Here is a 135,814-nt window from a genome sequence, read left to right as displayed (position 1 = left end):
GCGTGTAACTTTTGACTTCCCCAAAACTTAACTACTAACACCCTACCGTTGACCTGAAACCTTAATGATAACATAAACAGTAGATTAACACATATTTTGTTTTTACATGTAGTATTATTTTTGTTTTTTGGGGTTTTTTGTTGTTTTGTTTTGGGTGTTTTTTTTTAGGATTTTTTTTATTTATTCATTTGAGACACAGAGATACAGAGAGAGAGAGAGAGAGAGCATGAGCAGGTGGAGAGGCAGAGGGAGAGGGAGAGGGAGAAGCAGGCTCCCCGCTGAGCCAGGAGCCTGATGCGGGGCTCGATTCCAGGACCCTGGGATCATGACCTGAGCCGAAGGCAGATGCCCAACCATCTGAGCCACCTAGGCGCCCCTGTTGTTTTGTTTTTAAGTAGGCTCCACGCCCAGCGTGGAGCCCAATGTAGGGTCTGAACTCACAACCCTGAGATCAAGACAAGAGCTGAGGGCGCCTGGGTGCTCAGTTCGTCGAGCGTCTGTCTTCAGCTCAGGCCATGATCCCAGGGTCCTGGGATCAAGTCCCACATTGGGCTCCCTGCTCAACGGGGAGTCTGCTTCTCCCTCTCCCTTGCCCCCCCAAACCTGTCATGTTCTCTTTCTCTCTCAAATAAAGAAAATTTTGAGGAAGAGAAAATACATTTGTAGTACTATACTGTACTATAGTACATTATATTGGGAAAAATCCTGGTATAAATGGACCCATGCAGTTCAAACCCATGTTGTTCAAGTGTAAACTGTAGTTCCTACTGTTACCCAAAACTGGGTTTGCCTCTTGATGGATATGGAGCCAAAAGACACATCCAAGCAAAGAATAGGAAAAGATAGGGTTTTACTTGCCACAAGTGAAAGAGAATACTAGAGATATTTCCCAAAGCAGTGTCTCCTTCAACAACAAAAAGTGGGCGAGTTTTAAACTAAAGGTGCATATATATTCATGGAAGGGCTTGCAAAATAGGGAATTCAGCATGGAATTGGGGCAAAAGTCATCTTAAGGGGACTGAACCCAGGTCTTAAGTTAATTGAAGACACGAGAGCTGGCAAGAGTCAGCATCATCAATTCTCTGGCTCCAGATTCTGGTCCAGTATTTGAGTGCTCAAAGGGGCTTAAATCCTGCAAAGATGACTCAAGACTATGTGTCAATCTTTACTTTTGAAACAGCACTGGGAATTTTACCACAAAATTACCTGATTTATTGTCCCTGATATGCTTAGGCTATCTCCTGGCCTGATAATGTCTGTTTGTTCTCACATTCTTTTGTTTCCTTCAAATCATTATCTATTGAGGTCTATTCTGCAATTTCAACGCATCTCAGGAAGTTCTGCAAGAAATGTGCTTTGGGTAAGTAGTGCTGGTCAGGCATAGATTACAAGATGATCAGGGGCCTAAAGTGACTTTTCTCATGTCAAGAAAGCTATGCCTCATCTTTCTTTTTCCAGGGATCCCTAACTATTTCTGCTTATACTACCAACATTAAATATGTTGTGAGAGCGAGGTTCTAAGGCTTTGAAAGATTAATGGGACAGATTCCTCTTGTGTAGGACCATAAAGAGATAGGGAAAATGAAGGGGCCCCATGAAGGGCTGCTTTTTTGCCCATTTTCCTGCTTCTATTCTTGCTAGGACCAGCACACCTGCCTTTCCTATTCCTTGTAATACAAATAATGTATGTTCTCTTTGTAAGGATCAAGGAGTTAATGATTTCTTTGGAGTCTTCCAGCACAATAGATAACTTCTTTTTATTTTTTAAAAGATTTTATTTATTTATTTGACAGAGAGAGACACAGCGAGAGAGGAAATACAAGCAGGGAGAGTGGGAGAGGGAGAAGCAGGCTTCCCGCTGAGCAGGGAGCCTGACGCGGGACTCTATCCCAGGACCCTGGGATCATGACCTGAGCCGAAGGCAGATGCTTTTTTTTTTTTTTTAAGATTTTTTAATTTATTTTTTAACAGAGAGAGAGAGAGCGAGAGAGGGAACACAAGCAGGGAGCGTGGGAGAGGGAGAAGCAGGCTTCCCGCTGAGCGGGGAGCCCGACGTGGGACTCAATCCCAGGACCCTGGGATCATGACCTGAGCCGAAGGCAGACGCTTAATGACTGAGCCACCCAGGTACCCCACAATAGATAACTTCTAAGAATTGTCTAGGTGAGACCATGATGTGTATATTCCAGACCACCAGAGCTAGACATCTGGATGCCAAGACTCCCTAACTCCAAGGAATTAGTGACTTATGGAGGACACCTGGACCCTTTTAGTTCTGACCAGTTTCTGGGTGCCTGAGAGGACACTTACATCAGACCACAATCCTCAATAAAAGCCCCAGACCCAAACAAAAACAAGACACTTTCCTTTCCTTTCTGAGTCTCCCAGACACTCTGTATCTGCACTCTCACTACATCTTCAATAAATTCTGCTCTTACTTCCTCTTGGATCACATTTGATTTCTATCCTGTGTGAAGACAAGGACTCTCTTGGCTGGTCCTGCGGGACCCCCTCTGGGTCCTCAGACCCAGCCTGCCTCCATCATTAAGAGCTTGTAATTTAGAAGACTGATACTTAAATAGTCACCAGAAAGAATACTATATATCTGCCAACAATTCATCCCAAGGAAATCATTAAAGATGTGTGAAAAGATTTTTTTTAAGTTTATTTAAGAAGTATCTATACTCAGGGCGCCTGGCTGGCTCAGTTGGTGGAGCATGCGACTCTTGATCTCAGAGTGGTGAGTTCAAGCCCCAAGTTGGGTATAGAAATTACTTAAAAAAATAAAATCTTTAGGGGCGCCTGAATGGTTCAGTTGGTTGAGCATCTGGCTCTTGATTTTGGCTTGGGCTGTGATCTCAGGGTTGTGAGATCGAGCTCTGCATGGGTTGCACGCTCAAGTGCACAGACTGCTTGGGATTCTCTCTCTCCCTCTCCCTCAGCCCCTCCCCCAGCTTGTGCACTCTTTAAACAAACAGATAAATAAAATCTTTTTAAAAAATAAAAAATAAAATCTTAAAAAAAAAAGAAATCTCTACACCCAACATAGGGCTCGAACTCATCACCCTCAGATGAGGAGTCACATGCTCCTCTGAGCCAGCCAGGTGCCCCACAAAAAGATTTTTTTTAAGATTTATTTATGGGGTGCCTGGGTGGCTCAGTCGGTTAAGTGTCTGCCTTCGGCTCAGGTCATGATCCCAGGGTCCTGGGATTGAGTCTGCTTCTCCCTCTGTCTGCCGCCCCCCTGCTTGTGCTCTCTCTCTCTCTGATAAATAAATAAAATTTAAAAAAAGATTTATTTATTTATTTTAGAGAGGCGGGGGAAGGGCAGAGGGAGAGGGAGAGAATCTCAAGCAGACTCCCCACCAATTGGGGAGTCCGACTTGGGGCTCAATCCCCCGAACCCCAGATCATTACCTGAACTGAAATCGACTCAGCCACTTAACCTACTGAGCCACCCAGGTGCCCCCACAAAGATTTTTATATGAGATTCATCATAGTATTATTTATTGTAGCAAAACATCGAAGGCCACTTAAATGAACAACAGAAGGGGACGGGATAAATGAATTATAGCACATTCCTTGGATGGAACACATATACTAGAAACTTTAAATGTGAAGCTATAAATATACTTAAATGAAAGTGGTACATAGTCAAAATGTTTGGAAAGTAGAATAATATGGTGGGTCAGAGGACGATCTTGAAAACAGGAAGCACAATAATCAAATTCGTGGCCATGTTTCCAGGCTTAGAGGCCCTGGGCATCCTTAAAGATACCCAGCAGATAAAGACTACAAAGCAGCTTTTATAAATGTCAGTCTAAATAAAGAGGCAAACTGAGGCAAGCTCAAAAAGATGAGTTTATTTGGGAATATCAGAGAAATTGCCATTCTTACACCCAAACTGTAGCAAGCTACAGAGGAGTCCCAAATTCCAATTCCTCTATTTCCAAATAAACTCATCATTGTGAGCCTGCCTCGGTTTACCTCTTTTTAAAAAGATTTTATTTATTTATTTGAGAGAGAGAGGGAGAACACAGAGGAAGAGTGAGAGGGAGAAGCCGACGCCCGCTGAGCAGTGAGCCCAATGCGGGGCTTGATCCCAGGACTCTGGGATCATGTCCCAAGCAGAAGACAGACGCTTAACTGACTGAACCACCCAGGTGCCCCAAGTTTACCTCTTTATTTAGGTTAATATTCCTTGGAGTCAGAAGTGGGATCCAAAGGAGATGACCCCCGAAGAATGATGATCCAGGGCATCAAGTGACGTACCCACACGGAGCCTCCTGCACTAATCATTTCTGTGAGTCACGGTCTACTTCCCGGTTTGGTGAGTCTCTTTTAGGATTCTGAACCCCCTCCCTTCGGTTCAGCTTTCCGACTTAATTCAGGATCTGTTTAAGACTTTTTTTTTTTTTTGGTCGTACTCCTCTTAGTGAGTACTAGTTTGTTTGGTGAGTACTCCTTTGTTTTATTATTGGGAGCACATCAGAATTTTGGTATAATTCCTTTGGAATTCTTGGGAGTGTTAAAAAGAAAGCCATAGGCCCAAGGTGGCGTCATTTGTCCTCAGGACAGTCAACCAAGAATTAATTGCAAAGCCCTCTTCTTAACTAATTCTAGTCCTGGCTATTCAAATACATGTGCAGACCATCCTATAGTCCTCTAAGAACGCGAAGATCCCTCTCCTTATATTACAGCCTTAGGCCCCCACTGCGGGGGGGCAGTGCAAATCCGCGATTGGACTCCGGAACTTTTCAGGCTCCGCCCTCTAACTGGCCTATAAACTTCAACCCGTTCCTGACATTTCGATCCCTCCCCCTGGCGTTTGTAGGCTCCACCCCCTAGGGTGGATTTTTTTTTTCCAGGCCCGCCCCTCAGCCAACTGCACGCCCCCAACACTCTCCAGGCCCCACCTCCTCAGAAATGCCTTGCGAAGCCCCAGCGCCAGGGATAACCATCCAGCCCTGCACCCACAACTAGCCATGGAACATTCACCCACCGCAGTAACTTTCCCAGGGTCACCTCCTGGAGGAATAGTCTAGGATAACGCCAAGGCTCCGCCCCTCGAAGCTCCCTCCAAGCCCCGCCCCGCCGCCAGTCGCACCCATTAGCCCCACCCAGGGGAGTAACTAACAATCCCGGGTCCTCCACTTCGGAATCCGGCTCCACTCAGACCGCACCCCCCGGGAGGCCCCGCTCCGCCCCCGACACGCACCCGCGTTGGGGCGCAGGCGCAATGTGGCGCCCGTCCTGCGTACCAGCGCCGCCACGTCGGCCGCAGCTCGGGCCGCCAGGGGGCGCGCGTCCAGCCGCGCCAGGAGCTGCCGGGCTCTGGGGCCCGCCCGCTGGGGAAGGCCCCGGCCTGCGCGGGTGGAAAGAACAGGTCAGCACCCGCCCGAGCCTCGGCGAACCCCCACGCTCCCCGACGTCCGAAACCTACAATGCCCCTCAAGATCTTCGGCGCCCCCCCGACCACTCTCTCGATAGTTTCGGAGGTCTCCCACTGCCCCTCTCAACTCCCGCGACCCCCGACCATCGCGGGTATGCCCGTGGACCCCCGCCTGCGCCCACGATATCCCTGGAGAGAGCTATCTGACCGAAATATTCCTGGACACTTCCCAACACCCTGGAACTATCTCTGGAGGTCTCCGACTGCCCCTTCATAACCCCAGATTCCAAACTCTTCCCGCACAGTAGCGAGAGGGACCCCGATCCCCCCAGATGTCCCGACAGAGGACGGTCTGCCCCCGCTGTGGCGCCGGCAACCCCGATTCCCCTTCCAGATATCCTAGGCAACCTTGATGGCCCACGGAGCTACAGTTGCCCCTCCATTTGTACCCAGAGGCCCCCCCGCCTAACCGCCACCCACCCCCCCGCAATTCACTACAGACCCTGAGTGCCCACAGGTGTCCCCAGTGACCCCGGGCAGAGCCCTGTGGCACATCTCCCCGGAGACTCCTGAGAGCCTCCGGGTCTGGTGCGCAGCCCCACGGTGCGGGTGCGGGTGCGGGTGCGGGTGCGGATCGGGGACCTCGAGCCCAACGCCGGCCGCCCGGCGCCCGCCCGCCACTTGGGCGCCAGGGCTGCTTTGTTTACCACCTGTCGGAAGGAAAAGGTGAGGAGCAGACAGACGGGGCGAGGGGTGGCAGGGACGCGCCCAGTCCCCCCTCCCCCGTACCTCCTCTGCTCCCCCTAGGGTCCGTGGCGCCCCCCGCGCGCGGCTGCATGACCCGAAGTCCGCCCGGTGGACGCAAGGCCGCCAGCGACGCGTTTGGAGCTCCTGGGCGCGCTCACCTGGCGACCCGCCCGGGCCTGGATGCGGCTGCGGCCGGCCGGTCCCGTGCCCGGAGCCCCGACCCGCGCGCTGACCTACCTGGCCGCCGGCAAGGAGGCCTGGCTGTGGGAGCCAGCGCGAGCGCTTGGCCTCGCTCTGCCTCAGGCGCCGCCTCTGTTAGCCCCGGAGCCTGGGCTGGGCTCCTTTTTCCACCCAGGAGGGGTTGTTAGTCCACGAGCGAGAAGGGGAAGTCGAGGCCCAGAGAAGTTAAGGGCCCCGCCCGAGCTCTGACAACTAAGAACGGGGGTGCAGAAGTGGAGCCCACGTTTACCAGGGAATTCTGCGGCCTGTAACGGAGCTTTGCTCATAGTAGGGCGGGCACTCAGTAAATTTGCAGAGACTGTTTTCTACTTGGGAAATGGAAGAGTCTGTCGGGCTGGGCGGCTGCGGGCGGGGTGGGGGGTGCTTGGAGCCTTGGGGGCCATGGGAAGGTTTGGGGCCCTGAGCAGGATAGGGCTGGGGGACTCCAAAAGCCGGGAAGGGCAGGTGCCCTGGAGAGTGGAGGGGCGGTAGGGGCCTGCACTTGAGGAGGCTTTCAAGGCCCCTGGGTGGGAGGGGTCGCCAGCCAATGAGAGGGGAGAAATGAGGCCCCTCTTAGGTACTAAAAGTGGGGGGTGGCCTGGAGACAGAGGTCCCGAGGGGGGAGCCCTTGGGCACAATGCTACTGTAGTGGAAGGAGGAATGGGGTGCGGTGAGAGACAGCCTGTGACCACCACTTTGTGGAGGAAGAAACTGGGGCCACAGGGGCTCGGACACCTACCTGTCCGGGACCCCGCAGCCAGCCAACGACAGCAGGGGCCTCAGGCGGCTTACCCCCAACAATCACTGGGGCTGTGACTGTTTCACTATGGACACTGTGGACACTTTCACTGTGGACGCACTGTGTCCTGACGTCCATTCTGGGGGGCCGGGCAGCCTCTCTCGTCCACCTTTCAGGGGCTGGGTGTTGTTCTAAGTGAGGGGGGGGGAATGGTCCCTGCTTCCCTTCCTCCTGCAATCTCTTGGCCCTCCCGCCTCTGACCTGACCTTGTCTTGCGGGGGCGGGGGGGGGGAGGGGCGCGGAATACCCCGGACCTCATTCACTGCTCTGCCCTGTTCTTTTTTTTTTTTTTTAAGATTTTTTACTTATTTATTTGAGAGACAGAATGAGATAGAGAGAGAGCATGAGAGGGGAGAGGGTCAGAGGGAGAAGCAGACTCCCTGCTGAGCAGGGAGCCCGATGCGGGACTCGATCCCGGGTCTCCGGGATCATGACCTGAGCCGAAGGCAGTCGCTTAACCAACTGAGCCACCCAGGCGCCCAGCTCTGCCCTGTTCTTATGCCAACCACCTGGGGGTGTCATAGTTCCCCAAATTTTTTGCACTGTTTTTCCCACCATCCTTCCTTTGCCTGTGCTGTGTCCTCTGTATAGGAGCCCTTCCCAGTCTTTTGTCCACCTGAAACAGGACTGCATGTTACCAAGACCCAGTTTTAAGGCTTCAATATTCCATTCATTTATTTCTGAAAAGAAATGCAGAAGATGGATGATTGGCTATGTAGAATTGTAAACCAACATGCTTCTGTCTGTGAGGAAGAGTCTAGGCTGGTTTATATTCCTGAGTCTTCTCAGGAGAAGTGAATTGAGAAAAACCAAGGCTGATCCCTAGGCTCCCATGTCCTCTCCTTCACTGGAAAGCCTCCCCACTGTCTCCTCCAGGGTCCAGTCCCCTTGAACTCCCCTTGAGGACTTCCCCAATCCTGCAGGGCAGTGCTGGTCACTGGGGTCACTGGCCTTTCTCGGCCTCTGTCTGCCTCTCCTGGGATCTTTGTCTGGCTGCCCACATCTGTCCCAACCTGAGTCTGGTGTTGGGCAGGGGAAGATTGAGACCCTCTATAGCACAGTTCTCCATAGAATTCTCATTCCTTCATGTATTCTTTGGACATTCTCTAACACCTAGTCAGAGCTCAGCCCCGTGCAGGGGCAGCTGGGTCCATGGGGCTGAAACAGCCCTGGATTCTGCTATTAGTAGGCATCCTCTCTGGAGGAAGAGGCTCTACTGGATTCCTACACAGACATTGACAACACAATGTGGTCAGGGCTGGGACCTGCCTTTCTTATAGGTTTGTATTGGAAATGTGTTTCTCAAAGTAGGAGGGTACATCCAATTTTATTTAATAGTTACCTCAATTTATTACTTTTAGACTTTTAGCCTTATAATATGTGGGCCTCCATTTGTGTTCTCACCCTGGGACTCACAAATGTTGTCGGATAGGCCCGGTTAATCTCAGAAACAAAGAGGGAGCACACAGATTTCAAAATTTGACATGCTACAAAGACACGGTAATAAAAAGAGTGTTGGACTGGGCATGGATAATAGACAAACTAATGAGAAATTGGGGTTTTATATAGGTATATATAGGAACTTGATACCTATGGTATACCTTGATAACTTGTAGGTGGCACTACAAATCAAATGGAAAGGATGGTATCTTTGGTATATGGCGGGAAAATCAGCTCACTCTAACCTCAATAGGATACCACCTCCCATCCACTAGAGTGGCTACTATCAGGAAAATGGTAAAGAACAAGTTCCGGTTAGGATTGGGACAAGTTAGAACCCTTGTGCATTTCAGTGGGAATGTAAAATGGTGCAGCCACTGTGGAAAACAGTTTGGGGTTCCTCAAAAAGTTAAATGTAGTCTTTTTTTTTTAAGATTTTATTTATTTATTCATGAGAGACGGGGAGAGAGAGAGGGAGAGAGAGAGATGCAGAGGGAGAAGCAGGCTCCCAAGGAGCAGGGAGCCCGATGTGGGACTCGATCCCAGGACCCTGGGATCATGACCTGAGCCGAAGGCAGACGCTTAACCATCTGAGCCACCCAGGCGCCCAAGTTAAATGTAGTCTTACCATACCATCCAGCAATTCCATGCCTAGATAAATACCCAAGAGAATTGAAAGCAGAGAATCAAACAGTTACTTGTATGCGAATGTTTATAGCCGTACTATTCCCAATAGCCAAAAGATGGAAATAATCCAAATGTACATCAAGGGATGAATGGATAAGCAAAATCTAGTATAAACATACAATATTATTCAGCCTTAAAAAGGATGAAATTCTAGCACATGCTACAACATGAATGAACCTTGTAGACATTATGTTGAGTGAAATAAGTCAATCACAAAAAGGCAAATAGTGTTTGATTCCACTTGTGTGATGTACTTAGCATAGGCCAATTTATAGAAACTGAAAGTAGAATAGAGATTACTAGTAGTTGGGGGGAAGGGGAATAGGGTGTTATTGTTCAATGGGTAGAGAGTTTCTGTATCCATGGATGAAGCAGGACTGAAATATTTTTTTAAGATTTATTTATTTATCTGAGAGAGCACTTGTGAGCAGAGGGAGAAGGAGAGAAAGAATCTCAAGCAGACTCTGCTCTGAGCATGGAGCCCAACTCAGGGCTTAATCCCATTACTCTGAGATCATGACCTGAGCCAAAAATCAAGAGTTGGACACTTGGGTGCCTGGGTGGCTCAGATGGTTAAGCATCTGCCTTCAGCTCAGGTCATGATCCCAGGGTCATGGGATCAAGCCCCACATCGGGCTCCTGGCTCAGCAAGGAGCCTGCTTCTCCTTCTCCCTCTGCCTCTCTCCCTACTCAGGCTCTCTCCTCTCTCTCTCTCTCTCTCTCTCTCTCTCTCGCTGTGTCTCAGATGAATAAATAAAATCTAAAAAAAAAAAGAAGAGTTGGACACTTAACCACCTGAGCCACCCAGGCACGCCAGGACAGAAATATTTAAAGGTGGGGGGGGGGGGCTTTTATTTAAAACTTAGATCCAGGAAGTTGGCAAAGGAGTGAAGCTCAAATCAGTGAATAGGTAGGATTTATGAGCTAGATTAGCCTAAATCAAAGAGTGTGGGGACAAAATGGAGATAATAAGAATACATTAAAAAAAGAATACATTAATGTGGAGATGGTCTTAAATCTCAGAATGTGACAGGGTCAAGAAGGACATTGATTTAAATAATTTTATGGGGTATGGCTATGAGGGAGTTCTACTCAAATCCAGGAATGCAGTGCTAAAACAGGGATTGGCTTAAATCCATGAATGGAGTGAACCTAAGAGAGGGTAATTGGCTTAAATCTATGAATGGGACAGGGTTTAAAAGGATTTTGGCATAAATTCATAAAGGGGATGTCCAAAATGAGATTGGCCCACCACATCTTGTAGTAATCAACATTAATTATGTTGGAGTGGGATTAAGAGGGGATTGGTTTAGATTCATGAATTGGGTGTGGCTATGAGAGGAATGATAATAATAAAAGATTGATTCCTTTCCTGTAAGATGAAGAACAAGAAAAGGATCTTTTATCCAACATTGTATTGGAGGTTATGGCCAATGCAATAAGACAAGAAGAAATAAACAACATACAGGGCGCCTGGGTGGCTCAGTTGGTTAAGCGACTGCCTTCGGCTCAGGTCATGATCCTGGAGTCCTGGGATCAAGTCCCACATCGGGCTCCCTGCTCAGCAGGGAGTCTGCTTCTCCCTCTGACCCAACCCCCTCTCATGTGCTCTCTCTCTCTCAAATAAATAAAATCTTAAAAAAAAAAAGAAATAAACAACATACAGATTGAAAGAAGTAAAACTATCTTTATTTCAGACATGATTATTTATGTAGAAAATCAGGTGGAATCTCCAAAAATCTACCAGTACTAATAAATAAGTTTAGCAAGGTTGCAGAATACAAGATCAATAAACAAAAATCATTTGTATTTCTGGGGCATCCCGGTGGCTCAGTTCGTTAAGCAACCGCCTTTGGCTCAGGTCATGACCCCAGGATCCTGGGATTGAGTCCCGCATTGGGCTCCCTGCTCAGCGGGGAGTCTGCTTCTCCCTCTGATCCTCCCCCGTCTCATGGTCTTTCTCTCTCGAATAAGTGAATGAAATCTTTTAAAAAAATCATTTGTATTTCTATATAGGCAATAATCTGTTGGAAGTTGAAATAAGAAAATACCATTTACAATACCATCATATATGTAAAGTATTTAGGGATGAAAATGACAAAAAAGTGCAAGACATGTACACTGAAAATTATAAAATGTTTGGAATATTTAATATTACAATATTAGTGAATAAAATTTAAAAAATGCAAAGAACAAAACAACTTTGAATACTAAGGCACCCCTACATTGGATATAAATTTTATACACACAAAAATAATTTTGAAACATACTTCTTTACATAAAATGGTTTTTATTTTTATTTTTATTTTTTATTTTTATTATTTTTAAAAGATTTTGTTTATTTATTTGACAGAGAGAAATACACAGCGAGAGAGAGAACACAAGCAGGGGGAGTGGGAGAGGGAGAAGCAGGCTCTCCACAGAGCGGGGAACCCGACGCAGGGCTCGATCCCAGGACCCTGGGATCATGACCTGAGCCAAAGGCAGACGCCCAACGACTGAGCCACCCAGGCGCCACCATAAAATGGTTTTTAAAAATGGTTTCATTTGAGGGCACCTGGGTGGCTCAGTTGTTTAAGTGTCTGCCTTGAGCTCAGGTCATGATCCCAGGGTCCTGGGGTTGAGCCCTGTGTCTGGGCTCCCTGATCAGTGGGGAATCTGTTTCTCCCTCTCCCTCTGCCCCTCCCCCTGACCCATGCTCATGCACGTGCTCTCTCTCTCTCTCTCAAATAAAATCTTAAAAAACAAAATGGTTTCATTCAAAATAGATCATAGACTTAAATGTAAAACCTAAACCTATACAATTTCTAGAAGTAAGAATAAGAGAAAAACTTTGTGACCTTGGGTTAGGGAAAGATTGTGTAGACAGGATATCAAAAGGAAAATCCATAAAGGAACCAATGGATTAATTGGACTTCACCAAAATTCAAAACTTCTGCTTTTCTTTTTTTAAAGATTTTATTTATGTATTTGACAGAGAGATTGAGAGAGAGACAGATGACAAGCAGGGAGAGTGGCAGGCAGAGGGAGACGGAGAGGGAGAAGTAGGCTCCCCACTGAGCAGGAGCCGGATGTGGGGCTCGATCCCAGGACCCTGGTTATCATGAACTGAGCTGAAAGCAGACACTTAACCGACTGAGTCACCCAGGTGCCCCAAACTTCTGCTTTTCAAAAGACAATGCAAATCACTCTTCTTAAGAAGAATTGTAGGGCGCCTGGGTGGCTCAGTTGGTTAAGCAACTGCCTTCGGCTCGGGTCATGATCCTGGAGTCCCGGGATCAAGTCCCACATCGGGCTCCCTGCTCGGCAGGGAGTCTGCTTCTCCCTCGGACCCTCCCCCCTCTCATGCTCTCTATCTCATTCTCTCTCTCAAATAAATAAATAAAATATTTAAAAAAAAAAGAAGAATTGTATCCATAATATACACATAATGCCCCAAATTTAATAATAATACAACCCCATATAAATAGGCAAAATATTTGAATACATGCTTTATCAAAGAACATATATAGATGGCAAATAATTGTGTTGACAATGTTCAATTATTATTAGTCTTTAGGGTAAGCAAGTGAAAATCATGATGAAGAACCACTGTACACATATCAGAATGGCTAAAAGTAAAAAGTCTGACAATACCAACTGTTGGAGAAGATATGGAGGAAATGGAATTCTCAGAGACTGCTGATAGAAATGTAAAATGATAGAGCATCTTTAGAAAACAGTTTGGTGGTATCTTAAATTAAACGAATATATGATCCAGGCATTCCACTCCTGGGTATTTACCTAAAAGAAATGAAAGAATGTATCTACACAAAGACTTGTATATGAATGTTCATAGCAGCTTTATTTGTTGTCTTAGTCATCTCAGGCTGCCATAACATAATACTATAGAAGGTGGCTTAAACAACAGATATTTATTTCTCAAAGTTCTGGAGGCTGTGAAGTCCAAGATCAAGGTACTAGCCAATTTAGTTCCTGGTAAAAGCTCTCTTCCTGGCTTGTAAATGTCCACCTTCTATGTGTATCTTCACATGGAGGGAGGGAAAGAGAAGGAGGCTCTCTCTGTCTTTTTATAAGGCCTCAATCCTATGGGTTTAGAATCTCACTGTTATGACATCATTTAACCTTAATTACCTCCTAAAGACTATCTATTGGGGGTTAAGGCTTCAACATATGAATTTTGGGGCAATACAATCCAGCCCATAGTATTCATTAATAGCCAAAAACTGAAAACAACCCAAATATCCATCAACAGGTGAGTGGATCAACAAACTGAAATACTCATGCAGTGGAATACTACTCTGCAATAAAATGGAATGAAAAATTTGGATGGATCTGTTAAAATGAAAATCAAACGGAGACCAACCTAAAAAATTTCCTGAGGAAACAAAACCAGTTTGGACATTTAAACAAAGTGCTTTTTTTTTTTTAAAAAAGGTTTTATTTATTTATTTGAGAGAGAGCACGAAAGGGGAGAGGGTCAGAGGGGAGAGGGTCAGAGGGAGAAGCAGACTCCCTGCTGAGCAGGGAGCCTGATGTGGGACTTGATCCTAAGACTCCAGCATCATGACCTGAGCCGAAGGCAGTCACTTAACCAACTAAGCCACCCAGGCGCCCCCTAAACAGAGTTCATTTTTTTCCTAAAGATTTTATTTATTCATTCATGAGAGACAGAAGGAGAGAGAGAGAGAGAGAAGCAGAGGGAGAAGCAGGCTCCCAAGGAGCAGGGAGCCCAATGCAGGACTCGATCCCAGGACCCTGGGATCACAACCTGAGCCGAAGGCAGACATTTAACCATCTGAGCCACCCAGGCGCCCCAGAGTTTAATTTAGCTTATTTTGCAAGGCTAACTTGACCTGGGTCATTTCTTGCTTAGGTTTCTGGAAATCATAAACAAAACTTAAACTGTTTCCCAAGGTAGATATGAAGTTACCACTGACCAATTCTCTATCATTGAAGAAAATTCTAATATTATAACCAATCGTTGTGAAGAATAAACAGTCACCGCTTTCTCACTGTATAAACTGCTTTATAACAATATACCCCTGAGCTTCATCCCATGTTTTGGTTTGAGTGCTCCTAGTTTGCAAACTATTTTCTTGTTATGTGCACAATAAAATTTACTAATTGCTACTTTGGCGATTGATTGGTTTTACTTCTGTTATTTCTGAACTTTTAGCAGATCTCAAAATAACCATGCTTAGTGAAAGAAGCCAGACCTGCTCCCCAAAAAGAGTACATACTGTATGATTCCATTTATATAGAAATCTAGATTTCACTTATATGTGGGATCTAAAAAACAAAACAAATGGACAAACATAAAAAGCAGAAACAGAACCATAAATACAGAGAACCAACTGGTGGTTGCCTGAGAGGAAGGGGTGGGGGGGGATAGGCAAAATGGGTGAAGGGAAGTGGGAGGTATAGGCTTCCAGTTATGGAACAAAGTCATGGTGTGAAAGGTATAGCAGTCCGTGGTACTGTAATATGTTGTATGCTGACGGGTGGTACCTATACTTGTGGGGAGGAATCACTATGTTGTGTGCCTGGAACTAATGTAACATTTTGTGTCAAATTCAATTTTATTTATTTATTTAAAGATTTTATTTATGTATTTGACAGAGAGGGAGAGAGAGGGAGAGAGAGAGCACAAGCAGAGGGAGAGAAAAAAGTAGACTCCCCGCTGAGCAGGGAGCCCTATGTAGGACTCTATCCCAGGACCCTGGGATCATGACCTGAGCCAAAGGCAGACGCTTAATCCTCGCAGCCACCCAGGCGCCCCTCAACTTCAATTTTAAACATCTAGAAAAATGCAAACTAATGTGACAGAATAAAATTGGCTGGCGAGAGCACGGCACAGGAAAGAGGAATTACGCAGCAGGAAGATAACTTTTGGCAGCGAGGACTATGTTTCCTATCTTGATTGTAATGATAGTCTCACAGATATAAACAGAGCTAAAAACCTATCAGATTTTGTCAAACCTCAATCCGCTAAAAAAAAAAAGGCTTGATTAAATTTGTAAGAATTGGGTAGGGCTATGAGAAGAATTGACTTAAATCCATGAATGAGGTGAGGTAAAAGGGGGCAATAGGTTTATATTTATGAATGGACAAGGCTAAGGCATTGGTTTAAACTCACAATGGAGTGGGACTGAGAGAGGGTTTGGTTCCCTTCACTCTGGCATAAGATTAAAGATAGGGCACCTGGCTCAGATGGTTAAGCGTCTGCCTTCGGCTCAGGTCATGATCCCAGGGTCCTGGGATTGAGTCCCGCATCGGGCTCCCTGCTGGGCGGGGAGCCTGCTTCTCCCTCTGCCTCTGCCTCTCTCTCTCTCTCTCTGACTCTCATGAATAAATAAATAAAAAAAATATTAAAAAAAAGATTAAAGATAAACACCAGGGCTACTAACCACATAGCTTGGCTGGCCCCAATGCAGGTGATTTGGAAGCTTTATTCCTAAATTCTTGACAATTTTACTATGCACACCTCATTACCATCACTTCCTACAGGGGTACACTGAGGCTCCAGATAAAGTGGTGGCTAGGGTTCCACCTCCTGTAACAAGGGTTGGCCTTCTGTCTGGACCTCCCCCACCCCTAACCCTACCAACAGCCTCAGTGACCTAAGAACTGTTGCTTCAACCCAATCCCTGCTCCTGTCCCCAGATTTGTGGACCTGCTGGCTTCAGCTCTCAGTGAACCTCCACCCACCATCCAGGGTCCCCACTACAATTCATCCCTGAGGCCTCCTTGGACACCTCATTCTTTCCATAGTCCACCAAGACTGAGCATCTCTCAGTCTGGAAGCTATTCCCCATTTCTAGACCTTGGAACCCTCATCCTCTTGGCAAGTTCCCTGACCCATTTCCAAAGCATTGAGGCTGCCAATGTCTGGAAGCCTCCTCTCACCAACCCCTATCCTGACCTTTCAACAGTGCACAGAACCTGCAAAACCTTCCATCCACCGACCTACAGAGGCTCAAACTCCCTTTCCCCAGAATGTAATTACCCCTGTATCCCAATCACCAGTTCTCAGAGCCATGAGCCCCAGATTGGAAACTATGCTACGATCTTCAGTGCTAGAAGGCTCAAGCTAGAACAGGGAAAGGCAGTGATGAGCTCCAGTGTATTCCGCGCCCCGCCCCCCCCCGCCCCCGCAAGACAAGGTCAGGTCAGAGGCGGGAGGGCCAAGAGATTGCAGGAGGAAGGGAAGCAGGGACCATTCCCCCCCCCTCACTTAGAACAACACCCAACCCCTGAAAGGTGGACGAGAGAGGCTGCCCGGCCCCCCAGAATGGACGTCAGGACACAGTGCGTCCACAGTGAAAGTGTCCACAGTGTCCATAGTGAAACAGTCACAGCCCCAGTGATTGTTGGGGGTAAGCCGCCTGAGGCCCCTGCTGTCGTTGGCTGGCTGCGGGGTCCCGGACAGGTAGGTGTCCGAGCCCCTGTGGCCCCAGTTTCTTCCTCCACAAAGTGGTGGTCACAGGCTGTCTCTCACCGCACCCCATTCCTCCTTCCACTACAGTAGCATTGTGCCCAAGGGCTCCCCCCTCGGGACCTCTGTCTCCAGGCCACCCCCCACTTTTAGTACCTAAGAGGGGCCTCATTTCTCCCCTCTCATTGGCTGGCGACCCCTCCCACCCAGGGGCCTTGAAAGCCTCCTCAAGTGCAGGCCCCTACCGCCCCTCCACTCTCCAGGGCACCTGCCCTTCCCGGCTTTTGGAGTCCCCCAGCCCTATCCTGCTCAGGGCCCCAAACCTTCCCATGGCCCCCAAGGCTCCAAGCACCCCCCACCCCGCCCGCAGCCGCCCAGCCCGACAGACTCTTCCATTTCCCAAGTAGAAAACAGTCTCTGCAAATTTACTGAGTGCCCGCCCTACTATGAGCAAAGCTCCGTTACAGGCCGCAGAATTCCCTGGTAAACGTGGGCTCCACTTCTGCACCCCCGTTCTTAGTTGTCAGAGCTCGGGCGGGGCCCTTAACTTCTCTGGGCCTCGACTTCCCCTTCTCGCTCGTGGACTAACAACCCCTCCTGGGTGGAAAAAGGAGCCCAGCCCAGGCTCCGGGGCTAACAGAGGCGGCGCCTGAGGCAGAGCGAGGCCAAGCGCTCGCGCTGGCTCCCACAGCCAGGCCTCCTTGCCGGCGGCCAGGTAGGTCAGCGCGCGGGTCGGGGCTCCGGGCACGGGACCGGCCGGCCGCAGCCGCATCCAGGCCCGGGCGGGTCGCCAGGTGAGCGCGCCCAGGAGCTCCAAACGCGTCGCTGGCGGCCTTGCGTCCACCGGGCGGACTTCGGGTCATGCAGCCGCGCGCGGGGGGCGCCACGGACCCTAGGGGGAGCAGAGGAGGTACGGGGGAGGGGGGACTGGGCGCGTCCCTGCCACCCCTCGCCCCGTCTGTCTGCTCCTCACCTTTTCCTTCCGACAGGTGGTAAACAAAGCAGCCCTGGCGCCCAAGTGGCGGGCGGGCGCCGGGCGGCCGGCGTTGGGCTCGAGGTCCCCGATCCGCACCCGCACCCGCACCCGCACCCGCACCGTGGGGCTGCGCACCAGACCCGGAGGCTCTCAGGAGTCTCCGGGGAGATGTGCCACAGGGCTCTGCCCGGGGTCACTGGGGACACCTGTGGGCACTCAGGGTCTGTAGTGAATTGCGGGGGGGTGGGTGGCGGTTAGGCGGGGGGCCTCTGGGTACAAATGGAGGGGCAACTGTAGCTCCGTGGGCCATCAAGGTTGCCTAGGATATCTGGAAGGGGAATCGGGGTTGCCGGCGCCACAGCGGGGGCAGACCGTCCTCTGTCGGGACATCTGGGGGGATCGGGGTCCCTCTCGCTACTGTGCGGGAAGAGTTTGGAATCTGGGGTTATGAAGGGGCAGTCGGAGACCTCCAGAGATAGTTCCAGGGTGTTGGGAAGTGTCCAGGAATATTTCGGTCAGATAGCTCTCTCCAGGGATATCGTGGGCGCAGGCGGGGGTCCACGGGCATACCCGCGATGGTCGGGGGTCGCGGGAGTTGAGAGGGGCAGTGGGAGACCTCCGAAACTATCGAGAGAGTGGTCGGGGGGGCGCCGAAGATCTTGAGGGGCATTGTAGGTTTCGGACGTCGGGGAGCGTGGGGGTTCGCCGAGGCTCGGGCGGGTGCTGACCTGTTCTTTCCACCCGCGCAGGCCGGGGCCTTCCCCAGCGGGCGGGCCCCAGAGCCCGGCAGCTCCTGGCGCGGCTGGACGCGCGCCCCCTGGCGGCCCGAGCTGCGGCCGACGTGGCGGCGCTGGTACGCAGGACGGGCGCCACATTGCGCCTGCGCCCCAACGCGGGTGCGTGTCGGGGGCGGAGCGGGGCCTCCCGGGGGGTGCGGTCTGAGTGGAGCCGGATTCCGAAGTGGAGGACCCGGGATTGTTAGTTACTCCCCTGGGTGGGGCTAATGGGTGCGACTGGCGGCGGGGCGGGGCTTGGAGGGAGCTTCGAGGGGCGGAGCCTTGGCGTTATCCTAGACTATTCCTCCAGGAGGTGACCCTGGGAAAGTTACTGCGGTGGGTGAATGTTCCATGGCTAGTTGTGGGTGCAGGGCTGGATGGTTATCCCTGGCGCTGGGGCTTCGCAAGGCATTTCTGAGGAGGTGGGGCCTGGAGAGTGTTGGGGGCGTGCAGTTGGCTGAGGGGCGGGCCTGGAAAAAAAAAAATCCACCCTAGGGGGTGGAGCCTACAAACGCCAGGGGGAGGGATCGAAATGTCAGGAACGGGTTGAAGTTTATAGGCCAATTAGAGGGCGGAGCCTGAAAAGTTCCGGAGCCCAATCGCGGATTTGCACCCCGCCCCCGCAGTGGGGGGCCTAAAGATGTAATATAAGGAGAGGGATCTTCGCGTTCTTAGAGGACTATAGGATGGTCTGGAGGTGTATTCAAATAGCTGGGCCCAGGATTATTACTTAAAAGTCGGGCTCAGGTCAGTTATTCATGTGGGCTGAGCCCAGTTAAATGGGTGGATGTGTCAGTCTGCATTCTAGAGTCAAGGAAATGAGGTGAGGCTAGAATGTTAAATCAGGGGGCAGGTCCTAGGTGGTTTCCATAGAGTACCCCTCTGACTGTCTTTTTCATCTTCCAGCCGTTAGTGTGCTGGATTCTGCGGACATAGAGGTTACAGACAGTCGCCTGCCTAATCCCACTTTCGTGGAACACCGGCCACAGGTACCAACTCGCCCTTTTATTGGATGCCACCTTCTTTGAGACTGGCAATGTATGTACGCTTGTGTTTTTACTCCAGCATCATCGGTCAGAGACCTTGGGTACAGGTCCTGCGCCGCCCCAAGTGACCCAGGCTAAGGCACGTTCTGCTTCGAAGCCGCTCCAGACCTCTGGACGGTTCTGCGTGGAACTGGTTCGCGGTTCCACGGGCTTTGGCTTCACATTAAGCGGAGGCCGAGATTCAGCAGGGGATGCTCCTCTGGCAGTGCGCGGGCTGCTGGAAAACGGGCCAGCACAGCGCTCTGGTCGCTTGCAGGTGAGGTATAAGACGCTGTCCATTCAACAGTGCTAGCCCAATCCTCGCCCTTTGTCGGGGTGCTCTCTATCTGCTTTCTACAATACCCCTCTCTTTGCACTCTTGTAGGCTGGGGACCTCGTGCTCCACATCAATGGAGAGTCAACTCAGGGCCTCACCCATGCCCAGGTGGTGGAGCGCGTTCGCACGGGCGGCCCCCGTCTGCGCCTCGTACTAAGCAGGCCTCTTGAAACCCACCCCGGCCAACCTGAAGGGATGGGAGGGCCCCAGAAAGGAGATGGTGGGTTTCCCGAGGGACAGGGTTCAGAGAGCCGTGAGGGGAAGGAGAGGGTTGCAAAGTGGAGAGGCTGGGGTCCAGGGTGGGAGGGGTTGGTGGTCTCAGTGGGGAGGTCAGAGTTTAGCGTCTCTGAGGGGTCATGGTAGTCTCAAAAGCAGGATCGGGAAGGGCAGGGTCCCAGGATAGGAATAAAAGTAGATTTTAGAGGGGAGGCTTTTGAGGTACTGGGAGAAGAGAAGGGGAAAGAGGTCTGGGGTAAAAGCAGGTGTTTAGAAGGAAGAGTTGTGGTCCTCGCATGAGAAGGCAGAGTGGGTCTCAGCAGGGAGAGGATGGGATGGGGATCCAGAGGGTGCCGGGGGGGGGGGATCTAGTTCCAAAGCTGAGGGGTCCATATGAAAAGGGTTGGGAGTGGAGGCAGATAGTCCGGGGTCCTAGATGGGAGGGGTTTAGCATCTGGAGGTCAAGGTCAGGGTTTGATTTCCTTTGGGATTGTGGTAAATTATTTTGGGGGGGTATGTTCTGGATCCAGATGTGGGGGGAGGTCTCAGGAAAAGCGTGTGTGTTTGTGTGTGTGTGAGGGGGGAGTCTTGAGGGGTGGTAACGGTTCCTGAATGGTTTGTCCAGGCCTCAAAGGGAGATTTCTCTAAGGAGTGGGGTCTCTATCTCCTGTAGCCCCTGGAGTCTCCCCGCTGCCCTCAGCCCGGGGGCTCGGCTTTCCATTCCCCACCCTATCGCCCAGTCTAACCCGCAGGTCTCCCATCCCCAGATCGCAGCCCAGATCCTGGTGGACCAGAGGTGATGAGGTCTCGCAGCGTCAGTGCTTCCCCACTTCAGCACCCTCCATCCGGTACAGCGGCCCGAATCCCCGGCAGCCCAGAGCCTAGCCCAGAGCCGCTGGCCGACTGCCCCGCGGTTTCTCCTCCTGAGCGCCGCACAGAGGACCCTGACGACCGAACCCCGGGTTCCCCGGGACCCTGGCTGGTGCCGAGTGAGGAACGGCTTTCGCGGGCCCTAGGGATCCCAGGGGCCGCGCAGCTTGCTCTTGAGATGGCAGCCGGGAGGCGGAGGCACTGAGCAGGTATGGGACGGTCCGATGCTCACTTGGTACTGCCCAGCCTGGATCTGGTGTGCTCCGCCGACCGCACACTAGCATCCCTGGGAGAGCTTCCACTTGGTCCTGCCCCACCCCCACTCCTGCTGCGCCGCGGACCAGCCCGCGCTCCCCCCGCGGTGTCAGTGGTACAGCCCTCCGGACGGGCCAGCCCTGCGCTTCTGGTTTTGAGTGGGGGAGGTAATAAAATGGTTTGACCCAGTCTTGACTTGCCAGGTGCTCTAGGCCGGGTGGGGCTCCTGAGTTCATCCCGCAAAGGAGGGGGTGGGTCGATCTGGTTTCAAGGAGGGCCTCTTGTAACCATTGACAAGCTTACTTTGTGCTGTGGGCCTCTAAGCAGGGTCCGCTTGTGCCGATCCTCAGCCTGGCGTGCTTTCTCCCCACTCCGTTTTTCTTCTCCAACTCCTGCTTCTCTCCGCGTTCATTCATTTCACTTTTGGGGAGGTGTGAGGGGCTCACGGATAATCTTTGCTCCCGGCGTGGGGAATGCAGAGGTGGGCCGTTGTAGCGGGAGTGCACCTGAATACCCACAGCCCCATGCAGGAATCGTCCAGAACCTCAGCTGATGGCCCGATAGCAAGGCTAGAACCAGGGTGGCTTCCTTCACCAGGAGCCTGTGGTCTCTCATTTCCGGCCTTAGTCGGCCAGCTTTCACTGGCACGTAGACTGCCACCCTTAGGGCATGGGCTGGGGCCCTGGAGCCCCCTTTGGGGCGGAGCCGGCAAGGTGTGAGTCAGCGGGCTGGGCTAAAAAAGGCTGTTAGAACCTTTGAGCCGCGCCCCCTCTTCCATAGATGGTGACGAACTGCAGCCAGGCTTGTGTGCACACGCCACATGCTGGGCGTTCCTGGTCCAGGGAGAGGCCAGAGTTTCCTCCATCCTGGGAGCAGAGCCCTAAAGGCAGGGCTTATATGGCCAGCGGGACTCCAACCGGGATAGCCCCGAAGCCAGCGCTGGCCCAGGCCCGAAATGTCCAGTCACCTCCGCTTGTCACCACACCCTGAATACTTGGCCCCACCCCCCCACCCCCCAGTGAAGGAAGTTGTGGTCAGGCGGGAATGGGCAACTCCCACCCGAGAGGGGAGACAAATTAAAAGACCCGAGTGTGAATTTCCAGGCTGACGCTGGGAGAGAGGGACCTCAAAGCCAGACTGGGAGCTGGGGTATAAAGAGGTGAAGAGGTGAACACTTGAATGGTCATCACTGTGGACATTATGAGGAGTGCGCTGGGGCTTCCAGCTACCCTTGACTCAGAGCCTGGTGGAGGTGTGGCTCTAGGGAAGTAAGGAGCTCCAGTCCTATAAACACAGTCACACCCAGGAGACTAATAATAGTAACCCCAGCCACCATTTACTTAGCCTTATTCCAGCTACTGGCTTTACTTGCAGTATCTATTTTCATCTACTTACACATCTGCTCAACAATCCTGACATGTCTGTTTCACGGGGGGGAGGGAAGTGAGGTCCAGACGGTATAAACGGCTTGAGGGAGGGGGTTGAAGCAAGATTTAATGAAGGCTGGATTCCTGAGCCAGTCCTTTTAATCTCACCTGCATTTGATAAGTAATAATTGAGCCCCAATTGTTTACCTTGCACTGTGATAGGCACTGGGGAGATGCTGGTAAAACAAAACATAAAAGATTTCTAACCTTGTGTAGACCTATGTTGGAAAAGAAAAGAAAAGGAAAGAAAAGAAAATGAATAAATAAAAGATAACTTCAGAGAGAAGTCAGAGTTATAAAGATAGCAAAAGGAGGTTATGTTGGAGGAAGTAATGATGGTGGGCTGTGGTTTCTTTGAAGACAACATTTGAGCTGGGACCTGAATGACCAGAAACCACATGTATGAAGAGCTTGGGGAAGGGCATTGACAGCCCGGAGAGTGGCAAGTGCAAAGGCCCCGAGGTGGAGCAGAGTTTGTTTTGTTCTAGAAACTCAGACATGTCCTCACAGAGTTGGAAAGCACACACTGGGAAAAGTGTGCTTCATTCCTTCCACCACCCAACCACTCTCAGCAACCTGGACTGATAGAAGGGTGCCCCTTTCTTTGGTTTTGAGGGGCCCCAGGTTGAGGGGTGGTGGTGCAGGCAGGCCCTTGGGTTTAACTGTGTTGGCCTTCCAGCCACAACTCTTCCCTCAAATGGGATGAGAATAAAACCAACGTCCAATCTGGAGAGTGTGATTCTCAGCATTATCTCCAGGGAGATCCTGATTCCTGTGACCAGGTGCCTGTCTCAGATGCAGAAATCAAGGCTGAGTCAGGGGAAATGGCTTGCTTAGGATAACACACTTCAAATGTCATCAGCCTTGTCCCCTAGACCGGCACCCCAAGAGCCTACCTCTCATCTTGCCAAGCTTCCAGCAGTAAAGAAACCTGGGCTCCTTCCCATCTTTATTCATCTAGGGCGGTGCTGGTGGCCCCTCTCCTTAGAACCAGGAAACAGGCCCAGTGCTTGGGGCCAGGGCCTCCCTAGGATTGCAGAACAGAGAGTCAGCCCCTGGGTTGTGACACCATTAATAATGTCTGTTCCCATTTACTGAGAAGCTTGATGCTCACCAAGCCCTATTCTCTCTTAGCCTGTGAGCTAGTGCAGTCTCATTTCCATCACTGCTAAGAGGTTTATTCTACCCACTATGATCCTTCACCCGAAATTTGAAGTCCACAAAGCTCTGGAAATAGCTTTCCCACGTGTTGGGCACCATTTGGTTACAAAACTTAACATGACTTAATGAGGGACAATTTTCAGTTCTGGCTGATCCCACTTATTGTGAACGACTTCTACCCCTTTTCTTGAATAAATATTAAGGTGTTTATTTAAAAAGATTTTTTAAAGATTTTATTTATTTGACAGAGAGAAACACAGCAAGAGAGGGAACAAAGGCAGGGGGAGTGGGAGAGGGAGAAGCAGGCTTCCTGCTGAGCAGGGAGCCGGATGCGGGGCTCGATCCCAAGACCCTGGGATCATGACCTGAGCCGAAGGCAGACGCTCAACGACAGAGCCACCCAGGCGCCCCTATTTTAAATTTTTTTTTTTAAAAAAACGGGGCTGCCTCAGACCTCGCTGAGAGTGTTATGAAATACACAACTTTCTAAGATCCGAAATATTCATAATTCTGGAAACATACCTTGGGTTTAGCCACGGCCTCAGCCATTTTTACAGCTAAGGAAACTGAGTCATGTGCTTCCCCCAAACCAGATCCCCGAGGTTCTGAATTGAGGCAGCACCAAAAGCATTCCTACTCCGAAAGCGCAAAAGACCTCTCCATTACCGCACATGGTACCCCGAACTGCCAAGCCTCAAAGGCTGGCGCCCCCGGAGGTGGGGCGCCCTGGGGGCTACGCGCCCGGCAGGGAGTATCCTTGGCGGGCGGGGCAAAGGGGCTTCCGGGGCGGCAGCCACCTGGCCCGGCCCCCTCCGGCCCCGCCCGCTTCTGCTCCGAGAGGTGATTCACTCCCTCCTTCGCCCCGGGGGCCCCCTTCCCGGCCAGACGGCGGGCAAGACGGTAGGGTGTGCAGCGTCTTGGAATCCGCGAGCAAGCGAGTAGATACTCCGCGCCCCTAGGGACTCCGGCCCACCCCATGGCGGATTCCGAGCGCCTCTCGGCCCCCGGCTGCTGGGCCGCCTGCACCAACTTTTCGCGCACCCGAAAGGGAATTCTCCTGTTTGCCGAGATTGTGAGCGTCCCGGGACAGGCGGGTGGGCAAAGGCAGGGTGGAGTGGCTGGACCACGCGGAGCCCAGAGGCCCCGGGTGAGGCAGGCGCGGGCCTAGAGGCGCTCCGCAGTGGGGCGCGGGTGGGTGGGTTAGTGGTGGAGGCCCGAAACCAGGGGCTCGGGGCGAGCCAGGGGGTTTGGAGAAGGTGGTCAGGAGCCGCTTGAGCCACGGAGTGACGCGAGGGGCCCATAGCGCATATGGGGGGCCCTGTGGATGGAGACCGCGTGGACACATCGGTGGGCTCCTTCGGAGGGATCCCAGGAGGCTAGGAGGCGGGGGGCCTCCCGTGGCAGGGAGTGGCGCGGCCTGGGCACGGGCGGGCGGGCTGGCTGCGCGCCCAGGGGCGGGGCCTACTGGGGTGGGGCCCTGAGCCCTGGTCCTATGGGGTCGGGCGGTCCGCCCTTCTACCAGTTCTTCCTCGCCCTTCTGTGGTGGGGCAGGAGGTCCCTAAGCTATTCGGGCCGCTCGGGGAGCCTGGGTTTCCCATCCCCCTGAAAGTGGGCGCCGCCTTTGATTCACTTGTAAAAGGGGTGCGACGCCTTTAACAGAGCCCTGCCCCTCCGGTGTCACTCTCACCGCTTCCCAAAGGGGTTGCCGAGGGAACCGCAGGTTCCGCCCCTGTCAAGGCCCTGAAGCTGGCCGCAGCCGTGCTCACCAAACACCTGGCGGCACCACTCCCTGTAGCCCGCCCCTATGTGGAAGGGGAAGGGGTGGGGGGAAGCGGAGGCACCCAGCTCTACCCCTTACTAGGTGCCCCTGGACAAGTCCCTTAACCTCTCTGCCTCACTTTTCTCATCTGTAAAATAAAGATACTAATAACAGTACCCAGCTCATTGGGTTGTCCTGATGATTAAGTAAATTAATACTTGTACAGCCCCTAGAACAGCTTTTGGGACACAATGAGCACACAGTAAATGTTTAGCTATTAGTGTTTGTCATCTTTCCAGTCCTGATAGGGATCATCGGAGTGTTTGAGACCTCCAATTTAAACCCATCCCCTCAGCCCTGGGCGCTGATTCCGGGTGGGGGGGGGTGGGCTTTCCCCTGTCATCCTTCCAGATATTGTGCCTGGTGATTCTGATCTGCTTCAGTGCCTCCACACCAGGATACTCCTCCCTGTCGGTGGTCGAGATGATCCTTGCTGCTATCTTCTTTGTCATCTACATGTGCGACCTGCACACCAAGATACAGTTCATCAACTGGCCTTGGAGTGTGAGAAAGGGGCAAGGCTAGGAAGGGGCCTGGGCAGTGGGGATGATCCTGGTAACTCTGGATGCTGACTTCCTCTCTTCTCCCCACGCCTCACAGGATTTCTTCCGAACCCTCATAGCGGCCATCCTCTACCTGATCACCTCCATTGTTGTCCTTGTTGAGGGAGGAAACCACTCCAAAATCATCGCAGGGGTAAAAGCCACAGAGGCAGCTCCAAGGCAAAGACAGAGGGGTTTGAGAATCCAGGGCCCAGTTCTGCCTCTGCTTTTGGCAGGAAAGTATGTGGCCCGTAGCAGGCCACGCTTGTCCTCGGAGCCTGCAGTAAAGTCTGGCCCAGGCTCTGGTTCTCCTCCCAAGATCATCATTTGCTGTAAAAGGCCATGCCTTGTCCAACACAGGGACCTTTGTGGGAAGCACAAAGAGGCGGCCTCTTTGTCAACACGTGAGACTACCATCTGCTAGAACTTTGTCTCAAATGTACAGTGTGAATGGTGCCACTGACATGTGCGGCCACCATGTGGTTACCCTGTGTTGAGAGGTTCCAGGAGGAGGGAGGGTGGGGTTGATACCAGTCTCCTGGCCTGTCCCTGGGGCTCTCTGGCTTCCTGATCTGGGTTTTTTAATCACCATCCCTGCATGGGGGCAGTCATTGGAGGTGGTAGACACAAGGAAACAAGAGGCTGAGTAGGCTGACCACGTAATCCAACCTCCCTCACTCCCACCCCCACCCTCAGGTACTGGGCCTACTTGCTACAAGCCTCTTTGGCTATGATGCCTACATCACCTTCCCCTTGAGGCAGCAAAGACATACAGCAGCCCCTACTGGTAAGTGTATGTGTTGGTGGGGGGGAGTGTTGGGCTGAGGGTGCTGAGGAGAGTAAGAAAGCGGTCTCCCAAAGGCCCCCTTATTGGTACTGATGGCTTTAGTGCCAGTAAGTACCATAAGCTTCAGTATTACTTGCCTGGAAATGGATCCTACCAATGCTTTCCTCTTTTTTCCTCACTTGCAGACCCTGCAGATGGCCCTGTGTAGGTGAACTCCCTTCATTTCTCTCCAAAACCTGCAAATAACACTTCCTTCGGAATAACTCCTCCCTGCTCTTACAACACTCCCAGCCAACTCCCAGCCTCTTATTGAAGTACAGGTGCCTTTATTGGGAGAATCTGTCTTCCTACCTGCCAGTCCCTCCTGGGTGTGGCCATCTTTATGGGTGTGCCTGTCCCCCTTCTGCAGTACCCAAAAGGAGACACCTGTTGTGCCTGGACTATGCACCCACTTAAGCCACAGAATGAGAGGAGGAGGAAACCTCAGATTTCAGATTCTAGGCCCCAGGTTGTGACCCACACCAAGTAAACTCCTCAGTGTGGGGGGTGGTTCTGTGGAGGGATAAATAAACAGATGGTTAGAACATACGATAATGAATAAATTAATCCTTTGGTCAAATGTGGATAAATCTCAAGCATCAGGAGGGGGAAAACTGGGAGGCTGGAGCAAGGAGGTAAAGAAGCCAGGCCTGTTTTATGACAAATATTAAATTACTTCATTAACGCAAATGGATGAAGGAGGAAGGGGATTTATGACTTAGGTTGGGGGATGGGATCATCTACACTGACCGGAGGACGGAGCCCTCCAGGACTACACTGCCTTCAAGCCACAATGCAGTTCTTGTCTCTGGCCTGGCGGGGTATCCCTGGGCGTGAGCTCCTGGGGAGCTGTGGAGATGGGGATTTGGGGGTTCCTGTTGCATTGTCCTGAGCAGGCCTGGGCCTGCACAGATGTGGGGGCAGTGGGATGCGTTCCCCTAGGAAGAAGCCATCCTCCTCTGAGGACTCGGAACTGGGGCTAGAAGATGAGCTGGAGCAAGATCCCGAGTCTGAGCCCGATCCCAAGTCACATTGGCGGTGGCGATGTCTGCCCGAGTGGCAGCGGTGATGGTGGTGGTGGTGGCGGTGGTGGCGGCGGTGGCGACGGGGGGGGGCCCTGGGTGGGGGACTGCGTGGCCTGCGACGCTGGGCTGGGGGTGCACTCAGGGTCCGCCGCGGGCCTCCGTCAGACACCAGAGGGTCACGGAAGCTGACACGAGGGGTGCTCTGGCGACCAAAGGCACCATCTTCCGGGCTTGGGTCGGGCTGGCTGGGGAGTCCCGGGGGCGGCTCTGGGGGGCCGCGGAGCCCCAGCTCTGGCATGGAGTGGCGGTGGGGGGCCCCTCTCAGAAAGTGGGTGGGCTCCTCAGGGCCTGCAACTGGAAAGAGATGGAGCAACTCCCTGTTATCTGGTCCCCGAGGGGAGGCCCGTGGAAGGGCCTTCTCTCCACTTTACCCCATCAGGACTGGGAAAGTGGGAGCAGCGGTCGGAGGGGGGTCAGCGAGGTGGGGGGAGTTTGGGAAATGTGAGGGCTGGGGCAGGCTCTGGGTGGAGGGAATAGAAACGTGGCTTCCGATGGAAGGGGGGGTGACATCGACTAAAGCCCACCAAGTTAGCCATAGAATGGGGGCGGGGCCTGGGCGCGGAGGGTGGAAGGTCGGGGGTTTGGAGGAAAGGAGGAAAAACGTGGGTCAAGAAGGAACAAGCCGAGGGGCGCCTGGGTGGCTCAGTGGTCAAGCGTCTGCTTTCGCCTCAGGTCGTGATCCCAGGGTCCTGGGATCGAGCCCCGCATCGGGCTCCCTGCTTGGTGGGAAGCCTGCTTCTCCCTTTCCCACTCCCCCTGCTTGTGTTCCTGCTCTCCCTCTCTCTCTCTGTCAAATAAATAAAATCTTTAAAAAAAAAAAAAAGAAGGAACAATGAGGCTAGGGGACGGGCCTTGTAACAGTGGGGGGCAGAGCCAGGGTTCACGAGGTGGTGTAGTGTGGGCTGGAGACTAGGCCTAGCACGGTTTGTGGGATGCAGCCCGGGCTCAGGTGGGGGCGGGGCCAGGGATGCCGCAGGTGAAGGGCCCGGGCGAGTCAAGGGGAGGGGCGGGGCTTGGGATGAGGCGTGGCTCCGAGAGGCTGGGCGTGGCTCGAGGTTTAGCTTACCAGGCTCCGGCTCCGTGCTTGTGCCTTTGGTGGCGGTCTCCTCCGCTTCCTCCGTGGCGGAGAAAGAGGCCGTGGATGACGCGAGAGGTGCGGAGACTGTGCCGGCGCTCCAGCTCCGGCGGCCGGTCGCCGAAGCCGTGGGCTCAGAGCCCAGGCTGCAGGCTCTCGAGCAGAAGATTAGGCCGCGGCGGGGCAGGAAGGGGCGGCCCAGCAGGGCTCGCCCGCAGCGACTACAGCAGAAGCAGCGGTCCGAGGCGTGCCAGTGCTGGCCCTCATAAGCCATCTGACCCTGGTCCAGGCCTGCGGGGACCGAAGAGAGGGGGGAAACTGAGGCAGAGCCGGCAGGCATATCCCCTGCCCGTCCTGAATGGCGCCCTTCTTGGGAAGAGACAGGGAATCTGAGGCAGGGTACCTCAAGACGCCCTCCCTCCCAACTCTCCAGAATGGGGCCCTTCTCTGGAGAAAGCAGGGAAATCGAGGTTTGGGCTTCACCCTAAGGTTCCTCATCCTCTCTCTCCTGGAAACCGGCTGATGTCTCCTCTTCTCCCTCTCTTTCCCAGGGTGCCCCCTCCCAGATTGGGGGTGGGCATTGGACTCTGAGATGTGGGTCAGGCTTAGACATTAAGAGGTGGCTTCAGGTGGACGGAGTGTAGAAGGTGGACGGAAGGGAAGGCCTGGGTAGGTGGGTGAGGGGCAGGGCTTAGAAGGTAGGGCGGGGCCTTGGTGGGAAAGGAGTGGGTCTTAGAGGGTAGGGTGCAGCTTAGGAGGTAGGACCTCACCTAGGCTGATGCAGGAGTCTATTTAGAGTCTGGGGGAGTTGGGCCTTGGCTGAAGTTGTAAGAGGGTAGCCCCAGGGGGCTGGGAATTAGAGGGAACCCTGGAAGTGGGTCTAGATACGCAGTGGTGCCTAGGGTCGTGCAGGGGGTGGTTTAGAGAGTCCAGCATGATGGGGGATACTGGTGAGGGACTTGCGGTGAGGGGTGGAGGGCTATGGTGCCGGCGCCCGACTCCAAGTATGGACTATAACGGAGGATCCTGGTGCGGCGGCGCTCCGGCCCAGCCGTCCATCTGTCCTCCGGTCCAGTCGCCTGTTTACCCACCAATGTGCTCCCCACAGCCGTCACAGTACTCCGCGTGGCGGGCCTCGTAGCAGGCACAGCAGTGGGGGCGACTTTGACGCATGACGTAGCGCTGCCCTCCCAGCGAGGCTTCGCACTCGAAGCAGCAGAAGTGACCCATGTGCCAGTGCCGGCCCTCGGCCTCGGTGCACTCAGGGGAGAAGATGATCTGCCGGGGGGGAGGAGGGGGGACACACACGGGCCACTTCAGCCACCAGAAGGGCCTGCCCCTGGCCCTGCTCACCCTCCACTCCCACCCCGGGGGGAGGGGGGGCAAAGAGGCGCAAACCTCGTCGCAGGCTTGGCAGCGTGGGCGCAGGCGTTCGGCGTGGTGGCGGCCACAGTAGACTTTGCCAGCATGGTAGAAGTAGATGAGGTCCACCAGCAGCTCGCGGCATGTGGAGCACACGAAGCACTGCGGGTGCCAACAGGCACCCAGGCCTGCTCGGCTGGCGAATACGGCGATGTCCCCGCCTCCGATCTGCTTCCCGCACTGCCAAATGACAGAGAGACGCTGCCGCCGACATGGTCAGATGGACGGGGTTCAGCCAAGACCTGTCGCACGTGGGCCTTCCCCTGGCTGGCCTTTGTGACTGGCTCCACCTGTGGGGCAACTTTTAGGCGGGCCCTGCCTACACGGGAGGGTTCCCTAGAGGCCGATGGGACTCCTGGGGGTGGGAAACCACAGAGACAGGCCCTTCTAATCGTGGGTGGCCTAAAAGGCAAGTCATGTCCTCAGGGCGCTGGGGAAATCAAAGAGATAGGCCAGACCCAGTGGGGGAACCTTAGTGACAAACCTCACCTTAGACCCTAACAGTAGGATCTAGGGTCACGCTCCACCTACCCGGAGGGGCCTTGAAGACAAATTCCACCCACCACTGGGCTCTACAGACAGGCCCTGCCACTGTGGGTCAGTTCCTTTTATTTTTTTAAAGATTTTATTTATTTTTTAAATCATTGTTTATTTATTTATTTGATAGAGAGAGAAAGAGAGAGTACAAGCAGGCAGAGCGGCAGGCAGAGGGAGATGGAGAAGCAGGCAGAGCGGCAGGCAGAGGGAGATGGAGAAGCAGGCCTCCTTCGGAGCAGGGAGCCCAACACGGGGCTCGATCCCAGGACCCTGGGACCATGACCCGAGCTGAAGGCAGACGCTTAACCGACTGAGCCACCCAGACGCCCCTTATTTATTTATTTGAGAGAGAGAGAATGAAAGAGAGATAGCACGAGAGGGGGGAGGGTCGGAGGGAGAAGCAGACTCCCCGCTGAGCAGGGAGCCTGATGCAGGACTTGACCCTGGGACTCCAGGATCATGACCCAAGCTGAAGGCAGTCGCTTAACCAACGAAGCTACCCAGGCACCCCTGTGGGTCAGTTCTTAAGGACACGTTTCAACCACAAGAGGACCAGAGAGACAGCCCACGCCTCACATCCACTGTGAAGAGGGAACTAAGAGAAGGTCCACTAGGGCCTCCTTAGGGACCGACCACATTGGACGGTGAGCTCTGAGGAACAGGCCCTGTCCACCAGGGGGCCCTACAGACAGATCTTGCTGGCCAGGGAGGCCTTAAGGTATGGTCCCTGCCTAACAGTGGGATGTGAGGAAACTGACCCCATCCACCAGAGGGGACACGAGACAGACCCCTAGGGCTTAAGTGGCAGGCCTCATCTTCCCAGGGCCTAGAGCAAAGGCACTGCTCTCCCTCACCGGGGCCCTCCCTGGCTCACCTCCTCACAGATGGCCCCAGTGATGGTCACGGGGAAGATGCGCACGGTGCCACGGCCCAGATTCTCCCGCTTCCGCTGCTGGCTGAAGGCTCTGAGCTCTTTCTTCTCCTCCTCTTCCAGTGCCGTGCAGTACTGTGCCTGGGGTAGGAGGGTCTTCCAGGCTCCTCCCGCCATGCCTGCCCCTCCCCTTCCAGAATTCATCCACACTTAGAGAGTTTACTTCTAGGCCTTGGTATAGGGGGGTCCTTCCTGCCTGAAATTCCCACCCCTTACCTCCTCTCCCAGGGCTCAGGGCTCAGCTGTGGTTTGGCCGAGGAATGGTCCAACTGTCCCTGCCTGTCCATACCCTTCACGTCAGATCAGCTTCCCTTTCCTCCTCTGACCCTGTGCATTTCTTTCCAGCTGCTTAGCATTTGCCCCGGCTGTGCCAGCCCCCCACCCCAACTACCTGGCCTGCCCTTCCTGTCTTCTCGCTCCTCACCTCACTGTCGTGTGGGGGTAGCTGGTGCAGCAGCTGCTTGATCCTGTATTTTTCCCCAGGACTGTTGACATAGGGAACCTTGTCCTCTGGGAGGCAGCTGAAAAATTGGTATACCTGGGAGGACGTGGGGGACAGGAGAGAACAATTGAGACTAGGGGTGAGTTGAGATGCAGTGGGATGGTGGGCCCCTACTTGTCCGAGAATATTAAAGTCATCGGAAGGGACGGTCTACTGACACTCTCCACCTCCCCTTCCTACAGGCTGGATCATTTCCATCACCTCCCAAACACGCCGTGAGTTCCTTCAGACCCTGACCCCATGTTTCTCTCCAGCTGCTGTCCACTGTTCTTTCTTTTACAGCAGAGTTCCTCAAAAGAGCTGTGGGCACTCGCCCCCTCCACTTCCTCTCCCATTGTCTCCAGACCCGCCTGCAGTCAAGCTTCCCCACCGCCCCTTCTGTCCCTGCCCCTCCTTCAAAGCTGTTCCTGTCACGGTCATTGACGATGTCTGCACCTTTAAAATCATTTTTCAGGTCTCAGTCCTCATCAGCTGGACCCAACAGTAGCACTGGACACAGTCGATCACTCCCTTTTCCTGGAGACGCTTTGTTCCCTTGGCTTCCAGAACACTGTCCTCAGTTTCCTCCTATCTTATTGGCTGTTCCTTCTCTGTCTCCCTTTTGGGTCTTCTTCAACTAGCCGACCCCCAAATGCGGGAGGACCCTCAGGCTCATCCTTGGTTCTCTTGCCTCTCTCTACATTCACTCCCTTGGGAATCACATCCAAGCTCATGGCTATAAATACCACTTTGTGGCTAATGCCTCACAAATCCATACCTCCAGCCCTGTGACGCCTCCCTTGAGTGCCAGGCGGCATGGCCACTCCACTCAGATCTCTAACAGGCATCTCAGAACTCCAGATGGCCAAAACCAAACGTACGCTCCTACTCTTCAACTTGCTCCTGCCTTGGCCTGTCCCCTATCAGTTAATCCATCCCTCCTTGAGGTCATCTTTGACTCTCTCTCACACAACCCACAAGCAAATCCTCTTAGCCCTGCTTTCAAACCATATCCAGAATCTGACCACCACTCACTACTTCTGCCACCATTGTCGTCAGTCACTGGACCACTGCAGTAGCCTCCCCCTCATGGTCCCCCTGCTTCTGCCCTCACCCCTACAGCCTATTTTCCTCACAGCAGCCAGAGGGAGCCTGTTAAATCCTCAAACAAACCACATCCCTTCTCTGCTCACAACCCTTTTGTGGCTGCTCCTTCATTCAGAGTAGAGGTCCAAGTCTTCTCCATGCCCCCCCCCACCCCTGTCCTCACTTCCACCCCCTCTCCCAGTCACTCACTCTGCTCCAGCTGCACTGGTCTCCTCACTGTTCCCCACATGGGCCAAGCACACTCCTGCCTCAGGGCCTTTGCCATCGGCTATCCCTTTTGCCTGGATAGCTCTAACCATGGATATCTGCGTGGCACTTCTTTACGTCCTTCAGGAAGCCCAAATGTCATATTTTCACAGAGGCTGACGTGGGCACCCTATTTACAATTCTAACATTTCTCTTTCTCTACTCCTTCCCTGTTGTTTTTTTTTTATTTTATTTTATTCCATAGCCCTTACACCATCTGACATACTTTTCCAGGTTTGTTTACTGGCTGGTGCTCACTCTAGGAATGTAACCTCCATGTGGGCAGATGTATTTTGTTTGTGTTTTGTCCACTGCTGTGGCCTCAGTGCCCAGAACAGGGTCTGACATGCAGCAAGTGCTCAATAATTATTTGTTGAGCGAATCAGTAAATGGGGATGTGGCGAATGAAGTGCTGGGATGAGACCTGAGTTAAGGGGTAGAACAGGAGTGGGGTGAATACGCCCCAACCAGCCCACTCAGTCGTCATTCAGTAGTCCCCAAGAATTGGGGAGGGGGGCTGACCACGGTGAGATGGCAGAAGGGTCAGAAGGATACACGCAGTCTAGTGTTGTCCCAGAAGTAGGTTTCTACCTGAGTGTGTGTATGTGTGTGCCTGTGTGTGTGTGCGCGCGCGCATCTCCTGGAGAACAAGAGTGGGTGGCAGGCTCCGGTCACCTGCTCTGGCTTGAGACCAGGGGGCACCCAGGCATACTCCTCCGAGGCACAGCCTGAGTCATCATCGGAGATGGAGTGGCGCTGGAAGTCTGAGATTAGCCGACACATGATGCGCTCCAGGTCCACAGGCACCGTGTGCACAGCGTGCTCCTCCCTTGGGCATTTGCAGTGCTGACAGATCTTTCTGAGGGGGCCGGGATGGGGGTCAATGATTAAGGGGTAGCTCACTTGGAGTCCTGGGCAGCCCAAGGATGTGCAACTAAGGGGCAGGGACAGGCAGATTAGCACCACCCAAGGACTCCCGAGCCAGGACAAGGCTCTGGGCACAGGAGGCGGGATTGCTGTGGGTAAGACAGGAGTGGAGGGCGAGGCTGTGAGCCGGGGGCGGGGCTGTGGGGTCTGCAGGCCGGCCATCCTCTGACTTTTATCTCTGGGACTCCAGACTTTCCTGGCAGTGGGCCTGAATAGGGGCGGGGCTCTGAGTCTGAGATTGGAGTTATAAATTTAGGGGTTTCTCCTCGGGACTGGCTTTGGAGGTTGTGGGGGAACTTTCCCTAGAAGCGGGCTCTAGCCTGTGCAGAGGCTGTGAACTTGTGGGCGGGTGGGGGCTCTGAGCCTGTGGGTAGGGCCTGAGTGTGCCGGCTGGTGGTATTTTATGAGATGTTTGGGGTACAGGGCTCCAGTGGGAGGATAGGACACTGGGTCCGCGAGAGGAGTTCTGAGCCTGAGAGGCGCTGGATGTCAGGGGACAATGCTCAGCACCTGGGACTGAGGATTTCCCTAGGGATGGGACTCAGTGGCATGCGACAACACTTCTGGGGGCGGGGCTGTGTGGCGGGTGGAGCTTTCCTGGGAACAGGACACTTGGGAACGAGTCGGGGGCGGGGCCCTGAATCTGAGCGTGAGACTCCTCCCCCCAACTGAGCTGCTCCGGCGGACAGGGCTCAAGCCTAGGGGTGTGGCCGGAGCTTCTAGGGGTTTCCCCTGAGGGCGGGGCCCTGACAAAGGCGAGGCCCTGGGATGGTCACCTACCTCCATCCATGCAGCAGGAAGCCGGGGCACTGCTCCCTGCAGGAGTTGCAGGGCTGGCCGCGGTCTGGGTCCTCTGCGTCTGGAGGCTGAAGTGGGTGGGGGCGGACGCGGGACCAGGCGAGGCGCGGGGGCGGGGAGAGAGAAGTCAACGCCCACCTCTCCACTCCAAGGCCCGCGACCGCACGCTGGGGCCTGTCCCACCAGGGCAGCGCTGGGCAGGCTGGGACAGCGCCGGCAGCGCGGGGGAGGAGGACACAACTGAGGTAGAGGCGGGGCAGCTGAGGCCACCTCCCTATATACCCCCTTTTCAGGGAATTCCCTTCCCCCTCACCCAGCCTTGGATACCTCCCACCTGCCCCTGACTCCTTCAGGCCTCAAACACCTCCCCCAGAACTCAGAATACTCTCCCCACCGGAGCACAGAGTCCCTAATCTCGGTGTCTCCTCCCAGGCCTCATCTTGGCCCCTTCTCCACCCAGGAGGCCAGCAGCACTCCAGTTCCACAGGGTGGGAGTTTGAGGCCCCATCCTTTCTTGGGATCCCCACATGAACCCTGCCCCTCTTTTCTGAATCTCAACAGCCCCTCCCCCAAACCCTGGCTTCCCCCTTTCATACCCAAGGAACTGGAGACCCTCCTTCAGGATCTCAGGAGGCCCCTGACCCATTCAATAACCCCCACCCCAAGAAGCCTTGGCCTTTACCCTTCATATCCTAGGGCTATTCACTCCTCTGGACGACCGAACCCAGACCCCACTTAAAGACCCCCTCCAAAGGTAGAGCAACCCTGCTATCTAGGAACTCAGAAAGCTCCTGGCTCAAGTAGAAGCCTGGAAGCCCTCTTCCCCCACATCCCAATCCCTGGACCCTTAATATTCAGGCACCCCAGGAGTGTGGGACCTCACCCCTAAGATCGCCTTCTGCCAAGGTACAGGGAAAGTCCCTTCCCCCTTCCCTCCGAAGCTCAGGAGGTCCTCGCTCAGTCCAGGACCCCAGGATCCAGTCTTCTGGCCCTTAGAATCCCCTCCCAGAATTCACACAAGAGGGGAGCCCACCAGGTCCCTGGGGTGCTGATAGAAGTGTGCAGAGAGGTGATTAGGGAGCAGGTGCCACCTTCCTCAATCCGCACGCTTCCAGCAGCCCCAGCCCCTCCGTTCTGGGAATCTGGGGATGGGGATTCCCAAACCGTCGGTGGAGCGCCTCCTCGTTATCCCAATCCCCTGCCCCTTCTCCTGGGCCTCAGTTTACCCCTGACTCCCACCTCTGCCCCGAGCCTCGCTCACCGCGCGCCCGGAGCGGCGCCTCCGGGACCCACGCGCGAACATGGCGCGCCCGGGCAGGGTCAAGCCGGGCAGGGTCAGGCCGATGGAATCCTCGCGGCCGTGAGGCCACCGCGCGTCCGGCCTGGGAGCTCTGTTCCGTAAATCTGACACCGGCGTGGGAGGAGCGCGCCCCGCACGGCCCGCCCCTGGCCCTGCACTCACTCCCGGGCCAAGGCGCCCCCTGCCTAGAGGTGAGGGGCAGGCAGCCCAGGAGCGCCACCGGGAGAGCTCCCCAGCCTTCCTGCCCTGGGCCGGAGCCAGGCCTCGGAAGGCTCGGCCCCCAGAGCCCCAGGGTAACACATGGCCTCTCACGGAATATTCCAGGGCTTGAGGGCTCTGTAGTGGAGGAGGGGGGACTTGGAAGTGGTGCGCTAGGGTATTTGTGTTGGCGTTTCATGTCCGTTTCTCTTGGATGTTTATTTGGAGGAGGGGTTAAAGCCACCTCTTGCCCCCCCCCCCCCGGTGATGTTCCGAGGGTCTCTTTCCCCCCGGATGAACGCTGCAAGAATGATCCCCAAGCACATCGCAGTCCCAGCTGGTGCTCCCTTGCCACCATCAGAGAGCTAGCTCTTAAACACCCCCACAGCCCCCACTCCCAAACCCTATCGGAGCCAGGACTATTTGAGACTAATGGGGGGAAGAAGTTAAAGTCACTGGCCAGGTTCCGAGGCCCCACTCCCCGCTCCCTCCCCTTCCTTACAGGCCCAGCTGTCTTGTCCCCCTAAGTCCTGAGAAATAGATCTTAAAGCCTTCCCTCCCTGGCTCCTATTTTTCTCTCTCCAGTTAGATATCCCTTTCCTGAGCTCAGCCCCATAGCTGGGAGTCTCTCCTTCGCATGTCAGGCTTCGCTGTGCCTCAGGGCTGGGAGGAGGGGGTCCCCGGCCCGCCGTCAGAAGTCGGGCGCCGGGCAGGGGATTCTAATTAGGCTAGGTGGCGGCGGCAGCAACCGGCCTTTCGGCGTGGGCACAGGGTACCTCCTCCGTACCCAGCTCCATTACGCACATCCCAGTCACTTCCCGCCCCTCCCTGCCCCAGGGAGGAGCCAGGGAGGGGTTAAAGGGAATGAATGAATGAGGTAACGAGTCACCCCCGTGCTCCGCCTCCTGGCCTTGCGGCCCAGCGGGTCTCCCAGTTCTCCAGTTGGGGCGCGGAAAGGAAATGGCGAGAAAGCTGGGTCTGAAGAATACGAGGCGGGTAGGTAGGGGGAGGGCTCCCTGTGAAGTATAGGGGTCTTAGTCGGACCCCTTGGGGTTTGAGGACAGGGCTCCACAAGGGCCTGGGAAGGGGAGCGGCTAGTGGACCAGAATTAGAACCGAACCCTAGAAAGACCGGGCCTTCGCCAGCCAGTAGTGGGGCAGTGGGCAGGGCTACTCGGAGCGGGACTTAGAATGATCGACAGGGGAGGCTGCACGGAGGCTGCAGCTTGGCATAACCCGGCTGGAGGGACCTAAAGTGTTGGGGTGACTTGAACGGCAGGTCCATCCAGCAGGTCAGGGGCGGAGCTTCCTCTCGCCGCCTCTCCCCCACCTCTCCTTCTTCCTCCCCCCTCCAAAGAAAAAAGACACACTGAGAAATCAGGGCCGGGACTAGGTGGTTGAGGAGTTTATTTAGGGGAGGAGAATTAATCCTATTTGTTCTTCCTCGGGGAGGTCTTCAAACAATACCGAAGGGCTAGGAAAACCGGGGGGGGGCGTCTGGAGGAGAGGGGGAGGGACCACAGCCAGACAAAATGGCATACACAATCACAGGCACTACCGACGTCACAGACACAGCGGAGGGTGCAGGAGGGGGGCTCCAGACCGGGCCTCCAACCACCCCAGGACGGGCGCGGGTGTGGAGGGAGGGAGGAGGCAAGGAAAGGGGGGAGAGGGGTGGGCCGGCCCCACAGACCCGTTGGCTCTGTCCTCTGACTACATAGCTGTCCCATCACACGGGGGTGGGCAAAGGTGTGGGGGCTGCTTCTCTCTGGATCCCACCCCTTACCCTCCAAGCCTTACCTCTCAGCTCCTCCCAGGCCACCTCAGCCCTCAGCTTTGACTAGGGATATTCCCCCCTCCACTGCCAAACCCGCCCACTTTAAAACATTTTTTTCACTGCTCCATTGGGGTGAGCTGCCCCTTCTGAAACCACCATGAACACCCACTCTACGCCCCGCCCTGTCTAGAACCCAGACCGCGACCTCATGTCAAACTTGGCCCATTCCTGAATCCCACTTCTTGCCTTGCACAAGATCTGCCCCCCTTAGAATCAAACTCAGTCTCCTGAATATTCCTAGCTACACCCCTTCCGTGCACTCTGGTCCCAATCCAAGACCCGCCCACTCTGGAGCCTCAGCCCCTGCCTGGTTCAGGCCCCACCTCTCTAGAACCCAGTCCCCAGGTCCCAGGTCACACCCCTTCCATAAAACCCTGTCCTATTCCAAAACCTGCCCACTTCTGGGCCCAAACCCCTGCCTCACTCAAAGCTCCACCCATTCTAGGACCACTCCCTCAGCCTCCTTCCAAGCCCTGCTCCAGAATGCTCTAGGGCACCCCTCTTCCTTAGACTCTAGTTCCAGTATGTCTGGAACCCAAACCCCTTGTCTACTAGTCCTCTCCACCCCAGAGCTCCTCTACAAGTCCACCTTGGGTCAAGTCCCCCAGTTTGCCTTTCTCCCCTCTCAGGGTTGAATTTCCCCTAATGGCCCCTGTTCAGGCATTGCTGGAGGAGTCAAGGCCAGTTGGGAGAAGGGAAGGGAGAGAGGGGAGAGAGTCTGAAGTCACACTGACCCTCCCCACACAGCTGAGACCTGTCTTTTCCCTGTCCCCCTTTCAGAATGCCCCAACCTCAGGGCACAGGGCCAGGGAACAGAGAGGGGCCAAGGGATGCAAGGGAAGGGGTGGGGTTAGGAGAGGGGCCCACTCAAGGTCAGGCCCCTAATGCATGAGGGGTGTGGAGTGGGGGCAGGGCTCAGACAGATAAATAGATATTTATATATAATATATATATATATAAACAGCAAAGAGAGTTAGAGTCTCCTGGCTTGAGGGGCAGAGACCTGGGGTATAGGAGTGGAAAGGGCGGCAGGGCTTCTGAGCTCTTGCCCACCCATGGGGTCCTCCCGGGCCGCACTGACCTGTGGAGACAAAAGACACAGAAAAGAGAGGGGGTCCAGACATAGGTTGTGCCCTTAGGGAGGGGGGCTGGGCTGCTATGCCTCCACCTTGGCTTTACCCTCTGCCTGCCATGCCTTTTCTTCCTTCCTTCTTCATTCATAGTCCTCAGGTCAGCTTCATCCTACTGCCCCTACTGCGAAGACAGACCTTTCGCCCACTAGATTAAGTACCAAAGACATTATGGTCCCCCCTCCCCAACCCCAAAATGTCCATTAACATGTACTGTTCTAGCCATTGGTGATACACTGTATTGGGCAAAACAAAGCTCCTTATCTTTGTGGTGCTTGCCTTGTGACAGAGAAGACAGACTTCAAACAATAACAAAAATATGTAAGTGAGTTATCTATCCTCACAATAGCCTTACAAGGTAGGACATCAGGTGATAGTACGTGCAATGTAAAAACAAAAGGTAGACCAGGGTGAGGGGGATTAGGAGTGCCAGTAGAGGAAGAAATGTAGCTGTGGTAAGTAGGGTAGTCAGAGAAGACCTCATTTAAGAAGCGATATTGGAATAGAGTTAAGGAGGTGAGGGAATGAGCCATGCAGATAACTGGGATGAAGAACATTCCAGGCAGGGGGAACAGCCAGTGCAAAGGCCCTGGGGTAGAGCCATGTCTAATGTGTTTGAGGACCAGGAAGAAGGTCAGTGGGGCTCCAGTGGAGTGAGCGAGGGACAGTGGTAGGAGGTGATGTCAGAGAGGTCGGTAATGCGGTCATAAAGGGCAGTGTGGACTAGGTTGTGAGGACATCAGCTTTGACTCTGGATGAGGTGTAAGTCACGGGAAAATTTTGAGCAGAGAAGCATAAAATGAGAGTAAAGTGTCTCATGTCGTTTCTATTATTTCCTCAATAAATGTTTCTTTTTTTTAAGATTTTATTTATTTGAGACAGAGAGAAAGAGAGAGAGAGAGAGAGCACATGAGAGGGGGGAGGGTCAGAGGGAGAAGCAGACTCTCTGCCGAGCAGAGAGCCCGATGTGGGACTCGATCCCGGGACTCCATGATCATGACCTGAGCCGAAGGCAGTCGCTTAACCAACTGAGCCACCCAGGCGCCCTCAATAAATGTTTCTTAACATTAGTAGGGCTCTAAGTGATGTGTGTACAGCATGAGTAAGTCATGGTCACGTCCTGTGGTTTAGTGGAAGAGATAGTCAATAAACATATAAACTAATAATTACAGACTGTGGTAAGAAAAACACGGGGTACAATACGAGAGATAAGAAAGGGGACTTTGGGGCGCCTGGCTGGCTCAGTCATTGGGCGTCTGCCTTCGGCTCAGGTCATGGTCCCAGGGTCCTGGGATCGAGCCCGGTATCGGGCTCCCTGCTCGGCGGGAGGCCTGCTTCTCCCTCTCCCACTCCCCCTGCTTGTGTTCCCTCTCTCGCTGTCTCTCTCTGTCAATAAATAAATAAAAATCTTCTTAAAAAAAAAAAGAGGGACTTTAAGAAGCTGGCCAGGTAAGGTTATCAGTGTGTGTGGGTGGAAAACTCCAGGGGAAAAAGCAAGTACCAAGGCGCTGAATTTGGCTTGTGCCTGGAACGCAGTTGGGGGTGGGGAGTGGGAGGAGGTGGGAGGTCAGAGAAGGGACAGGTGACGCTTGGCGTCATGCCTGGTGAGGGCTTTGGCTTTTAAGGTGAGTGAGATGGGTGCCCAGGCAGGGCTCTGAGCACAGGAGGGCCGTGTCCAGATTTAGGATTTAACAGGATCCTTCCCAATGCTGTGAGTAGAACAGAATGGGGATGCGGCTAGAAAGCTGTGAAGATGTCCAGGGGAGAGGACAGTGAGACGTGGAAGATTATGGATATATTTTGAAGTAAGAGTCAACAGGAGTTTTTGATTAATTAGACTTGAGATACCTAATAAACTCCTCCCTGCCCTTTCCACCCTGGCCAAGTGCCAGAAGCTACCTCCACCCACGTGTTGCCGTCCCCCTGCCTCTTCCCATTTCCCTCCCTCATAGGTGAGGAAATCACACTTCTCTTTTGAGGCCCAGCAAGAAGGCCTGCCAAGCTTTCCATTGCTTCCGCCCGCCCCCTTCCTTCCGTGAAATTCCATACCACCTCCCTCACCACAGGGGTTGGGGAGAGATGGCAGATCGATCACCTCCTCCGGGATTGGTGAGCTTGTCTGACCTTCATGACCCAAGCCCCTTTACCCTCACCATCTATTGGCCTTTTTAGAACATACTGGTTTACCAATCACTTCTAAGGCCCACCTCCTCTTCCCTTCGTGGATTCCTGCACTACGCAAGTCCCCCTGCCATTCCCTTCTTTCATTGGTTGCTCTGCCCGCTTTTCTCTCCCCCCTCCCTTCCCTCAGGGAGGCACTACTACTTCTCTCCCATTGGCTTTTCATTCTGCCCATCTTCAAGCACCACTCTCTTGCTCTCCATTTGTTGGCTAGTTTTTCGTCCTTCGCATGTAGCTCCGCCTCCCTATTGGCTCCTTCAGACCCCCGTCCTACGTACCATTTACTCTTGACTCTTATTGGCTCAATGACCCGCCCGTCTCCCTTCCGGTACCCTCCTTGGCCGCGCCGCCCGCCCGTCACTCACCAGACTACATCTGATTGGAGAAGGAGGTGGGCGCACCCTGAGGGCCATAGCCTTGCTGCCCGTAGTCTCCCTGAGGGCCGTAGCCGCCGCCACCGCCGCCGGCGGGCTGCCCGTAGTCGGGCTGGTAGCCGCCCTGGGGCCCGTAGGAGTCCTGGGGCCCGTACCCGCCGGGGCCCTGCCCGTAGCCCGCCTCGCCATAGGCGTCCCCGGGCGCTGGTTGCTTCTCGGGGGCGCCGGGAGGTGCGCGCATGAATGGGGCAGCCCAGCCTGTCTCCTTGAACACGAACCACAGGTTGCCGACCCAGAGCACCAGGTTCAGGAAGCCGAACACCTGCGGGGAGACAAAGCCTGGCTGTCGTCCTGCGCCCATTGAGTTGGCCCCGGGGGACGTCGAGGCCGCCTGCGTCGAGCATAGATCCGTGGCCTCCCGAAGGGTGGTGGTAATAAAACCCGGACCCTCTAGAGTCCTGGCGCATGAATGCAAATGTGCAGAAAATTCACCTGGGGTAGGGGGCATGGGCCGTGTTAGAATTCAGACTCTCGAGGATGTTGACATCTATCACTATGACATACACACATTCATACATGTATGAAATATAATATAAATTTGTAATAGAGTAAAATGTGAAGCATAAATTTTCATTATGTATGTAGATATACCACTAACAGATGCATATATACACATGTATGTACGCATATACAAAGTATATACGCATATACAAAGTATATAAATATATGCTTTTATATTGAAACAAATATGGAGCTTAAATATATACAATATAATTCAATTTTGGGACAGGAAGTAATATCTCCTCTTTACAGTTGAGGAAACTGAGGCCCAGAGAGGCTAATGTGCTCCATGTCTCACACCCAGCAGGTGACAGAAAAAAAGTTGGTATCATCTTAGTATCTGTAACACTTGTATACAACTTACCACATGCCAGGCCCTTTTCTAAGCACTTTGTATGTTACCAGTTCACTGAATACTCAACTTTGGAGCAGGACCTCTTATCAGTTTTCAATTTACATGCTCAGACTGAGGCAGAGAGGTTGAGTAACTAGTTTGAGGTCCCAGACTTCCAGGTGGCGGAGCTGGGATTGAAGCTCAGACAGTCTGTCTCTGGCCAGTAGGGGGAGTCCAAGTGGGAAACATTTCAAGTTATTCTTCATTTTGCATACCGTGTAAGGACACTGAGGTCCCAAGACGGTACTGAGTTGCCAGAGGTTCTCCACGACTAGGCTGGGCCTGGGATCCAGATCTCCCAAACCTAATGGGACAGACAGTCTCATATTCCCCTCCCGGGGACTATTTGTTTTAATTGCTATCTTATCCTTCAAGGCCCTGTTGTTGGCATGCCTCCTCCAGGGAGCCCTCTTGGATCTCCTTTGAATTCTCCCCTCATTCTCTTCTCTCTGCCACTCCCCAGGCCAGACTGTGAGTTTCCCAGCCTCCCTCCCCACTGGCCCAGCGGCCCAGCCACCGTCCCAGGGCTTACCACTGAAGTGTTGAGGCCAGAGGTCACAGGGTCCCTCAGCTCCTTGCATGTATTCCCCGTCTGGTGGCAGACAGACATCCCTTTGATAATGTTCTCTGGGTCAGTGGCCATCTTCACGTCTGACAGCCCCTTGGCCCACGCTGATGAGCTAACCAGCCACATGAAGGCGAACACTGCCGTGGCCAGGAAGTCCTAGGGCAGGCAGGGGAGAGGCAGGTGGCCCTGTGAGCAGGCTGCTGCATGTCATGCTGCAGGGCCTCCTCAGATCACAGGCTTTCTTGGGAGAGGGAGGCCCTGCAGAAAAGCCCTGTCTCTCCCCTGCCTTTTCAGCTCCGAAGCCCCCAATACTCACTTGAAGGTGAGCATTCCTAGCTTGGGCGTGTGTGTGAGTGTGTGTGAGTGTGCGTGCGGGCGCGTGTCTGTGACACAGAGGATGGGGGAGTGTAATTGTGTGTGGGGGGGATTTTGTGGGATGGTTTCCGAATCGGTGAAAATAGCGTCTTTCTACTTTCATCTGAATGTAGGAATTTATGTCATTTTGTGTCTGGGATGAGGGTGTTTGAGTACAGCTGTGTAGGAATCAATGTGTCTGGGTGGCATGATGACAAGCATGACTGTCACAGTGAACCTCTGTGCACCTTCCTTTGATCTAGACTGTGTGGTGGTGTGCGAGGTGGCAGGTTTCCAGAGGTAGGCCTGTCTGGAATTCTGTGTGGGCTCTGAGTGTGTCCCGTCATTCTATGATTTGGTTTCTTTGATGCTCACAGCAGCGGCAGCAGTAACATCTGTGGCTGTTACGGTGACCTGCCGGCATGTGGGGCTGTCTAGGGTTTGGGAGTGGCCTATGAACATGGCCGTGTCCCTGAGGCTCCATGTCCCCCCCCCCCCCCGGGGGGCTCTGCACTTGAGTGGCTGTGGGGGGCTCACCATCATGGGTCCTTTGTTGTTCTCTCGGTACTTATTCTGCAGGAAGATGTAGGTGGCCAGAGCCCCCATGGAGTACAGAAAGGCAAACACAGCTATGGTGACAAAAAATTCGGCCGATGAGGAGTAGTCCCCCACCAGGAAGATTTTCTCAGTGTCCCCTCGGCAGGTGGGTGCATCAAAGTACACTTGGTGCAGCCTGTGGAGAGACATGGCAGGTGTGGGCCAGACCCTAAGAACACCCACCATCCCCCCTGCCCAGTCATGGGTTCCCCAGATTCTGACAAGGTCCCGGGAAGAAAGAGGAGGAAATAACCATTCACAGAGCACCTGCTGTACACCAGTCACATTTTCCTGATTGTTCACAGCATCCTGGTGAAGTAGGTCTCATTCAACCCTTACTCTAACCCAGGCACTTTGACCTCGTGGTTATTTGTAGAACATACCAGGCACCCTCCCACCCCAGGATCTTTGCACTGGGATGCCCTTCTCCTAGATATTACTCCCTTCATGTCCTTCAAGTTTTGCTCAACTGTCACCTCAGTGAGGCCTTTCCTGATCTCAGTATTCAAATTACATGGAATCATTCCCTCCCAGTGCTCCTTAGCCTCCTTCCTAGCTCCGTTTTTCTCTGCAGCAGTGGTACCCCACGCATCTGACATATCATGTGTTTTACTTTTTTCCTGGATTTTTCTTGTAATTAAAAGAGGGCTGGGCTTTTTCATTTGTTGCGTTCACCACTATATCCCTAAGACCTGGAACAGTGCTGCCACATAGTAGGTGCTCAGTAGATGTTCATCAAATGAAATGTACAGAGGCTCAGAGAAGTGCATTAACTTGCCTAAAGTCACACAGCTGGGGAGAGAATGGCACAGTTGGGCTCTGAACACTGTGTTGACTCTTCTCCCTACCCCACTTCAGGTCCCCAAGAGAAAAAAAACATGCATAGCAGGGGAGAGCACAGAGACTACAAAACAGAAGACAGACAGACAGACAGACAGGAGGGTACGAGGGATCCTGGAGCACACAGAATGGATGTATGTGAGGTGGGGTGGCGCAGGTTGGGAAGGTGTCCTGGGACTAAAGCCTTTCCTGCGGTGTAATGGAGGTCATAGGGAGAAAATGCGTGTAGGGAGAAGGTCTGGGGTGGGGTCCCTAGACCTCTGGCCTCAGGCTGGGGGGCAGGATCCTGAGACTGAGCAAATGGTGCTAGTCCCCTTGTGTGGCAAAGGTCCTGAGGGAAGGGGCTTACACTTATTGATCACCTACAAGGCACTTTAGATAATTGCCTCATTTAGTGACCCTCCCCCCCCAATCCTCTAAAGCAGGCGTTAGTATATCCATTTTACAGATGAACAGAGGCTCAGCAGGGTTGTGTTAAGTTGCCCAAGGTTGTACAGCTGCTAAATGACGGAGTGAAGAGTTGAATCTGGGTAAGTTTCTTGGTTCCTAGTAGGCTGGGTTGGGAAAGGGGGTGTCTGATGGGAAATGGGGGGCCCTTGGCGGGTTATCAGGGCAGTGGGGGTCGGTCAGGGGGACCAGGGAAAAGACTTTTTTCCCCAGGAGACTTGTGGGTACAAGGCAGATCTTCACGACTGGAGGTCCTAGGTGTGGGAGCTCCTGGGGAGTCCACAGGTTCTTGTGGCCTTCTGGATCCCCAAAGGACTCCCAGCAGTATCCCATGCTGCCAGCTCCCCTCCTCCCCAAAACTCTGTTCCCGGACTTCTGTGAACCAGTGGATCCCTGCTCCCCACTGCCCCTCAGGCCACACCTCCCTGGTGCCACTTTTTCTTTCAACCATTGCTCAGGGTCTGTCCTGGATTTTCCTCTCTCCACTCTTCCCTCTCCCCCCTGGGTGGTCCCCTGAGCCTACGTTTATCCTCAGTGCTCAGAAGTGCCCAATTTCCAACTCAATCCCTGACCTCTTTCCTGAGTCCCTTAAACTTATTTATTTTCTTTATTGTGACAAGCCTTCATGGAGCGCTTATTGTGTGCCCTGTGCTGTGCTAAGCACTTTACAAGTATTAACTCAGTTGCTATGCTTCATAACCTTGTAAGGGGTATAATTATCCCCTTTTACCAACGAGGAAATTGAGACCTGGAGCAGTTACGTGATTTGTCCAAGGAGTGGAGGAACCTCAGAAGCCTCTACTGAAATTGTGTCTGTGGGTCTCTGTCTTCCCACTCCCCAGGAGGGAAGCATCATTGCGAGGGCAGTGACCTTGCCTGTTTGTGCTCATCCTCATGTTCCTAGCACCTGGCACACAGTATGAGCCCAGTAAATATCAGAATTGCTTAGCTGGGTTTAATCATTCCCTATAGCTAATCAGACCCCTTCGTTATTCTCTGGGATAAAACCCTGCACGAGGACCCCCTCTTTGAATTTCTCCCAGTCTGCAATCATCCTTTTTATTAATTTATTTGTTAAAATGTTGGCTCCATGACGCTAGGGAGCTTGGTCTGTTTTTTTTTTCCCCCCCTGTTATGTCCCCAGCACTTTGAGCAGAAACTGGCATACAGTAGGTTCTCCAAAAAAATGTATATGGAATGAATGAATGGGAATTAAATAATATTGGCTGACATTAATTGAGCAACTAGTGCTCTGAGGCTATTTATCCGTATACACTTCTACTTTTGAATCTTGTTTATTGCTGGTCTCCTGCCCCTCCCCATTCACTAGAACACAGCCAGAGGGCAACAGCCTATGCCTGTCTTGCTCACCAGATGTCCTAGATGTCCAGAGCAGTGCCAGGCACAAGGTAGGTGTTCGGTGCATGCGCAGTGACCTGAGCCAGTGTGGTCTCCTGAGGTGGGGGCTGAACAGGAGCCACCAGGCAGGCAGTGTTGGCCAGTCTTACCCCACCACTACCCTCTCTCTGGGGATCCCCCCTGGGTGGGCTGGGGTGGGGGGGGCGCACCTGAAGGGGTACTCGAATTCAACCTCGATGCTGAGGTCGCTCTCTGACTTGTTGGCACACTCCACACTCAGCCGGAGCTCCCCGGAGTAGCTGCCGCACGTGGCAAAGGCGAAGATGGCAAAGACCTTGGGCAGAGGGGACAGGGGCGGTCACCGTGAGCCTGTGCACATGTGGGCTGGGCTGCCCTCCCCTGTACAGACCGGGGCCCAGCACAAGCAGCAGCAGATGGACCAGCTCCCACCCCCACCCCCTAATCAGGGCTCCTCGGCTCCAAGGACAAGCTGATTACAGGGGTGTGGCTGTCTCTTCCAGTCTTTCTCTCAATGTCTCTCTCAGTCTCTACCTCTCAGTGCTCTGACCCCCCTGCTTCTCTCTTCTGTCTCAGTCTCTTTATTTCTCTGTCTCTCTGTGTATTTCTGCCTGTCTTATGTTGTTCTCTGTGTCTCTATTTCTCTTGGTATCTGTTTCTCTGTCTTTCTCAGATGTCTCTTTGTCTCTGTATCTCTGTTTCGCTCTCTGCCTCTGACTCTCTAGTATCGATGTAGGTCTCTGTCTGTCTCTTTTTTCTCTGGCTTCATCTGTGTAAATGTATGTCTCTCCCTCTGTGTGTTTCCGTCCTTGGTCTGTTTGTCTCTGTCTCTGACTTGGTCTCTGTATCATGCTCTCTCTGTCTCCCTTGTGCATCTCTCTTTCTCTGTGTATCAGTTTCTCCTTTCCTCTCTCCTCTGAGTATCTCTCTTTCTCTGTTTCTGTCTCTCCCCCATCCCATTTTTTCCCCTGCCACTCTTCCTGTGTCTATTTCTCTTTGCATCTCTGTTCTCTGTGCATCTCTGTCTCCCTTTTTCTTTGTCTCTTTCTGCTTGTCTCCACTCTCTTTCATCTCTCTGTCTTTTCTTCTCGGTATTTCCATCTCTGTCTCCATCATTCCCTGTCTCTCATTCTCTGTCTCTTTCACTGTTTCTGGATTTCTCTGGCTTTGCATCTTTTCCGCAGCAACCAGCTTCAGGCTCCACCTCCCCTGCCCCTCTCTCACCTCAAGGGAGGAGATAGGACGTCACATTCTTCCACCTCACGACGGGGGTACCCTTGATCTTACATGACGTCACATCACAGCCCATCTATTCTCTGGCCCCAGCCCCTTGGGACCTCACCCTGGAGCCCAATTCTTCCATCCCCTTCCACCCCCACCCACCCACCCGTTCATTCCTTGCTCCCCACCCCTACTCTTCCAGACCCCACCACCTCCTCTCTCCCCATGGCCCAGACCACACTCACCCATTGCAGCACCTTCACGAAGCCAAGGGGCTCCTTGACCACCCGGAACTGACCCCCGGCCACCAGCTGAGGAGAGAAATGGTGGGGAGGGGGTGGGATTGTTGGGGATGGAAAGGGAGGTGAGGGGCAAGGCCACCAGGCGATGACCCCTGGGACTAGGGCATGTGACCTCCAGGAGTGAGTGATGTTGGGAGAGAAGGGGTGGGAAGGAGAAAGTGACACTTCAGGGAAGGTGTGAGCACAGAGTCTCTGAGAGAAGACCCTCGGGGTTCAGGACTGAAGGGGAGGTCTGGGGAGATGGTGAGGTTGATGGCAGAGGGTTGTTGGGGTGAGGAAGATGGGGATGGGGTTGGGACTAATTAGGGAAGGGGAGAAGGTCTGAAACAGTAAAGGTGAGTCAGGTGGTGAAGGGGATCAGGTGGAGAGAGTGAGGAAGGAGTAGGGGTTCATTAGGGTGGGGGAGGGGGTCTTGGGTGGTGAAGGTGAGTCATAACAGGGAGGGAGTCAGGTTGGCTAGGGTGGGGGAGGGGTCTGCAGCGGTAAAGGTGAGTCTGATGGTGGTGGCAGTGGGGTTCTGAAGTGATGAGGATGGGGAGGGGTTGGTACTGGTTAGAGAGAGGGTGAGGTTCTGAGGTGGTGCAGAAGAGCGAGATGGCAGAGAGGGTATGGGCTGATTGAGGTGGAGGAGGGCTGGGACATGGCTTCACTGGATATGCCTTGGGGGAGGGGGAGACTAGGGGTTTTGGAGAGGCGAAGTCGGATCGTCTCCCTTGGTCTGCTCTGGGGGAAGGGGTGGTCATCTACTGGGGTACCTTCCCTGGGAGGGGCAGGTGTCAGCCCTCCCCCCGTCCCCCTCCCCCACGCCTTCTGTCGCTCTATTTCCTAGCTCATCTACGAGCAACCCCCATCTTCCTTCAACTCTTCCTCCTCTCCCCTTCCCCGTTGCCCCTACTCTAGCCCCAGGACCCCTCTTCCTCTCCTCATGATCGCCGGTAAGGAACCGGGCTTCTGGCGGACCCCGCTGCGGCAGTGAGGACGGCCCTCGCTGCGGCAAAGGGCGCGCTCCTTCTTTTCTCCACCTCCCCCTTCCTCCCTCGCCTGCCGCAGACCCCAGCCCCAGTGCCGGGGACCGAGTGTCCGCTGCCAGGACCCTGGCCACCACCTCTCAGAGTCGCCTGATCCGCGGCGATCCGGGCGGGGAGGCCGGGCAGCGGCGGGCTCTGTCCTCGGTGCTGGAACGCGTACCTGATTCACCACGTCCATGTCTGCCAGCAGCAGCATCAGCAATGCGGGGGGCGGGAGGCGCCTGCTAACAAGGGCGGGCGCGGGGCGCGGCGGGGGCGGCGCGCGATCGTCGGAACAGCCCAGGCGGCCGCGGCTCCGCCCCTCGCGCCCCCGCCCCACTCGCGGCGCGCGCCTGCACACCGCGGGCCGACCCGAAATCTCGCCGGCCGCCATTCCAGCCCTAAAGCTGGAGCCGCGAGAGCGCTCTGGGAAGATCGGTGTCTCGGAAAACACATCTAGAGGTCTGGGGAGAGGAGGACCGTTCGGTCCCACGGTACGACGTTTTTGCCAGGCCCTTTACGGAGTTTGTTGACTGTGTTCCTTACAACAGCCCTATGTGGTAGGGACTATTAGCCCCGTTTTTACAGATGAGGAAAATGAGTGCCCAGAGAGGTGAAGCTGCTTGCACAAGGTCGCCCCGCTAGTAATTGGCAGTGCCCAAAGTCTCAGCGATTTAAACGTAGTTCAAGGTCTTAAAAACCCCTCCCTCCCCCTGCAACCATCTCCCCTATTTCTCTCTTTCCTTTCAAATTTTTGCCTGCGCCAACTCTACCCTTTATGTCCTGTTTATTCCTCAGCCTTCTTTTAATTGGACTATCCCTCCTGCATGCCACTGAAACTAGGCCCACAAGGTCAATGGCGAGTGCCCTGTTGCAAAATCCAGTGGATAAATACAACTGGAGTTTAAGATGATCAGCCTCATTTATGCTAAAAGAAATGCCTATAAAAACTACTAAGATACTGTTTTTCATCTTTGAGGGTGGGGAATATAAAAAAGTTTGCTTAAGCTCTGTATTGGCAGGTTGGCCAGAAACAGGCATTCCCATAAATTACCAGTGGAAGTTAGATTGGAATAACCTATGTAGAGGGCGATTTGGCAAAATCCAGCAAACTAACAAATCCATATACTGTTCAGCTCAGCATTTATACTTCTAGGAACTTATCTGACAGATTCATACATGTGCTAAAAGATGTATGTATAAGATGATTCACTGCAGTGCTGTTTATAATATGAAAGAGTGGACACTCCCTAAGTGCTCATTACTAGTGGCCCGTTTAAGTAAAATCCGATAGAGCCACAAAATGGAGTACTATGCAGCTGTCATTAATACTAATATGGAGGGGCACCTGGGTGGCTCAGTGGTTAAGCATCTGCCTTCGGCTCAGGTCATGATCTCAGGGTCCTGGGATCGAGCCCCGCATTGGGATCCCTGCTCAGAGAGCTTGCTTCTCCCTCTCCCTCTGCCTACCGCTAGCCCTGCTTGTGCATGTGTGCGCACGTGCGCCCTCTCTCTCTCAAATAAATAAATAAATAAAATCTTTTAAAGAAATACTAATATGGAGCCTTGGAATGATCACCAAGATAGTTAAGTAAGACATGCAAGATGCCAAACTGTGTGGGAATTGTGTGGAAAGAAAAGGATTATATCCTCGTTATACAGAGAATGGCTAACATTTTAAATTGTCGCTGTTCCATGTCAAGCACTGTTGGGAGAGCTTCAGTGTATCACTCATTTAAATCCTCACAGCAACCCTATAAAGCAGGTACTACTACCATCCTCATTTTACATCTTTTTTTTTTTTTAAAGATTTTCTTTATTTGACAGAGAGAGCAAGCACAAGCAGGGGGAACGGCAGGCAGAGGGAGAGGGAGAAGCAGGCTCCCCACAGAGCAGGGAGCCCAATGTGGAGCTCGATCCCAGAACCCTGGGATCATGACCTGAACCGAAGTCAGTTGCTCAACCAACTGAGCCACCCAGGCATCCGGCATCTGTTATTCTTTTTTTTTTTTTAATTTTAAGATTTTATTTATTTATTTGACACACACAGAGAGAGAGAGAGAGCACAAGCAGGGGGAGCAGCAGGCAGAGGGAGAGGGAGAAGCAGGCTTCCCGCTGAGCAGGGAGCCCGATGCGGGGCTCGATCCCAGGACCCTGGGATCAATGACCCGAGCCAAAGGCAGACGCTTAACAACTGAGCCACCCAGGTGCCCCAGCACCTGTTATTCTTTTTTTTAAAATAGTTTTTAAAAATTTTATTTATTTATTTGAGAGAGCGAGAATGAGAGAGAGAGAGCACATGAGAGGAGGGAGGAGCAGGCTCCCCGCTGAGCAGGGAGCCCGATGCGGGACTCGATCCCAGGACTCCAGGATCATGACCTGAGCCGAAGGCAGTCACTTACCGACTGAGCCACCCTGGCACCCCAGCACCTGGTATTCTTAACCACTGTGCTAACTTATCAGTACGGCATCCTATACATGTATAAAATATATCTGATAACACTGGTTGCCTCTAAAAGGAAGGGAGAATTTCTGCTTTATACCCCTCTTTGCCTTTTGAATTTTTTTAAAAAAGATTTTCTTTATGTATTTGTCAGAGAGAGAGAGAGAGAGAGAGAGAGAGAGAGAGAGAGACAGAGCACAAGCAGGGGGAGCAGCAGACAGAGGGAGAAGCAGGCTCCCCACTGAGCAAGGAGCCCAGGACCCTGGGATCATGACCCGAGCCGAAAGCAGACGCCCAAGTGACTGAGCCACCCAGGCTTCCCCTTTTGAATTTTCTTAAAAGTATATTTGTTTATTTAATCTCTACACCCCACATGGGGCTCAAACTCATGACCCTGAGATCAAGAGTCACATGCTTATCTGACTGAGGCAGTCGGGTGCCACATGTACCTTTTGAATTTTGAACCATCTGGATGTATACCTATTTTTTAAACATCCCCATATACACACACACTCGAATTCGCACAAATATGTAATGGATACCTCCCAGTTAGTGCCTTTTTGGCAAAAGAGCTTGGGTTTCAACCTTCAGTTGCTTGATTTTGAATCCCACCTTTCATATTTATTCCTGTATGACTTTGGACATGTAAAATAGTTTAACATGGTACCTGTAAGGTTGCTGCACGGATTAAACAAGATAATCACTGTTATGCACTTAGCACAGGGCCAAATAAATGGTTCATTCTACTTCCTACACATCTCTGGAATCCACTAATTTCTCACCATCTCCTCTGCCACCTCCCCTGGCTAAGGCAACCATGGTTCCTGCCAATTTTAGCATCTCCAGTCTCTTCCCCCTCCCTTCTGTTTTCAGCACAGCCGTCAGAGCATCCATTTAAAATGCAGTTAACTATGTCACCACCCTGCTCAAACCTCTCCCATGGCTCCCCACTGCTTTTAGGAAAACTCGCAGGGTTTAGAGACTTGGCATTGAAGGGTGTGTGTCATCTGGCCCCAGGTGGCCTCTCCCATCTCATGTCTCAACAGTCTCCCTTCACTCTCTGTGTTCTGCCCATGACTTGCTGTGCCCACAATGCACCAGCCTAGCCACCACAAGCCTTTGTTTTCAAGGCCCAGTGCAATCCTATATTCTGAGTCCCAGTCTCCAATTCCGGCTTCCTTCAAATTTCAGTACCGGCTGGATTGACACGAATTATAAAAAATGAGAAATTCTTGCTCTGGGAGCTGGGATGAAACCCTAGGTCAGAACCTCCCCAGCGGTGGCCCCATCTGGGACCTTTCCCAGCACCGCTGCCAATCCCTTTGGAGTGGGGCTGACTGCCACCTTGGACAAGTCCTGTGGCATGTCTGAGCCCGCTCAGTTTGGTCTGAGGGAAACCCGGAACAGTGCCTGGCACAAAGCAAATGCCCAGTAAACCTTCACTTAGTTAATGAGATCCCAAAGGCTGGGCGATGACTACAGGCAGGGCGAGAAGCAGAAAGGAGCTGTGGGTTCTGTGCGGGAGGAGAGTGGGGTACTCTTAGGTGGTCTCAGGAAAACCAGGTGGGCCCTGAGTGGGTTCCCGCAGGCTGAGGGCCTCGCCCTTTGCTGTCACCCATGTCTTCCGTCAATGGACTTAGATTTTCTTTTTCTTAGGCAGAAGGTAGGAAGCGGGAGACAGGGTAATCCCAATTTAGCTTCCCGGAAATTCCTGATGCTGTCAGAGGACCCCTCTGCCGGACATATCACATACCAGGCTCGATCCAACCTCCAGGCCTTTCTGTTGGCAGGACTCTACTCTGAGTGTTCTTATTCTTTCCATCCCTCTGTCCGTCCTCAGGCTGACCTGACTGACCCCTTGTGGAATCTCTGACTTCACCCCCACTCCTCACCCAAGCCCCCCCCCCCCCCCCCCCCCGCATCCTCTCTCCTCCGCCTCCCTCCATCTCTGTCCGGTCCCCTCCCCCTCCCCCACCACCTCCACTCTGTCTCCAGCTTTTTTTGGCTGCTGTCTCTTCCTCCTCCTCCTCCCTCCTTCCCTGACGCTGAATAATCAGGCCTGGCTGTCCTGGTTTCTGGAAATATTCGTGTGTGGGCAGTGGCTCAGGGCTGAAGCAGGGGATGGATGCCTGGGGGGCGCTGGGCAGCCCCAGGCCCCCAGGACAAAGACACCGAAATCCAGGGCTGTGGTCCGTGCCTGTCTCCCTCTGGGGAAGGGAGGGCATGAGGTTTATTGAGCAGTGGAGGAAGGGTGGGAATTCAGAGGGCATGGACACAGGCCATTTCGTCTCCCAGGTCCTCCTCATCGAAGCGAGAGAGGATCGATTCCTCATCACTATACAGGGAGCTGGTCCCCTGAGCCAGCAGGTCACTGGCGGCACTGTCCATCTCGTCCAGTGTCAGGCGACACGCATCCGCAATCTCCTGCTTGGCCAGGGCCACAAAGCGTGGGTCTCGGGCGAAGAGGCCCAGGCCCTCGGAGATGAGCACCTGGGGGTACAGATGGCATCGGAGTTGGAGAGGGCACAGCATGGAATCAAAGCAGTGTGCACAGAGGGCTCAGTGTACATAGATGATACATCATCCGTGAAGGCGTGCAGGGAAGTCACTGGGGACACTGGTGCACACGCATCATGCTGAGCAGAAGTCGCAGAGCAAAGGGACAGACAATCACATGCACAATGCAGAGACCGGAGGGTTGGGGGGGGCTTTTCCCTCCTCCCCAAGCTCCCACTTCCTCCCCTTCTCCCCCATCCCTCTTGCCCACGTCCCTTCTAGACTCACAGCCTCCACCAGGCTGTCAGCACTGCCCCTCTTGCCATGGCTGGAGTCCGGGTGGGTTCCAGGCACGTGCAGACAGGTGAAGGTGCGCAGCCGACCACTGGATTTGCCGAGGTATCCCTCCCTCGCTGCACCCTCCTCCACCAATAACAGCGGGGCATAGAGGAGCCGACCCCTTTGAGGAGGGGTTGCCCAGGAACCCTGGACCAGAATAAACATCAGGGGGATCAGGACTGATGGGGGGCATATGAGGATCTAGGACTCATCCCTGTGCCTACCTCTTTTTTTTTTTTTTTAAAGATTTTATTTATTTATTTGAGAGAGAGAGAATGAGAGACAGAGAGCACGAGAGGGAAGAGGGTCCGAGGGAGAAGCAGACCCCCTGCCGAGCGGGGAGCCCGATACGGGGCTCGATCCCGGGACTCCGGGATCATGACCTGAGCCGAAGGCAGTCGCTTAACCGACTGAGCCACCCAGGCGCCCCCTGTGCCTACCTCTTACCACCGCCTACCCTCCAAACACAACTGGAATCAAACTGAATGCGTATAAATCAGACTTGAGTTTATTCAAGAGCATAGAAGACCTAGCTTTAAATCTGAGCTCTGCCACTTACTGGCTGTGTGATCTTGGGTAAGCCTCTCTGGGCCTCAGTTTCCGCATCTGTAAATTAGGACTAACAACAGTACCTATCTCACAGGTACAGTGAGGCTTTTGTGAATTCATTTCTTTCTTTCTTTCTTTCTTTCTTTCTTTCTTTCTTTCTTTCTTTCTTTCTTTCTTTCTTTCTTTCTTTCTTTCTTTCTTTTTCTTTTTCTTTCTTTCTTTCTTTCTTTCTTTTTTTTTTTTGGTGGGCAGCAAAGCAAAGTTTATTGAACTCCCAAAGAGGGAGGGGACCCGAGAGGGTTGCCCCCCTTTTTTGCTTTTGTGAATTCATACGTGCCCCATTCTTCAGAAGACATGTGATATGTTTGATGAATTCAGCCTGGGCTAACTCCACCGCTCCAGACCTCAGCACCCCATTCCCCACCTCACCTGCGCCCTGCTGGGCCCTGAGTTGCGCCCACGATGGTAGGTGCCTGGGATGGGTAAATCTTCACAACTGCCCTGGCGCCGCAGACACTGGATAGTGAAGGAAGGCTTCCGACCTGGGGGTGAGGGGAGGCATGGGAGGGCAAAGAAGAATGTCAATGGCACCCCAGCCCTCTGCCCTGTTTGCTCTTGGGGGGGCCCCCAGGATCCATGCCCACTCTTACCTGCAGGCGTGGGAGGCAGCAGACGGCGGCGTGGTACGTTGTGCCCATCCAGGTATCTCTGGGGTCTGTGGGGTGGCAAAAGGATGGGGCGCGGGGGAGTCCCTGCCCGCTCGTCTAGGTAGGAGAGCCTGTGCAGGAGAGAGGGCTGGGGGTGAGCTCAGGCCTGGGCGTGGGCGATGGGGTCCCATTAGTCCTGCACTCCTGCACATGGCTCATGGGGTCATCCTACGTGTCATGGCCAGAGTCCTTGGTGGGGATTTCCTCTTCCTCATCCTGATTCTCCTGCTCTTCGGTTCCCTTGGGCTGAGAACTTCCTTCTTCTGGAATGGTGAAAATGAAACCCCCAGAGCTTCTCCTGGGGAAAGTGAAGCAAGTTAGACGAGATCCCCCCACAGGTCCCCCTAGTATGTGGCCCTGGGCTCCTGGTTCCTTCTTGTTCCATGCCCCATCCCCTACAGAAACACTGGGCTTTGAGTTTAGTTTTGTTTTTTTTTTTCAACTGGGAAAACTCACATAATATAAAATTAACCTGTCATCATCTTTTAATATTTTATTTATTTATATATTTATTTATTTGAGAGAGAGACTGGGGGAGGAGCAGGGGAAGAGGGAGAGAGAGAATCCCAAGCAGACTCTGCGCTGAGTGCAGAGCCCGACTCAGGGCTGCATCTCATGACCCTGAGATCATGATCTGAACTGAAATCAAGAGTCGGATGCTTAACTGACTGAGCCACCCAGGTGCCCCAAACTGTCATCATTTTAAAATGAACATGGGGTTTCTTTTAATAGATGTTTCTCATGGGAAGGACTCAGCATTTCAAAAAAATCAAAGTTGGCCTGTTGAAGAGACACCATCAACACAGGAACTGGGGCTATATTGGGGGGAGGCAAGGAGGAGGCTGTAAACGCTAGGTGTGACTTCACTTCCTTCTTTCATTATCCCCATGAGGTAAGTGCTGTTATCATTCCCCTTTTACAGGTGACAAAATTGAGGACCATGGAAACTGAGTGACTAGCCCAAGGTCACCTAGCAAATGGCAGAGCCAGGATTTGAACTGAAACTCATTTAATTCCGTGTTATGTGCTTTTTGTATTAAACCTTTGCATTGCCTTTCTCATATGAATCCCTTCTTACCCTCTGTTCCCATCTGAGGTCTTGGGTCCCTTCCATCCTTCCCAAATTTCCATTCAAAGGCCCCCTTGCCCCTGAATTTCCCCCATGTAGCGGCTAGTCCCTGCCTTCCCTTACAATATCCCACCAGACCCTTGACCATACCTGTGGCCATGGGATCCAGCCTGGGGTCCGCTGGGCTGTCTGGAATTGGGAGCCCCCCCATCGTCATCACTGGGCCCAAGGGAGAGTGAGTCTGGAGGTCTGTCCCCAACAGGCAGAGACACAGAAATCACAGAGCTCCGGCGAGATGGGGGCTGGGAGCCCATTGGGGCCTGTGGAATTCACAGGGCTGAATGTTGCCATTCATGTTACATCTAAGTCACTTGGTCAGTGACACAAGTCACTTGGAGTTTATTTCCAGTGACCTCCCTAGGGGCTGAATCTGGGTCTCACCCTCCAACAGTGGATGGTAGGTATCATATCAAGTAAACGTTTGCCTGTTGTAGGGGGGCTTCTCTGGGGGCCTCTTCCCCAAAGGCACGTAAGGAATTAAAGGAGTCTTTTTTACAATCCAGTTCCTTAGGAGGGTGAAAACTTGCCCTCACTTTGTACGTTTCCGGGTTCTTCTCGTCTTCCTCCTCCTCTCCCTCCTGCCCCTCTTCCTCCTCCTCCTCATCTGTGTCACAAGTGAGGGCCTGCCTGATCTCAGGACCCAAGTCCTGTAGGCTCCTCAGACCAGCCTGTGGGGGTAGAAAAATAGGGAAGCAAGGCAGCTCAGGGTCCAAACTCCCCCGTTCATGAGCCTGCTCCCCATGCAGGAGTGTGGGGTGCGGTAAAGGGTCCCTCAGCCACCCCTGACCCTCTGTGAGTCCTGGGACCTCTGTTTCCTCGTCTGTGACATGGGTTCCACGAGATCCAGAGGGCAGTCAGCCTCAGCCGCAGTGCTCCCACATACTCCCACCCACCCAGGCCCCTCTCTGAAGACCTGAAGGGCAGAGGAGGTACTTGAGGGGGCCTCGCTCCCTAGAAGCCCCTTTTCTTTCCTCCGCCTGAATTTGCGGAAGTAGTCCTGGATCAGAAATGTGGCGTAGAATTTGCCCACGGTGACCTCTTCCTCTGGGGGCAAGGGAGAAGAGGCAAGGTGATATAGGGGTCCTCTGTTCCCCCTACCCACAGCATAGACTCTCCTTCGCCGCCCCCACTCCATCCAATACTAGTTTTGTGATGGTGAGCAATCATTTGACATTTGGACGGGCTCAAGGAATTGGGGTGGAGTTAGCTCACCGTCAGCAGGGGGGATGACCTCATCTAACAGCTTCTGCTTCATCCTCTTCCAGATCTTTTTGATGACAATCCGCAGCTCCTGATTGGCTTGTTCCAGGTTCCCTGCATCAGGAGAGGATGTGGGGCATGAGCCAATAGGAGGAGCCCTTCACAGCCACTCCTTCCCTGTTGGAAGGGGCTTCACAAGCTTCTACCGCAGTCAACACACCACCCCCATTGAACAGGTGGTAAAACAGGCCTGGAGAAGCCAAAGTCACTCATTTTGAGGTTCAGAGCCAGGAGCCAGGCCCGTCACTCAATGAGATTGATCCCTGCATCCTCCCCAGTGGCCCTCCTGCTCCTGCCCCTTCCCCATCCCTCCCATGCACCTTCTGTCTTGATCTTCAAGGATGTCCGAACCAGGGCAAAGAGTGTGGCATTGAATGTCACTGTCCCATCTGAGTTGAGGGGCATGTTCATCGCCACAAGTCTCTATACACACCAGGGACATGGAACCCACTTTGAGCAAATGCCAGGGATGAAGACATTGGATGCCCAGGGGCAGAAACCTTTGAAGATAAAACCAAACACACCCTCCCCACCCAAGACAGGGTCCCTGTCCACCCCTGCCATGTGGTGGACAGCCCTCTCAGAGGTGGGGCGTGGGCAGGGGCACAGACCTTGCAGGCCACTCTGTGTGGGCACAGCTTCCCAAATCCCAAGGGGGGCTGGATACGTCTCAGCAGGGCAACCACATCCAGGTGCTTGATGCGGCCCCTGAGACAGGTGGGGGTGGGTGGGAGGCATCGCTGGATTGGAGATACCTCTATCCCTTTCTGAAGACTCCACCAGCTCATCTCTAACTCCCCCCACCCTGCCCCACAACCCACAGCCTGCCAGGGAAGAATCCAAGGGCAGTTGGGGAAGACAGAGGTCAGAGGCAGTGGGAACCTTGAGGCATCTATTGACTGGGTAATGGGAGGTACAGGTCAGAGGTTCTGGGGCTGGGGGACTGGGTGGGGCAGAGCAATCCCAGTTCTGTGGTTATAGGCTATACTTGGCTCCAGGGTCATATTCAGACCAGATCCTCTTGAATTCATCAAGGTGATGAGGGCCCAGGATGGACCAATCTCTGGTTAGATAATCAAAGTTATCCATGATGACAGCCACAAAGAGATTTATGATCTGTGGGCCAGTGAACAGTGGGGGTTAGGTGAAGGGCAGAGCCAGGTGTGGGGGGTTGGTGGGACACTGAGGTAAACTTATGGTTATGGGGTCACGAGTCCCTGGGTTGATCTTATCAGACCAGCCCTTTCACCCGCTCTGAAGACCTGGGCTCCCCACCTTGTCCCCAGACCCCTCAGGGCCAGCCCCCATGGCAGTGGTGGTGGTTGTGGGGAAACCGTCCTCACCAGGAAGGCACAGAGCATGAAGAAGCTGATGAAATAGGCGATGGCAAAATTGCTACCACAGGTAAACTCCTCGCCAGGGCTGACGTCAGACTCAGGGTCACACCGATTCCCGGGAAGGCTGGCGAGCATTATCTCCTGCCATGCCTCACCGGTGGCACACCTGGGGGTCACACAAGGGGGCCATCCTGGAGGGGAGGCTATGAAGTCATGGCAAGTGGCATTGTGGGGAGCTGGAAGGGTGAGAAGATGATCCACTTCTTGCCAGGGGTTACATTTGGCACCGATCGATTCCATACAGCATTTCAATATTTTAAAAGCTGGTGTGGCCATGATGATGACAGTCATGTTCATCGGGTATCCCCATTTCAGTCCCCATGTTACTGATAGGGCACTGAGGCTTAAGAAGAGGATATACCTGACAGCTAGAAAAAGGATGGCTGAGGCTAGATTATTACACAAGATCCTTCAGATCAGAGCCATAAAAGGTCTCAGGCAAAATAAAAAGCCCCATGCTGCCCTGTTATTTCTACAGCTCAGGCATTCTGGGGCCCAGACAGGGTGTGTGGGCACCCAAGGGCATGCTGGGGACCAAGATGACAGTGGAGGGAGCGTAGATGTCACCTGAACAAAAGCAGCACAGCCTGTGGAAAGGTCTGGAAGTTGTTGTTTCGGTTGATCTGTGTGCCATCCTGAAGAGCCACCTTGCCAAACATCTGTGGGTGCACAGGGCATGTGTCAGAGGGGCAAACCCATGCCCCCACAGGTTGTCACCCATTTCACAACTTCTAATACTCCAAAGATCCTCAAAACCCTGACCTGCAGGCACTGCTGATCCCATTTCACAGACGTGCGGACTGACTCAGTGTCATCCAGCTTGTCTTTCAACCCACCCCCCCACTGTAGGTGAATTCCTACCCAACACCCCTCAGCAGAGGAGTGCCTGAGAGATGCTCCCTAGGGTCCCCACTTGCCTGCATCCCAATGACTGCGTAAATGAAGAATATCATTGCGATGAGAAGAGCCACATAGGGCAAGGCCTATGGGGGTGGAGAGGAGGATAGATATTCAGGTCCAGGCAGAGAACTGTAAGCCCCAGAATACACTGCTCCCTCAAGCCTGAGCCTGCAGAGAGATGTGGCCCATCCCCAAAGTGCCTGTGACTACCAGTGTCTCCCAAATGTGGACGCGGTATTAAATACAATAGAATAAGGTCAGTGAGGCCAAGGCATGTTGGGAACTGGGAGCCTAGAAAAATAGAGAAAACCAGAAATGGTAAATTGCAGATGGGTATGGAACACTGGGAGATGTAGTTCTTGGGGTGGTAAAGGGACAGACTGAGAGGTGTGAGATGGGGGTGAGGGGTGGTCAAAGGGATGGGTGGGGGTTACCTGGAAGGACTTGATGAATGTCCAGAGCAATGTGCGGATTCCTTCACCTTTACTGAGAAGCTTGACTAGCCGCATGACTCGGAAGAGGCGAAAGAAAGTGATGGAGATGCGGGAACTGTCCTCAGAGCTCTGAGGTTGGGAGTGTGGTAGGTGTGATCAGTCTACATTTGCCCCAGCCACCTCCCTGTCTCATGTCTTGGCCCTCCCAGTCCCCAAATCCCTCAGAACTCAGGCCCCAGGATGGTCAGGTAACCTTTCTAAGGACTCTCAGGAAGAAAGGAAGGGAGGGTGGGTGTGGAAAGAAGCATAGAGTCCCTGTTGTGAGGTGGGGGCTACCTCGCCAAGGTGACCACCGTTCTGAAGGGAGATATGGCCAAGAGAGAGGTGACAGAGGAGAGGATGAAATCACAGGCCCGAAGGGAGCAGGAACAAAGGGAGAAACGATGTAGCAGATATGGGGGATGATGGTAGAGTCATTATTCAAGGGATGATGGAGAAGGTTATATGGTAGTGGATCAAGATGGTTGTGGGAAAAGTTGGCAATGAGGGCGGAAGAGAAATGAGAGAGTACATGAAATGATGGCAGAGAACCAGTGGAGCCAATGGAGGAAATGATGGAGTCAGTGGTTTCATGGAGATGATGGAGATTAGAGAACCGGTGGAGGACCCAATGGAGAAGCCGGTGATGGAGACATGGAACCAGCACCATTGTCAATGGAGGTGATAGAGCCATGTAGTACCCAGTGGAGGAGATGATGGAGCCAATGGTGGAGTCAGTGGTGATGACAGAGCCGTGAAAGACCCAGTGTCGGAGACAGTGGAGTCGTTGGAGGAAATGGAGCCAATGAAGTAGCCAGAAGAGACGATGGAGCCAAAGCAGGAGTTGGTGGAGATGATGGAGCCAATGGAGGGGATATAGAAGCAATGAAGGAAATAACAGAAATAACAGGAGAGTTGTTTTAGGAGATGGCAGAGCCAGAGGATAGGTTGCAAATGGAATAAGGGAGCTGGTGGAGGGGGACTTTGGCTAAACCCGACAGGGACTCGGGAGATATGGAGCTAGAGTGAGGATCACTGAGTCTTCAGGAATAGGGTGGAGGTAAGTGAGAGGCACCTACTCATATGAAAGAAAGCCCTGGGGTTGAGGTGGGGGAAGGTTGGGCTTGTGGAGAGGCCAGTCCTTACGTTGACTTCAGTGACGGCAATGTCCACTACACTGCCCACCACAATAAGAGCATCAAATGTGTTCCAGGCATCGGTAAAGTAATGCTGTAGGCAGTAAAAAAGTAGAGCCTTGTCTTCTTAGAGCTAGCAAGCTAGCATAGGGGGCCAGTGGTAGGGGATATCGTAGAGGCAGGGCCCAACTTGGACCACATGATGGGCCTGCATCTGGATCCCTCTCACTCCCTGGTCTCATGAGCCCTTGGTGGCTGCCCCCCGAGAGCTCGGCAATGAGCTCCACCCCCAAGGAATTCACCCAGTGCAGGTGAGGCTAGGGCAAGGAGGGCACCTTAGGTTTGAAGGCGATGATTTTGAGCACCATCTCAACGGTGAAGAGGCCAGTGAAGACCATGTTGAGGATGTCCATGGCGTAGTTAAAGGGAGCAGTCTGTTCATAGTGCTGGGAGAGAAAGCCAGGTGTGAGGACAGAGCCTGAGTCAGAGACCTCTCCACCCACAACCAAATATTTTCTGGCTTGGACTGAGGTGAGTCTGGAGACGTGGTAGCACTGTGCGTTGGCCAAAACCCTCACACTGTCTGTATCCCAATATGGATATTGGAAAGTCCAGCTCTCGATTTCCTAGCTTTCCTTGCAGCTACTTCTGACTAGTGAGACAGAAACAGAAGTCAGCTTCCGTGAAAACTATTTTTGCTCTCCAATAAAAGGCTTAAATGAGGAGAGCTCCCTGGTGCAACCTTCCCTCCTTTTTCCTGCCTTGAATGTGGTTTTGATGCCTGGAGCTGTGGCAGTCGTCTTGTGACCATGAAGCAACAATCATGAGAATGAAAGCCAGCTTGTTAAGAATGGTGGAGGAGAAAGAGCCTGGATACCTGATGAACAATGATCAAACAGCCTACCTCTACACTTCTTGTTATGTGAGGTAGCTACCATATTTTGTTGACTCCAATATGCACATCTTTTCACATTTGGAATCTCTGAAATTGGGGTGCATTTCACAATCAATGGCAACTTACAATGGTCACCTGCCATTATCCCCACATTCTTATATCTCTTAAGTCAGGATGCAACTTCCAATTATTGGCCTTAGATTTGAAGAAATGTGGCAAATATTTTTATAGCTTAAGTCTCTGTCAGTTGGGGGTTTTGTTACTTGCAGCCTAAAGCACTCCTAATGGTTCCCAAAGGATTGTGTGGACAGAATAGGGTAAGGTGTCTGGCAGGGGTCAGGGTGGGGAGCTCAGACCTGCATGGCTAGAGCAACTGTGTTGAGCAGGATGAGCAGGAACATGAGGTACTCGAAGGCAGCAGAGTTCACAGTGGCCCACACACGATACTGATGTGGGTTCTTGGGGATGTAGCGGCGGAGTGGCTGGGCCTTGAGGGCGTACTCCACACACTGGCGCTGCATATGGGTGCAGGGCATGAGTGAGCAGTGGGATCCCAAGGCAAGGGGGTGGTGGGGAGGGGTTGGAGGTCATAAGGTGAGGGGCCAGAGGTCACCTGGTTCTTGTCCAGCTCACAGTTTTGGTACTCCTGCTCGCCCTGGGCACGGAAGGTGATGATGACAAAGCCCACAAAGATGTTCATCATGAAGAATGCAATGATGATGATGTAGACAATAAAGAACACTGAAATCTCCACGTGGTAATTATAGATGGGGCCCTTGTCCTCTGCGTTTGCATCGATGGCCTTGTATAGTAGACTGGGGAACCAGTGGGAGTAGGTGAGGAGATAGCCAAGCCCCCTGAGACCTGTCCCCAGACACCTTATAACAGACACTCTAGAATCTCCTGCTTGGCACCCCAAAGGCCCCAAATCCCCTGACCTAACCACCTGGGACCTCCATGCATACCCCAAGCGACCCCACCTAACCTCAAAGACCCTTAAATCTCCTGTATCAGCCCTCTGGAGACCCAGAGATACTCATACAACCCTCTAGAGAATCCCCACCCCGGTCCTCCAAGACCCCCAAATCCCTTAAGTTCCCATGGACCCCTAAATTCCCTTCTTCAGGCGCCTGGAGATCCCCATGCAGCTCCCCAGAACTCACCCACAAGCCCCCCGAGATCTCTAAGTCATGTCCCATCAACTTGAATTCTTTGCTTTCCTTGCTCCATCTTCCCAAAGATCTTCGACTAGAACCCCAAAGACTTGTACAGCTCTCTGAAAACCCCTGAATCTCCAGCTCCGTCTCCTCTGAGACCTCCTCCAGTGCCCCCCTCCAGACCTCTACCTGGTCCCCCCCCTAAATCCTACCCAGTCCTTTTTAGACTTCCTCAGAGACCTCTAGCCTTCCTAGAGACACCCCCTACCCAGCCCCCAAAACACCCCCAGCAACTTCTGGAGGACCCCCACCCCGTCCTCTGATATGCTTACCAGTCCTCAAAAAACCCTATCCAGTCTCAAGAGACCTTTATCACATCCCAAGGCACCTTCCCATCCGTCCCAGCCTAGAGACTCCTGCCCTGTCCCCTGCCCATCCCTGGGGCCCTGCTCCTTACGCAGGCCAGCCTTCGAAGGTGGAGACAGTGAACAAGGCCATCATGGCTGAGAGGACATTGTCAAAGTTGAAATCACTGTTGACCCAGAGCCGCTCCCGGACCAGGGGCCGTGATACATCTCCATCAGGGTAGACAAGGAAGGAACCCCTGTGGATGTTGCAGACAGGCTGGGTGGGTGAGCAGGGGTGGGAAGTTGGGGAAAGAGGACTGGGGTCTCCAGCATGGAGGCAGCAGGCCATAGTGGTGAGGCTGGATAGCCGGGTTCAAATCCTGCCCCCCCCATTTACTGGCTAGGTGACCTTGGGCATTTAACCTCTCTGAGCTTCAGTTTTCCCCATCTATGAAATAAGGATACTAACAGAACATATTTCCTGGCTTGTTACAGGGTTAAGTCACTCAATGAGAATAGTGTCTGGCACATAGTTGGTACCATATATGTTAGCTATCACCACCATTATCATCATCGTCACCTCCCAGGAAAAAGTAATACTAATAATCAACATTTATCAGCCCAAAGTATATGCCAGGCACTGTGCTTAGCTTTACATGTAGAAACTTTACATTGTAATACACACTCCAAGTAGTAACTCGTTTACTCCTTGCAGCAACCTTGTGAGATCGGCACTCTTTTCATCCCCATTTTTCAGTTAAGGAAAATGGGACTCAGCAAGGTTGAGAAATGTACCCAAGTCTCACGAGATGAATTTGAACCAGGAATGCCTGACTTCAAAGCCCATGCTTTTAAACACTACCTTCTACAGGAATTTCAAAAAGGAAGCCTGGGACTTCGTAGCAGTGGCCATGGGTGGGGGGAGTGTTTGGGGATCTCTGGGGGGTCCAGAGTAGAATGTAGGTAACTCTGGAGAATGTGGAGAGGGGTTTGGGGAGGTCTGGGGGGTCTCTTAGGGCTTGGTGAGATCTGAGGGCCTCTGCAGCTCTTGGGAAAGTTCTGGGGGTGTATTGTGGGGCCTTGGGGAATTCAGGGGGTTTGGGCGTCCTTGATAAAAACTGAGGGAGTCTCTGCAGTTCTTGGGAGGAAGCTCTAAGGGTTGCAGGGGACTTGGTGAGATCTAGGGGCCTATTTGGCCTTTGGGAGGGGTTCCGAGCTCCATGAAGGGCAGGGTTTGGGGCACTCACTTGCATTCTTGGGGGGTGTGTTTGGCTTCATCAGTGCATCTGTAGAATTTCCCCTGTAGGGAAGATATTTGTCAGGCAGGTTCACCCCTTACTCCCCACCTTGACCCGTGCCCGGGCCTCCCTCCAGTGTTTCCTCTCACCTTGAAAAGCTGCACACCAATGCAGGCAAACATGAATTGCAGGAGCGTGGTCACAATCATGATATTCCCAATGGTCCGGATAGCCACGAACACACACTGCACCACGTGCTGCAGGCACCCACAAATATGGTTAACGAGACTGCAGGCCACAGCAGCCAGGGGGTAGGGATTCTGGGTGTAGATGGCGCTCAGGCACTTGGGCTGGGGACATCTGGTCATGGATCAGGGATATGCGGTCAGGGCCATGTGGTCAAGGGGCAGTGATATGGGTCAGGGCCATGTGGAATAATGTTTACCGGGAAGGGATATGTGGCTGCATTTCAAGAACTTGGGTCAGAGAAATGTGGCCATGGGTAAGGAATTTATAGTCACTTGTAAGGAACATGGGTCAGGCCACGAGATCAGTGGCCCGGGATGGGTGGTTACATGTTGGGTCCAGGCTGTGTGGTCATGCATCCGTGCAAAAGGCCAGTCTGATTGGAGATCCTGGCCCTAGGAGTGGGGCAGGGTATGGGTCCTGTGGGTTTGGGTGGGGTCGGGTTACCTTGAGTCCCTTGGCCCTGTTGATGGCTCGGAGAGGCCTCAGTACTCGGAGTACCCTCAGAATCTTCACCACTGAAATGGCGCTGGAGCTGCGGAAGAGTCAGTCCTCAGTCCCCGGCCCAGGTTTGGCCTCTGCTCTGGGAGGAATGGAATGGGCAGGGGGTGGGGAGGGTCACTCACTGGATGCCAAAGGAGATGAGGGACACGCTGACCACCAGCAGATCCAACAGATTGAACCAGCTACGGCAGAAGGAGCCTCGGTGCAGGAAGGCCCCAAACACTGTCATCTGGGGGAAGGGGGGGGTATCAGGCTAGAGAGGGGAGGAGGGTATGGAAAAAGGGAGAGGTGGGCTGTGGGGGCAGGTGCAGGGTGGTTTGGGGCAACTGGGGGTATGACTGGGGGCCTATTCATTACCTTTAGTAGAATCTCCACGGTGAAAATGGAGGTGAAAGCATAATCAAAGTACCCCAGAATCTGGGGGGTGAGAAATAGGGGAAGCCACTGAGTCATAGCTGAGAGGAATCCTAAGGGTATGTGTGTATATGCATGCACGCATGCATACCTTTCTGTAAGTTTCGCTGTCCCTCCCTCTCCCTCTCCTTCCCTCCCTCTCCTTGTGCCCATTAGGACACCCCTGGGAGTGTTCCCCCAGCCCCCAGCCAAAGGCTCACGTGGTTACGGAAGGAGTGGGCTCGGATAGGGTCCTCAGCGGCCAAGGACACACTGCTGAGGATGATGAACACGAGGATAAGGTTGGTGAAGATATGGTGGTGGATGAGGGTGTGGCAGGCCTTCCTCAGCCTGGGGAGTGGGGAGTGGGCTGTGGTCAGAACCCAGAACCACAGAGTTGATTGGGAGAGCCCAAGGGAGACAGCTCAGCCTCTTTTGCATCAGGCCGTGCGCCCCGCCAGAGGCTTGGCTGCTCCCTGGCCCTCCACCTGCCCCAGCCCCTCCTGCCTCGGCCCCCCACCCACTCCCAGCACTCACGGGTTGGTTTGGCTGAGACAGAAGAAGGCACTACCCTCAGGGATAGGTACCACCTTCTCCTTGGGGACAACTTCCTGCAGGAGTTCCACACGCCCTGCGCCTCCTTCCTCCTCTTCCTCCTCCTCCTCCTCTTCCTCCTCCTCCTCTTCTTCCTCCATGCCTGGCACCAGAAGAAGACCAAAAGACAGACAATTAATTGGAAAACCTATGTAAAGCACCTAGAATAGTGCTTGTCACGTGGCAAATTCTTCCTATCTCCCTGCTAGAATGTCAGCTCCTCAGAGAAGGGATTTTAGTCTGTTTTGTTCATTGTTGTGTCTCCAGCACTTAGAACAGTGCGCAGGACACAGTAGAAGCTCAGGAAATGTCTGTTGAATGAACATCACCATCCTTGCAATCCAATACACACTATTTTGTAATAAAGGCTCTGAGAAGTTCTGCAGTAAAACAGAAGTGTTTCTCTTCTTTAATCTCAGCGTCCCAAATGTTGCTGGCCACACCAAGCCCATTACTTTTATTTATTTATTTAAATTCTGTTAGCCAACATATAGTACATAGTTAGTTTTTGATGTAGTGCTCAATGATGCATTAGTTGCGTAGAACACCCAGTGCTCATCACATCATGTGCCCTCCTTAATACCCATCACTCGGCTACCCCATCCCCCCACCCAGCTCCTCTTCCACCGCCCTCAGTTTGTTTCCCAGAGTCGAGAGTCTGTCATGGTTTGTCTCCCTCTCGGATTTCTTCCCATTCAGTTTTCCCTCCCTTCCCCTATGATCCTCTGTGCTATTGCTTTTGTTTCACCATATGATAACTGTCTTTCTCTGACTGACTTATTTCACTTACAATAATACCCTCCAGTTTCATCCATGTGAACGTAAATGGTAGGTATTCATCCTTTGTGATCAAGCCCATTACTTTCAAGATGATTTCGGAAAAGGCTTCTCCTCAGAAAGGAAGATCTCAGGGGTCAAGAGCTCTGTCTGGGTGCTGTCTCTAAGGTCCCACACTTCCTCCACCTGGCCCTGCCCACTTGCCTGCTCCTTCATTCTTTCTGCCCTCCTCTTCCTCATTCTCCCCACCAGGCACCTGGGGACAGAAAGATGGGGGTCACTGATGTTGGGGGAGACACTATAAGATGGACCCAGGGGAGGCACGGAAGGAACAGAGTAATGGAAGGATGCACAGGCACAGGATGGGAGTTAAAGACACACACACACACACACACATGGACAGGTATTGGTGGTAATGGGAGGTGTAGACAGTGCCCAGGCTTCTAACTCACCAACACTCCATTTTCCTGTGTGAGAGCTCCCTCAGTGCTCTTCTCCCTGTGAGAGAAAGGGGAGTGATTGCTAAGGATTACGGCAGATAGGCGAGGCTGAGGGGGGGCGTCAATGCAATCAGAACAGACCTGTCTGAGGTCCCATAGAACCTCCCTGCTTCTGCCCTCATTCCCACAGTCTGTTCTTTTCACAGTGGCCAAAGGGATCCTGTTAAATCTTAAGTCTGGCACATTCTTCCTCTGCTCACACCTCTCCCATGGCTCCCACTCACTCAGAGCAAAAACCAAACTCCTCACCATGGCCCAGAATGTCCCCAATGGTGTCTCCCTATTGCCCCATTTGAGCTCACCTCATACCACTCTCCTCCTTGCTCACCCCACTCCAGACTCACTGGTCTCCTTGGTGTTTTATTGAATGTGCTGAATGTGCACCTCAGGACCTTTGCACTTGCTGTCCTCTTGTCTGAAGCACTCTTCCCCCAGATATTTTCATGGCTCACTCTCTCACTTCATTTGGGTGTCTGTTCAACTGTCACCTCTGTGTAAAGGCCTTCCTTGACTACCCTAACCAAAACAGCAACTTCCATTTTTCTCTATTCTTTTTTTCCATTTTCTTTTTTTCATTATATATCATTAACATATATTTAATTATGTTATATATTCATTTGTTTGTATTTTGTTTGCCTTCCCCAAATAGAATGTCATCCTCATGAAGGCGACGACTCTGTATACCTTGACCCCTGTCATCTCCTCAGTGTCTAGAACATGGCCTGACACAAAGTAGGTGATCAATGAATGCATGTTGAATGAATAAGGACCGACAGGTTGGATCTGGGGATGTGGATTGCCAGGGTGACCGAGGCATCTCTGGTGGTGTGGGATGTATGTGTGGGGACCCAGGTAGGGATCCCAGGGAGAGACTGTCTTGGGGGCGGAGCCAGACATCACCTGCCCTTGTCCTTGGCAGTCCCTTTATCTCCGCTGGCCAGGTTATCCACAGCAATGGCGAGAAACACGTTCAGAAGGATGTCTGGGGTGAGCTCAGGCTGCAAAGGATGGAGAAGGAGCCTGCCTGTGGACTGCCCACATCCCCTTAGCTACCCCCCGTTCTACCATCACCCAGCCCCTCAAGTCTCCAAGGATACAGTTGCCGCAGATGAAGAGGATGATAAAATAGACACACACCAGCATTCCTGGGAAGAAGGGGCCACCATAGGCCATGATACCATCATACATGACCGCGTTCCAGTCCTCACCTGTCAGGATCTGGGGGTGGGAGTTCACTGTGAAGCTCTTTGGGCCCTCCCACACCATGGTTCCCCCCTCCCCACCCGACCCACCTATCCCATGGTCTCCAGACCCCACCTGAAAGACAGTGAGGAGGGCCTGGGGGAAGGTATCAAAGGTGCTTCGCTTGGTGTGGGTCTGGTCAAAGTTGAACTTGCCCCCAAACAGCTGCATGCCAAGCAGGGAGAAGATGATGATGAAGAGGAAGAGGAGAAGCAGCAACGATGCAATGGATTTCATTGAATTGAGCAGTGATGCCACCAAATTGCTCAGAGATGCCCAGTGCCTGCAGCAGAGATGGAAGAGGCGGGGTTGACATGTCTAGTGGTGAGTCAGAAGCCAGGGCAGGACTCCAGCTTGCAATGCGCTGGGGGTGGGCCGGGTCAAAATGAGCTTTGGAGTTGGGTTGAGGTGAAGATAAGACGTGAGGGGAAGGTTAAGTTTGGGGTTAGGGTGGGCATTGAGGGTGTAATGAGAGATTTTATGGAAGTTGATGAAGCTAGAATTGGGTTTCAGGTTGGGACTGGGATTGGGGTTAGGGGTTAAGAGACTATTTGGGGTTTCAGATGACTGAGTTGGGGATAAGGCTGTGGTTGAGGGTTGGGATAGAAGAGGGGAGAAGGATGAGACTGGATCTGGGTCTGGGGTTGCAGCTGGAGATAGGCTACTGGTTAGGAGTTAGGGAATTGGGGTTGTGGTTAGTGATGGGGATTGGCTTCGAGTTAGGGATGAGATTGGAGTTGGGGTTGGCCTTGGGATTGGGTGTTGAGGCTGTAGATGAGCTTGCATATGATGAGTGGCTAGAGGTTGGGGTTGGAGATGGTGTAATGGTTGCGGATGAGTATGGAGGTGAGTTCAGAGATGGGGCTGGGAATAATGTTTGAGCTGGAGTTGAGGTTGAGGAAGGGGATGGAAATGAAGTAGACACCCTCCCCAATGGACTTTAATCTCCACGAGGTGAGGGGAGCCTGTGTGGCTCAGTCGGTTAAGCATCCGACTCTTGATTTCTGCTCAGGTCATGATCTCAGGGTTGTGAGATCGAGCCCCTCGTCAGGCTCTGAGCCAGGCGTGGAGCTCGCTTAAGATTTTCTCTCTTTTCCTCTCCCTCTGCCCCTCTCCCCCCACTCATGATCTCTCTCTCTCTCTCTCTCTCAAAATAATCTCCATGAGGCGGGAACTTGTGTCTGCTTTGATTCCTGGTGTTTCTCTAGGGCCTGGAAGAGTGCCTGGCACGAGGTAGGCACTCAGTGGATATTTGCTAAATGAATGGTGAGGCAGATAGTCACTGGAGCTGGGGAGGGGGCTGTTAGGGCTCTGCTTGGGGCCCCAATCCTCCCCTGCCCCACGCACCTAGTGACTTTAAAGATCCTGAGGAGGCGCACACATCGGAGCACTGAGATGCCCAGGGGCTGCATGGCGCCCACCTCCACCAGGGTGGTCTCCAGGATGCCTCCACAGACCACGAAGCAGTCAAAGCGGTTGAAGAAGGAAGAAACATAGGCAGAGGGGCCCAGACCGTACAACTTGAGAAGCATCTCCACCGTAAAAAGACAGAGCAACACCTTGTTGGCATACTCTATGGGGAGAGGGGCAGAGGTGACTGGATTGGCCAGTTTCCTCGGTGACGTGTAGGGCAGTAGGGGCCATGGGGTGATCTGGGGTAGCTGGTATCGGGCCAGACACAGGCTGGTGGTAGGGCGAGGGTTAGGGATTGGGGTGAGTTTGTAGGTCAGAGTGGGTGAGGTTTTGGAGGGCTTGGAACTGGGGTGAGGGGCAGAATCAGGGTGGGGGCCTCGGTCAGCCTCTATGAGTCCAGGAAAACTCCACTTCAAAGGTAGTGTTAAGAGTCTGGGGTTTAGTTGGGATTGAGGCTGGTTTGAGGCTTGGGGGTCAGAAATGTGTTCAGTATTCAGGTTGGGGTTGAGATTAAAATGAATAACAGTAAGAGCTAACACTTCTAAAATGTTAGCTTTATGTGGACCAAGCCATGTTCGAAGCACTTTTCCCTTTAACTCACTTAATCCTTCCAACCACCCCATGAAGTGGATACGATTACTAGCCCCATTTTGTAGATGGGGAAACTGAGACACAGAGGGGTTAACCTGTCCAGACAGTGTGGAGTTAAGATTCTGGACTCTGGAGCCACCTGCCTGGGTTTGCCACTCACTAGCCAAGTCCTGGGATTAATCATTTAATTCTTCGGTAGCTTGGTGCTCAGTACTGTGTGCCTTAGTACTTGCTTCACATAAGGTTTCAGTGAAGAGAAATTGGGTTAGTACATTCAAAGTGCTGAGAACAGAGCCTGATGCACACAGCAAGTGCTCCAGAAGTGTAAGCTACAAGGTGGGGTGGGACAGGCTAAGGTTTCCGCGTTGATTAGGGCAGGAAGGCATCGTCTGGGGGTCTGAGGAACCCCAGAGATCCTGGATTTGGGTTTCTAGGGTGGAGGGAATTGGGGGCTGGGGAAGAGGGCTGGCAGTCTGGTGGCGGGGGCGGGGGCGCACCCTGGATCTGGGTGAGCCACACGGGCTGCCCGTGGTGCTCTGAGGCGATGGTCAGCGTGTTGAGGAAGACGAGCAGCAGCACGGCCCAGTAGCAGGCGGTGGACTTCACAGCCCGCCGGCAGCGTGCCCGGAGGCCCCGGTTGGCTCGGCGGAGGCGGCGGCTGGGGGAAAGGCAAGCCCCCTGGCTGAAATCAGCTACGTAAGCCAGGCCTGGGGGGCTCGGGTGGGGTGGCCTGGTGGTCATGGGGGACTTGGAGGTGGGGCTCACACAAAGCCGGGGGCCCAAGAGTCTCGTAACTTTCCCAACTCACCAGACCCTGGTTTTCATGATCTTGTTTCTGGAAAAGAGGAGGATGGAAGGTGGGCGTCATAAGGGACTAAAGGGCAGTCAGTGGCTGGGGTTGGAGGTCAGGGGCTGGGGCCAAGGTTAGAGGGTAAAGTAAGGATGGGGGTTGGGGTCTGGACTGGGTTCTGGGCCGGCCAGGGGGCCAAGGGCTGGGGGCCCTCACAGGCAGCGTGTACAACTGGCCAGAGCCCCCTCCTCTTCTTCCTCATCGCCTGGGGTCTCTGTCATCGAACCCGTGTCACTGGCTGGGAGGCTGGCTGCGGGCAGGGTGGGAATAGAGGTCAGCACACGAAGACCCCAGGGTTCCCCCCTTGGCTTGCTCCTCCTTCTACCCATCCCAGCCCGCTCCCCAATCTGGATGGACCCCCACCATGGCTGCTGGTGGAGCGGGTGGAGTGGCTGAACCAGCGCAGACGCCCATGTCTCCTAGTGGTCAGCTCTGCCAGTTGGGGCCCTGCGGGACGGGAAGGACAGTTGCGAAGTGTGGCCCGAGGCCGGGTTAGGGCCGTGGGTGCGTGGGTGTGGCTGTTATTTGGAGTCTTTGCTCTGGGTACAGTCCGGGAAGGGTGTTCTGTGTCCTAGGCTGGAACTGGGGGCTGGGCCCAGAGTTGTTGCCAGTTGGGGTGGGGTCTCAGGAGGGTAGCCCACATGTGAGGCATATGTGGGGCAGGGAATGGGCCTGACTGGGGGTGCCTACGGGGGCCGGCCCGGCCCTCTTCAGCCATAGAACCGAAGTTGCCGTCAGCTGAGGGGTCTTCGATGTCCAGCTCCTCTGCCTGAGTGATCCAGTCCAGGTAGCCTCGCAGGTCCTCCTCCAACTGCTGCTTCTCCCGCAGCTTCTGGAAATCCCCTCGTGCTTTGGCCTTCTCCCTCTCCTTGGAGAACTCCCTGAGGGAAGAAGTTGGAGAGCTAGGTGGGGGAAGCACCCTGGCTCCCTTGCCTTCACCACTCCAGCCCCACTGGCCTCCTTGCTGTTCTTGGAATATGTCAAGCACATTCTAGCTTCGCACTGGCGGTTCCCTTTGCTTGGAGCCCCCTTTCCTCAGATATCCACACGGCCCATTCCCTCATCTCTTTCACATTTCTACTCAGATGACACCTCAAGGAGGTCTGTCCTGACTGTCCCTATCTGTAATTGCAAGATTTGCCCCTTTCTATCCTTAGGCTTCCTTTCTTTCCATAGCACATATTCCGTATAAAACACTACATATGTGAGGCGCCTGGCCGGCTCAGTCGGTAGAGCATGGGACCCTTAAGCTCAGGGTTGTGAGTTCAAGCCCCACATTGGGCGTGGGGCCTACTTGAAATAAGAAAAAATTTCAACAACCCCCTACACATATGTGGGGGGGGGGTGGGGTGGGGTGTGTGGGTGTGCAAAAACACAATCTGCTGTGTATGTTGCTATTATCTGTCTCTCCCCACCAGAATGTAACATCCAGGAAGACAGGGATTTTTGTCTTTTATTCCATTCCTAGAATGGTGTCTTGCACACAGTAGATGCTCGACGTTGACTGACCGAATGAAGGGGTATTTCAGATGGGTTCTGAAAGGATGCCTAGGAGTTTGCTAGGAAGAAAACAAATGGGACAGGGGCTGAGGGGCAGTATGGGGGGAGGTGTCTAGGCTCCTCACCCACTCAGGACACCAAGCACAAGGTTGAGGACGAAGAAGGACCCAAAGATGACGAGACTCACGAAATACACCCAGGGCAGCTCATACCCCATGGCATCCTGCATCTGGGGAGAGAGAGGACATGCATCTCTCAGGATACACAGATGCTCTCGCCTGAGCTTAGGGAGGAAAGGCAGGTGCAGTCTCGCACTGTGTGCCCGTCGTCCACCTCACCCAGTAGAGCACATCGGTCCACCCTTCCATGGTGACGCACTGGAAGACCGTCAGCATGGCGAAGAAGAAGTTGTCGAAGTTGGTGATGCCCCCGTTGGGCCCTGCCCAGCGCCCGCGGCACTCGGTCTGGTTCAGGGTGCACACACGCCCGGATCCCGAAGACGCGCAGGGCGACGGGTCCTCCTCCGCTTCCACGTCTGTGGGAAGACTGGAGCTTTGGGTTCTGAAGCCTGCCGACCCACAGTGCCTGCTACCCTGGAGCCCTGCCCACCTGAGAAGTTCAACTCAGGGTTCGAGATTCTTCTCAATCGAGGGCAGCTGTAAGCTCCTAACTCTGCTAGATCAGGATTCTGAGTCCTAACTACAGGTATCTGGGGAGTGGAACTGTAAAACTTGCGGTGGAATCTTGTAAATAACCGTGAGCCGTGAGCCTGGGGGAGGAGTCTTGTGAATTGGGAAGGGTGTCTTGAAAAGAGGGCGGGCGCAAGGCTTGGGCGGGAGTCTGGATAAAGGGCCTGAGAACTTGGGACCAGTTCTGGAGGATGGAGTCCAGCGCCCGGTAGGGTCTTGGCCTGTGGGTGGAGTCTTGTGACGGGGCGGAGCTATTAGCAAAAGGGCGGCTGTCCCCGGGTTTGAGGGCGGAGTCTTGAATAAAGGGGTGGAGGCTTGTTATCTTGGGGGGGTGGAGCCTGAGCCTCGGGGTGGAGTCCTGTGGATTTGAGTGGAGTTTTCTGAGAACAGGGTGGGGGGCCTAGGAACCAGTGGAGGGGGGTGTCCCGTCCCGGGAGGGGTGGAATGGCTGACCAGATCCCAGGAAGTAACATGTCTTGTGCATGCGTCCAAGGAACAGCTCGAGTCCGATGATGGCATAGATGATGATGACGAAGAGCACGAGCAGTGCGATGTGCAGCAGCGGCACCAGGGCCTTCATGATGGAATTGAGCACTATGTGCAGGCCTGTGAGGACAGAGGGGCTAGCTAGGTCGGCCTAACCCCACCTCCGTCGCCCCTCCCCCACCTCCAACCTCCGGCGGCGGCGTGCCACTCACTTGGGACCCCAGACACCAGCCTCAATGGCCGCAGCACCCGAAACGCCCTCAACGCCTTCACATCGAAGCCCCCCGGCTTCCCCCCGGTGTGCGGGGTGTCCCCCGGCCGACCAGGGCCCTGCTCCAGAAGCACGCTGAACAGCCTGATGGGGTAGCAAGGGATGAGGAGGCCGAGGTCGGGCCTTGGGACCTCCCTCCACCCCTCCCTTCTCAGAAAAGCACAGGTCCCCGTAACTGGAAGTGCGAATAAGTTTAAAATATGTTAATATTCCTGATTCTGGCTGCCAAATGGGGGCAGTCAGAAGCAGATATTTCCCTGAGCCCCGAATTCAGCGGGCCTTGGGTAGGAAGTTGAACTAAGGTGGGGGTGTCCCCTGCAGACGCGCACCCGACCACAACGATGATGAAGTCGAGTAGGTTCCAGCCATTGCGGATGTAGGCGCTGGGATGGAGCACTAGCCCATAGGCCACAATCTTGAGCACGGTCTCCACAGTGAAAATCACAAGGAATACGTACTCCACTTGCTCCTGAGGGCGGAGCCGGGGGCGGGGCGGGAGAGTGGGGGGTTATTTAGGGGGGGCTTGGGGGGGGCGGGGAAGGGAAGCATAGTCCGGGATCTAAGGTTGGCTGGATAGGAGAGGGTCATCTGAGTCAGCGAGGAGCGGGGATGGGGGGGCTTGAAGGGTTGTGGTGTGGTTCTACTGGGGCTGTATCCGGCTTGGGGTGGGGAGGGGCTGTGCGAGCCTCACCAGGTTGTGGTTGGCAGTGTTGGAGTCATCTTCTGGGAAGGGGATGTAGACCCCCAGGGCTACACAGTTGGCAAAGATGGTCAGCAGGATGAGGATGTCGAAGGGCCTCAGGTGGACAGTCAAGGACCCAGGCGGGTAGGTCTCAGCCTCCCCACATTCCCTTGGGGCCCTCCCCATCCAATGCTGACGCTTGACCCAAGGCGACCAGCCCTGACATTCCCAACCCCTGCCCTGACCAAGGCTTTGACTTTGAACCCCCTAGAAACCTTAGCCATCCCAACTCTTGCTTTGATTTAGTCCTTGACTCTTGACACTCCTCCTCCTCCCAGTGCCTCCACCTCTCTCAACTCACCCTCTAATCCCGTTCTTGACTCTTGATCCCTAGTGACCTCAGCCTTCCTCCATTCTAGCCCTAACCTAATCCTTGACTCTTGATACCCTGGTGACCCTCACCCCTGAGCCCTGCCCCTGGTCTTCCAGGATGCTTCCACTCCACAATGCTGATGCAGGACCGCCGCAAGGGGTTGGCCAGGGTGAGGCAGAAGAGCGCCCGGGGTGACCGCTGAGCACTGGCCACTGCCACCGTCTTGTGCTTACTGTGTTGAGTCCTTCGCTTAGGGGTCTCCAGGCCCGCCGCCCCGCTGGTTTCTTCGCCCCCCGATGTTGGAGGCCCAGGGCACAGCCCCCATTCAGGACCGGGGCCTGCCCCATTGGCTGGGCTGGGCTCTGGGGTGGTGTCTGTGTGGAGAAACCGAGTCAAGGAGGGAGGGGGGGGGTATTGGGGCAATCATGGTTGCCTCCTTCCTGATCCCATCCCTGTGTCTGGGGGAAGGAGAGAAGAGCATGTAAAATTAGGGAGAGCTGGGGGCATGCCTGAGTTAAGAGCTGGGGGGTAAGAGTTGGTGTTGTAATTGATTGGGGGTAGAGAGAATTTGTAGAGAAGGGAGGGCGAGATTACATTTCCAAGTAAAGTAGGCTTTGCTGTTAGACTTGGTAAGGAGTTTAAATTGGCATGAGGTAGGATTAAGTTTATAGCTGGAGGCAAATTTAGGGTTAAATTCGAATGGTGGATTTTGGATTGGATTTAAATACAGGTAGGAGTGGGGCGTTTGAGTTGGGATTAGAATTAGGATCAAGGTTAGGGTTAAAGTTAAGTTTGGATGGGATTTGAATTTGGCATTGGGGTTTCCAGCTAAAACCATTCCCAATTCCTGTGGCCTTGTTCTAGCCTCTGAAGGGCAGTAGGTTGGCTTGGTTAAGATCCCCAGTGTCGGATGGGCAGTATGGGGGGAGGTGTCTAGGCTCCTCACCCACTCAGGACACCAAGCACTGCCGACCCACAGTCCCTGCTACCCTGGAGCCTGAAGTTGAAATCCTGACTCGACCACTTGGTAGCTGTGTTCAGCCTTGGGAAAATTATGCACCCTCCCTGAGCTCCAGTTTCCTTATCTGTGTAATGGAAAGAAAAGAGTACCTATGTTGTAGAGTCGTTGTGAGGATTAAGTGAGTTCAGCATTCAGAACAATGTCTGGGACAGAGTATTATTCCCATTTTGCAGGTGAGGAAGTTGATGCAAAAAGGGACGTGATTTGACGAAGTGCCTGAACTGGGATTCAAACATATGCAATCTCTGACTCCAAGCCTTCATGACTTACTGCCACGATCAAATGTGTTCATTCTCTCTCTCTCTCTCTCCCTCTCTCTCTCTCTCTCTTTAGTCCTTAAAAATTGATCTGCGTTCTTTTTGGAGAGTCAGAGACCACTCATTAACAGTATTGATATCTAGATGTTGGGGTTGAAGTTAGATGAACTTAGAGCTCATACTAAGGGCTGTATCTACGTTGGAGTGGGCTGTATCTACGTTGGAGTTTCGACTCTAACAGGGGTTCGCTTTCTGGTTTGGTAAGGTTCGTGTTAGGATTGAGCTTGGGGTTGCCTTTGGAATTGGACTTGGGGTGGGCACTAGGATGGAGGTTGGGGCCAGGATTAGGGTTGGGATTCAGTTGGGAACTAAAGCTGTGGATGGGGCTGGGAGGCCATGGGGGCAGGGTCTGAGTCAGGCCGAGCGTCAGGATTTAGGTGGCAGTAGGGCTATGTTTCATGCTGGCTGGGGTGGAAACAAGCTGATGTGGTTCTGGTCCCCTGGTGGCTCTCTGGGGGTGGGGTCCTGTTGGGCAATAGATGGGGCAGAGGGGCAGAGGGTAGAGCAGAGCCTAGGCTTGCTCCAAGGGTCTGCAGGGGTGGAAGGCTGCTCTCACCTTTCCCGCCTTCAGATGCCGACATCCTCCTTTCGAGGTTGAAGAGCCATCTGCACACAGCCCCCCTCTTTTCCCCCAGCTTTAGAGAGATTAAGGTCACAGGGCGGGGCCATAGCAGGGTTGGATGGGAGGGTGAGTAGGGGCAAAGATGGGACATTTATGGGCTAGAGCCTGGCAACAGAAAAGGCACTGATTTTTATAGGGGCGCCTGGGTGACTCAGATGGTTAAGCGTCTGCCTTCTCGTCGGGTCATGATCCCAGGGTCCGGGGATCGGGCTCCTTGCTCAGCAAGGAGGCTGCTTCTCCCTCTCCCTCTGCCTGCTGCTTCCCCTGCTTGTATACTCTCTCTCTCTGTCAAAAATAAATAAAATCTTTAAAAAATTTGTAAAATATATACCAGCACCAGTCAGAAATTAAAATAAGAAAAATGATATCATTTCCCAACAGTATCTGAACTTTGAAGTACATAAAAATAGACCTAACATAATATACTTATGTGTAAGATCTCCACGGAAAAAATTTTCAAATATTGTCAAGTGATTAAAGGGGACCTAAGGAAATGGAGAGATATATTAAATTTACTAATAGAAATAGTCAATGTTGTGAAAATGTCAATTCTTTCCAAAGTCATTTAGAGATTCAATGCAGTCCCAAGCGAAATCCCGAAAGATTTTTCCATGGAATTTGACAAGCTGATTCTAAAATGTAAATCGATATACAAAGGATCTAGAAGAGCCAAAATCCTTTGAAAAAGAACAAGATGGGAGGACCATTCCAGATCAGATATCAAGGCGTGTTATAAAGCTACAGTAATTAAGAACAGAATAGAGTTCAGAAACTGAGCCCCACATATATGTACACATGATTTATTTATGACAAACATGGCACTACTGAGCAGTGGAAACGGGGTGGTCTTTTTAATGAATGGTGGTTACATGAATGTTTACTGTGTATTCTTTGGAGCGTACACATATGTATAACATTAAAAGAAAGCATTTATGGACTGCATGAATACTAGTGACTACAATTTACATAGCGCTTTGCTACTGTATTATGTGTCAGGCACATAGTAACAATGCTTTACATGAATTGTTTCAATCCAAGGAAGCAGTTATATTCATAATTCTATTTTACAGATGAGGAAACTTCGACACAGGGAAGTTATGTAACCTGGTGCCACGGTTGCACCTTCAGCTAGTTGAGCTAAAGACTTGAGCTTAAAAGCTGAGACGCAACCGTAGCCGCTTTCTGCTAAAGCCCCTGCCCTTAACTTGTACACTTTCACAATACGGAAGATGAATGTCGCCTTAAATGAATGAGTCGGGAAGCCGCTCTCCGGCTGGTCCCTTTTCTACCATTGCGCGCGCGCTCACGCGCGTACACAGGCACACACGCACACACACGCACGCACACGCTTGCGCACGCGCTCAAAATACACTTCTTCGCCCCCCCCTTGGAAGAACCCACCGGACTGCCAGCGGAAGAACTACAACTCCCAGTAGCCATTGCAGGCTCAAGCCTGCAGACGCACCTTCGCACCAGGACGCCAGACATCCGGCGTGCGCCACACTCGCTCCCCGAACTACACATCCCGGCTCTCCCCGCGCTCCCTGTGACACTCCTCGGACCGCGAGTGCGGAGCGGGGTTTCAGCTGCGCCTCTCTCGCTCGGACCCGGCCCTGGCTCCGGCTCCAGACTCGAACACCGCTCCACCATGGAGGAGGCGGACCGAATCCTCATCCATTCTCTGCGCCAGGCCGGCACGTAAGGATACAGCCCCCGTCCACCCCGGAATGCCCACATCCGGGACTCCAAAACTGTGGACCCAGTCACCCGGGAACCTTAAAACCCAGACCTTGACATCTGGGGCTCCAACTTCCAGGACCCTAAGACACCCCCTCCTTACACAGACAGACACACACATGCATGCACGCACTCTGACATCAGGGAGCTCCCAAACCCTTTGCCCCCGACACTTGGTAAACCCCAAATTCCAGGACCCAGACATCTCCAGAACTTAAAACCTTGGATCCTCGACACCCAGGATCCTGAAGTATGTGGTTCTTAACATCAATACCCTGGGACCCTGGTATTTGGAAAATCTAAGCCACCTGTATTTTGAGAACCAGGGATTTTAAACACCCAGGGCCCTGGCACTCAAAAATCCTGGGACTGGATACTTGGGAACCTTCAAACCCTGTTTCCCAACACGTGGGCTTTTAAAATCCCCAGACCTTAAAATCTGGCGACTTCAACACTTACTGACCCCGACACACAAGGACTTCTGCATTCAAGAACCCTAAAAACCCGAGGATGCCAACATCTAGGGCTCCTGATTTCTGGATTGCTTGAAACTAGAAGGTCTTGGTATCCGGGAATCTTGACATCTAGGGACCCTGACATTTGGAACTCCTGCAAACCTGAGCCTCGCAATATCTAGTCTCAAAACCCTAGAAGCTCGATATTTAGGGGCCCCTGATGTGCAGGGAACATACCTGGGGATCCAGAAACATAGAGAGCATGCCACCTGGATCCCTTGCCCTTCCCAGAACCCAGAACTTTGAGACTTTTAAGCATATGGCAATTTAAGATTTTTTTTTTTTTTATTCAGATCCCTTCCATCCACCGTTAGGACCTAAGGACTTCCCCAGCTTCCCCGGTTCTTAGTTTTCCAAATGGAAGTTGCAGTCACCAACACCCAGGACCTGTCTGAACTGTGGCCATCCTCCCCTACTCCCACCCCATCCTCCCCCACTCCAGAAGGCAGCAGGGCCCAGCCTGATCCCTGTTGCCTGACTGCTTTGAGCCTGCCCTCTTCTTTTTCAGGGCAGTTCCTCCAGATGTGCAGACACTGCGAGCCTTCACCACTGAGTTGGTTGTAGAAGCTGTGGTCCGCTGCCTGCGTGTGATCAACCCTGCCGTGGGCTCTGGCCTCAGCCCCCTGCTGCCTCTGGCCATGTCCGCCCGGTTCCGCCTGGCCATGAGCCTGGCTCAGGCCTGCATGGTGAGTGCCTTCCTCCCAATACACACAGCCTCTTCCTTCCTCCTTCACAAGGTCCCTGAGCTCCTTTGAAATGCTTGCCTTTCCTCTCTGCCACCTCCTCTTGTGGCTGAGCGTTCATCAGCGGTTAAGGATGCTGGCTCTATGGTCAAACCGCCTGAGTAGCTCTGATCCTCACTACACCACTTGCTAACTGTGTGATCCTAGCCCTTCTGGGCCTCAGTTTCCTTATTTGTGAAACTGAGATGATAAAGGTAGAGTTGTCAGGAGCATTATATGAGTTGATCCAGTTTGTGCCTGGGCTGGCCCTGGTTCCCACATTTTAAGCTTAGCACCACTAAGGTGGTGCTAGAATTGCCCCCTTTCCCCCCGCCCATGGTATCCATTTATGAGTTCCAGAAAAAGACTTGGCTTGGATTGTAGACTCACTCCTAAATTAATCACTGTGTACTCTGATTGGCTTGGCATGGATCACAGGGTCATCCCTGTAGGACACTGTGATTGGCTGCTCCTTCAGGATCGCTTGGGAGTTGGGGGGGTCAGAGGGTTACCCAAAGGAAGGTATGCTGGTTAAGTAAAACTGTGTTTCTGCTGCGTTCCCCCTCATGGCCCTGCCTCTCCTGAGAATAATTCCCAAATTGTCTCTCTCACAGGTAAAGTGCCTTGTGACAAAGCACTCATACCTCCCCAGTACAGAGCTATATCCAGGGGCTCTGAGTAATGTCATTTCTCCTGGCTTGCTTGCTCTTTGACGTTGGGTCAGTCTCTTAACCTCTTTGGGCCTGTTTCCTCCTGTGTAAAACAGGCATACGAATTGTACCTACCACCTAGGGTTGCTATGAGGAGTAAAAAGAAGTTAATATAGAAAAAGCTGGCTATAGTGAGCTCTGTTTAAGTGGTATTACTATTCTTAGAGAGGCCTGATCTGGCCGCTTGCATTCCAGCCACATCTGGCTACATAACGGATGTGAACTTGGCCAACAGACCTAGGATATGGTGGTGGAGGGAGAATAGAGTAAATACGGTGAAAATTTCCATTTAGGCCCTGGGGACAGGGTGGTGGGGTTTCTTGAATTCGGACCTTGCTTGTGCAGCTTCTGTCTCTTACCAGTAGGCCGCGGCGCTCTGCTGGTCGCTTAGCTCTCAGGTTCGCCTGGCTCTCGGGGGTTCTCAGGCTCTTCTGCTGGCCGCCTCTTCACATGCCCCATGCCTGGCACCCCTTTCTGCCACTCAGCCACCTCCATATTTTGATGTCTGTCACTTCACACACCTGACTCCTGGAATGAGTTTCTGTATCAGTCACAACTCTTTGATTGCAGGTGTCGGAAAAAACCCAAAGTAAAGTCGCTCGAAAGCCAGTGGTTTTCACACTCTTGTGACGGTGACCCTCTGACATAAATCTGCCTTCTGTTGTGACCTAATACACAGACAGGCAGATAATAAGGATGTTTTCCGAGTACCTACCCTGGGTCGGGCGCTGTGGTAATGCAGTGGGAGCTTAACTTCATTCTCATGTCAACTTTCTCAAGTAGGTATTGTCAGTATCCCCCTTTTTTATTCAGAGGAGGATAGTAAAGCCCAGAGAAGTTAAGTGATTTGCCCGGGGTCACACAGTGGGTCAGAGGCAAAGCTTGGATTTGAGTCTGGGAAGTCTGCTTTCAGAGTCCGTGCAGCTCCGGACCGATGGCAACTCTGACAGAGAATCAGGCTTGCTTTCTGGGCCCGTTTCTCAGGCCCTACGCCAAACCCTGATGGGGCCTGTGAGCTCTTAAAGCAGACACATAGGGACAGTCCTATCAGCCCCATTTTACAGCTAGGAAACTGAGCTTCCGGGTGGTTCAATAATCGGTCCAAGGCCTTAGCCAGTAAGTGGTAAGGGCTGGATTTCAATCCCGATCATTTTACACTAAAGCCTCTAAGTCCCCTCTTAAAGAAAATGATTGTTTCGAGTAGGTCATTCTGTTAGTCAGGGTCCAGTCTGGAGACCAAAACCTCAGCTGTAATTTGAACAGGGACATTTCAATATAAAGAATTGTTAATTAGGTAAAAGGTGGTTAACCACTGAAAGGGTAAGAGAGATCTCCAGGGTGTGATGGAAGGAACGTGATACCTGGCAGAGTCTCACGCTCCGAACCGTTCACCCCATTCTCCTGCTTATCTGCTAGAAGGGGATGACTGACTGGTTTCTGTGTGTCTTTCTAGGTTTTTTTTTTTACCCCTGGGTTTTTTTTTTTTTTAATGCAGATATAAGCCAATGTGAATATACTTATTTCCCCCTTTCCTTTTTTCCTTTCTTTCTTTTTCTCTTGCTTAGTATATTTTGATTGCCCAGTTTCTGGTTGTAAGCAATGATTCATGACACAGACCAAAAGTCCCCTTCGCCTAACTTAATAACCGTCCAGGATATAGACAAGCCATGAAGCAGGCAAGAACCTATTTCTTTGAAATAGTCTAAAAACCCTTGCTTCAAAAATGGATCCCCTTAGAGCATTTTATTGATTACGATTGGACATCATATCCTTCCTCTTCGTGGCCTCGCGTATTCTGCTCCGTCTCCTGGTTGTTCTGCTCCAGAGAGCAGATTTGCATACTCTGCAGAGCCTGGAAGGGAAAAAGCAAAACCAAAAATCTGCTTCCTGGTTTGGGGCCCTGGGAGAAAGGCCCTCTTGTAAACTATCAGAAGGGTCGGCTTGAGGTCATCTGTGAACTACATGAAATTTGTTTTTGAAGTTGGTTTTCACAGCTTTCCCTTTCCAGGGCTTTGCCCCTTTATATTTCTTCTTTAGCAACTTTTTTTTTTTTCCCATTACTGTGGCTGTTCTGTCGAGAAAAGACTCTCTAAGGAACTAGTGCTCTGTCGTAAATTAATAAAATATGTCACACGGAGGAAGAGGAAGTGAGGGCAATGAACCCTTAGCCTTTTGAGGATAATTTGGACCTCACAGCACTTTGGTACAGTTGGTAATTTTGATTTGTGGGAAACCTGTAAAATGAGGGAAAATAAAGACTAGCGACCCATTCCTGTGTTTGGTTTAAGGAATCGAGGCATGGAAAATAGAAAGGGTTTGACAGAGTATCCACCATTGTTGTCATCATTGTTATTCATTTTTTATGGGTGCTGGAGGAGGAGACGCTATACCTCAGAAGTGGTGGAAGAAAGCAATGTCTGACGGTATCATAAGAATTAAAAGGGAGGGGCGCCTGGGCGGCTCAGGCAGTTAGGCGTCTGCCTTTGGCTCAGGTCATGAACCCAGAGTCCTGGGATCGAGCCCCACGTCACGGGGAGCCTGCTTCTCCCTCTCCCTCTGCCTGCCCCTCCCCCTGCTTGTATGCTCTCTCTCTCTCTCTCAAATAAATAAATAAATCTTTAAAAAAAAGAATTAAAAGGAAGATAATCAAAGTCTTTCTCATATAGAGGAGGCTCATTTCTCCCCTTACCTTTTTTTTTAAATCCCCCTAACAACTGCATTAAATGTATTAATTGCTTGGACATTTAGGGCATTTCCGGTATTTTGCAAATAATGCTGTAAGGAGGAATCGCATGCATCTGTCCTCTTGAATTGTTAGGGGCATGGCTTCATGGTCAGCTCCTCAAAGTAGGATTGCTAGGTGGAAGGGTAAAAGCAGATGTTTTGTCGGACTTTGCCCAATTGTCCTCACTGGGCTTTGTTTCATTTCTGCCTTCCCACCAGCAGCGTGGGAGAGAGCGCCTGCTTTGCCACAGCCTGGCCCACTGACTTGTGCCCCTTCACTAGCTGAGGAATGATATCTCAGCATCGTCTTTCTCCCCAGCTTTGTACTTGGGCAAACGTTTGTTAGCATTTTGCTCCATTCTTTTCTCTGTACATAGATACATAGACACACACACACACACACACACACACACACACACACACACACACACACACACACACACACACACACACACTTTTTTGCTGAACCATTGAAAATGGCAGACAGCATGATAACTCCGTACCTACAATTTTCAGCACGCCTCTCTTAAGTAGAAGGGCACTTGCCAGCACAACCACAATATTGTGATCACACCGGTGGAATTTAATATTGATAGTATGTATTAACAATCGATAGTATGTATTAGAACAATAGTATCTCATATCTAGCACCTGGTGGAATTTCCCCAGTTGTCCCAAAAATATCCTCTGTTTTTTTTTCTTCTGTATTCCACTCTATTCTTTTTTTCCCTCTCTCTCTGTTTTTTGTTTTTGTTTGTTTTATTTTTTTAGCTGTAGAGTCTAATCAAGGATCATACATTTTATTTCACCTTTACTTCTCTAATCTTGCATAGCCAACAGTCCTCTTTGGTTTTTGTTTCTTTGTTTCTTTTGTGAGGACAAATGTTTTCCAAGAGTCCAGGCTGGCTGTTGCCTGCGATGGCCTACACTTTGAGTGAGTCACAGTGTTTTCTGATGATCAGATTCAGGTTTTGGGCAGGAATGCTGCCCGAGCGATGGTATCTCCCTCCCAGCGTGCACCTGGAGAATGGATCGGCAGGTTGTCCTGGATCAGTGATGCGTGTGTGAGATCTCTCTGTGTGCTTTCAGTTGGCAGCAAGGTTGGGCATATCCGCCTAGGTTTAAGGGCCATTTTCATTTCTTTTTCTGTGAACTGCCTCCTCCTGTCTTTTGCCTTCTTTTCTCTTGCATTGCTGGTCTTTTCTGCTTGTTTGATTTTAGACACTCTTTGTATACTAGGTAGATTTACTCTTTGCCTGTGATATGAACTCCAAATATTTTTTTTTTCTAGCTTGTCATCTCTCTTTTGACTTTGGTAATTATATTCTTTAAAATTTTTGTTTCTTTTCAGGGATTCAGAAATACTCATCTTCTCCTTTATGGCCTCTGGATTTGGGGTCATAGTTAGAAAGGCCAGAGCTTTAATCTTATTTCTGGCTCTCTGTAGCATTGACTATAATCAGTCTGTAGGTCCCCCCCTCTCCCCGAGGGGCCTGGAGGCCTTTGGGGGAGTCAAGGTGAAGTTCAGAGAGTGGTGGTTGGCGAGAGAGGGGGAGCATTTGTGGTCTAGGCCCAGGGCTCCCAGGATAGGAGGATTCTGCCTGCCTGACTGATAGAGGCCACCTCCCCAACCCCCAGGACCTGGGCTATCCCTTGGAGCTTGGCTATCAGAACTTCCTCTACCCCAGTGAGCCAGATCTCCGGGACCTGCTTCTCTTCTTGGCTGAGCGTCTGCCCTCTGATGCCTCTGAGGATGCAGATCAGCCTGCAGGTATGGTCTGACCAGGGCACGGTGGGGGTGAAGGAGAGCGTGGCCTTCCTGGGTGTTGTAGGGGCCGAGAGACAGGTGGAGGTGATAAAAAGTTTGACTAGGGGTGGGGTGGGGGATGTATCTTTGCAAGAGCTGCGGTGGAAGGGAGGATTGGGGCTGGGGGAGGGGAGGCAGGGCAGGGGGAAGGGGCCTGGGCTTGAGCTGCCCGAGGTGGGGAGTTGGTGCTGGGAGGGGCCTCTCTGCCTCACCTCCTCCTCCCCACTCCAGCCACACGGGTCTCCTTGGTGCTTCTCAGAGACTCCAGGTGTGCTCCAGCCTTGGGGCCTTTGTATTTGCCAGATTATTCTTCCCCTAGATGTCTTCCTGCTTCACCCTCTTACCTTTTAGAGGCTCTGTTCACGTGTCACCTCAGGGAGGCCTTCCTCCCGACTGCCTTGTTTGAAATTACATGCCCCTCTCAATAGTCTTTACCCTCCCCTTGGATCATCACCTGGCAGATTTGTGTCTTGTACTCGAAGGTACCTGACTCGTGTTTTCCTCTACCAGCATGCCGGCTCCGTGAGGGCAGGGGTACCTCTCAGTTTGTTCGCTGAAGTATCCCAAGAGTCTAGAACAGTGACTGGTATGCAGTAGGTGCTCAGTAAGTGTTTTTTGAATGGCTGAGGGTGAGAATGATAGCTTAGACAGATATGCATCTCTGGGAGGGGGTCCGGGAGCCCCGGCTGCTCTCCCAGGATCTGCAGTTTCGGGGTTAGGGCACTGTCACCTGATGGATACTCCTTCCCCACCCCCCACAGGAGACTCAGCTATCCTTCTCCGGGCCATCGGGAGCCAAATCCGGGACCAACTGGCCCTGCCCTGGGTCCCACCCCTCCTTCGCACTCCCAAGCTACAGCACCTCCAGGTGGAACTCCCCAACTCACATCGATGTTGCCCGTCCCCTCACCTTGGCCCCATCTGGTTGCTCAGGTGTTTGCCCCCCCAGCAGTGCCCCCCCCCTACAGTTCATCATGGAGGCTCTGATTCTGCTCTCCCCCCTCCCAGGGCTCTGCTTCCCAGAAGCCTTTCCACACCACCAGGCTGGTCATGCCTGAGTTGTATTCCAGAGGAGGTGAGTGGGAGGCTGTGGGGAGGGGCTGGGGGCAGGGTAGAGGTGGGCCTGACCCCCGCGGCCCGGCGGGAGGGCTAGCTGACCATGTTCCTGCCTCCAGAGCCCCGGGAGTTCCAGGCGAGTCCTCTGCTGCTACCAGCCCCCGCCCAGGTGCCCCAGCCTGCCGGGAGGGTGGCCTCACTCCTCGAATGCCATGCCATCCAGCTCTGCCAGCACACGGGCCGGGACCACCCTGGCGACGAGGACTGGGTCCGCCGGGCAGCCCGCCACCCCACCCAGGTACTGCCCAAAGCCCGGCTCCCTGCTGCCGAGGCCTCTGCTCGCAGCTGCTTCCTACTGCTCGCCTCTCAGCGTCCCGCGGTCCTCTGCCGCCTCCTTTCCCCACTTGGCCCCTCATCCCCTCCCCCCTGCATTGCACCTACCTGGCTCCTCCCCTGAGGGAGCCCTGGAGTCAGAAAGACGGTGGACCTCAGACAAGTCACTCTCCCTCCCCCACTGCAGAGCCTCGGTTTCCGGTTCTGAGACTTGGGGGGTGATAGTGCCCTCCCCTCAGGCTAGTGCTCCACTGACCCACCGAACAACGGGCAGGCTCTTAGTAACCAGAGTGGTCAGGGTTTGCCCACTTCCTCCCTGTTTCTTTGACCTTCTTCCCGCCCCTGAGTTTCTCATTCCTTCTCTGTCTCTGCCACTGTCCCTGGTGCTCATTTTTTTCTGTCCCTAGGTGTCCGCACTGTCTCTTCTGGTTACTGTCTTTCTTGTTCTGTGGTGTTGCTGCCCCTCTTTCTTGCTCCTCTGTCTGTCTCCTCCTTTCTAGACTGTGTCTCTCCCCCTCCCTTCTGTTCACCTCTGTCACTCTCTCTTTCTGCCTGCCCCTGCCTCCCCCACTGCCATTTGTTCTCTCTTGACTTGTGTCTTTTTTAAACTTAGAGACGTTTTCAAACACAGAATATTCTAATGATATGTGCCCGTCATCCACCTTCAACTATGAGCCTTTCACCAATCTTTCTTCATCTGTTCTCCCCCAGTTGTTTTTTCAGTATTATTTTAAAGCAAATCCCGGTACACATGCCATTTCGACTCTAAATACTGAAGTGTGCATCTCTTAACTCATAAGGGTATTCACTCTTTAAGGTAACCCCTGGGTCATTTTCATACTTAATAACATTAACACCTTAATACCAGCCGTCACGGATTTCATAATCAGATTTCCCCAGTTGTCCTGAAACTGGTTCTGTTAGTTCTCTCTCTCTCTCTCTCTCTCTCTCTCTCTCTCTCGATTCTACTCCGCTTCCACTGCTTCTTTGCCCAGCACCTCTGACTCTCTGTCTCTGCTCTGTCCCCACGTAGCCTTTCCGTGTCACCCTCTGATTTGGAGGCTGCTGACTTACTGCCCGTGTGGGGAGCGAGTGGGTGGAGAGAAGCATGGCTGTGGGGGGGACCCCGTCCTTGGGGAGCTCCCAGACTGGTGGGTCAGGAGAGGGGACTGGCTGGTAGCCCTTTGTCAGGCAGCTCCCCGGAGGAGGCAGGGCCTCGGGTGCCCAGCAGGCCCTGACACCCTCCCGTCTGCCCCGCCTTCTGCATCCAGGAGGATACACGGGCCCAGCGGCAGCGGCTGCAGAAGCACCTGGCTGAGCATCTACGCCAGACCTGGGGCCGACCGGGGGCTCCCCCACAAGCCCGAGACCTGGGAGAGCTGCTGCAGGCCTGGGGGGCAGGGGCCAGGACCGGCGCTTCCAAGGGCTCCCGCTTCACACACTCGGAGAAGTTCACCTTCCATCCGGTGAGCGGGTCCGAGTGGACCCGGGCGGGCTGATAGGGCCGCTCTCTGTGCAGACGACACACTTTATCTGCAGAGATTCCCGTGTTCCCACTGGGCTTGCCCTCTCTGTGCTGGGGGTCCCCTGGCACCTCAAGGGCTTCGGTGGAGAAGGGGGGAAGGGTGCTCTGTGTGCAAACCCCAGCTTCCCTTGGACAGTCTCCCCCGGACACATCTGGCCTTGACCTAGAGGGGCTTCATCCTTCTCGTGGGCCCCCTTCTCGTGTCAGGGTCAGGGAGGTTTCTTTCTGAGCAAACAGTCCAGCCTGAGGTCTCAGAGAGTGCCTGGGTCCTCATAAACCTCATCTGACCGCTGTCAGCAGTTCGGTGGACAGGAGCGTGGTGCTGGAAGGGCGCTTGGAGCGGGTGCTGAGGCTGGGCTGGGAGGGCCTTCTCCGACGGCCAGGATACCCCTGTCTCACTCCCCCAGGAGCCCGAGGTCCCGGCAGCCCAGGTGTGTGATGTGCCGGCCACCTCCCAGTGGCCTGAACAGGTAAGCCGAGCCGTGGCGGGGGTTCTGGGCCCTTACCCCGCCTAGTGGGCCTGACACCCCCGCCCCTACTGGCTTGTGCCTCCCAGGACACAAGGGCAGCTCAAGAGAAGGAGCTGGAGTCTCTTCGGGAACAGCTGGAGGGAGTGAACCGCAACATCGAAGAGGTCGAAGCCAACATGAAGACCCTGGGAGTCAACCTCGTGCAGGTGGGGGGTGGGGCTGGGGGTGGGGGAGGCGCTGCCCGCCTGGGTTTGGCTCACGGTGGGGCCTAGAGGGCCTAGAGGGCCTTGAAGGGGCTGAGAGGACTTCGTGGAGGTCTGCTGATGTCAGAAGGGTTCAGAGGCGACCTCGGGGGCCTGTGGGCTCTCGAGGGTTGAGGAGAATCAGTGGGGTGAGAGGGGGATATAGGGTCAGGGGAGTCGGACCTGTGGGGGTCAGGGGCACCCGTGGGCATCGGTCTGTGAGAATCGGGAGGGGTGGGAGCATCTGTGGGCATCTGTGGGCGTATGCTGGACCTGTCTGGGCAGGGGCTTGTAGGCCTTGTCAGGGCTTCCGGGGGGGGGGTCATTGTGGAGGTAGAGGGATCAGAGGGGCCTGTGGGTGTCTGTCACTGCTTATAGGTTTCTGTCACCATCAGGAGGGGTCAAGGGGCTGCTAGAAGGTAGAGGGGTGTGTTCTTGTCTGTCGGGGCTCAGGCTAGGCCAGGGCCTTCCAGGCTCGGTGGGGCCTAGAGGCCTGTGGTATGTGGCTGGGCTCCTCCGCTGACGGGAGTGGGGGTCATGGGCTGCCAGGTGGAGACGGAGCGCCGGCAGAGCGAGCTCAGCACGGCGGAGCGTGAGCAGGCCCTGCGCTTGAAGAGCCGGGCGGTGGAGCTCCTGCCTGACGGGGCTGCCAACCTGGCCAAGCTGCAGGTGGGGCTGGCACCGGGGCTGGGCGGGAGGGCTGGAGTTGGAAGGGTCCAGCCTGTGTGACACGGATCCCCTACCCCCCCCCCCCCCCGCCAGCTCGTGGTGGAGAGTAGTGCCCAGCGGGTCATCCACTTGGCAGGTCAGTGGGAAAAGCACCGGGTCCCTCTCCTGGCTGAGTACCGCCACCTCCGAAAGCTCCAGGATTGCAGAGAGGTAGGTTGTGAGGTTCTGGGCTGTGGGTGGGGTGGGTTTGGTCCCTCCCTGGGGGGCCATCTTTGTGCTCTGCTCACTCTCCCTCTGCCCATGGGGTCCCGGCAGCTGGAATCTTCTCGACGGCTGGCAGAGATCCAGGAGCTGCACCAGAGTGTTCGAGCGGCTGCCGAAGAGGCCCGCAGGAAGGAGGAGGCCTACAAGCAGCTGGTAAAGCCTGTGCAGGGGCCCCGGGTAGGTCCGAGGGGGCGGGGGGCTGGGTCCCAGGGGAGTGTCTGCTGTGTTCCTATCTAGGTGTCAGAGCTGGAGACCCTGCCTAGAGACGTGTCCCGGCTGGCCTATACCCAGCGCATCCTGGAGATTGTGGGCAACATCCGGAAGCAGAAGGAAGAGATCACTAAGGTGCATCGCTGCGGCCGTGGAGGGTTGGGGCGGACGGGCAGACACGGCGTGAGGGGCAGATGCGTGTAGCACGGCCACGCGGGGACCTCACACCCTCTGAAAGGCAGAGCTGTCTGGCCACACCCCAACACAGAACCCTCCTACCCAGCCCACTCCAGCCACAGCTGATGTGGTGACGCAGGCCCCATCTGGGTGTGAGCACGTGCACGCGACTCTGCCCTCAGCCGGCCGGCCCACCCGGGCCGCACGTGGGCTCATGGCTGCCCTGTTCTCTGCCAGATCTTGTCAGACACAAAGGAGCTTCAGAAGGAAATCAACTCCCTGTCTGGGAAGCTGGACCGGACGTTTGCTGTGACCGATGAGCTCGTGTTCAAGGTGTGGGCCTGGCTGGGCCGGGTCGGGGGAGGGGGGCGGGGGGCAGGGGGTGGGCTGGGCTCCCGCCTGCCTATCTGCTCACAGCTTGGCTTGGGCCTCAGCCCGGTGTGAGCCGTGTAGGTCCACGGTGGCTCGGGCCTGGCTGTGCGCCGCAGAGGATGAAGTCGGGAGTGGGAGAGGGTGGCCCTGTGGGGGTCCTGGAGGGGGTATGTGGGAGGGGGTGTGTGGGGGAAGCCCACTGGTCCCTTCTGTCTGGTCAGGATGCCAAGAAGGATGATGCCGTTCGGAAGGCATACAAGTATCTAGCTGCCCTGCACGAGGTGAGTGAGGCGTGAGGGATGCTGGCTGGGGTGGGGCGTGGTGGGGGGGGGTGCCAGCCTTCTGCTCCTGCTGTCCTCAGAACTGCAGCCAGCTCATCCAGACCATTGAGGATACAGGGACCATCATGCGGGAAGTTCGAGACCTTGAGGAGCAGGTGAGGCCTGGGGGTGGGAGGGGAAACCAAGGCAGGCCAGTGGACAGCACCTTGGTTTACGCCCAGAGAGGCTGTGGGAGCAGACACAGCCTACGGCTGGACTCAGCCTCGCCCCATAGTAGCTGTGTGTGTGACCTGGCACCGGCCAGCAGCCTCCTCTGAGCCCTAGCTTCCGCCCCGAAGGTCCTCGCACCTGCCTCCCTGGGCCATTGGCAGAGGCTGCAGCCAGAGTATGTGGTGGCTCACGCTGCCACGTTAGCAAATGGTGCTTTAGGTGAACAGATGACACATGCAAAGGCCGGGTGGTAGGGCACAGCACGCTGTTGCGGGAGGAGGGTGGGAGGAGCACGGACGGGAGGGACCTCGAGCGGCCTTAATGGAGATGGGGTGGTAAGCAGGAGCTGGCACAGGGGCCCCGCACACAGAAGGTGTGCAATTCATGTTGCCTTAGATTGAGACGGAGATGGGGAAGAAGACTCTCAGCAACCTGGAGAAGATCCGCGAGGACTACCGAGCCCTTCGCCAGGAGAACGCTGGCCTCCTGGGGCGGGTCCGGGAGGCCTGAGGAGCCCCCAGCACCGGTCTGCACCTGGCCTCGGGCAGGGAGCTGGGATGTTGGGGGCGATGGCCAAGCGCTTGCCCTAGCCGTTCCCTCTGTTGGCTGCGCTCCTCCTGCTACGGCCTTGGCCCCAGACCCCTGCCCACCTGACCCCAACCCTGATCTGGGGTGATCGTCCAGAACGTGGGAACTCGGCTGCGGTTTATTGGAGAGGGCACGGGGGTTAGGACCTTGGATCCCAAATAAACGAGGGGCTCTGTCTGTAGTCTAAGCTGAGGCCTGGATGGGGACACAGGGTTCAGGGCTGGGAAGGTGCGGCGGGCGGCAGGTGAGACGTGGGATCTATTCGGCGATTCCGTGTGTGTGGCTGTGAAAGCCCACGTGGGACTCCGGAGACCCGCTGGGGTGCCAAGTGCGTGTGCACGACATGAGATGCACAGGCGTGTTCTCGTGGGCTGCATGAGCAAGCTGATGTTTTGGGGGCTGCGTGAGAATGTGCACGACTGGGGTGTGTTTGTGTGGCTCTTTGGGACGTGAGATCCTGAAGGTACCAAGGCTGCTTCTGGGTGGGGCCCTGGGCATGCCCCGTGTGACAGCGCAGGTGAGGGCCGGGGGAGGGGTAGGATGGCCATGGGCGTGTGCTTCGGGTTGTGTGGGTTGACAGGACTGTGCTCAGGTATGATTGTCTGCGAGACTGCAGAGTTGAGGTTGCCCGAGGGTACTGAGGCAGGCTCTTTGTACTGTGTCCCAGGGAGACGGTTGTGACTGTGGGTATGTCTTTTCCAGCCCTGAGATCATCTGTGAGAGCGACTGAGGCAGGCTGTGTGTGTGGTTGGTTGTGAAGGCCCAGTTTGGCTAAAGAGCTTGTTGCAGGAAGGTGGGCTGGGGGGGCCAGGGCCCCTCTGAGCAGCCTTGGTGCAGAGCATACGATCTAGAAGGGTGGTCAGCTGAGGATCAGGGTCCCTGGCAGGCAAGACCGTGCACACCTCACTTCTTGGTCCCTGTGGGCACATCCAGGGCCCGTCACCCCTGCCCCCGGCCGCTTCCACCCCCCATTTCGGCCCCTGTCCTTCCTTCCTCCTTTCCTTGGTTTTGAGGTTAGGGGCCGGGTGTGGGGTTGGCATTCCTGCTGGGCCTCTGGCTCCTCTTCTTGCGGAACTCGAACTCATCCACGGTCCACACGGCCCCCTTCTCACTTTCCACCCGCACGAAGCACTTGTGCAGGCTCAGGTTGTGGCGGATGGCGTTCTGCAGAAGGAAGGCCCACCAGGCCGGGGGGGCAGGGGGAATGGGTAGGCAGTCACTCTCTGAGGTCAGCAGGACCCACCCCAAACCGGCCTCCCGCCCCTTCCTGACATGTCTACAAGCCCCGCCCCCCTCCTGAGCTTGGTCCAGCACCCCAGTGGCATTGGAGGCCCTCCCAGCCACTGCCACTTCCAGAGGAGCCTACCTTCCAGGTGGCAGGGTGGTTCCTGAAGAAGGCAAACATGCGTGTGAACCAGTGGTAGATCTCGTTGAGTGTCCGCTGCTTCTCGGGAGCCTCTAGGATGGCCTGGAGGTTAGGGGGTCAGGGGGTCAGGGAGTCCCTTCCCCAAAGCTGGGCTGAGAGTGGCAGTGGCCCACCCTGGGTGTCTGACATGGGTGGAACTGGGGGGGGGGGGCGGGGGAAGGGAGGGAGGGAGACGGTGTGAGGTGATAGGTCAGAGACAGGGTTAGAAATGGGATGAGGTGGAGGGTCAGGCCTGAGGTTGCAGTAAGGTCTGGTTCAGGGTAGGGCCAGGATTAGGTTAAAGGTCTGGGATGGAGTTGGAACTGACCGCCTCCACAGGGGCAAGGTGTCAGGGTTTGGGAAGGTTGAAGGCCAGGAGTAGGGTCAAGTTAAGGATGTGGGAGGGGTAAAGGGCCAGGCAGAGTTAAAGGTCATCAGGGAAGGGGTTGGTTAAGGGTCTGGCTGGGGATGGACTGGGGCGAGTAGAGGGCTGAGGGATGGGATGGCATTAGAGTCAGGAATCAAGAGGCGGACCTTAGTGATATCGTTATTTTCTGTGTCAGGCATGTGGTTAGATTCAAGGTCAAGAATAAGGTTGGATGTGTGTGGTCGTTAAGGGTCAGGGCTTGTGTTAGGTATGGAGTGAGGCTAAAGGTCAGGGAATTGGATCTGTTTGGATTTAGGAGTGGGGTTAAACAAAGGGTCAGAGATTATGGCTGCAGTGAGGTCCTGGGTCAGGATGGGGCTAGGCAGGGGAATGCGTGGTGTCGTGTAGGGGTTAGGTGTGGGCCTAAGGTGAGGGTCTGGGCAGGCTCTGATGAAAGTTCTGGGCAGACATTAGGGAGATTCAGGGAAGGGGTTGGGATGGGGTGAGGCCAAGGGTCAGATAGGTGTCACAAGGAAGGGGTTAGAGGCAGGGTCCGGCCGAGGGATGTGTTGGTGTATTGGGGCATATGGGGGCCAGGGAAGGAGTTAGGATAGTGTCTGTGGTGGGTTTAGGGCAAGGGGCAAAGATCAGGTTCATCTGGGGGCTATTTTACAGATCTGGGAGGGGGTTAAGTATGGGGTCGAGGTGGGCATCAGGGCATCAGGGGGGTGGGTTGAGGGCCAGAATTGGACTCGCACTGGACTGGATAGTGGTTTCTGTTTGGGTTGGGGGGGCCAGGTCTGGAGTGAAGCCGGCTTGCGGCGGGGGGGATCCAATCGGAGGCCTGGGTTCATGAAGGAGCCTGTTCTGGGGGTGCTCAGAAGGAGGCTGGGAATGTGGGAGGCAGGTGCCCACCCCCCATTTCTTTTCCTTTTCCTCGGCTCACGCTGCCGGCTTACCCAGCGGATGAGGGTGGCGTAGGTGAAGGGGGGCCGCATGTTGTGGAACTTGAAGTAGTCCATGTTGTGGAAGAACTCTGTACGGGGTGGGGGAGGATCGGTCCGTCCTGGAGCTCCTAGTTCCCTCTCCCATCCCCCACGCTACAAGGAGAGGCTACCCAGCTGAAATCCCTCCCTGACAACACCAGTTTTCACCCTCACGGTTACTGTGCTGAGCGCTGGGCATTGACCGTATCATCTACTGCTTGCACCACTCCCACCAAAATGGGCTTCATCGTCCCCGAAGTTTAAAAGAAGTGAAGTAACTTGCACACCGAAGGGATGCAAGCGGCCAAGTGGCAGAGGCAGGTTGACACTCAAGGGCCCTGATCCGTCTTAAGCCCACAGCCCAAGCCTTGCGGGCAGCCCAGGATGCCTGAGCTTGGGAGAATCACCCCGCTTTTCCTTGGAGGGGGAAGGGAGAGTCCCTGGGAAGCGCTTAGCTAGTTCTCTCCCTTCTGATGACCGAATGGAGTAGCTGAAGGCCGGAATGAGTGAGCCCCCGGCCCCAGGGGAGATGGGGCTAGACAGGAGGAACTACAATGGCGGGGGTGGGGGGGGGCGGTGGCGGTGCAGGGGGCTTGCAGGCCTTGGAAACGCTGAAAGGTAGCTTCTGCAAGCAGTTATGTTTTCCCAAAGGCTGTGTGGCAGTGCTGGGGAGGGTCGGTACTGGCTGTCTCCCACCGGGTGCCAGTCAGGGGGATGAGGGGCTCAGGGGGGTGGGGGGCACCACGTAGGGGTACGGGCCATCCTTACCTGGGAACGTGCTGTTTCCATGGCTGCCCCAGAGGTGCCTCCTCACAGCAAACAGGCCGTCGGGGGCCTCCTGGGGGCTGGGCCAGGCTGGGCCAGGGGTTACCGGAGTACCTGCAGCTACGATGCAGCAGGAGCCCTTGTCGGATGATGCCTGCGGGGGGAGGGAAAGGCGGGTGATTCAGAGGCTTACACTTTCCGCTTCAATTTTAAATAAGTGTGGTTTGTTTGTTTGTTTTTAAAGCAAGTGAGCTCTCTTCTCAAGTCCAGTCTGATGTGGAATCTCACAAAGCAGCATTGAGCCGTATTTATTAGAGTGTGAGTGTGGACGTGCGCCTGTGTGCGTGGAGAGGCGCAATGCTGGGGCTGAATCTCTCTGTGTGTGTGTGTGTGTGTGTGTGTGTGTGTGTGTGTGTGTGTGTGTGTGCGTGGAGAGGCGCAATGCTGGGGCTGAAGGCGCAATGCTGGGGCTGAATCTCTGTGTGTGTGTGTGTGTGTGTGTGTGTGTGTGTGTGTGTGTGTGTGTGTGTGTGTCTGTCTGTATGGAGAGGCGCAATGCTGGGGCCATGAGCTGGGGCTGAATCAGGCTCCTACACCTTAGGGATGCTAGTAATTAATACCTATCGTGAGTGGCCTCATGAGGATTCGATAGACTAACCCCAGCAGCGTGCTCAGGAATGGTGCCTGGCCCCCGGGGCCAGCTTCACCGATGTGTGGCCTGTGTAATCACACAGGTCCCTGCCCTTTGTTTACTGCTCTGTGGGGGTCATCTTGAAACCTGGGCCCCGTGATTTTATTGTGCGCTGGTTCCTGCATGTCGTATGACCAGTCCCACCAGTGGCACAGGGTCTGTGTCCAGTAGATGCTTGGTGATTTGCGGTTGCTTTGAAAACCCAAGATCATGATGTTTCGGGACCTTGGGGTCAGAGGGTTTGTAACCGGAGGGGACAGGTTTCCAGGTCTGGGCATGTTTGGAGCTGGGGACAGGGGCCCAGAGTCAGGGCGTGGGTGTGAGGGTAAGTCCCCTCCACCCCCCCTCCAGCCGCCTGTGCCACTTGTGGGCCTGGGGTGGCTCACCGTGGTTGGAGCTTTGGTCAGGGCCATCTTCCCAGCCAGGTGGGCCTGCATAGCGCCCAGCTTCTCCTTCTCCAGCACCAGCTGTGAGGACAGGGCACAAAGTGAGGCCTCAACTTGGCCTTTCTCTGCCACATCCTCGCTCAGGCTGTGGTTCTCCCTGGGAGTGCCCTACCCCCTCCCTTCCTTTATGCCAGCCCCCATCCTGGGTGAGCTTGGCTCCTGGCACAGCGTGGATGTAAGGCTCGCCCATCATCCCCCAACCACCCCTCTCCTACGTCACCTGCTGTTCCAGAGACTGCACCACCTCTCTCTGGAGGAGACACTGTGCCCTGCCCTTCTCATCTAGGAGATGGTCCGCCTGGCAGTGCCTGGGTAGGGGGAGATTCCATGTGGGTGACCACAGTGGGTCTGGCCTCCTGGCTCAACACTCCGAGTGAGGAGGGCCAGACCCTTTGGGAGGTCTCTCCTCAGAGGCTCAGCCTCCCTCCCCTCTCTCTACCTCAAGTCTCCCTCTTACACCCGCTGTTCCTTCAACACATGCTACTTGGCATCTCCTGGTGCCAGGCCTGAGCTCGCCACTGGAGCCTGGCGGGGGTGCTGGAGGTGATGTTGGAAGGCTGGTGAGCTGAGAGGTGGGGTGAGGTAGGCGAGGGCAGGAGAGGCTCTCCAGGTGGAGGGGACAGCCTGTGTAAAGTCATGGTCGTGAGGAGGACAGGGTGCAGAGTTGCCACTGATAGTTGGGTATGGTTGGAGAAGGGGTGTGTGTGTGTGTGTGTGTGTGTGTGTGTGTGTGTGTGTGTGTGTGTGTGTGTGTGTGTGTGTGTGTTTGTGCGCATGTGCGTGCGGTGGGACCGAGAGGAGGCAGCAAGAGCCACTGTGACAATCGGGGACTGTGGGGATCAATAAAAGCAGGCTGGTGTGTTGGCAGGAGGGCTAGGGTAGCAGGGCAAAGCAGTTAGGAGTGTGCATTCTGGAGCCTGGCTGCCTGGATTCAAATCCCAGCTCTGTGACTTAGGAACTGGGTGATCTTAATCAAGACACTTAACTTTTTGTGGCCTCAGTTTCTGTATCCGTAAAATGGAGGTAGGTAATAGTATACACCTCTCTTATGATGCCCCATTACACGGATGAGGAAACCAAGGCCCAGAGAAGCTAAGTAACTTGCCCAAGATCACACAGCCAGCGATAGGACCAGGATTTGAACCTACGGTGTTAGCCTTAGCCTTTTGCCTCGTCATTACCCACTGAGATGAGGCCTGAGCTGGGACCTGTACCACAGACCTCCTCCCACACACTGGGGACCCTCCTGGACTGGAATGGGCCTGGGTCACTCACTTGAGGAAATCCTCTGGCTCCTCGAAGACCTTCTCACAGCCGGGCCACTTGCAGACACCATTTGCCAACAGCGAGTAGGAGCCCTGGGGCACGGTCGAAAGGGTGCTAGGGGGACAGAGGGTGTAAGGGGAGGCAACGGCAGGGCAAGGGTCCTTCCCAGCCTGGTCCACTGACCTGTCTTTCCTGGGTGTGCCGGGGCTTGGGAAGGTGCAGAGTAAGGCTGGCTCCCTGGACACCCACTCCAGGCTGGCCACGTTGATCCCTGCGGGTGGGGACAGGGCATCTTTGGGGACCGTGGGCTGGGCCCTCAAGCTCAGCCCACAGAGACTCTCCTTTTGAGCTTCCCACCCTCCTGAGCCTCGAAGGCCCTGACTCCCAGGGGGCTCTGTCGGCCCTAACATCCAAGGCTTCTGGGGGAGCAGCTCAAAGACTGCCATTTGCAAGCGCTGACATTTTGACTGCAAAGACCCACGGCTCTGTGATTTTTGCCATTCATTCTGCACCTTTAAGGTTCTGAACCTGACATTTTTTGGAGGCTGGAGTTTCCCAGATGGTAAGACCCGATGCATCTGACCTCCTGAGGGCCGCCATTCAGCAGCCTACGCGGCTCCCACTCAAGCACTGGGGGGCTCGGGGTTCTGTAGAGCTGTGGGGTGGGGTGTTACCAGGTGGCAGGCCGGGCCGGGCCTTGAGGGAGAAGACGCTGGTGGCAGCAGTGGGTGGCGGCAGGCTGATCATAGCTGGGCTGTCCAGTGGGCGTACCTGCAGCACGGGGGTCCGAGCGTGGGTATCCACCGCTGAGAGCTGGGGGCACACGGGGGCTGTGGATCAGCCTGTTCCCCGCCCCCCGCCCAGTTCTCCCACCTGCTCCCGCCGCCCTGCCCATTCCGGGTCAGTACCTGGTGCATGAAGTGCGGCCTGTCCTGGAGGAGTGCCTGCAAGTGGGGTGAGGGGCCCAGCCGTGCCCCAGAGGGTGCCACCATGACTAGGGGCACCGTGGGCAGCTGGGGGGGGGGTAGAGAAGGCAGGCGGGTGAGATGGCATCCTTCTCCTCACTGTTCTACATGTCTAGTTCATACACTTCTCACCACAACCCCACACGGTAGGTACTCTGATCATCCCCGTTTTACATATGTGGAAACTGAGGCTCAGGGAGAGCGAATGACTTTTTCAAGATCAAACAGCTAATAAGTGGCAGAGCTGGCCTCAACTGTGTCACCTCCCCTCTTTGGGCACCAGCCCTTTCTCCTGTCACACGGGGAGGGGGACACACGGCCACGCCTGTGGGACCGTGATAGGAGCTCCTCTCCTGAGGCTGGGATTGGGAGGTCGGGGAGAGCCTCGAATCTCTGAGACCTGCTAACCGGGGACTTTCTTGGCCCTGTGACATCTGCATAAGTCACAGACTTGCCTGGGACCCAGAAAACCACTTCCTGTGCCCCAGCTGGGCCCCCCGCCCCGTGCCACAGTAAAGGTCGGCACCTGTAGGCCCAGGTACCCCACCCTGCCTGCCCCATCCTGGGCCCTGGGCCTCACCTGCAGCTGTGATGGTGGCATGGGGTTCAAAGAGGAGGAGGAGGGGGCATGGGCCCCACCTCGGAGGTCCCGGCCCTGGAAGGTTGCCCCTGGGCCCTTGGCCCCAAGCAGGTCTGAAGCCTTGGGTGCAGCCCTCCAGCTGGGCGAGGCTCCCGGGGATGGGCCAAGCACCAAGGAAGGGGCCGAGGGCTTGGCTGGCCTGGGGTTGGGCATTGGGTCCTTGTCCGAGGGCAGGCTGTGGGTACACAGGGGGAAGGAGTTACACGTGTGCCCAGCGGGGGTGTGAACTGCTCAACCACCTGAACCATGTGGACCCCCCCAACTCTAGTCAGAGCAGGCATCAGTGGGGGCCTGTCCCCAAGGGCTCCACGGCTGGACCCCAGCTCTGATCAGGTGTACGTGTGGCACACACCCACGCATCCATCGGTGTCAGGAACATAGGTGTGCGCGTCTCCGCACACGTCCCATGTGCAGACGTGCCCAGGTCCAGCACTCAGCGTGCCAGTGTGTGCTGGCAGAGCCCTGGTGGTGATGTGTCCTCCACGAGGGAGGTGGGGGATTGGGGTCGTGTGTGGGGTCTCAGCCACGGGCAGGTCTCAGGTTTTTTTGCCCCCAACCGCTTAGGGCTTGTCTCCAAGCCTCAGCCCCCTGGTCCTCCCTGCACTCTGCATAGGCCACAACCTTTGCTGATGCTGCTGGGACTGGTGTCTGACTCTCCTGGTGGCATTATTTCATCCCAGTGACCTGGCATATACAAGGGTGGAGGGGGGCATGGACTCAAGATCCCTCTGGCTGCGGGGAGAGGGACAGACCCCAGGAAGGCGACAGCCAGGGGTACTGGTGAGGAGGCTGCTGTGACAGTCCAGGCAAGTGACAAGTGTGGCACAGACCAGGATGGTGGCAGTGGAGATGATGAGAAGTCGGTGGATCCTGAGTGTGCTTTGAAGGTGGAGGCGGGAGGATTTGCTCGCAGCTTGCATGGGGTGGGGGTTGGTGAGAGGGGAACGGTCAAGGTGACCTCTGGCCCGGTGTTTGCCTGAGCAGGCTGAAAGGACAGAGTGGACATCACCTGAGCTGAAGGGGAGCAAGGTTGGGGGTGACGATCCAGGTGTGGATGGACACGAAGAGTCTGGCGTTAGACACGCGAGTGGAAATCCTGAGTGGGCAGCAGAGTACAGGAGTCTCTGGAGCTCGGGCAGGGGTAAGGTCTGATCATCTCTGGGCTCCTGCCTTGCACGAAGCTGACATGGCAGGTGTCGGGAAGGAGGGATGGGCTCTCTTGAGCCAGGGCCCGTGGGAGCATCTTGACTCAGCCCCCGCCAGAGTTTACCCCAAGTCTGCTATCCAAGCCTGCCTGCGCTCATGCTATATGGCCCTGCCTGGAATGTCTGCGCTTCCTCCGTATCCCCTATCTGGGCCCTATCCAGAAAGTCCTCCGTAATGGCTCCAGGCTCCTTTGCTGAGCCCCAGAACTGAACACTCTGCGACAGGCAGGGCTTCCGTTTCTCAGAATCCCAGTCTAAGAGGAAGCCGGAGCTGGAAGGGACTGCCTAGTCTAGCCACCATTTTACTGAAGGGAACACCCAGGTGCAGCGTTCCACAGTCCCATGGCAACTTGAGAGCTCCCTATCTTTCCCCAGAAAGTGTGTGTGTGTGTGTGTGTGTGTGTGTGTGTGTGTGTGTGTGTGTGTGTGTGTGTGTGACTCCCCACCCCACAGCACTGGGTTGGGCACACAGCTGCCAAGAGCGGCCCAAACTGGCACAAGGACGATTTCGGGGAGCAGTTGCACCTTCCTTTCTTTGCTGTCAGCTCACAGGGCCTGTCAGAGCTCTGGTGCGGGTGGGGGTGGGGGTGAGAATCCAGGTATTAAACTCATAGTCTCCCCGGGGGGGCGTAGAACATTACTGTGTGAGAAGCAAGAGCCTGGATCTATGGAGGCTCAGAACTCAGTGACCACGAGGCGGTGAGCAAATGAATGACGGCGGAGATTGGGGGTGAGGCTTCTAGAAGCCAAGGCATGCCAAAGACTGCCAGCAATCTACCAGTAGCTAGGAGGGAGGTACGGACAGGTCCTCCCTCGTAGCCTCAGAAGGAACCAGCCCTGTCGACACCTTGACCTCGGACTTCTGGCCTCCAGAACTGTGAGACAATAAATTTCTGCTGTTTGAGCACCCCCCGCCCCCCCGCCGCCCCCAGCTTGTGGTAATTTGTTACAGAAGCCTGAGTAAATGAATATCGACTTTGGTCTCCACCACTCTGGCCTGGCCCACACGGCTGGCCCGTGGTCACTTCTGAAGCTGCTGGGACACTTGGCTGGGGCTTATAAGAAATCTCTTCCTCAAGCACATCTGGAATGTCCAGCCACAGGGAAGTACAGGTACATTCTCAGAAAGGGGACATAGATATGGTCTGTCTGGTGGTGGGGAACCTGGAGGGCCGGGCTGGGCAGCCAGCTTCCTGCACTGTCTGTCGGGGCGTCCCTTTCTGACTGTTTCTCAGAAGCTGCATGGAGGATGTTTCTGGGACACAGAGTGTGTTTTCATATCGGGGTCTGCATCTGGGCCCTGTTGTCACGTCCCCAGATTTTCCGCCATTGACGTCATGGCGGCCGGATGCGCTGGGCTTCATCGGCACCAAGGAGAAGCAGATACCCCACCCCACGGGTTTCGTTCCGAGAACTGGCTGGCCCATCCTGCAGCCGTCTCAGCCCAGGTGGGAGTGATGTGGGTGCTTGCGGATGTGGTGAGTGACGTCCATCTGGCCACCATGACAAGTCCTGGGCCCCGTAGACTTGGGCCACGGAGAGGCCAAAGGTTTCATGCTTGGGGAGTACCATGCAGATCCTACAGCTACTGGGACCCTGGGGGTCTTCAAATGGTACTATGCCAGAACCTCAGAATCATAAAACATCATTTCTTAGGTTCAAAGGATCCCAGAGTCTCAAACCCACTCTGTGGGGTCCATGGGTCCAACTTCACAGAAGGTGAAGGCCAATGTCAATGGTGTCCAAACTCACTGGAACTCCTTGAAGGACCGGCAGCTCATTACCCCACAGGGCCTCTGGCCCACCAGGCTTAGAACTGTAGCAAGCCTCCTCTTAGCTTCCCTCCTAAGTTCTGTGACAGCAGGAGGGTCAGAATCATCTCCTCTACTCCCCTCAGCCTGGGGCTGGGCTCTGTCACTAACTAGCTATAACTCTCCGCGGGCTTGTATGTAAACTGGGACAGTAATCGTACCTCTTGTCCAGAGTTAATGCACATGAAATGCTTAACAAAATGTCAGTGATGGTAAATGAACACCTACGGGGCCTCAGTCTCCCTGTTCATTCTGGGACAATGTTCCCATACTCACAGCCATTCCACAAGAGATGGGGAGGGAAAGAGGGAAAGGTAGAGGGCAGCATGCCTCTGGCTAGGGCCTCATGGTGGGGAACAGGAAGAGCCTTGGCCGGTCGAGAGCCCGCTGCCAAGCTCTCTGGAGGGGCCCGAGGATAGACGTTCCCAGGACCAGTGCCAATTCTGGGGACATGGTTGAATTCTATCCACTGCATATCATCCTTCAAGACTGATTGACTTATCCTTCCAGTATCACTACCCTCTGGCCACAAGGTCTTCTGACCCATGGGACCCTGGGACCCCACCCAGACTAGCTCTTGGGAGGTTGGGCCCCACACTGGCCCATGTGGCCACAGAGCCTCCTGCCTGAGTAAGGATCCAAGTTGTAAGAAGGCAGGAGGGGGAATGACAGCAGCTGGTGGGGGGGGGCAGCTCAGGTCCCCCTCCTCCCCTCATGGGTGCTGAGAAGTAAATGGAGGCCCACAGTGGGGGAGAGAGACAGAACCGGGGTCCTGCCAAGAGTCCCATGGTCTGAACTTGGGTCTCAACTTTGCTACTCCATCCCTGGGAGGCCTTGGGAGAGGCCCTCCGGCCCATCTCCAGGCCTCAGGTTTTGCTCCTGTGTACACTGGGCAGAGAGAGGCATGGAGGAGATGAGGGCCAGGGCCCTTCCACTTTGTGTCTGGGTGACCTGTTACGTGTCTGCAGGGTGTCAAGTCGGCAACTGCCCCTCCATCCAGGGGACTGGCTGAGAGACAGGAATACACAGAGACAAAGAGACAGAAACAGAGAGAGACAGACAGATAGACACAGGGGAACACAAAGACCCAGAGAACAAGAGATACAGAGAGATGGGAGAAACATGAGGTGGGACAGAGATACACAGAGAGTGAGAGATGCTGAGAGAGAATGAGAGAGAGAGAGAATGGAGGGGAGAGGAACTCAAAGGAGCAGAAAGTCCTAGAAGTATACACAAGGAGGGAGAGAGAGGGTGTGAGAAACAAAAAGAGTAAGAGAACAGCACAGGGAGATGGAGAGAGTGAGAGATGCCCCAAATAGAGACAGAGATAGAGAGACAGAGGGAAACACACACACACACACACACACACACACAGAGAGAGAGAGAGAGAGAGAGAGAGAGAGAGAGGGAGAGATGGATGCCTCAAACAAGAACAGTTGTTGATCTCTGGCTAGAGGAACTGAGGCTGTGTCAAATAACAAGGAAAAGTGAAGGGCAAGCTGCTGGGGGGGTGGGGGCTGTGGTCAGGGAATGTATTGTACTACAAAGCAACTGTCAGCAAAGTGGTATGGCTCAGACACTGAGGAACAGAACAAAACAGAAAGCTCAGTCACAGACCAACGTCTAGAGAGAAGTGAGTTCGTGATGAATGTGGCATTTCAACCTGGGAGACGGTGGAGGATATACTATTTGACAAATGCTTCTGGGAACATTAAGGGAAAAATAAAGTTAGTGAATGAACAATCAGTCCATTTTCCCACCAATTCCTCTCTGCCCAGTTTGAAATGTCACCAATCATCATATACCCTGAAACACATTCCAGATCTATTAAAGAGATAAACAAGAATATCCAGTAGTGCTCTTGGGCTTCTTGTATGTCAGGCCCTATGCTAAGCACTTAACGTGGTTAGTACATTTAATCCTCACAACAACTCTTTGAGGTAGGTGCTACTATAATCATCACAGTACATGTGAGGAAATGAAGGTACAGACAAGTCAAATGCCTGGCTAAAAATCACACAGATGGCTTGGGGTGAGTTGGGTTTGTCCCAGACAGTCTGACTCCCATACCCACACTCTTAACCTCCACAGCAAATGGAAAAAATGAAGCCATAGAAGAGACTAGAAGCCAACACAGGTGAACATTTATCTCATTTTCAAGTGGGAAAGGACTTTCTAAGCACAAAACCAGAGACAGTAACCACAGAAGAAAAGAGTAACCCATTTGACTATATAAAAACATCATAGTATCACAAAACTCCATAAACAAATAGAAACAGTGAGTGATGAATTGGGGGAAAATATCTGCTATACATGTATGGCTATTGGAAGGTTAATATCCTTTCTAAATAAAAAGCTGTGACAAATCAATAAGAAAAATGATGAACACCCCGTTGGGACTAAGGATATGACCAGACAACTTAAGAAAAAATACAAATGATGAATAAATAGTATAAATAATCAAAGATTGCAAATGTCAACAATGTGGTAATATTTTTTCTTACCTGGTATGCTGAGGAAGTATTTAAAAATAATAATACCCACCCAGGGTTAGCTTGAGTACAAGAAGCATATAACAGGACAGCCTTTTGGAAGAACGATATGCAGAGAGGGTCAGACACCTTAAAAATGCACACGCCCCTTGTCCCAGCAACTCCATTTTCAGGAATCCAAGGAAGTAATCAGGGATGATTATGGGGGAAAGAACTAGAAGCCATCCAAATGTCCAGGAATTGGCATTTGGTCGAACCAATCGTGTTTCATACCAGTGTGAGGATAGTCTTGACAGCCATGAAAGATCCTATGTTGAAACAATTTTTAGTGATCTACAAAGACGCTCCTATTAATTGAATAAGGCAGGAACAAAACCAATAGAGAGAGTGGTTCTAATTTGGTTAAAAAAAAATACTAACAGCTAACAGTGAGCGCTTGCTAAGCCTGCAGAGATGAGCTCACCCCAGCCCTGAACAGCCTGCTTGGTTCCTGGACACGGACTCTGGACACACACACACACCCACACCCACACACACACTCATGCACACATGGTCCCGGGGTAGGACCACACAGCTAAACCACGATTGATGGTGGCACAAAGTGCCCCCCAGGAGGTCCTCTTGTGCCATGCAAGCCCAAGTTCAACTGAGCGCTCAGCCTGACCTGACAGCTCACTATCCTCCTTTGATCGGGGCAAACAGAACTGATGCTCACTCTGGTAAGATGGAAATGTCCTCTTTGACGTTACTCAATCCACTATTATTAGGCACCAACTGTACCAAGCTCTGTGCTGGAAGCTGGGTGGGGGGGAAGGCTAGACAAGAGAGCAGGAGAGACAGTGGGAGAAAGACGGAGGAAAGGAGATAGAGGGAGCGTGGTGAAGATGGAGGAGACAGAGACAGGGAAGCTGGGCAGAGCCAGAGGAAGGGCGGTGGAGGGTCCGAGTGCCAGGGAAACGGGGGGGCGGGGGGGGCAGAGTGACACGAAAGAGGGAGACAGGGCGAGCAGACAGAGAGGGGTGGGAGCTATCAAGAGACAAGAGACAAAGAGGATGGAGGGGTGTAGTTGAAAGTTCCAGTTACACCTGGACAGTTTCAAGTTGTTCCAAGCTCTGAAATTTGTAAAGACTGGCAGTTGGCCTATTTAAAAAAAAAAAAAAATCCTGCCCATCTACATAGCAATCAATTTATTTATCGTTGCCTCTGCCCACGCATCGATTAAGCACTTTCCCAATCAGTCTGCCGGCATTTATTATTACTATTATTATTGTAAAAAAAATCTCTTACCTGGCTGAGCCACAGGAGCTGTGTGTGTCTTGACGGTACCGGAGGGCCCCTGACCCCCCCCCCCCCCCCCGCCGCCCGTGCCTGCCTCACTACCATCTCCTCCACTGGACCCGCATCTGATGGGGGAGAGTGGGGACACTCACCTTGATGAAGTGGACTGACAGAAAAGGATCAGCCTGGCTTGTGGGAAACTGTCACATATCAAAAACAACTTTGCTTTTATACCGAGAAGAAAAACCACGGTGTGGAAGCCACAGACCTCTCTCTCTCTCTTCTAATAATCCAAATTTTTTTTTTCGATGAGTGTGTGTGCTGATAATCACGGGGTGGGGGGGGTTCTCATAGTTTTTTCTCTCTCTTGCTCTCTCTCTCTCTCTCTTTCTCTCGCGAGCTCTGTTTCTCCTCTTCTTGATTATGAGACTTAAACGGAAATTTTGAAATTTTGGGTTTTTTCTTTGCCCTTTACGAGTCATCTGAAAATATGATTTCTTCCTCTTGCCACAGAGGTGAGAGGTATCAATGAGATAACAGGGCTCATGAGAAACCACAGTTTTTTACACAAAAGTGTGTAGAGTTAGAAAAAAAAAAAAAACAAGGGGAAAAAAAAAAACTCAAATAAATCACGGAGGTGTCCCAAGCAGGCAGAGATACCACTCTGTGAATGTGATGGGATGGGAAAAAAACTAGCGAAAGAAACTGAATAGGGCTGGGTTTCCAGAGGCCTTGCCCTGCTCCATGCCTCAGTTTCCCCTTAGGTAGAACTGATGGTCATCACTGCTCTTACTGCCCAGGGAGGGGGAGCTCTGCAATCCATCTCCCCACAGAGGGGGCCATGGAAGTTATTTCACAGAGGAAAATGCACAAGTCACAGAATCTAACAGTCTGAGAATCACTGGCTCCCAGAATCCACTTAGCATCACTGAGTGAGGAGAGGGAGAAAAGTCTCGTCTCATCACATCGTAGGGCCTGAGAGCTCTAACCTGGAGGGTACCCTACAGGGAAGGTCCTGATGAGCCCCCCGGTGTTAATGCATCCATCCTCATGAAGCCCAGAGGCCCCTTGGGGCCCCGACCCTCTCCTAGTCAGGGACACTGTGACCTGATGCTTCTGAGGCCCTCAGCCTTTGCAATTTTCTACTTTGAAAAATCCCAGTTTCCAAGGTTTTCAGATGCCATATATCCATCATCATCCCCATAGCTGACATTTATCTCCAATTTTCCACGGGCCAGACACCGTGCTGGACGATTCTCCCAAGTGATCACATTCAATCCTCACCACAGCCCTTTGCGGTCCATCTTGTCATCATGGCTGTTATACAGAGGCACGAAGTAGTCGAGTGACTTGCCCAAGATGACAGAGCTGGCAAGTGGGAGCTCTGCCTTCTTTGGTGCCGGGAGGGCTTAAAAACCCCCAGGTTTCCTTGGGCCAAACAGTCTTGGGTCTTAAATTCTAGACTGCAGTGACAGGGAAGTTCTGAGATTTGGAGATTCCTCTGGGGGCTTGAAGCTTGTGAGGTTTTATGGTTGTCCAAGAATTGGTGCTGCATTTCCATACTTGAGAAGTAGCCCTCTTTAACCAGTGGTCAACAGGGGAGACCGGGCCCCAGGGGCTTCTCCTGAGAGGTCATGGCTGCCGCTCCCAGCCCCCGGCTCCTCAGCGCCCTGCATGGCCCAGGGTTCTGTCATCCAATGTCTACTCCAAGCCCTCTGCAAGACTGGCTTCAGGCCTGGGGAAGAGAAATTGGAAACCGCTTTTTATTCACATGGTACCAACCTAGTGGCCAAGACCCACCCCTTTGCCCCTTCACCTTCCCCGCTCCCCGCCCCCCACTTCCCAAGCCCTGAAAAAAAGGAGAGCCTCTTTCCTTAACTCTGACTCACCTTTCTGGAAAAGCCCAGAGGGGGCCTGATGGTCTGGCTTTGTGAAGATAAGAAAAAAAAAAAGTGAATAGAAAAAAAAAAAAGACCTAAAAAAAAAAAATCAGCCAACAACAATTAAAAAAAAAAAACCCAACCCTCCCTACCATTAGTTCAAAACAAAACTTTCACTGGTTGAGGTTTCTGAGTTGGTGGGACACGTCTGAGACCCAAAGATGGCCTGTGTGCACTGGGCAGCCAGGGGAGGCACCGAAGTGGGATGAGGTCCTCAGGTTGGAGGCTTGCAAGGGGCTTAACAGGTGTGGCATGTGGTTGGGAGCAAGTGGGTGTGAGGCGCTTGTTCACCAGGAGTTTTGGGGAGCTACCTTTAGGGATGTTCCCAAGGCTAATGTTCCCTTGCTCCGCATGGACTTGGGTCTGAACATTCCTTATACTTCCTGTATAACTATAAACTAGGCCAGTTCTAGAGGCTGAAGCCTCATTCCTTGCCCCAGGACCCGTGCCCTTTTGAGAGAGGGGGCTGGTTTTCTTTTATAGGGTCAGAGGTGTGTGCTGGATCCTCTTTATACCCTCCCTAGACCATCTCTCCCTTACTGTCATTCGCTCCAGGAGAGGAGTGGCCAGAGAAGTAGGGGGATGACTGAGTGAGGGTGGTGGCCCAGGGTTCCAGGAGGTCACTTGAGTGGGACTCGGGGTGGGGGGGGTGACGCTGCTGCTGCTGAGAGCCAGGACCCTTGCAGAGTAAGGGCTGGGGGGTCGAGTGGGCAGAGAGGGGCAGAGCTCACCACCTCCTCTCTCTCCATACTGGACTATATCCTCTTGTGTGGAAGGCCTCTGGGGGAGAGTACACAGGATTACACAGACAGGTCTGTGAGAGTCCCCAGAGAAGGGGGGTGGGGGTGGGGGGACTTTGACAGACTCGAAGGAGGCGAGGGATGGAGCCATGGAGATATCTGAGCGATTCCAGAAGAAACAGCCAGCCCAAAAGTCCTGAGTGGGAGTGTGTGATTTGCTCTAGGTCTACGAAGGTGGTCAGTGTGGTTAGAGTGGTGTGAGTGAGAGGAAGAGGGGTAGAAGGTGAGGTCAGAGAGGAGATGTGGGGCTTAGACCCTGCAGGACTTTGTAGCCCATGGTAAGGACTTTGGCTTTTACTCTGAGTGAGGAGGAGGCCACAGGAGGGTTGTGAGTAGAGAAGAGACATGAACTGCCTTAGGATTTAAGAGGATCCCTCTGACTGCAGAGTATGGAACAGACTGTAGGAGTGAAGATGGAAGCAGGGGCACCAGACATGAGGAGGCTACCGCAGTAGTCCAGTGACTGATGATGGTGCTGGCAACGGAGGGGGTGAGGGGAGGCTGGATTCACGAAACATTCTGAAGGGAGAGTGCACAGAATTTGCTGAAGGCCGAGAGCCGTGGGGCCAGACCGGGACACAGATAATGCCCTAACTAAAAGTAAGAAAAAACCCCTCCAATTCTATCTTGTTTAAGCCCCTATTCTTTTGTGATTTTTTTCCCCCTGTTGCTTGCAACTGAACATATTCCTTCCTGATCCATGACCCCACCCTGGACACTGAGACCTGAGGAGGGGGAGGCTACTGGGGGGACCTCCTCTCTCCTCAGGATGTTGCGCGTCAGCACCTTGCATACAGTAGGTGTTAGAAAACCCTCCCAGGACGGAGGGGAAATGTACGAAGGGCCATGCTCAGTGGACAAAGCTACATTTCAGTTCCCACAGGAGGCAGGACCTCAAAGGAGATTGAAAGGGTGAGGAAGCAGGAGCAGCGCTGTGGCAGAGGGAACGGCAGGAGCAGAGATGGGGGACAGAAAGAGGGAAGTGAGGCCACTTTGGGGTGTGGAGTGCCAGTGGGGCAAGAAAGGCAGGACTTTGGTTTGTGATTACATTAGATGTCTGCCAACGTGTCCAACCAACTCCTGGCACCATACAGTCAGGCTCAGTGTTTTGCTGAGCTGAAGTCTGAAAAAGCTCATTTTCCAGAAGAGGTCAATTTTTCATTTGGCCATTCATTCAACAATGGTGCCAAGTCCTGGAGAATGCTGAGGGTGACAATCAAGAACATTCTTGGCTAGTGGCATTGCTCAAGCAAGGGTTCCCAGGGGGGCAGGAAAAGACCCAGTTATTGCGACAGGAGAGTCCGTTTTGCTTTCTTAGACCTCACACTACTAGGGTGCGGTCTAGGTCTTCAGGGACTCGGCATTCACAGCCCTGGGGCAATGAAAAGTCACAGAGGGCTAAGGAGAGATGGTATATCCAACCACAAGAGGCATACTCTCCCAACGGCTGCGTGCATTTTAGGGCCCTGCGGCCCAGCCACCCTACAGCCCAGACCGCCACCTCTGGCCTCTTTATTGGCTGTTGCATCCACTCCTTCACACAACCTCCAACACCCCGGTTGGCTCTGCTCTTGCCCGTTCCGCCTCCGTGTCCTTCCATCCCGCTAGACTTTGCAGCCTTGGCATTGGTTCATTTCGTTCTAGCCCTACCCTTTGAGGGCTCAACTGCCTTCATTCTGGCTCCCTCATTGGCTAGCCACCATCTCTCTTCCTAGCTCCCGCCTTCGCCGTCCACCCCCATTGGCCCTGCCCTCCAGTCCCGCCTCCGAGGCCGCCCTTACACCGCCTCTTGGGTCTCTTTCTAGCCTTCGTATTCGCTAGCTCAGCCCTAGCACCGCCTCTTGAAGGCATAGTGCAAGCTCACACGACTCCCCACCGGCTCGCTGTAGCCATTATCTTTACGTCATCTCCTCTACGCCACCGGCGCGTGGCTCCCCATTGGCTATTCGCAGTCTCTGTCTTCGCGTCCCAGCGCCTACGCAACCAAGGGATCTCCTGCTTTTCGGGCCGCTCCGTTCGCTCCCCGCTGCCCCCATCGCCTGTAGTCATTCTATTTGCCCCGCCGCACACATGCCGCTCCCGCTCACACTCCCGCACTAGCTGTCCTCCTTTTGCGCTTTCCATCCCTGACCCCGCACCGCCCCTATTTAGGCCTCCCCATTGATTCCCTGATCATCCCGCCTCCTGCACCGCCCACTCTCGGGCATCCCCATTGGCTGCGTGCTTCTCCTGCACTCGCTTCGCCGCTACGTCATCCGTGCGCGGCTCCCTATTGGCTTTCTGCTATACCTGTCTTCGTCTCACCGCCTACAGCCCCCGTGAGCCGTACCCCCCCCCGCGCTGGCCTTCCCATTGGCTGCCCGCCCCTTCAGGCCCTGCCCCCGCCGGTCCCGCCACCGGTGCCGTCGGTGCCGCCGCCGCCGCCGACATGGCGCGCCCGGCCCCTGTGGAGCCCCCGCTGCGGCATCCCGCGCCCCCCTCGCCGGCCGCGGGCGAGCCCCGCACCTCTGTTGAGGCGGCGGTGGCCCCGCGGAGAGTGCTGTTCGCCGACGAGGCCCTGGGGCTGCCGCTGGCGCAGCTGCGCCGCTACCGACCGTGGGGCGGGCCCGGGGCGGGCAAGATGGCGGCGGCGGCCGGGCAAGATGGCGACGGCGGCGGGGCTGACGAGGACGACGATGGCGAGGATGGGGATGAAGGGGAGGAGGAAGAGGAGGCTGGCCCTGCGCCCTCGCCGCTGTGCCCCGTCCCCGCTGGCGGGGGGTTTTACCTGGTGCCCACATTTTCGCTGCCGCCCGCGCCGGGCCGTCTGGAGCGCTTGGGGCGCGTCATGGTGGAGCTGGAGGCGCTGCTGCCGCCTCCCGGAGCGGTCCCCGGGGGTGCCGGGGTGTGGGTGCCTGGGGGGCGCCCGCCGGTGCTGCGCGGGTTGGTACGCGTGCTGAACCGCTCCTTCGAGAAGGCGGTGCACGTGCGGGCCTCACACGACGGCTGGGCTTCCTTCTGCGACCACCCAGCGCGCTACGTCCCGCGCAGCCCGCCGGGGGCAGGAGCGGGAGGACCAGGAGCAGGAGATCCCATCCTGGATCCCGGCCTGGGCCTGGGCTTGGGCCCTGGCCAGGCGTCCGCCTCCTCGCCCGACGACGGCGGCCGCACTGACCGCTTTGCCTTCCAGCTGCCCTTTGCTGAGGGCGCGGGCGATGGGGCGCGCCTGGACTTCGTGGTGCGCTATGAGACCCCCGAGGGCACTTTCTGGGCCAACAACCAAGGCCGCAACTACACAGTCCTGCTCCGGATCGCACCCGCTCCCACACCCACTGATGCCGAAGGGCTGCCCCAGCAGCAGCAGCTGCAGCAGCTGGAGCCACAGCCCGAGTGCCAGGGTCCCGTGGAGGCTGAGGCCAGGCAGCTGAAGAGCTGCATGAAGCCGGTGAGGCGCAGGTAATGTCTGCCAGCGCCACCTCCGCCAACGCAGGGCTGTGTCTAGGATGGAGGACCAGCATCCCGACCCTGGAACCCCTCAGGCCTGCTCTCCAGGACAGGGAGGAGGGCGCGTTCAGGCAGTCCAAGAGTAACGGAGGCCAAAACATGTGCTAGGCTCTGTTTTAATTACGGGGGTTTCATTCATTTATTGAATTCCACTGTAGAACCCTCGATCAAGACAGACATCTTGCCTGCCCTCAAAGATCATGTAGGCTCCGATGGGAGAGGGTTTGAAGAAAACAAGCAAGCAGATAAGATACAGAGGGATAAGATAGTTGCTGAGAGGAGAGTGAAATAGGGTAAGGGGATAGTTTGGAGGGAATAGCTGCTTTCCAGTGTTCAGGGAAGGCCTTTAAGGAGGTGAGGCCTGGGTGATGGGAAGAAGTGTCATGGGCAGATATATGGGGGGTGGGGTGGGGAGAGTTTGTAGAAAAAAGAACGGGGAGGACTGTTCTGAGGAGGTGCCACTTAAACGGAGTCCTGAATGATAAAGGAAGATTGGTTATGCACACGTTCGGGAGGCAAAGGTGTTCTAGGCAGAGGGAACTGAGTACAAAGGTCCTGAGGTGAGCCAGAGCCTGGTGTGAATGGTGAGCAGTGTGCTGGAGTGGACAGAACTTCAGTGACCTAGTAGGGTGGACCAAGGGCCTTGCCAGTGGGGGACAGGGAATCTGATCCCCATTTGACAGAGCAGCAAACCAGGGTTCCAGAGGGAGAAACTGTTTGAGGAAGTGATGGCACCCCGCTTTTCCAGTTCCACCATGGCTGACCTTGAAGCCTGCGCATCTCTTTACTGTTACGTTCTAATCTAGTGCGAGGCCTCCTGCAGGATTGAGGGGCTGAGTCTGTGCTCTCACAGGGAAGCAGTGACTCTGGCAGACGCAGAACCAGGTGGGCCTGGACTCAAAGCTCTTGTCCTTTGTTTTTGCCTGTGACCATTCAGGGCCTGGGAGAAGGGGCCAGTAAACCCCAGGAGGCCTCATAGGAGACTAGAGTTTCTCAGTCAAGCTAGGAGTTCTTTGAAGGTAGCAGCTAGGCCTGATTCTTTTGGTGTGTGGAGGGGGTCACCTAAGCCTAGCCTGGGATAAGTAGAGTCTCTGTGCACGTGTGGGAAATGCATACATTTCTCTGCTTCTGGGAGGACTGGAAATGGGAATGGGAAAATGCGTTCTGGACCTTGTATATGCTTGATCAGAAGCCTCTGGTTGCAGCAAGATGTTTGTGATCCTGGCAAGGCCTTAGGCTGTGAGTGAGTGGTTCAGAAAGGTCTAGCTTGGGGCTGGTGGGCGGGTGTGCCTGGGTATGTGAGCTAGCAGGCAAGTACCCACTTACCGACCTGTGAGCCCCACAGTAATCTGAGACTTAGTCTAAAGGGGGCAGGCAGCGTGCCTTTCCTTACAGAGTTAAGAGAATGGATTCTGACATCAGAGTGCCTCCGTTCAAATTGCAGCCCTGCCGTCTGTTGGCTTTGTGACCTTGGCTAACTCATTTAACCGCACCGTGGCTTAATACCCTCACCTGTAAAGCAGACAATTACAACACCTACTGCAGAGGAGACGAGTAAAAGCACTCAGAACCAAATCTGGCTCGTAGCAGTGCCAGCAAGTGTTAGCTAGTGTTTATATTTATATTCAGGGAATCACACATACAGTTCCTTGGATACCCCTCCCAAACTCTGCTCTGCCCATCACCTGCTGTGTGGCCTTGCCTCAGTTCCTTCATCTGTAAGCCTCAGTCTTCTCATCTGCTAAAGGGGAATGACAGTCACTTTGGTTGGGTTGAATGCAGCAGACATGGGCAAGGCACTGAAGGATGGTGGTAGCCGTGGAAAAGAGTAGTGGCCAGCATTTACTGAGCTCTGTGCTGACAGCTTCAAGTCGGTTCTCTCCTGAGTCCTGCTGTGCGTGCTCTGTGGTATAGGTGCTCTGATTATGCACATTTAATAAAGGGGGAGACTGAGGTAGCTCGGGGAGGTGAGCCAGCTTGCTCAAGTCGACACTCAACTAGTGAGTGACAGGACCAGGGAGGACATGCTGGTACTTTTTTTTTTTTTTAAAAGATTTTATTTATTTATTTGAGAGAGAATGAGAGAGAGCACGAGAGGGAAGAGGGTCAGAGGGAGAAGCAGACTCCCTGCTGAGCAGGGAGCCCGATGTGGGGCTCGATCATGGGACTCCGGGATCATGACCTGAGCCGAAGGCAGTCGCTTAACCAACTGAGCCACCCAGGCGCCTGCTGGTACACTTTTTATTTTTTTTTAACTACTCCTCTGGAAGGTCTGACAGGGTTCAGGAAAAATTCTGCATTTCATTCCTGGTGTTCCCAGCAGGTCATGCTTTCCTTTTAACTTCTCTCTCTCTCTCTTTCTTTTCTGTCTCTCTCTCTCTCTCTGCTTTTTTTGAGGTATACAAAGTGTACTGATCTTAAGTATAGGGCTCAGTGGATTTTTACATACATATGCTTGTGTAGCCATCGCCCAGATCAAGGTTTGGAGTGGTCCCAGTGCCCAGAATCGCCTTCATTTCTGTCACTTTTCCCAAGTTGTCTTCCCAGGTGGCTGTCGTGGGAGCCCTGTCTGTAAGATGTGACAGTTTGGGTAGCAAGAGTTTGGTCATTTTAGAGTGTAAAAGGAAGAGAACCAGAGAAATCAAAAGCTCGCAGGGCCAAGGTGGGTGGAGAGGGTGTTTTTCTTTTAAAATACATGGGTGGTTTTAAGGAGAAATTGAAGCAGCCCGTTCAGACAATTGTTTTGGTATCTGGCCCCAGGTCTGTGGTTCCTAACATGACTTGTGATATTATTTTAAGTGGGCAGATGGCTTTTTGATAGCTTCTTTATCTTTTGATCTCAGCTCTTGCAAAGGGGAGGTTGGTGCTCATTGCAAGATCAGCGGTAAGATTTTCTTTGTAGGTCGGTGGCTTTCTTGGCGAGTACATTTCAACTTATTATTGTTTTAAAAGCTGTGTGCTGCCAGTGACTTGGAGCGCTGTTGAAGAACAGCTACCCCCTGCCACCCAGCCCTCTTGGGGACTGGTAGCTGATCTCAGGGGGGAAGGCCGAACATGCGGGAGCCCCGTGGCAGAGGGCTTCTTCACAAGTGCCAGCTGCGGCCCCCCCCCCCCCCCCCCCCCGGTACCGGGCATGGCCACGTCAGGTGGGGGGCACAGGGGAAGTCTGTGGTAGCCATGGGCATACAGCTCAGAAACCGGAAAATGGCTGTATTCCCTGTATCGCTGGACCACGCTTTTGTTAACTCTTAGGCTTCGAGATGATCCATCAACAAGCACTTGTTGAGGGCCTACTATGTGCTGGGCACGGTGCTAGGTTCAAACAGGGAAAAAGATGCAGACTGGCAGTAAGCTGTCAAAGGTTTTGTGGTGGAGCTGGGTGGGTGAGGCGGGGACGGAGGGCTTGCTGTGTGTGACGCTTGGCAGAGACCCTGCTCTGTGCTGGCCATTGTGCTGAGGGTTTGCGTGCAAAGGCCTCATCTAATTCTTTCAACATTCCCTGAGAGAGAGACTGTTTTATCCCTCTTTCCTGGATGAACAAACTGAGGCTCCCAGAGTCCAGAGTCCTAGGGCTGGTGTCGGGAGGAGCCCTCCTGATCTGCCTTGGCTTGACACCCTTAGGAGGTGTCCTGTCCCTCTTAGAAAGAAAGACCAAGAAAGCCTCAGCATGGCCTTCAAGCACCCCCCTGCCCTGTCCCCGAGTCTGGCCTCCGCAGCTGCTAGTCTCACGTCCCACCGTCCTCTGCCTTCTGAGCCCCTATCACCGTGGTCTTAACAAGGTGCCTTGCCCCTTACTGCTTCAGGGCCTTTGCCCATGCTGTTTTCCATCACCAGGAATGTTGGTCCTGTGCTCCTTGCGGTCTCCTCGTTTTGATCCCTCGGTTCTAAGAGTGCTTCCCCTGGGAAGCCTGCCCATCCCAACATCCTCAGGCCCCGATGTTCTCAATAGCGTGGATTAGGTGAGCCCTGCCAGAGAATGTCACGTAGCAGAACAAGTGTGTGTTGCCACAACTTTAAGATCATTTCCCACCCTGCCTGGCAGTCCTCGTCTATTTTTCGGATCCACTCTTGTCTCCACTTTGCTGTGACTCTTTTCAGATGTTCTTTACCTTCAGACTTTACTTCCTGCTTCAAAAAACAAAACGAAGCCGTAAGAATGGAACTCCCCACAGCTCGCAGCCCCCAAGCCTGCAAACTAAGTTCCCTCCCTTGTGTTACAGGGGAGGACGGGGCCCTTTTACTCCCTCAGGCCAGTCCCCCCACTTGTGCCCTGGGTTCCGCCACCTGCTCCAGAACTTGACCCTTTCTCTCCTGGCAGCTTTTCACCGCCCTCCTCACTGATCCTCTCTCTTGGCCTTTATACACGCTAGCATCTCTACTGTCTGAAAAACCTGTCCTTTGACCTCCCCTCTGTCCCTCCTGCTCCCGGCCAGCACCTAACCACCCCCCTCCCCTTCATTGCTCACCCCCCTCTGAAGAGTTGCTGACACTCTCCTTCTCCATTTGCTTCAGCCCCCCACATCTACCAGATTCCAGAGGTGGTTTTTGGTTTTCTTCTTGAAGTGGTTGAGCACTCCTACTTAAAACATGGTCTTTCCCTTGCCTTGGGACCACGCTCTGCTGCTTTTCCTCTTAACCCCCTGGCCCTTCTCCTTGCTCTTTCCTTCAGCCTCACATAGCCAGACTCGGTGTCTCCACTTGGCTGATGTCCCAAAGATGCGTCCCGCATTCGAGGTCGAATTATCACCTCCCCAACAGTGTTCCTGAGAGGCCTCTCCCCAACCCTTCCCTTACTTCTCTTCCTTCTAAGCATCCTAAGCCCATCCTGACCCTGGAGTCTGGGCCAGGGCCCTTTGTTCCAGGGCATTCTTCCTTTCCTGAAGGCACTGACCTCAGTTTGTAGTTAGACCTTCATTAGGGGATTATTGGATGACCCTCTCTGCCCTCTTAGCCTGTAAGCTCCGTGAGGGGTAGGGACATGGTCTGCTTTTTGTTCACCACTGTATTCCTGCAGGGCCTGCCATGGTGCCTGGCACTTAACAGGTGCTCAATAAATGTTTGTTGAAAGAATGAGTGTGAGTTATTTTTTTAAATGTCTTCCTCCACATGAAATTCTCAGCTTCCTAGTTGGGTGTGCTCACCATTGTGTCTCCAGGGTTTGTCAACTGGGCCGATGCACAGTAAGACCTCAATGATTTTTAGGTCACCTGTTGCTGAATAGATGGGGACCCAACTTGCTGTCTGAGTCGGCAGTCTTAGGGGAAACCAGAACAATCAAAGTTGAGACAGGACAGGCCAAGGGCCATCTTGGTTGTCTGGAAAGTCAGGATTTAGTGAGAAAGCGATCCTCTTTTACTCCACAGACAACTTGGTAGGGCATCATGGTTAAGGATGTGGACTGAGGCCACATGTTATGGAAGTGGCGGAGCTGGGCTCTGAGCCAGGGCGGTCCTGCTCTAGTTCCCCAGTTCTTAAAGGCTGTACCAGGCTGGGTGGTGCGTCTTACCAAGCGGGGCATTGCCAGGCAAGTTGCTTTCCTTTTCAGAGCCTCAGTTTCCCTCAGTGGGAATTTGGAGGGGATCGCTGTTTGTTAGCACTTAGTAGGCGATGTTCCACTATTTGCTCAATCCACCCCACAGCCCTCTGAGATAGCTATTACCGTTATACCTTCTTTATGGAGGTGGGAACGAGGCATCAAGAGGTTAAGTGACTTGCTCCAGGTCACACAGCTGGTAGGTGGCAGAGCTGAGGTTATTCAAAGTGACATGTCCTGACCCTTTATTGAACTGTGAAATCAATTTCCTGGATCCCAATGAATATTAAAGAAAAAGAACTAGCATAGGAAATGATCAGTGTGCCTCACAACCCATAGTAAAGGTAAGTGCCGTTTCATTCAAAGAACAACTGTTTTCCAGTTCTCTTTAAGTATGTGTATTTACACATGTATGGGTGTGCTGGCTTATGATGTAAAATGTATTTCTTACTGTGGGTCACCGCCAAACGAATGAAGTCACTGCCATGAAGGAAGCTCATGGCAACGATAAAGTGCTCTCCTTCCTCCCACCCCGCTGGATGGGCTCTAAGTCCCAGAGTTGACACTGACACAGACCCTAGTTGGGGAAGGCAGAGCAATGCCCCCACAGAATGTGGTGGCTTTCACACCTGCTTCAAACCCTGCTCTTCAGAGAGCAGATGGGTTGGGGTAACCGGGATTCCAAGTATCGTGGGGCAGGTTTCTGAGGCCACCTGACCCCTTGGAGAGTCAGCATTATCTTCGAGTTGACTACATGGGAGCTGGGGTCTGCTGAGTTTCCCTTTGGGTTTCAGTGCGTGACCCACTTAGGGCTGGCCAAGTTCTTTGAAAACAGCATCGGGGGTGCTCCCAGAGGACTCGGGGTGGTGGTGGCAGTGATGTGACTGCTCTGAAAGTCTGCTTTGCTCTTGCCCATTGGGGGTTGTCAGCCCTCCCCTGCTCACACTCTGGTGATTGACATTTTTGTTCTGTCTTGGCTGGCCCAGGCTGGGGCCAATGGCACCTCTTTCTGAAATCTCATCTTCCAGTCTCCCCGGATGTCGTCTGAGGTCAGCAGTCATTGAGTTTCCTGATGGCAGGAGGAATTTCATGCCTAGGAGACTGGTGTGGCCCCTTCTAGGCTGCACTGTCTTGACTGATTCTCGAGAACACCCCAAGGATACATCCCAGGTGCAGGCCCAGGTTCCCGGGCCTGTCCCCGGCCCACTACTTCCCTACTGCCCTTGAGGAGATAGCACGTGGCATTTGTGGGGCTGGTGCCAAAAGAGCAGGTTTCCTTCTCGAAAATTAGCAAGCACCCTGGAGGTACAGTTTTGTTCTTAATCTCCTCCCTCCCCATTTTTCTAAGAACCCCTCTTCTCTGTTACTGATCAATGAGTCAGTATACACTTGTACTCCATTTCTCTTACTATCCTCCTTTTGATTAAAGTCATAGCTGCCCCTGAATGTTTACTGTGAAAGACAGTTCAAGGATATTTAGGTTTTTTCTTTCTTTTTTTTTTTTAGCCCACGGTTTCGAACACTGTCTTCAAAATGGAGCCCTCTTTGGATTGTTATCAGTGTGGTGTGTAGTTAGTGGGTGGAGAGACACGGTTCCTTGAGCCTTAGTTTCCGCATTTGTAAAAAGGGAAGGGTGCTGCTTTGAAGGATAGATGTGAAGGTTTTCAAATGACTTGGTGTATCAATGAAAAGGGCCCACGTTGGAGGAGATGAACGATAAATGCTTGTGCCTTCTGCTTTCATCTCTCTGACTTCAGAGGTATGGAGGGCACCCTGTGTACTTCTGCTGACTTTGTGGATCTTGGGATCGGCTGAATTGCTTGACCTGATTTTTGGAAGCTCCCCTTCTTCTCACGCTCCTCAGCTGCAGAAGAGATGCTCTGGGGGCTGAGAGATTTGTTTTTCTTCTCTCTCTTCTTCCTTCAGCTGAACGGTGGAATTCTTTTCCTTCTGATTGGCTGCATCCTGTGGTTTCCCCCCTCCCCCCACGCTTTTTCTCTCTCACATACATTTAGGACTCTGGAATGGTATTTCAACACTGGGCCAGATGGCAGGAGATGGCTTGCCTAGTCCTGCCCCTGGGAGGGAGGGCTGCCCTTCTGTTTGTGGGTCTTCCTGAAGAAGCTTGCTTTAGAAGATCCTAGAAAGGTGACGTTTTCTCTAGTGAAGGACTACGCCAGCAAAAGAAGTCCGTAGAAATCGTGTTGGGCCCACAAGTCCAAAGACCTGGATTTTAAACTTACTGGGGGGACTGGTGCAGGACCAAGCTGGTTTGTTCCAAATCCCCCTTATCTGTGATGCTCGGGAGTTCGTGGCCAGGCTTCTGGAGTCACTCACTCCAGGGCCTTGTAATATTCGGATTCAAATACCTTTGGTGAGACACATGAGCCCTAGTCCGTGGAGAAAGACAGACGGCCCCTTCTGGAGCTTCCAGACTCTAGATCCATGTACCTGGCTCAAATTTCCTCCCTGAGGGACCTTGCCGCCACTTCCGTGTCTGGTGGTCACCTAGCCACATGTCCCATGAAGGCAGGGAAACTGGGAATGGATATATGGGCAAAAGGCAGGTCCAAAGAAAAGCCTGAATGAAAGAAGAGGGAGAGATCTTGTCTGTTATTGCTGCCCCCCTCTATCTACTTCTGGAAAGGATCGGAGATGGGGTTGGGGTAAGACCCCAGTTTCCCTTGTCCGGGAAGTGGCAGTTTGTTGATTGAGAGCCTGGATTTAGACATGGGAGCCAGAAGGCTTAGGTTTTGGTCCTCGCTGCCTGACCTTGAGCCGGTTTCCTTGGCTTCTGCGTCATCATCTGTGAGATGCGGATGATAATACTACCTACTTCACAGGATTAAAAGTACCTACCTCACAGGATTGTCGTGAGGATTGCATTAATATACGTGAAAGCACACAGAACAGTGCCGAACATCATAGTAGGTATTCTATTCAGGTCAGCTAGTGATCCTCGGCTTCTGTGAGGTAATTGATTATGTGTTTTCAAAAAGTTGCAACCGTCTGCAGAAATGTCAACATCATCATAATACCTGTTCGGAACGGAAAGGTCTGAGCAATTGCCTCAGCTCCTCTCAGTCTCTGCTCATGTTTTTGTTAACGCTTCCCTCTCATTTGCCTTCATCGGTAAACATTTGGTACTCATTTCTGAGAAAGAGAACAGCGATTTCTCCATGATCCCTGTGACCCCACCCCTGGCAGAGACTGGCTGAAATACACTTGCCTTATGCCACTTAGACCCCGGGGCCTGACTTGCCTGGCGGAGAAGGACCAACTTTAATGAATATCTGCAGTCGATTCAGTCCCCACTCTGTGCCAGGCCCCAGTGTCTGCCTCGATGGCCTTGACTGCCCTGTGCTTGGTGTGCACATCCTGGCTGTCCTGTGCTATGTTTTAAGGTGAGGAGGGTGAGGCTCTGAAAGGTTAGGTGCTCGGCCAGGCTGATAGGGTGATGGGTGGAGGATTGGTGGAGGGACCCAGGTCTTTGTGAGCCCGGGTTACTTCCTTTTTCTGCTGGCCTCCTTGCTGTTCTCCAGTTGCTTCCTTCCTCCCCCTTGCTGCTTTCTGAGTCCCCCAGTCCTCACCTGCCCTTTCTTGGAAAAAGCGGGTCCCTCTACGGCTAGGGATATACCCTAAAGAAACAATCCAAAATGCTCCTAAAGCCATGCCCAATAATGTCTGCTGGAGTCTGCTTCGTGAGAGCAAAACGAAGGCCACAACCTAGCCGCTCAGGAGGACGGGAACAGGTTACATACGTTACGGTGAGCCGCTGTGAGCGTAAACAGCCATTTCAAATGTTGACAAAAGGGTATATTCTTCTGCTTATGGTTACGGACAGCGCCAGCTGCGAAATGCCGTCCGCAGAACCTAAGTTGGTTTTGTAGAATATCTGGAATGAACTTTTCCAACATGGTACTAGTGTTGGCCTCTGGCTGATGTGTGACTTTTTCCCTTCTCTACGCTTTCCTGTGTTTCATAACATTTCTACAACGCGTCTGTAGGACTTTTCTAACGGGGGGAGTAAAAAGAGGTGGCAGAAGGGAAGACGGCCACCGACGCTTAGGAGTGGGCCACCACAGAGGCTCGGAAGGTGCCGGTGGGTGGCAGAACTGGCCTCTCGGGACATCAGATCCATGGATTCTCCCCTTTGTCCCCCTCCCTAGGCCTACTGAGGAAGAGCTGAGGATGAAGAGTGTGAAGGACAGCACCCCTTCTATGGGTAAGCACTTGGCGGGCTGTGGGGGTTTTAGCTTATGTTTACCATTTTCTTTCTTTCTCTCTGTTTTCTCTACATGAATTAGGAGGTTCCCTCTGTCTTAGACTGTCACAGAAAGCCTCAGAGGCAAAGCTGCCAAGTAGCCCCAAGAGCAGCCTTTCCTAACTAAACCAGGCCTGCTTGCACACGCACCTCACCCCAACACTACCCTTCTCTTCTCTCCAGCAGAGCGCCCTAGTGTCCAGGAGTCAGTGGGTCCCCTGGTGGCCCCTACCCCTCTCCGTCCGTGGCCTCAGATGACGCTTCAGGTAAGCAGGCCCTGGCAGCCTCTGGATGGACAGCCCAATGGGAGACTGGGTGGCAGGGGCTGACTTGCTCCAGGTCTACCCTAGGTCGGAGGGAGGCCCCCCAAAGCAGAACCTGATGGCGGAGGGGCAGAGTGCAGTTATTCACCTGAGTCTTTGTTATGTTAGCAAATATTTACTGAGTGCTTGCGCTGTGCCAAGTAGTTCTGGGCCCTGGGAATATGGTAGCGACCAAAAAAGCTGTCTTCCCGGGGCTTATTTATATTTTGGTGGAGTGGGACAGGACAAAACAACATAATAGTTAAAATATATGATATTTTAGATGATGATGGGTGCTAAGGAAAAAAAGGGATGGGTGCTAAGGAAAAAAAGGAGGGTGGGGGGAAGGTTTGTGAGTTTAGAACAGGTGGCCAGGGGAGGCCTTCGTGGTAAGTGAGATTTGAGCAAAGATCTGGAGAAGGTGAGAGTGAACCACGTGGGTAACTAGGGGAAGAACATCCCAGGCAGGTGCAAAGTCCCCCAGGCAGGGCCATGACAAATGTGTGAGGGACAGCAAGGAGCAGTGTGTGTGTTGGGGGGGTTGGGGGGGCAGCAGGAGGTGAGGTCAGACAGCAGGTGGGGGACAGATCATGTAGGGTCTCGTGGGCCTTGGAGAGAACTCTGGCTTTTACTCTGAGCGACTGGAGAGCAGGAGGTGGTGAGCGGAGGAGGGCCGTGATCTGACTTAGGATTTAACAGGCTCCCTCTGGCTGTTGTGAGGACAATAGGCTGTAGGGGCAGAAGCAGGGGGGACCGTGAGGGGGAGGCTACTGCAGAGGTCCGGGCCAGTGATGCCGGTGCCGGCAGGGGAGATAGATTCTGGAGGTGTGTGTGTGTGTGTGTGTGTGTGTGTGTGTGTGTGTGTGTGTGTGTGTGTTAGTACAAAGATTTTCAAACAGACACAGAAGGAAAGAGACTAGTATAATGAACTCATGAACTCACATATGCCTGTCACCCAGCTTCAACAAATTTCAACACATGTCCATTCCTACTTTTTCCATACCCGCTCCGCTCCTCCCTTGCCTATGGAATTATTTTAGAAAAAAATCCAGACATTATCTCATCCACAAATATTTTAGTTTGTACCTCAGAAAATTAAGCACTCGTTAAAAAAAACACAACAAAAAAACCCCCAAAAAACCCAAACCCGACAATGCAGCATCACGCCTCGGGAAATCAACAGTCTTTAGTATCATCAAATATTTGATCAGTGTTCAAATTTCCTTATCTCATAGGTGTTGTAGGATCCAAACCAGGTCAACACATTGCATTGGGTGGATGGGTCTTTTTTAGATATTTAAACCTCCCTCACTTTTCTGGCAGTTTGTTTGTTGAAGAAACCTTGTTTGTCCTGTAGAGTTTCCCACAGGCTGGTTTTGGCTGATTGCATCACATGGAAACACATTTCTTACTCTTTTTATTGATATACTAATTCCATTTAATTAATGTGATCTATTAAATTTAATTAATTTACTTTATTAAACTATCAATTTTGTTAAATTGATTTATTAAATACAATCTATTATTATGAAACTAATTTAACTAGAATTGATTCTATTTAATTCTCTTATTCCCGTTTCGTTTACTAACTGGAATTCTTCTCTAAAGAAAAACTTTCTCATATCAACCGTTTGGCTGCCTTGAATGTATATAGTTTGTATTGAAAAAGCTGTATAAATGCTTAATTTTTTCCCTTTTATTTACCAGTTTTCAGAAGAAGTGAACTTCTCCAAAGGTGACCAACTAAAGGATTTTTGGTTTTGGTGTATTATTACTAACTCATGAATTTTAAACATATTTGCTAAGTTTCAAGCCATTGCATTTATTTATTTATTTTGGTGTTTAAATTGAACTCTCTCCGGTCAGTGGGAGCTTGTTTACATTGGTTCCAGAGTCCTTTTGAACACATCCCCATCATTCTTGGTCCACTCCTTCACATTCTAGAATGACAATGTGTCCTAGATTCATCTCGTATTTGCCCTGCCCCAAACCTGGGAGCAGCCATTTAGTGAGAAAGCTCTGGTTCCTTTTAGGGGAGAATGGTATTTAGAAAGCAGGATCTGGTTGCTCAGTGTGCTTGTTGCTGCTAGATAGGCCATTGTTTCTAGGCCTTGTCAAAATAAATGTTTTTAAAAGAGAAAATACATGAATTCATGTGGATATTCTGGATCTGTTTTAGAGGTTAGCCGGCAGTATTTACTGAGAGCTCTTCACCAAATGCTGGTGCCCGCTGCCTTCCTTAGCCTTATGATCTGCAGGAGTCCCCTTTTACTCCATCTGATTTGGTTATTTTAATATAGATGACATAGGCCTTAGTGTTTGGAGAATTAGAGAGGGCTCTTTAAGGAGGGTTTTATCTGGAAACACCTGTGGGCCTGGGTGTGGGCTGTCGCCCACTCTCACTGTCTCTGCTTGTCCCCTCCCCTCCTCTACTTCATTCCTTTCCCTTTCTCTCCCCTCCTGCCCTGCCACCCTCCCAATGGCTCTAGGTTTCTGAAGTTACAGTGACTGGCAAACCCCCAGAGGAAGGTGACGTCCCCAGAAGCAGTCCGCCTGTGGCTTTCACGGAGGTCCCCCAGGCGCCGGCCATCAGGATCCTCCCTTCTTCCTCTGTCTGTGGCCTGGGTGGCTCTCCCAGGGACCAGGCCTCGGGGCCCGATTCAAGTGAGGGGGCAGCCGGGCCTCTCCTGGAACCCAGCCAGCAACAGGTGGAGGCCACGTGGGAAGTATCGAGAGAGAATGGAGGGGGCCAGAAGGACTCCGTGGTGGGGGCCATAATGGATGAACCCCCTGGGGGTCTGGAGGTCGTGAGTGGGTTGGAGGAGCTGCTTGGCGAGGACACCATTGACCAGGAGCTGGAGCAGCTCTACCTGTCCCACCTGAGCCGCCTGCGGGCTTCTGTGGCTGCAGGTGGGGCAGGGGGTGGCGGGGAGGGCCCCACAGATGGGGGGGTGTCCCCCAGCCATGCCCTGGGCATACTCACGGACCGCGACCTGATCTTGAAGTGGCCTGGCCCCGAGCGGGCCCTGAACAGTGCCCTGGCTGAGGAGATCACACTGCACTATGCGCGGCTGGGGCGTGGTGTGGAGCTTATCAAGGACACTGAGGACCCTGACGAGGAGGGGGAGGGGGAAGAGGGACTCTCCGTTATACCCTCCAGCCCCGAAGGGGACACCCCCAAGGAATCGCCTCCGGAAATCCTCTCGGGAGCCCATTCTGTGGTAGCCACTATGGGAGATGTGTGGCTCCCGTGGGCAGAGGGCTCGGGTTGTGACAGCCCCGTGGTTCTGGGTGCAGAGGGTCAGTTCACTGGGGCTCCGGCAAAGGGGATGGGCAAGGACACCGACTCTTTGCGTATAAGTAGGGTGACAGCTGGGGTGACCGGGTCCCCAGGGGGGAAAGAAGGACGGATGGAGTTTACCACTGAGTGGGCAGACAGCTTGGTTCCTATACCTGGTAAGGAGCTAGCTGCTCCAGTCCTACAGGGGCAAAGTCTCACCCTCCTTGGTCCCTCCGGGGCCGAAGTCTGTCCTTCTAGCCTGGCCAGGCCTCACGTGAGCTCCCAGGATGAAGAGGGTTCAGGCCCAAGCCTTGAGTCCCCAAAGAAGTCTCCCACCTTAGCAGCCCCTGCAGAATGTGTGTGTGTATTTCCTCCCCAGCTCCGGGGGCCCTTGACCCAGACTCTGGGGGTCCTGGCTGGGTTGGTGGTGGTCCCTGTGGCTCTGAACAGTGGTATGTCCCTCCTGGTGCTTGCGCTGTGCCTCTCTCTGGCCTGGTTCTCGTAGAGGCTGCCTGTAGGGGGGGGGAGCAATAACAGGCTTCCCCCCCTCTCTGGGGTGTGGGGAGAGGCAGTCCCTACACCACCCCCAGGGGATTCGGATAGGATGTGTGGCCTGTATAGTGAGGGGTCTTTTGCTTCTGAGAATGCCTGACTGGAGAGAGACCTTCCGGTCCCTGAGGACTTGTCGGCCCGGGGCTCCCTGCGGTGATACCAGTGGAGGGGAACAGGGCATGGTAGACGGTGTGAGATAATTTTCAGAGAGGAACTGGGCATGTCCTCCCTTTCCCCTCCCCCCCCCCAAGCCTGTATTTATTTTTGTATAATTCTCTGGATGAGGGAGAGTGGTCGTGAGCTGGTCTTGGGGCACAATTACCCAGAGATATATTTATTAACAGCCAACCTGTGCAACCTGCTGGAGCTTTATTTTTAATTTAATTTATATAGAGTACCTATTATTATATGCCACAATAGAGCTCTATGAGAAATGATGTGTCTTGCTGTACAGTGTTCTCCTGTTTGGGCCTGAGTGTGTGGGGTGGTCATGTTCTGTGGGAGGGGCAGGGTGGGGACTTGGGCGTGGGACACGTTCATGCCTGCTGCCACGGCTTCAATGTGTCACCTCACCTTATGGTCCTACCCCGTGTGGTCTGGTGGTCTTTGGAGGGGTGGGTCCTTTGGTATTTTCTATATTCTGCCAGGGAGGGAGGAAGAATGACTGATTGCCATATGAGGGTTTGGTGTCCAACACGTGGCCGCAGCGGTGGATGTAGTCAGCTGGAGATGTGGGAATACTGGCTGTGAATCAGCCACAGGTTTTGAGGTTCCTGAAAAAAAAAAAAGCCTTTGACACCAGGAGGGAGACCCCTCTGTCCCCAAGATTGGGAAGGTCTCACAAGGGAGAGAGGAGTTAATGTGCTGTGAAGAATTCATACCAGAGTTGTTGTCCACAGATTTTGCCTTTCTAACTCAAAACAGGAAACCCAGAAGCTTTGAAAGAAAGGATAGATATATTTACTGCATGCAAATAAAAATCTCTGCATTAGTAAAACAAAACACCATATATTTATTTACTTCCCTTCACAGCAAAACTTTACACCAACTTTCTTCCATTCCTCTCCAGGGCTCCAGGGCTTTTCTGAGAAACAGCCCCAATCAGATTGTTTGCCCAGCCACTTCAGCAAAAGTTCTGAAGTCACTGATGATATATGATGATATACAGCCACATCCCAGTCTTCATCTTCCTTGACCCATTGGCAACATTTTACACAGTTGGTCATCCTCGCAACCTTGAAATCTCTCTTTACTTGGTTTCCAGGACACCACACTTGCTTAGTTTTCCTCTCTCCTCGTTGGCCACTCTTCTAGAACAGTGCCCAGCACCTAGTAAGTCCTCAGTAATACCTACTGAATGAAATACATGATGGAACAAATAAAGGGATGTGGGAAAATATAGAGACATGGTTAGAGAACTTAGTTGGGCATTCAGGGGTGACAAGCTCAGTTCAGTTCCACAAATGTTGACTGACCGTCTCTCCTCTGCTCTGAGAACACGGGAAGGATCTCACAGTCTAGTGGGGGAGACAGATACAGAGAAAGGATTTTACTGCAGTGTGGTTAGCGCATTAGCAGCGATGGGGGCCTCAGAACAGATGCTCAGCCCAGCGTGGGGACTTTGGAAACCTTTTGGAGGGCATGGTGCCTGAACTGAATTAAAAAATGAGAAGGAATCCACCAGGTAGTGAAGGGGAAGAGAGGGTAGTCCAGTCAGAAGGAATAGCATTGCAGAAGTCTGGAAGTAGAAAACAGGTACTGAAAACAAACTCAACACCCACTCATTTTATCTGTCTTTCAATGAGGATATTTTCACTTGGTCAAATACCAAAGACCAAACGTGTGTCCACGGTCTTCCATTGATGTGATAATTTGCTCAATGTCCAAAAAGGCAACTTTCTGCCAACTGGATTGAGAAGTTAGATAAAATGGACAAATTAGTCAAATTACTACAAACATGTAACTTGCCAGAACTGTCTCAAAAAAAAAAGATGAAAAGTTGAGTAGTCCTATGACCATTAAAGTAACAGAATCTATAGCCAGAAGTCTTCCCACACAGAAACTCTGGGCCCAGGTGGCTTCACTGGTGAAACACTCAAGGAACAAATCATTCTGATTTTACAAAAGGGATTCCAGAGCACCATAAAAGGGAGCGTTTCTAATTCGTTTTATGGGGCTGATAGAACATTGATACTAAAACTTGATGAGTGAAAAAATATTACAGATCTCAAGAAAATGTACAAATACCCTAAACTAAATAGCTGCCTGTCTTGGTCTGCTTAGGGAGCTGTAACAAAATAGTGTAGACTAGGTGGCTCAAAAACAACATTTATTTCTCAGAGTGCCAGAGGCTGGGAAGTTGAAGATCAAAACACCTACAGATTTGGGGTCTGGTGGGGACCAACGTCCTGGTTCATAGATGGCTGTCTTCTTGTGGTATCTTCACATAGTGAAGGGGCAAGGTTACTCTTTGGGGTTTCTTTTTTTTTAACGATTTTATTTATTTGACAGAGAGACACAGCGAGAGAGGGAACACAGCAGGGGGAGTGGGAGAGGGAGAAGCAGGCTTCCTGCGGAGCAGGGAGCCTGATGTGGGGCTTGATCCCAGGACCCTGGGACCATGACCAGAGCTGAAGGCAGACGCTCAACCGACTGAGCCACCCAGGTGCCCCTAGGGTTTCTTATAAGGGCACGCATCCCATTCGTGAAGGCTCCACCCTCATGATCTAATCACCTCCCAAAGGCCCCACCTCCCAAATACCATCACATTGGGGATTACATTTCTTTTTTTTTAAATATTTTATTTATTTACTTGACAGAGAGAGAGAGAGACAGCGAGAGAGGGAACACAAGCAGGGGAAGTGGGAGAGGGAGAAGCAGGCTTCCCGCTGAGCGGGGAACCTGATGTGGGGCTCGATCCCAGGACCCTGGGATCATGACCTGAGCCGAAGGCAGACGCTTAACGACTGAGCCACCCAGGCGCCCCTGGGGATTACATTTTAACATAAACTTGTGAGGGGACACAATCATTCAGTCTCTAGCACTGCCTACATCCAGTATATTTAAAAAGTGTAGTATAACCAAGTTGGATTTATTCTAAAACTGCAACATGGTTTAACATTTGGAACTCAGTCAACAAAAGTTTATTCATTAATATATTAAAGGAAAACCCACAATAATCTCAATAAGTATCGAGAAAGGGTTGGATAAAATTTAACATCTATTCATGATTTTATTTTTTGAAGGATTTTATTTATTTGTTTGAGAGGGGCGGGAGGAGCAGAAGGAGAAGGACAAGCAGACTCCACACTGAGTGCAGAGCCCGTGGTGGGGCCCAGTCCCACGACCCTGAGATCATGACCTGAGCCGAAGTCAAGAGTTGGATGCTTAACTGACTGAGCCACCCAGGTGCCCCTCTATTCTTGATTTTAAAAACCTTAGCAAGGGGGGGGTGCCTGGGTGGCTCAGTCATTGGACGTCTGCCTTCGGCTCAGGTCATGATCCCAGGGTCCGGGGATCGGGCCCTGTGTCGGGCTCCCTGCTCCGCGGGAAGCCTGCTTCTCCCTCTCCCGCTCCCCCTGCTCGTGTTCCCCCTCTTGCTGTATCTCTCTCTGTCAAATAAATAAATAAAATCTTTAAAAATAAATAAATAAAAAAATAAAAACCTTAGCAAGGGACACCTGGGTGGCTCAGTTGATTGAGCATCGGGTTCCTGATCTTGGCTCAGGTCCTGATCTCAGGGTTGTTAAGTGCAAGTCCCGAGTTGGGCTCCACACTGGGCGTGGAGCTGACTTGAAAAAAAAAAAAAACTTAGCAAATTAGTTGAATACATTTTTTTTAATTTTTAAAAATTTTTATTTATTTAATGTGGGGGAGGGAACACAAGCAGGGGGAGTGGGAGAGGGAGAAGCAGGCCTCCCATGAAGCAGGAAGCCCGATCCCCATGATCCTGGGATCATGACGCGAGCCAAAGGCAGACGCTCAATGACTGAGCCACCCAGGCGCCCCAGCTGAATACATTTTCTTAACATAAACGGTATCTATCTACAAGGATTTATAGTAAACTACATACTTCAAATGAAATTTTAAGAGCTCTGACATTTGGAACCTGGCAAGGATGCCTGCTATCGCCATTTCTACTCAGCATTGTACTGGAGGTCCTAACAACCACAGTAAGGCAAGGCAAGGCAAGGAAAAGAAATTAAAAATATTTAAAGATTGGAAATGAAGAACAGAATTGTCATTATTTGTAGATGATACCATTGTGTATGTGGAAAATCCAAAATAATCTATTGACAAATTATTAGAATTACTAAGAATTTAAAAAGATTTCTGATACAAAAATGCACATTCAAAAATCAATTGCTTTTATATGCTAACAACAGACAAAATTTTAATAAAGATACCATTTATGGACTACTTAGAAATTGACAAAAGAGGGCAAGATCTTTTTTTTTAAACATTTTATTTTTGGGGCGCCTGGGTGGCTCAGTCAGTTAAGTGCTGCTTTCAGCTCAGGTCATGATCCTGGGGTCCTGGGATCAAGCCACTAGTTGGGCTCCGTGCTCAGCGGGGAGCCTGCTTCTCCCTCTCCCTCTGCTGCTCCCCCTGCTTATGTGCTCTTTCTCTGCCAGATAAATAAATAAATAAAATATGTTAATTTTTTAAAGATTTTATTTATTTATTTGACACACACACAGAGAGAGAGCACAAGCAAGGGGAGCAGCAGGCAGAGGGAGAGGGAAAGGCAGGCTCCCCACTGAACAAGGAGCCCGATGTGAGGCTTGATCCCGTGACCCTGGGCTCATGACCTGAGCCCATGGCAGCGGCCTAACCGACTAAGCCACCCAGGCGCCCCTAAAAGATTTTATTTTTAAGTAATCTCCACACCCAATGTGGGGCTCGAACTCACAACCCCGAGATCAAAAGTAACATGCTCTACCAACTGAGCCAGCCAGGTGCCCCAAGAGGGCAAGATCTTTTAGTAAAAAAATATAAAACTTTACTGAAAGACATTTTAAAAGATTAAATAAATAGATACACATGTTACTGAATGAAAGAGTCAATTGATAAAGCTGTCAGTTCCCTCTGAACTGTTTTGTAGGTTCAATGTAAATCCAGGCACGATTTCAATAGATTTGCGTGTCTGCGTATCATAACAGGTTAGTTCTTAAATTTATGTGGAAGTGCCAACTAGCCAGAACACCCATACTTAATGTAAGGTAGAGCAATTAAGATGGTGTGATACTGCTGCAAAGGTAGACAAATAGACTAATGAAAGACCAGTGGTCTCAGAAACAGACCCACTTATATGTAGATTCAGAATAGGTAGCCAAGGAGGTATTGTGAGACCAGTGGGAAATGGTTGGACTTTCAATAAATGGAACAATCTGTTATCCATATTGAAAAAAATGAAATTGGATCCTTACAACACAAAAATAACTCTAGGCAGATTCAAAACCTAAATGTGAGAAGCAAAACCAAAGAGCTTTAAGAATTTAATATAGAGGGGTGCCTGGGTGGCTCAGTTGGTTAAGCCTCTGCCTTCAGCTCCGGCCCTGATCTCAGGGTCTTGGGATTGAGTCCCACATCGGGCTCCCTGATCTGCAGGGAGTCTGCTTCTCCCTCCCCCTCTGCGACTCTCTCTCTCTCTCTGTCAAAAAATGGGTAAAATCTTTAAAAAAACAACAACAAGAATTTAATATAGAAAAATACCTTCATATACTCATGGTAGAAAAATTTTTCTTAAACAAGACTCAAAACACTAACCATAAGTGACAATTATAAAACATTCAATTACATTAAAATTAAGAATGTCTATTGATCAAAAAACACCATAGAGTGAAAGCCACAAATTGGGAGGCAAATTGAGAGAAGATAATTCAAACACAATTAACTGATGAAAAGCTCAAACCTAGAATATATTAAAAACTACAAATAGAAAAACCAGATGTGCTATGAAGTGTATAGATAAATTATATATTCACAGAATGGCATATTGTATAATGAGAATGAAAGATCTACAACTACATGGAATAGCCTGGATGAATTGCACAGACATGATGTTGAGCAAAAGAAGCCAAACAGAGAAACAGGCAAAATGAATCCATTACCAGTGGTAAAATTATAAAGGAAAGCAAGGGAATAATTATCACCAGGTCCATGATAATGTTTACCCATGGGGGAGGGAGGGAGGGAGGGATATAATTGGGAAGGTACCCCAGGAGACTTCTGGAATGTCAATACTAGTTTACAGCTTGACATGGGTGGTTGTTCATGGATGTGCAATTCATTAATATTCATTGAAATGTACATTTCTCAGGCAAAAAAAAAAAAAAGTCACAAGTAAAACAAAATGCAGTGAGTCCTGGGAGTGATGTGACTCTTTGGGACTCCTCCACATCGGCTCTGAGCAACCCCAGTTTCTTGTCTAGACCACGAAGTATAGGTGGACTACTTCCTTCAGAACCTCTCCTGGGGTCAAGGTCTTGCATTCAGTCCTGGAGGATACCGAGGCTCCCTCAGCCCTATCTGTGGAAGTCATGTTTTGGGGACTTGTTTATTCTGTGTCTCCTGACACCAGCCATGGAGCAGGGACATTCACCTCTTGGGGGATGGAGAGAGTCTGTCCGTTTTGTCCTCAGACGTCAGAGTTCATCTCCCCTTGGACCTCATTCATACATGGTTTTGTCTTATTTTATTTATTTATTTAGAGAGGGAGAGAGAGGTTATTTATTTATTTATATTTATTTATCTATTAATTTAGAGGGAGAGATCGAGAATCCCAAGCAGGCCTCACGCCCAGCACAGAGCCCGATGCGGGGCTTGATCTCACAATCTTGAGATCGTGACCTGAGTCGAAATCAAGAGTTGGACGCTTAACCGACTGAGCCACCCAGGCACCCCCATATGTGGTTTTAGAGCCCAGAAAAGGTGCCTGGGTGGC

At 53.1% G+C, this 135,814-nt stretch overlaps 9 protein-coding genes and 1 long non-coding RNA gene across 19 annotated transcripts in view; 5 read left to right on the top strand and 5 right to left on the bottom strand.

Annotated features, from left to right (window-relative positions):
- Window positions 1-6,355, bottom strand: part of GPKOW (G-patch domain and KOW motifs) — a 15,227-nt gene extending 8,872 nt beyond the window's left edge. The window contains exon 1 of one of the 2 annotated variants that reach the window (XM_027609497.2): window positions 6,298-6,355. The gene's annotated coding sequence lies outside the window, so the exon portion shown is untranslated. Of the gene's footprint in view, window positions 1-4,178; window positions 4,661-6,297 lie in introns of those variants that run through there. The other variant, XM_027609496.2, reaches the window with a different exon arrangement.
- An 11,115-nt stretch (window positions 6,356-17,470) lies between these two features.
- Window positions 17,471-21,366, top strand: MAGIX (MAGI family member, X-linked). 3 transcript variants are annotated; one of them, XM_035725485.1, is made up of 6 exons: window positions 17,471-17,632; window positions 18,448-18,594; window positions 19,381-19,463; window positions 19,540-19,776; window positions 19,885-20,056; window positions 20,820-21,366. In XM_035725485.1, exons 1-6 carry the CDS (start codon window positions 17,584-17,586, stop codon window positions 21,125-21,127), a joined length of 996 nt encoding a protein of 331 aa, XP_035581378.1. In that variant the 5' UTR covers window positions 17,471-17,583; the 3' UTR covers window positions 21,128-21,366. The 3 variants fall into 3 exon arrangements, with proteins under 3 accessions (XP_035581378.1, XP_035581377.1, XP_035581379.1); XM_035725484.1 differs by having other exon boundaries at window positions 20,805-21,366; XM_035725486.1 differs by lacking the exons at window positions 17,471-17,632; window positions 18,448-18,594 and adding an exon at window positions 18,648-18,705 and having other exon boundaries at window positions 20,805-21,366.
- Window positions 21,367-24,607: 3,241 nt separating this feature from the next.
- Window positions 24,608-27,532, top strand: PLP2 (proteolipid protein 2). Its single transcript, XM_027609192.2, has 5 exons — window positions 24,608-24,837; window positions 25,936-26,088; window positions 26,185-26,280; window positions 26,823-26,913; window positions 27,099-27,532. The coding sequence occupies exons 1-5, from the start codon at window positions 24,742-24,744 to the stop codon at window positions 27,119-27,121; spliced, it is 459 nt and encodes a 152-aa protein (XP_027464993.1). The 5' UTR covers window positions 24,608-24,741; the 3' UTR covers window positions 27,122-27,532.
- Window positions 27,533-27,554: 22 nt separating this feature from the next.
- PRICKLE3 (prickle planar cell polarity protein 3) lies at window positions 27,555-36,954 on the bottom strand. 4 transcript variants are annotated; one of them, XM_027609188.1, is made up of 9 exons: window positions 36,823-36,954; window positions 35,544-35,629; window positions 34,512-34,695; window positions 32,427-32,540; window positions 31,946-32,083; window positions 30,511-30,735; window positions 30,204-30,390; window positions 29,104-29,403; window positions 27,555-28,331 (listed from the first exon to the last, which is right to left on the bottom strand). In XM_027609188.1, the coding sequence occupies exons 1-9, from the start codon at window positions 36,862-36,864 to the stop codon at window positions 27,736-27,738; spliced, it is 1,872 nt and encodes a 623-aa protein (XP_027464989.1). In that variant the 5' UTR covers window positions 36,865-36,954; the 3' UTR covers window positions 27,555-27,735. The 4 variants fall into 4 exon arrangements, with proteins under 4 accessions (XP_027464989.1, XP_027464990.1, XP_027464991.1 ...); XM_027609189.1 differs by having other exon boundaries at window positions 30,511-30,714; XM_027609190.1 differs by having other exon boundaries at window positions 31,946-32,132; window positions 36,823-36,947.
- A 1,027-nt stretch (window positions 36,955-37,981) lies between these two features.
- Window positions 37,982-57,836, top strand: LOC113931033. The gene is made up of 4 exons (XR_003522657.1): window positions 37,982-38,055; window positions 46,343-46,424; window positions 47,672-47,750; window positions 57,705-57,836. It is a non-coding gene; the product is annotated as an uncharacterized LOC113931033 (long non-coding RNA).
- LOC113931032 (synaptophysin) lies at window positions 38,445-50,523 on the bottom strand. Its single transcript, XM_027608746.2, has 7 exons — window positions 50,430-50,523; window positions 49,185-49,250; window positions 47,910-48,034; window positions 44,995-45,190; window positions 44,068-44,259; window positions 42,572-42,902; window positions 38,445-39,976 (listed from the first exon to the last, which is right to left on the bottom strand). The coding sequence occupies exons 1-6, from the start codon at window positions 50,463-50,465 to the stop codon at window positions 42,576-42,578; spliced, it is 942 nt and encodes a 313-aa protein (XP_027464547.1). The 5' UTR covers window positions 50,466-50,523; the 3' UTR covers window positions 38,445-39,976; window positions 42,572-42,575.
- Window positions 54,951-79,744, bottom strand: CACNA1F (calcium voltage-gated channel subunit alpha1 F). 3 transcript variants are annotated; one of them, XM_027608745.1, is made up of 48 exons: window positions 79,683-79,744; window positions 77,947-77,964; window positions 77,462-77,567; window positions 77,100-77,239; window positions 76,712-76,854; window positions 76,467-76,619; window positions 75,663-75,859; window positions 75,450-75,553; window positions 74,515-74,705; window positions 74,188-74,271; window positions 73,981-74,074; window positions 73,783-73,809; window positions 73,472-73,632; window positions 72,318-72,543; window positions 71,046-71,253; window positions 70,826-70,946; window positions 70,629-70,710; window positions 69,681-69,726; window positions 69,433-69,484; window positions 68,395-68,554; window positions 68,079-68,208; window positions 67,822-67,881; window positions 67,587-67,693; window positions 67,408-67,495; window positions 66,864-66,971; window positions 66,724-66,776; window positions 65,587-65,733; window positions 64,586-64,787; window positions 64,329-64,487; window positions 63,413-63,523; window positions 63,088-63,171; window positions 62,239-62,259; window positions 61,903-62,031; window positions 61,486-61,551; window positions 61,136-61,227; window positions 60,515-60,674; window positions 60,160-60,287; window positions 59,783-59,879; window positions 59,492-59,594; window positions 59,124-59,225; window positions 58,825-58,955; window positions 58,445-58,579; window positions 58,002-58,171; window positions 56,955-57,080; window positions 56,726-56,853; window positions 56,505-56,617; window positions 55,476-55,673; window positions 54,951-55,181 (listed from the first exon to the last, which is right to left on the bottom strand). In XM_027608745.1, exons 1-48 carry the CDS (start codon window positions 79,742-79,744, stop codon window positions 54,951-54,953), a joined length of 5,754 nt encoding a protein of 1,917 aa, XP_027464546.1. The 3 variants fall into 3 exon arrangements, with proteins under 3 accessions (XP_027464546.1, XP_027464544.1, XP_027464545.1); XM_027608743.1 differs by having other exon boundaries at window positions 77,947-78,199; window positions 79,720-79,744; XM_027608744.1 differs by having other exon boundaries at window positions 74,548-74,705; window positions 77,947-78,199; window positions 79,720-79,744.
- Window positions 79,745-81,317: 1,573 nt separating this feature from the next.
- On the top strand, window positions 81,318-94,611 carry CCDC22 (coiled-coil domain containing 22). Its single transcript, XM_027609630.2, has 17 exons — window positions 81,318-81,483; window positions 82,546-82,723; window positions 87,832-87,964; window positions 88,762-88,868; window positions 89,009-89,075; window positions 89,176-89,354; window positions 90,661-90,855; window positions 91,322-91,384; window positions 91,471-91,590; window positions 92,176-92,295; window positions 92,389-92,505; window positions 92,611-92,712; window positions 92,797-92,904; window positions 93,184-93,279; window positions 93,540-93,599; window positions 93,680-93,754; window positions 94,206-94,611. Exons 1-17 carry the CDS (start codon window positions 81,434-81,436, stop codon window positions 94,317-94,319), a joined length of 1,884 nt encoding a protein of 627 aa, XP_027465431.1. The 5' UTR covers window positions 81,318-81,433; the 3' UTR covers window positions 94,320-94,611.
- A 792-nt stretch (window positions 94,612-95,403) lies between these two features.
- On the bottom strand, window positions 95,404-109,066 carry FOXP3 (forkhead box P3). The gene is made up of 12 exons (XM_027609631.1): window positions 108,867-109,066; window positions 101,869-102,103; window positions 101,232-101,336; window positions 100,998-101,136; window positions 100,507-100,594; window positions 100,333-100,437; window positions 99,278-99,365; window positions 98,998-99,078; window positions 97,924-98,074; window positions 97,129-97,205; window positions 95,764-95,865; window positions 95,404-95,561 (listed from the first exon to the last, which is right to left on the bottom strand). The coding sequence occupies exons 2-12, from the start codon at window positions 102,079-102,081 to the stop codon at window positions 95,412-95,414; spliced, it is 1,299 nt and encodes a 432-aa protein (XP_027465432.1). The 5' UTR covers window positions 102,082-102,103; window positions 108,867-109,066; the 3' UTR covers window positions 95,404-95,411.
- A 4,784-nt stretch (window positions 109,067-113,850) lies between these two features.
- PPP1R3F (protein phosphatase 1 regulatory subunit 3F) lies at window positions 113,851-130,063 on the top strand. 2 transcript variants are annotated; one of them, XM_027608942.1, is made up of 4 exons: window positions 113,851-114,889; window positions 124,640-124,695; window positions 124,921-125,000; window positions 127,526-130,063. In XM_027608942.1, the coding sequence occupies exons 1-4, from the start codon at window positions 113,883-113,885 to the stop codon at window positions 128,819-128,821; spliced, it is 2,439 nt and encodes an 812-aa protein (XP_027464743.1). In that variant the 5' UTR covers window positions 113,851-113,882; the 3' UTR covers window positions 128,822-130,063. The 2 variants fall into 2 exon arrangements, with proteins under 2 accessions (XP_027464743.1, XP_027464742.1); XM_027608941.1 differs by having other exon boundaries at window positions 124,918-125,000.
- The last annotated feature ends 5,751 nt before the right edge of the window (window positions 130,064-135,814 follow it).

The sequence above is a fragment of the Zalophus californianus genome, chromosome X, assembly GCF_009762305.2.
Source record: "Zalophus californianus isolate mZalCal1 chromosome X, mZalCal1.pri.v2, whole genome shotgun sequence".
Lineage (NCBI taxonomy): Eukaryota > Metazoa > Chordata > Mammalia > Carnivora > Otariidae > Zalophus > Zalophus californianus.
Note: the sequence above shows the minus strand (reverse complement) of the source record. Positions and strands in the feature narration are given on the sequence as shown.

Bases quoted from the DNA above. Each gene is read 5' to 3' on its own strand.
- CACNA1F (XM_027608743.1), bottom strand. From the start codon at position 79,744: ATGTCGGCATCTGAAGGCGGGAAAG. The intron at 74,272-74,514 runs GTAGGCACCCCC...CCCGTCCCGCAG, and splicing joins AGAGGGCCGGGCCGGCCCCC to GGCCCCAACTGGCAGAGCTG. The intron at 69,727-70,628 runs GTGATGTCTGGC...TTTCTCTCACAG, and splicing joins ACTGCCAAGGACAAGGGCAG to GGAGAAGAGCACTGAGGGAG.
- PRICKLE3 (XM_027609188.1), bottom strand. From the start codon at position 36,864: ATGTTCGCGCGTGGGTCCCGGAGGCGCCGCTCCGGGCGCGCG. The intron at 35,630-36,822 runs GTGAGCGAGGCT...CACCCACTTCAG, and splicing joins GGCGCCGCTCCGGGCGCGCG to CCTCCAGACGCAGAGGACCC. The intron at 30,391-30,510 runs GTTTGCGCCTCT...CCCCCCCGGCAG, and splicing joins GCTGCCAAGCCTGCGACGAG to ATCATCTTCTCCCCTGAGTG.
- PPP1R3F (XM_027608941.1), top strand. From the start codon at position 113,883: ATGGCGCGCCCGGCCCCTGTGGAGCCCCCGCTGCGGCATCCCGCGCCC. The intron at 114,890-124,639 runs GTAATGTCTGCC...CCCCCTCCCTAG, and splicing joins ATGAAGCCGGTGAGGCGCAG to GCCTACTGAGGAAGAGCTGA. The intron at 124,696-124,917 runs GTAAGCACTTGG...TCTTCTCTCCAG, and splicing joins GGACAGCACCCCTTCTATGG to CAGAGCGCCCTAGTGTCCAG.
- MAGIX (XM_035725484.1), top strand. From the start codon at position 17,584: ATGCAGCCGCGCGCGGGGGGCGCCACGGACCCTAGGGGGAGCAGAGGA. The intron at 19,777-19,884 runs GTGAGGTATAAG...GCACTCTTGTAG, and splicing joins AGCGCTCTGGTCGCTTGCAG to GCTGGGGACCTCGTGCTCCA. The intron at 20,057-20,804 runs GTGGGTTTCCCG...TCTAACCCGCAG, and splicing joins AGGGCCCCAGAAAGGAGATG to GTCTCCCATCCCCAGATCGC.
- CCDC22 (XM_027609630.2), top strand. From the start codon at position 81,434: ATGGAGGAGGCGGACCGAATCCTCATCCATTCTCTGCGCCAGGCCGGC. The intron at 87,965-88,761 runs GTATGGTCTGAC...CACCCCCCACAG, and splicing joins GGATGCAGATCAGCCTGCAG to GAGACTCAGCTATCCTTCTC. The intron at 93,755-94,205 runs GTGAGGCCTGGG...ATGTTGCCTTAG, and splicing joins TTCGAGACCTTGAGGAGCAG to ATTGAGACGGAGATGGGGAA.
- LOC113931032 (XM_027608746.2), bottom strand. From the start codon at position 50,465: ATGCTGCTGCTGGCAGACATGGACGTGGTGAATCAG. The intron at 48,035-49,184 runs GTGAGTGTGGTC...CCTCTGCCCAAG, and splicing joins TCGTGAAGGTGCTGCAATGG to GTCTTTGCCATCTTCGCCTT. The intron at 44,260-44,994 runs GTGAGCCCCCCA...TGCCTGCCCTAG, and splicing joins ACAACAAAGGACCCATGATG to GACTTCCTGGCCACGGCAGT.
- PLP2 (XM_027609192.2), top strand. From the start codon at position 24,742: ATGGCGGATTCCGAGCGCCTCTCGGCCCCCGGCTGCTGGGCCGCCTGC. The intron at 24,838-25,935 runs GTGAGCGTCCCG...TCATCCTTCCAG, and splicing joins TTCTCCTGTTTGCCGAGATT to ATATTGTGCCTGGTGATTCT. The intron at 26,281-26,822 runs GTAAAAGCCACA...CCCCACCCTCAG, and splicing joins ACTCCAAAATCATCGCAGGG to GTACTGGGCCTACTTGCTAC.
- FOXP3 (XM_027609631.1), bottom strand. From the start codon at position 102,081: ATGCCCAACCCCAGGCCAGCCAAGCCCTCGGCCCCTTCCTTGGTGCTT. The intron at 101,337-101,868 runs GTGAGGCCCAGG...CCCCCCCCCCAG, and splicing joins TGCCACCATCACAGCTGCAG to CTGCCCACGGTGCCCCTAGT. The intron at 97,206-97,923 runs GTAAGGATGGCC...CACCCCGTACAG, and splicing joins TGGAAACAGCACGTTCCCAG to AGTTCTTCCACAACATGGAC.